The sequence below is a fragment of the Piliocolobus tephrosceles genome, chromosome 2 (assembly GCF_002776525.5).
Source record: "Piliocolobus tephrosceles isolate RC106 chromosome 2, ASM277652v3, whole genome shotgun sequence".
NCBI lineage: Eukaryota > Metazoa > Chordata > Mammalia > Primates > Cercopithecidae > Piliocolobus > Piliocolobus tephrosceles.
The window spans coordinates 35,673,312-35,807,473 of NC_045435.1; the positions used below are offsets into that span (position 1 = coordinate 35,673,312).

The following is a 134,162-nucleotide window of genomic DNA, read 5'->3' on the forward strand; positions in this document are numbered from 1 at the left end:
TTACCACTTTTTGATGGAGATAGGAGGGCACTTACTAGAGAAAGGAGAAGTAGGTTCGTGCGAATAAATGTTGCCAGAGTACTTGCAATTGTAAGAGATGAACAGAAGAATAATAGACAACATTTACTGAGCTCTTGTTTGTTAGGTCTGGACCTTATCTCATTTTGTCTTCACGGAATCCCTAGAGAGGTAAGTTGTAAATCTAAAAAGGTCAAAGATCAGTAATTTCATATGATTTAACCTAATATAATTTCCATTTCATAAGTAATCAAACAGGTTTAGAGAAATTATAACCAACCAGTAGTGGCAGAATTCAAATCTGTCTGACACCAGAGCCTGTCTTTTCTTGACCTTGCCTTTCTTTCTTTCCTTTCCTTTTCTTGTCTTCTCTTTGTTTCTTCCTGATGCTTGAGGTACACAAGTGGCTTTCTTCTATGTTATCTATTTATTTACTAAACTATAGCGAACACCTGAAAACCCACCATTCAACTTGAGACCCAAAACACTGACAGTAACTGAGGTAAATCTGCTACTATGATGTCACCTCTCCTGTCCCTCTCTTTCCCTTACCTAAGGTAATCGCTATCCTAAATTTAGGGTTAGCATTTCCTTGCTTTTTAAAAGGTCGTCTTTTACATGAGGGGCCTACCCCTTTGCTCTTGAGAATGGTTTCTCACGTCCTCCTTTCTGGTCTTATCCTTTGAACATTGACTGTTAAGTCTGATACAGGTAAGGGCTCCATGAAGTTGTGTTTCCTCTTCTCTCTGACTACCTAAACTCCATACATAAATAGAGAAGACTTTGCCTAACATAGAACTTTCGTTTGGAAAGGGTCTAGATGGGGAGAGAGAAAACATAAATCTGGTCAAGGAGAGGAGATCTTGGAGAATGGAAAATGCTGCCTCATTTGCAAGCCTGTGACCTGGCTTTTGAGGGGACATTGTGTGCGTGTGAGTGGGGGGTGGGCACTGAACTATAGTCATGAGCTTTTGCTTCTACTGAGTCTCACCAACACCCCGCCCCCGCAAAAAAAAAAAACACCCAGGACCAATATTTTTTAAATTGCATATCTATTTCTGGAGGGGGTTTCCCCTCTCTTTATTCTATCCTGAGACCATGGGCAAGCTCTTTATTTTAGGTGAAAAGAAAAACTGTGAACCATATCAGTAATATGTTCATTTGAAAATATCATTGAAATTTATTTGAATAAATTTATTTGAATTCATTTGAATTTTTTTATTATTTTGCTATTAGACATGCCGTTTATTTATTTAATATGTATAAGGAAGCCTGAAAAATAGAAAGCTGTATAGACTGAGTTTAGTTGTTAATTGGTTTGGGAGTCTTCCATGTATAATTTATGACTTCTCTGTGTTCTGTGTATTTGTCTGAATTAATTACTGGGATGAAGCTATGCTAGCTTTCAAACAGGAGATACCTTTCAGAAATTTGTATATTGTGCAGTTGCCAGACCAATTAAATACCTGGTTGAAATTTAAAAAAAAAAAAAAAAAAAAAAAAAAAGGTGGTCTTTTACTCAGAAAAACCTATATCCAGACTACAACATTGAGCCTATAACCTCATCCACCACACTCTGTTGATTTTCTTAATATTTTGATATGCCTTAAAGGGACAGGAAGGCCTTCCTAGCATTCCTCCAAGACACTTGAGGCACTCTTTCATTCATATATTTGATCCCCATAAGATACTGAAGTACAAAGTACAGGAAAATAAATGCAGAGAACATAGGAGAAAGATCCCCTAGCGACTTCCTCACTTATTCTTACACGGAAAGAGTTTAACTTCTTAGCATGAGTGTGGGGATTCAATCTCCCCATAGAGTTATCTTTCTTTTCAGAATTCTGAGCCCCACAGAGATGTCAAGTAGCATGTGATCGTCAAGAGCAGGTTTTAAAACTAGTTCTGCCTTGTGACCCTGGGTCAATAACTTACCCACCTTTAGTCTTAGTTTGCTCATCTATAAGATAGGGATACTAATACCCAGGGTTGTAAGAATTAAATGACATCATTCATAGAAATCACTTAGCACAGAGCCTGACACACAGGAAACTAAATAGTCTCGCTCTGTTGCTCAGGCTGGAGTGCAGTGGAATCATCTTGGCTCACTGCAACCTCCGCCTCCCCGGTTCAAGCAATTCTTCTGCCTCAGCCTTCAGAGTAGCTGGGACTACAGGCACACACCACCACGCCCAGTTAATTTTTTGTATTTTTAGTAGAGATGGGGTTTCACTGTGTTAGCCAGGATGGTCTCCATCTCCTGACCTCATGATCCACTAACCTCAGCCTCCCAAAGTGCTGGGACTACAGATGTGAGCCACCACGCCCAGCCAATGATAGCTATATTTAAGTGGGTCTTGAATTTATCCTCTCTTAGGTAAGCCCCCTCATTTAAATCAGGTTGCCAGGCAAACACTTCCAGGAATGCCTTGTGGCACCTAGAATAAGACGATAAAGGGAAGCCATGACAAATGATTATAATTACCAGGAAAGGGGGAAAGTTGGATTTGGTTGGAGGTGAAGTTACCTTTTTTTTTTTAATGAACCCTATCCTTAAATGAAGTTTGATATGTTCCTGAGCCATTTTTAGTTGGCATTGTTATTTCCCACTTACTAATTTATCCTATAAGATCGACTCATGACACAGGCAGCTGACATCTAGAATATTCTCTGTTTCTTATAACATCAATATGTTTTGTGTTATAATTAGGAATAACAAATCCAAATAACTCATATCCTAAATTATTAATATGATTCATGTTAATTTTTGTTCTCTGCTTTTCTGGGAAATAAACTACAGGAATGCCACCTATACCAGGAATTATATTAAAAATATTTTCAAGGCCGGGCACGCTGGCTCATGCCTGTAATCCCAGCACTTTGGGAGGTCAAGGCGGGATGATCGCTTGAGGTCAGGAGTTCGAGACCACCCTGGACAACATGGTGAAACCCTGTCTCTACTAAAAATCAAAAATTAGCCAGGCGTGGTGGCACACGCCTATAGTCCCAGCTACTTGGGAGGCTGAGACAGGAGAATCGCTTGAACCCAGGAGGCAGAGGCTGCAGTGACCCGAGATCACTGGCACTCCAACCTGGGTGACAGAGTAAGAGACTCTATCTCAAAAAAAAAAAAAAAAAACAAATTTCAAAATCTGTCTTGGCTTAGAACAGCCTAAACTCCATCTCCCACCATTTTTCTAAGGTGATCTGTTTAGGGTAACCACTCCTAAGGTCTTGTGAGATTGTGAACAATCAAAGACGTTGTAAGACTGTAACCTTTGTATCTCATTTTAATTAGTTAACCCAAGTTTCACCACTCTTAATAGGGAAGGGTAAGAATATCTTATGAGTAAAGGAATAGGTGCACACATTTTATAAGGAAAAATCCATTAACTTAATTAAGCTGTTAACGAATGTAGCTAGTTCTCATACATGCCAGTTAATGGAGGTTTTCATATAGCTATGCTGATATTATATTACCATTTTGCAATCTTAGACAAATATAGGGTAACCAACTTGTCCTATTTGCCTAAGGACCAGTTTTAGCACCAAAATCTTGTGCCCCAAATAAACCCTTTGGTTCTGAGCAAAGAGGATAACTGGTCACTCTAGCCAAATGAGAGCTTCATTCCTTGCTTCTCAAATTGTGGTCCTCCACAGCAGCACAGGCATCACCTGAGAGCTTGTTAGAGGTGCAGAATCTCAGATCCAAACCATAGACCTACTGAACTTAAATCTACATTTTTAACAAGACCCTCAAGTGACTCATAGGCATATAAATCTTTGAGAAGCACTGCTTTGACTCAGTTGGAAAATTCAGAATGCTTCTTGTAAAATTAAGCAAGTAACCTTTTTGTCTTCCCTTTACTGGATTTTGTCCACCCCCACACCCTCGGTTCTGAGTACCCCAGAAATGTCACATTGTCCCCTTGTGGTAATCTGCTAATAGGGCCTGCCCCCTTGAAATGTTTCAACAGGGATCTTTTAGGAGGAAAATGGAGAAACTAGCAGGAATGGCTATGATGATGAGAATTTCAGGAGTCAATGCAGGTAAAAATTGTGGAACAGGTAGGCTTCTTAGTACCCTTCAAATCACATCACCATATAATAATTTATTCTATCCAAGAGCAGAGAAAACACCGAGTGAAGTTTAAGATAGTTCCATGTAACTTTGCCTTACTCCCCAAAACTTTAGGTGTGATCTGGATGTCACAAGTAAAGATTCATAGCTAATGATCAAAACGAAGAACAGTAAGGAATTCACTAAGAATCTGCTGAAGTTATCTATTATCAAGATTAATCATTATGTTTTATTAAGTAAGAAGTTTGGTTTTCACTACAGGCTCAAGTGCCCAGGGAAAAAAAGAAATATGCTCAAATTCCAACTGTGAGAAAGTGGCTCAGGGCTCTAATTTCTCAAGAAGGGCTCTGGCTCCTTCAGTATCCTCCGTTATACTGTGATTAAAGCGAAATCCCCTTTGCAAAATTATGACTGAGACAGTGAAAGAGATCTACCTTAACTGACTCCATCTTGCTTCTAACCTCCAAGCTGTCTTTGTTCATTCCTGGGTGTAGGCTGAACTAACTTTGGGAGAAACTTAGTTTATAGTTTAAACAAAGATGGTAACAGCCCTTTCCCAAAGCAGACCTCCTTCTTGCCTGGGGAGTAGATTGCCTTTGTAGGACTAACATTAGCCACAAGATTAGAAATTATGGTCTAGGAGTCATAAAGCCGGAGGCTACGAGATTCTGACCCTCCCTAAACTGCTCCTAAGATCAGTGCTTGAGCTATTTTGCAGCCCCTGCACTTGATGGATCAGCTGGCACCACCCAGATCAATAAACTGGCTCATCTGATCTTGTGGCTCCCACCTAGTGCAAGAAGACAGCTTCAACTCCCTATGATTTCATCCCTGACCAATCAGCACTCCCAGATCACTGGCTTCCCCTGACCCACCAAGTTATCCTTAAAAACTCTGCTCCCCAGATGCTCGGAGAGACTGATTTGAGTAATAATCAAACTCCGCTCTCCCGCACAGCCAGTTGTGCATGAATTACTCTTTCTCTGTTGCAATTCCCCTGTCTTGATGAATCGGCTCTGTCTAGGCAGCAGGCAAGGTAAACCACTTGGGCGGTTACAAAAGCAAGGGTCCTTTCTTTCCAAGACCAGAAATGCTTACCTTCCACAGTAGGTAGATAAACAGAGCTATGAGTCGTATATTAGTTTTTTTCCTTGTGGCAGGAATTAATTATGCATTCAATTCTCTAACATTTTTTTTTTTAAGACAGAATCTCTACCACTAGGGAAATGTTCACCCTCCTCTGTATGCTTTTTTTTTTTTTTTTTTTTTTTTTTTTTTTTTTGAGACAGAGTCTTTGCTCTGTCACCAAGGCTGGAGTGCAGTGGCACCATCTCTGCTCACTGCAACCTCCGCCTCCCAGGTTCAAGTGAGTCTCCTGCCTCAGCCTCCTAAGTAGCCACCACGCCCCTGGCTAATTTTTGTATTTTTAGTAGAGATGGGATTTCACCATGTTGGGCAGGCTGGTCTCTAACTCCTGAGCTCAAGCCATCCACCCACCTTGGCCTCCTAAAGCGCTGGGATGACAGGCTTGAGCCACCACGCCCGGCCCAATTCTCTAACATCTAACTTTTCAGGACTGACTGCTAGATTAGAGTTTCAAATATGCAATAAGTAAATGATCACTTTGAAAATATTAGAATATAATAGTAAAATAGCCATAGTAATAGACATTCACATACTACCTGAAAAAGATTTTATGCCTCCATTGTTCTTTTACCTCTTCTTTTCTTTCTTTCTTTCTTTTTTTTTTTTTTTTTTTTGAGATGGAGTCTTGCTCTGTCACCCAGGCAGGAGTGCAGTGGTGTGATCTTGGCTCATTGAAGCCTCCGCCTCCCAGGTTCAAGCAATTCTCTGCCTCAGCCTCCAGAGTAGCTGGGATTACAGGCATGTGCCACTACGTCTGGCTAATTTTTGCATTTTTAGTAGAGACGGAGTTTCGCCATGTTGGCCAGGCTGATCTTGAACTCATGACCTCAAATGATCTGCCCGCCTTAGCCTCCCAAAGTGCTGAGATTACAGGCATAAGCCAACCATACCCAGCCCTGTTACCTTTTCAGTATACTTGCCCAAGCAGATATTGCTGGGTCAAGTGTAGTTAGTAGCAAGGCTATATCAAATCAAAGATGCCCCTTGGTGATTGAGAGGCTCTTTAGGTCATTACAGTGCCCCAAGATGATTGTCATGAACTTGGATTGTCAAAGAACAAGAAATGCACATTAGCAGATATTTCCAGGACATCTTTAGAAACCAGTTAGGGTTTGTCGTACAACTAGAGACTTAACCCCAAGACATGAAGTGAGTTACATCCCTCTTTGGTAAAATTTTCACCTAAATCAATAGCCATGTGTCTTTAAGGGCATTAAGAATCTGCCGGCCTAAAGTAAAATCAGAAAATCCCACCAACCTTTGACGGATAACATCACTTCAGCCAGGTGTTCCCGCTTGAAAGCATCTTTTTCATACTTCAGAACAACACACTCGTATGTGCCCTCGTCAGATGGGCGCAGAGCCAGAATCACAATGGAGAGGTTATTAGTGATATCAAAGATGGTCCGGTTCTTGTACTCAGGCCATATATTCATGTCCCCAGACATCATAGTCAGCACCATTTTCTTCTCCTTTTGCCAGTAGATGCGAGTTTGTGCCAGCTCTTCAACAGAAACATTGTGACCACAGGACAGCGTTGCCACTTCTTTCACTTCCTTGGTCACGTGGATAATACCTATGGAGAGGCAAACAGAACAGGATTGTATATTTATTAAGTATAGATTCCTGCACGGTCAGGAATCCAAAGTTAGCAGTAACAGAACTTAGGGTGTTGTGTCTGGTGACTAAGCATCAATCCAGTTTGACTTTTTCAGTCCTCAATGCTTTTTTTCTCTTCATTTTTTAAAAATTGTGGTAAAAAACACATAACAGGCTGGGCATGGTGGCTCACACCTGTAATCCCAGTACTTTGGGAGGCCGAGGCAGGCAGGTCACTTGAGGTCAGGAGTTTGAGACCAGCCGGGCCAACATGGTGAAACTCTGTCTCTACTAAAAATTCAAAAACTTAGCCGGGTGTGGTGGAGGGCACCTGTAATCCCAGCTACTCGGGAGGTTGAGCTACTCGGGAGGAGAATCACTTGAACCCAGGAGGTGGAGGTTGCAGTAAGCTGAGATTGCACTCCAGCCTGGGCAATAAGAGTGAAACTCCATCTCAAAACAAACAAACACGTAACATAAAATTTATCATCTTATTGATTTTTAAGTGTACAGTTCAGTAGTGTTAAGTATATTCACGTTGTTGTGAAACAGATCTCTAGAAATTTTCATTTTGCAAATCTGAAACTCTATGTCCATTAAACAACTCCCTTTTCCCCCTCTCCCCTCAGTCTCTGGCAATTGCCATTCTGTTTGTTTGTATGAATTTGGATACTTTAAGTATCTCATAGAAATAGAATCATATAGTAACAGCCTGTTTATAATCGGCTTATTTCACTTAGCATGATGCACTCAAGGTTCATTCAAGTTGTAGCATACGATAGGATTTCCTTCCTTTGGAATGGTAATGATGTGATCATGAGGATAATGAATAATATTACACACACACACCCCCCGCACATTTTGTTTGCCTATTCATCTGTCGATGCACATTTTGTTTGCCTATTCATCTGTCGATTGTCATTTTGCTTGCTTTTCAACTCCTGGCTGCTGTGCTGCTGTGAACATGGGTGTGCAAATGTCTCCTCAAGACCCTGCTTTCAATTCTTACGGATATATGCAATTTTGGGGTCATATGGTAGTTCTATTTTTAATTTTTTGAGGAACCTCAAAAAGTAGCAGTTGCACTTCAATGCTTTTTAAAGGTTTTGGAAGTCACTATTTAGAAAAACTAAATGTGATTGCACAAAAAACAGATTTGGTTTCGAAAACAGTGAAGACAAATCACTAAAATCAGACTCGTGGACCAATCATTATAACATAAACTATCCCTTTCCTTTTTCTTGAGAATTTTCCAATGACATGCAAGATTTAGGAGCATATGAGCCTTCTCTCACAGCAGGCGTGTTTAGTCCTATTACTTCTTATTTGGTTTATCTAACAGTACCACCCCCAAGAGAAGTCAGTCCTGACTAAGGTTCTGGGCACAGTGGTGGTGGAGGAGGGCAAGGTGCTGCTGCCCACCTCTGTCTAGATAGCCTATATTGAATTACTCTTCAAAGTATTTTCTTTTTTTGCTTCCTCTGTGGTGGCTTTATGGAGGGGACAGGTGCTATGTCATTTAATCCCCCAACAACCCCATGAGATATGTATTATTTCCCCCATTTTGCAGCTGAGGCAACTGAGAGATTGTGAGGTTCAGGAAGTCTAGGACGGGGCAGGTCAGCCTGAGATTCCAAGGGCCTATGATTCTGCAGCCGTGACGAAGAATAAGGGAGTGAGATGAGGTCAACTAAGAAGAAAAAAGAGGGCCATACTTTAAATAGGTAGGAAACATAATCGATCTTCATTATTCATGGATTCCCACTTACCAAAGGCCTCCTTCTTGGCTTTGTTGCCTGGTCACTTGATTAGGTAATTTTCAGCTACTACTGCCTTGAGAAATAAGAATTTCACTATAAAGACCTGGTCTCTGATGCTTACTGCCCTTTCCCTTGCGTTTCTCCTACAGCCCCTCTCCCCACAATCACATGATACAACAACACACACACACACACAGATATGCACGTGTACATGCATTCATTTAAACTACAGAACTGCATTTAACCATGGAAAAAATCTAAGGATAAATTTTATCCAGATTAAGTGAGCTAAAGACAATTCATTTCATGTGACTTCACTGGCTTGGCACAGGAATAAAACCTTCATCTCTCACCTTAATACACATCCTGATTCCTCCTCTTTGCACTTGAGTGACTTAGGATTTGAAGCTCTCAGGACTGCCTACTTCCCTACTTACCTTAAAGGCAATCATGACTAAGTGCCCCCTGCTAGCTTCCTTGCCTAGAGGCTCCTGGTTGTTGGTGTAGAAAGAACATGGGCTTTTTGTGTTTAATAAAATCCACAGTAGCTGTGTGACCTCAAGCAATTTACTTTACTTCTCTGAACCCCAGTCTTCACATTGGTTATTATGAGGATTAAATGAGATAATTTACGGCAAGCATATACTGTATTTCAGTGCCCAGATGCACACCAAATATGAATCCCATTCTCCTTTCTCCAAGGGGGTGGGGAATTTACTAACTTCTAAGGCTTTTGATTTCATCTTTGGACAGTTTGAGGAAGTTTTGCTTTGCTTTATGTTGAAGTCTGTTTCCCTCTATTTTCTCCAGGCATTACAAAACACATCTCATTCTTCTTACATGGCAAGACTTGCAGACATCTGAGTACAGTGATGTCCTCTCTCAGATGGTTCTGCACGTTCCCATCTGCCCCCATTCCTTATTGATGTATTGAAAGTGAGTGCCCTCACTTTCCTCACTACACAGTTTGATTTGTGTGTATATTTTTTTTTGAGGAAGCAAAGTCCACTAAATCTAACATTCCAGACATCCACTGTGTGATTGGCTCAGAGTAGAACTGGGTTGTCACCTCCTTTACCTAAATCTATGTTTACAGCCTAAAGCTGAATTCAATATATTAGCAGCCACCTTACACCTTTGATATACCTGTTGATATACTGACAAGCAAATTGCCGTATTTTTCCACCTGCACATACCACTGAGTGCTGCTCCTACATCCAGTTCAACACCCAACCAAATGGGTAAAGCTCTTCCAGTGATGTTACCCTTCAAGAGTTATCCAGAATCTTCCCCTTCCCCTGCATCTGCATATGATGACACCTCTTTCTTTCTTTTCTTTCTCTCTCTTTCTTTCTTTTTCTTTCTTTCCTTCCTTCCTTCTTTCTTTTTGCTTCCTTGCTTCCTTCTTTTTCCTTCCTTCCTTCCTTCCTTCCTCCCTTCCTTCCTTCCTTCCTTCCTTCCTTCCTTCCTTCCTTCCTTCCTTCCTTCCTTCCTTCCTCTCTCTCTCTCTTTCTTTCTTTCTCTCTTGAGACGGAGTCTTGCTCTTTTGCCCAGGCTGGAGTGAAGTGGTGCAATCTCGGCTCACTGCAACCTCCACCCCCAGGCTCAAGCAATTCCCCTGCCTCAGCCTCCCAAGTAGCTGGGATTACAGGCCCCCACCATCACACCCAGCTAATTTTTGTATTTTTAGTAGAGACAATGTTTCACCATGTTTGCCAGGCTGGTCTCAAATTCCTGATCTCAGGTGATCTGCCCACCTCAGCCTCCCAACACGCTGGGATTACAAGTTTGAGCCACCACGCCCAGCATGACGAGACATCTTGAGCATTCAGAAATATGGAAAGGCACTTGCTTGTTTTATGTATATAGCCAGATGCCTATAGGCCAGGAGTTGGGGACAGAGACAGGGATCCCTCGTGAGGGAGAAAGTCCACTGGTCCCCTGAGAAGGCCTGGATATAAGTGCCAACCATGGGTTAAACAATGTACTCGGCCCCAGGGGATATGAAAGTCATAGTAAGGAATGTGAGGTCTGGAAGGGATTTCCATGATCATTCATTCTCGTGGCCTTATCTTACAAATGAGGAAACTGAGCTGAGGAAAAGAAACTGCCCCAGTTTTACACATTTTTTTCTTTCTGGCCCAGGCTTTTAGGGCCATTCTTCTTGGTTATTGATTTCTTCAGTTTTAGGCCCCAGTTCCAGTAAGTAAGGCAACACTGTCCCCCGCCCCCCACTCCAACCCAGCCCTACCACTGAGCCCTTTGGTTTAAGAAACAGAGTCTCAGGCTGGGTATCGTGGCTCAAGCCTGTAATCCCAGCACTTTGGGAGGCTGAGGTGGGTGGATCACGAGGTCAGGAGTTTGAGACCAGCCTGGTCAACATGGTGAAACCCCATTTCTATTAAAAATACAAAAAAATTAGCCAGATGTATTGGCACACACCTGTAATCCCAGCTACTTAGGAGGCTGAGGCAGGAGAATCACTTGAACCCAGGAGGCGTAGGTTGCAGTGAACCAATATCATACCACTGCACTCCAGCTTGGGGGACAGAGTGAGACTCTGTCTCAAAATAAATGAACAAATAAATAAATAAGAAACAGAGTCCCTTTCTTTCCAGGCCTGATTGATCCCATGGTTTCAGACTGAAATGACTCCCATGCTTATACCTTTGGACTATTTCTACCGTCTTCAGGTACCCTAAATAGATCCTATATCCTGCCTTTATCTCTTTGGCTATCTGCAGTCCATGCTATACAGTTACCCTCCAACCTGTATTTGCTAGAAGTGTTGTTTAAAACATTCTGTTCATTTCTCCATCCGTATAACCAAGAAATATCAGCACATCAATATCTAAACTAGTCTCTGTGTCAATAGCACCAAAATTCCTTAGCAGGCTATATTTTCTGATTTTTGGTTTAGAAGGCATGGTCATTCTTCCTAGGCTGTTGTAGGACCTAAAAGCAGCATCCCTCTAAGGCCCCAGTGCCCCCTGCCCAGTGCTGTCATGCTGTGCCTTCTGGGCCCTGTATTCCCTGAAGCCATACAGACACCCTTAGGGAGACCCATGTCTAGGGACTTCATTTCCAAGCCCTCTCTCTTCTTAGACAGCAGGATCATGGGGCACTAGCACCTTTCCATCTCACCAGCCACTCTCAGGCCTCTGTGAGACTGAGATACGGCCCCACCACAGCACTGAACAAGAGAGTGTTGTGATGGTGGGTATTTGCATAGCAAAGTGAGGTAATGCAGAATAGTCCAGGCACCCCTTCAGCAATTGTGTGGAATGTTGCCGGTCCCTGTTTTAGGGAATACAACTGAAAGAAGGGAAGAAATAAAAAGATATACTTGAGGGGAGCATATTTCAAAGTGAAGCTATATTAGCTAAAGATCAAAGTGGCCGATAACCCAGACACTCCTAGTGTTGCAAGGAGAGCAAAATGAGACGTAGAAGGAACATGGGCTATCCATCGCCATTGATTGGATTCTAGTTCCAGCTCAGCCACTTGCTGTTTCATCTGTTTCCTCATCTCTAAATAGGTATGACACCTACCCCTTGGGATCATTGGAAAATTCAATTCAATTAAATGATATAAATAAAAAGTCCCAAGGACATAGCAGGTCTTCTGTAAGAGTTTCAATTTTTCTTTCTCCCTCCTCCCACTGCTAACTCTTACCTTTCATTTCACTCAAGGGTTATGTCAGATATAGGACTCTGGTCTTGCTATGGGCCAGACAGACAGCAACTCACTTCTCTGGGCCCCCCAATAATACGGTCTTTCCCCACCGAGCTATTTGTTCCCACCCAAAAAGAATCCAATATTTCTCACTGATTTTGGTATGTGGTGATGTTAGCAAAAGAGATAGCGTAACTGAAAGAGAAACCATGTAATTTTGATGATGGCTTCTAAGGAGTTTTTGTCCAGCCTTTGATGAAAAGTGTGAAGAAGAATAGAACTAAAAAGAGGAACCGAAAATCTTCCAATTTGGAAATTCACATAGGAACCCAGTTTTCAGGGTTCCACCACACAGAGACAGAAAACAGTCATTATAAATTTGCCCAACAAATTTATATCAATTTTGTCTATTTTAGGGACTCCCTCACACACAGACAAAAAGCAGTTGAAACTGACATGCATCTAACGGTTTTGTCTGCTTCAGTGACTCTGATGGGAAGAGTCAGGGACCGGAAATCTCAATATTACTGTCTCAAACTTGGTTGAACTGAGCTTGCTTAGCCATTTTTGAATGGGCATTGTGACACCTATCCAACCCAGTGGGTGCGAGGATTCAAAATGAAATACTGCGCATAAAAGTTCTCCATAGGGCCGGGCGTGGTGGCTCAAGCCTGTAATCCCAGCACTTTGGGAGGCCGAAACGGGTGGATCACGAGGTCAGGAGATCGAGACCATCCTGGCTAGCACAGTGAAACCCCATCTCTACTAAAAAAATACAAAAAACTAGCCGGGCGAGGTGGCGGGTGCCTGTAGTCCCAGCTACTCAGGAGGCTGAGGCAGGAGAATGGCGTAAACCCGGGAGGTGGAGCTTGCAGTGAGTTAAGATCTGGCCACTGCACTCCAGCCTGGGCGACAGAGCGAGAGACTGTCTCAAAAAAAAAAAAAAAGTCCTCCACGGTACCTGGGACATTAGAGGGAGCCAATGTCTTCCCCAGAGATCCACACAGTTTAGGTCCCACTTTACTCACATCTGCTCTCGTGGCCCCTTGACAAAGAGGCCTTCCCTGACTCTCCTTGAACAGCACCATCCTCCCTTCCCAGCTCCATCCTGCTACTCTTTAGTCTCTTTGCCTGATTTGTTTCTCTTCAGGCTTGTCTCCAACTGATATATATTTTTATAACTGTGATGTATATTTACATGTATATGTGATACATAATTACGTATGGAGCTATGGAGCAGAGGCTACCTCCTTTGTTCACTGCCATATCTGCAGTGTCTAGAACAGGACCTGGTCCATAGTAGGTGCTCAGTAAATACTTGCTGAATGCATGTTAGGCATGAGGAAATGAGGTCTGGCTCCATCCACTGTGTATTAGAATCATAACCTTGAGCAAGCTGGGTAACCTCTTTGGGCTTCAAGTTCCATCTCTGTAAAACAGTCATAATACTATTGCTATGATATTGTCTCCTAAAGTTTTGGTGTTGGAAATTTAATTCCGAGTATAACAGTGTTGAGAAGTGGGACTGCTAAAAGGTGATTAGGTCATGGAGACTCTGCCATCATGGATGGATTCATGCCATTTTCTTGGGAGTGGGTTCACTACAGCAGGAGAGGCTTCCTTATAAAGGATGGTTTTGGCCTCCTTCCCACTCTGTGTCTCGTGCATGCTCTCCTGCTTTTTTATCCTCTGCCATGGGATGATGCAGCAAGAAGGTCCTCATCATATGTGAGCCCCTTGACCTTGGACTTCCCAGCCTCCAGAACAGTAATAAATAAATCTCTGTTCTTTCTAAATTGCCCAATGTCAGGTATTCTGTTATAGTAGCACAAAACAGACCAAGATAACTGTCTTCCTTGGTTCACATAATTATCACAGCGATCACAGGATACCAGATGTAACGTGCTTTCTTGACTGTAGAAGGCTCTACAGATTTTTAATGGGGCTGTCCTTTCTCATGCACAACAGACTGCTTTGCTGAACCACACCCCCACAGGACCAGCATCACCATGGTAACTGGCTGATTCTTGAACTAAGTTCAGTGCCCATAGCTGGCATGGGGAGCCCATCCGGCACCTCTACCCAGCAGCAGTCAGAAAGGGGCAGAGGCTGTGAGAGGAGGTGGAGAGAAGGCAGAGATGGACGGCAACGCTGCTCGCCTTCTGGTGGATGTGTGGAAACTGCCCGCCTATATGGCACACTGGGGACACTCAACAGTGCTGGCCTCAGCCTCTGCCTCTCCTGACCCCTTGGCCACCCTCCTGCTCTGACCACTTCAACTCTGGGCTGCTAGCCACCCAGGAGAGGAAGCTATTTGCCAACAAGTGTAGACCACCAGTTTTAGACAAATAATGGACCTCTCGGCCCGGCGCGGTGGCTCACGCCTGTAATCCCAGCACTTTGGGAGGCCGAGGCAGGCGGATCAGGAGATCGAAGATCATCCTGGCTAACACAGTGAAACCCCGTCACTACTAAAAATACAAAAAAAATTTAGCCAGGTGTGGTGGCGGGCTAATTTTTATGTGGAGGACTTTCACGAGCTGTAGTCCCAGCTACTCAGGAGGCTGAGGCAGGAGAATGGCGTGAAGCCGGGAGGCGGAGCTTGCAGTGAGCCGAGATCGCGCTACTGCACCCCAGAGCCTGGGCGACACAGCGAGACTCCGTCTCAGAAAAAAAAAAAAAAAAAAATGGACCTCTCAGGGACTCAATCTAGGTCAGATACCCGTAATCCTAGCACTTTGGGAGCCAATCAAGGCGGGTGGATTGCTTGAGCCCAGGAGTTCAAGATCAGCCTGGGCAACATAGCAAAAACCCCATCGCTACAAAAACAAAAAATAGATCTCAATCTACAACAGAATATTATTTCAGAATATTATTTGGCCGTAAAAGCGAATGGAGTACTAAGACATATGCAACATGGATGAACAACTGTTGTCAGGGTGATGATGGGAGCAATCACTGCTCATGGGACCCCTGGGCCAGCAGCATAAGGGTACGTGTTGCGGGGAGAGGAGGATGTGTTCTGTGAATGGTGGCTCTTTGGGGCATTCTCTTTTCTCCTAGCTCTGAGTTTTCAGACTATAAACTTATAGGCAATGCTTTTCCTGCATCTCTTGCCTCCTCCTGCAGGAGGCCTTTCCCCTCTCCTTAGACCTGACCCTCTCTTAAAGGACTCCAGCTCTGAAAGAAAAGCTGCCCACATTGGTCCCTCTGAGGGCTGCCCTGTTAGAGCCTCTGCCTTACTGCCACTTACTTACTTACTGCCACTTACTTACTGACAAAGTACTTACTGTACTTTGCTGGAGTACAAAGTCAGGCGTTTCTGCCCCCATAGATAGTGCCTGCCGACCTAGAGTGGGAGAGGAGCCTGGCTGGTTCCACCCTGTGCATGAAAGAGGGATCCCTTCCCCTGGGCATCAGTGACTGGGCAGGAGGAGAGGGGGAACACCTTTGCCATGGTGTAGCTTTCTGACCCAGGGCAGGAGAGGAAGGCCTAGTGTGGCAAATCTCTGCCCTGAATAAAGCCCTCTATAATCCTACTCCACTTTATTCACTCAATCTCGCCTCCCACAGACCATGCACAGCTCACACCTACACTGCCATCGGGCAGTCCTCACTAATTTTACATGGTACACACTCTCCATCCACTTCCCTCTGACTCAATGCTTTTCATCAAAGACATCATCAGTTACTGTAAGTACTGACATCACCTCCTAATAGGTTGTGCACAGTCATGGGGGCTGCCCTACAAGCCCTTCTTCAGTAACACTTTTTCCTTTTTAAAGTTATTTACACCTTTACTACTGAAACTCAAAGTGTATGGTGGAGCAGCATCAGCATCACCTAGGTGCTTCTTAGAAATGCAGACTCTCAGGCCCCATCCCAGACCCACCTAAGTGGAAACAGCATTTAAAAAACTATATAGACTTTATTTTTTAGGGCTGCTTTAGATTCATCGAAAAATTAAGTGTAAAGTACAGAGGATTTCCATATACTCCCTCCCCACATATTCACAGCTTCCACCACGGTCTACATCCTGCGCCAGAGCAGTCCACTTGTTACAATCAATGAACCTACATTAACACATCATTACCGCCCCGCCCCAATCCAGAGTTCACGATAGGGATCACTCCTGGTATTGCATATTCTATGGATTTGGACAAATTTATAATGACTTGTATCTATCATTACAGCATTATGCAAAATAGATTCACTTCTCTAAAAAATTCCCTGTGCTAGAGACTGCAATTTAGCAAAACCCCCAGGTTACTGGCATGTGTCAAATGTGAACAGAGCTGGGGTAGACCGCACCCTGGGTAAAGCCCTTCCAGCCTCCTGAATAACATGCGGATTCATGACTATAGCCCACAAGTGCTGCAGGGTCTGGTTTTGCTCACTGGGCCAGTCCCTCCTCTGCTTCTCCCATAGCTCACTGCCACTCCTCACTGGCAGGGGAAGACAGCACTTTCTTAGGCACTGCCTATGCCCTGCCTTCAAAGCACTTGGCTTTGTTTGTTGGCCAACAAACAAACACATTCATTTGAGTGGCTATTGGATTACTTTCCCTCTTCCCAATGATAGTAAATTTCACAAATGCCCGAGCCATGTCCCCAGGACCAAGAAAAGTCTCTTGCTTCTAGATGATGTTTGTTGAATTAATAAATGATTAAACAAAAGAATGAACACCTGTGCCAGCCTCATCCTTACCTTTGTGCCTTTGTCCAGGCTGTTGCCCTGACCAGAATTCTCTCTCCATCATCCATCTGCCTCTGTAAAGCCTGCCCGCTGCAGCCCAGTCTGGTACCCCCTTTCCCAGATCTTGGACTCCTACAATCAGGGCAAAGCATTTCATTGCTCTTTGCTTGTTTTACATGGGTTAGCTTTGCATTCCCCCAACTAACATATGCAGACCTCTTTGAGTGCAGGAATCCTAGCCTCAACTTTATGGCCCACCTGGCACACAGTAGGTGGTTCATTGACTTAGTCACAGCAGCAGTAAAATCAGGAGAACAAGGTACTTTCCTAAACATCTTTCTTTAGCTCAAAGATCTCTTTCCATTTAACTCTGACTCTAATTTTCCTGGTACAGTTTCTAAAGTTTGGGTTTTAATTTTTATTTTATGTCTTTTTTTACTTTTTTATCATTCTCCCTCTTTCTATTCTCTCTCCCTCCCCACCTCCCTTATTTCTGGGAAGCCTGTACAAATTTCCTTCTAAATATTTTAATCTCCTCTGTACTCCCCAGAAGACTAGTTTGGGAATGCTTCCCCAGCTCCCCAGAAGGAAATTGTAACTGTTGGAAATGTAATGTAACTGTCAAACATATACAAAATCTGAGGCGTAAATTGTGAAATGTAAGCCATGGTTCTCTTGGTTCTAAAAACAATGCAAAATAGCTCTGGAGAGAAAATTTTAAATGACCACCATTGCAGTCAAGTAATCTGTGTGCCCCTAACTCCTCTTCCCTTCCCTCTACCTCTCTCTCACACCTGATATTCTAGGCAGTACTTTACGTGAGAAGTTTTTAAGACAAAGACCCTTAATAGTCGGGTCTTTGCAGACTGGCAAATCATGCTGGAGCCCAAACTCGTTGATTTTTGGGAAACCAGGAGGTATGCTGCTCACTAGAAAACAGATCTTTTGTTTTCTGACTTAAGAAAAAAAAATCAGAACCATCCTGCCAGCAGGGACAAGCTTCACCCTTCTTGACAGTCCTAAAAGTTCAGCACTCTTAAGATCACCTGGGCAGGAACAAAAGCCTCTAGAAGTCAAATTATTACTTTCAGGACATATACGTAATACCTCTGTGGCAGATTAAAAACAACTAAAAGTATAATTTTATGTTAAATCTGATACCACTTAAAGTCAGATGACAATGTTGAAAAAAGATCTCAGCATCCAAAACAGAACAAATAAGATTAATGTATTAAGAGGAACTTAAGAAGGTTAAGAAGATTAACGTCATTAAGAGGAATTGTCCTCAACTACTCTCCCGCCTTCAAATTGGAAAGAAGATCACCACTGTTCAACTTTAGAAGCAGGACACTTTCACTGAGCTGTATCATGAAAATATAGTCTGGGAATGGATTCTGAGGCTGGTATTAGCACATCACAAAATGTACATGAGCATCTAATACTCATGTAATGGAAGAGACCGTTATGAATCCGCTCTATGGTTTTGTTAAAATAACACTGTCCCTTCCATGCTTCCTTGTACGTCTGGGTTCTTGAGTTAACTTGGTTGCTAACTTGCTGTGTGATGATAGGAATGTCCTTTAACCTCTTTGAACCACAGTCTTCTCATCTTTAAAATGTTCTGAAAATACCCTGAAGGTTCCTTCCAGCTGATAGGATAATAGAAGGGAGCAGCTCAGAGAACCCCACTTCCTTTCTCTTAACCCTGTAGCAGTTGACTCCGTTAAGTTCCTGAAAGTTGCTTACCTGAACAGAAATGAGAAAGACCAGCCAGCACCAACAGCTGAAAGAACTTGAGGTATGGACACTTGGATGGTGATATTCCCTGCCTCCATGTGTGGCCCATGGCTTCAGATGCTTAGGGTCAAAAGTGAAAGCCAACAATTTGGAGCCAAGTAAGACCAGGTCACTTCCCAGGCACAAAACAGGCAGGGTGGTGACAGTCCAATTGCCGGCCTAGAGGATTCTCCAGTGATGTTTACAAAACACACAGAGATTGGAGGGTGTCCTTGGTCTCCAAAGGTTGTGGATTTAGTTTCACAACCTGAAAAAGGAACAAATAAAAGTCATCCAGGAAGGAAGGTGTGCCTACTGTGAGTTGTAAAACTCCGGAGTTGCCTGCTAAAATTAGTTAGAGAGTTTAACCTAAGCAACCTCTAAAGCAGGGCGTGACCCTGAGGGAAAGCAAGTTGAAATTCTGTGAGGGGACCAGTTCCAAGAACCAACCTAGCCCTTCCATGAAAAGGCTTTCTACTTAATAGGCTGGATTAAGATTTGGTTAGAAACACAGAGAGCTCTAAGGACCCTCCATATCTGCTAGCCAACCTCCAAAAGTTCAAATTCTCTTCTGAACATACCAAGAAACACAGAGCAGACAGTAAGGGTGTATTTTGTCCAAGGCAGGACCTAAGTTATGAAATAACTTCTTTCTTGACATATTAACATAAGAAAACAAGTGTCTCAATTATTTAAACCTGCTGCTCAAATAACATATCATAAAGGGGTATGAGATCTCAATAACCAGAAAAGTCTATCCGTAAAAAGGGAGGGAAAAAAGACAGTGCACACATTATTTATTAAAATTATGTACTCCAGGTCCAGGCGTGGTGGCTCATGCCTATAATCCCAGCACTTTGGGAGGCTGAGGTGGGCGGATCACTTGAGGTCAGTGTTCCAGACCAGCCTGGCTAATGTGACAAAACCTCATTTCTACCAAAAATACAAAAACTAGCCAGGTGCGGTGGTGGGTGCCTGTAATCCCAGCCACTTGGGAGTCTGAGGCACGAGAATTGCTTGAACCCAGGAGGTGGAGGCTACAGTGAGCCAAGATTGCACCACTGCACTCCAGCCTCGGTGACAGAGAAAAAAAAAAACATTATGTGCTCTCATGTGAGACGGCTAGGGTTTAATTTTTCCAGTAAATATGTCAAAATTGAGAAATGAAAATGAACACTGTGCTCCACTGTCACCCCTTCAGGCTGCTACTAGGACACAGCCCTGTGCTGCTCGGAGAATACTTGAGTGTCCTCTTTGGAGACCACACTGAAGCTAGAGTTCCAGTCACGCCATATTGTTTTGTTATCCATCATACATTTGAGGCAGGATTAGCCAAAAGAGACTTATTCACCAGAATTTGTTTTTCTTAAGATAGAATCTTGCTCTGTCGCACAGGCTGGAGTGCAGTGGCCTGACCATAGCTAACCACAGTCTCAACCTCCCGAGCTCAAGCGATTTTCCCACTTTCACTAGAATTTTACTGGCTTGAGAAATTCAAATACAGCCCACAAAAATAATATTTGCTAGCATCTAGGACATTTTAAAATAAAGGGCCACAATTCTGACTATGATGCTCCAAATGTGTTGGGAAGCCACAGCCTCCTGTGGGAATGAGACCCTGAAGTTTCCTTTGAGGGCAAGCATGGATCCAGGAGGTGGTAGTGGCGGTGTGTTTGTTTAAAAAGCAGTGAGGTTGCTGGTAACTAGTTCTACCAAGCTGTCCCACAGTAAGATAATAGTAAATGTACTTACTTGCTGAAGAAAACTTCCACTTTTTCTTTAACTCCTTTGATTTCAGATGAGACTCCACTTCTGAGATGCTCTCTTCTTGCAGTCTATAAAGCAATGACAAGTCGCTCCGTTTTCTTTGGGTGGGTCATCTATCAGAGAGGTGGCATTTCCCCTTCTAGCTTTCGGTTGCTTGACAGAAGATTTGAATTGACTCAGAAGTACTTTGTTAGTGCCAGCAGTTTTATTGGACAGCAGAGGAAGCTCCCTCTGCTGCTGTCTTCTCCCAGGGGCTTTTGCAGAGGCTGTGGCTGGGGCAAATCACACAGCAGCCTCCCTCACCACCGTGCACCGACTAACAAACACAAAACACTAAGAGCAGCAGGCGGCCTAGGGAAGAGAAGAATGGTGCCCAAGAAGAGGGAGGGGCATCCCGCTAGCCTTGCTGTGTGATGGAAGGCGAACTTCCTGGGCTGGCTGTTTCTGTGCTGGTCTCAAGTTTTGTTTTAGCACCCAGAGTTACTCCTGAGTCCCTGCAGGAATAAGCTGTCGACCTCATATGTAGGGGACACTTCTGGGAGAGTGCTCAGCTCACAAGACCACCCTCAACTGTACTCCCACCTCTGCATCCCACCATCTTCAGAGAGTGGGCTCTTGCCAGCGACACTGGACAGTGAATTCTGGTCACCCTAGCCACAATTGAGTGCATCTCAGGTGGAGTGAGGAAGACTTTAGTCATGCCCATCACTCCCATTTCCAACTAGCTTGCCACCCACTCCTGTGTGCCCCTTTGCAGGATTCTGGAGCCCCTGTGAGTGAGCAGCTGACCCATGCTGGACCAGTTTTGCACAGGTGGAACCTGACAGCACCTTGCATGGGTCTGCAGGATCCACAGTTTGATTCCATTCTGTCCTCACCCAGGGCTGCTCTGCTGTCTTGCCATTCTTTGAAAGTTCACTCAAGCATGTGCAATCCAGAAATACAGGGAAGTCCATGCCCATGGAGCTGCTCTTGACCAAAGAGGGTTGGAAGCTGGTGGATAACTGCTTCCTCCTTTGCCTCGCAGGTGAACAGTCTGACAGACATTGCGTGAGGCTCCCCAGAAAGTCCCTGTGGGATCAAGTACCAGTGGCCCCTAACAGTGGTCACCTCTGTGAGGCTTCCTTGTACTGGCTGTGCCTCCTTCCCAGGCCTGCATTGCTGGACCCATGTTTCCAAATAAATTACTTCACTCAAGCCTTTATCTCCAGCTTGGCTTTCTGGAGAATGCAGGCTAAGACAGCAGGGATATTCAGTGTGGTGGAGATACAATAGCTTTTCTTCTAAATTAAACATGTAGAATGAAGAGTACATTTAGAGAGAAATAAAAAAAATGATAGTAGACATGGTATATGAACATGACAAACATTGTGAATATGGTATAGAAGTGTCTGAATATTGACTTAAGGCCATTAGAAAACAAACTTTCCTAGCAAAAATCGCAATTTGAGCTGCTAGCCATCCTATATTTTTCAGTGTTACTGAAGACACTGAGATCCCTTTAAATAAAAAGATGACTAGGAAGGATGTCATGAGGCTTCTGGGTGTCCATTGGGTTGGGAGAGTGAAAATCATCCTAAAGAAAGAGAGAGAGCCGGGCGCGGTGGCTCAAGTCTGTAATCCCAGCACTTTGGGAGGCCGAGACGGGCGGATCACGAGGTCAGGAGATCGAGACCATCCTGGCTAACACAGTGAAACCCCGTCTCTACTAAAAATACAAAAAAAAAAACTAGCCAGGCGACGTGGCGGGCGCCTGTAGTCCCAGCTACTCCGGAGGCTGAGGCAGGAGAATGGCGTAAACCCGGGGGGCGGAGCTTGCAGTGAGCTGAGATCCAGCCACTGCACTCCAGCCTGGGAGACAGAGCCAGACTCCGTCTCAAAAAAAAAAAAAAAAAAGAAAGAGAGAGGAAGAATACAGGCGTTTTCCACTTCTAAATAGGTCCACTTCTAAAGCATCACTACTACTGGCACCCCACAATGCATGCACTTCCCTGCCACAAGATGCATTCACCTGGGCTGAGGCAAGCTCTTCAAACTGAAGTACTCGTATCCCTGAGAACAGTTGGGGATTTTCACAGGGTATGTGGGCACTGATAGTTTTTAAGAGAATCAATTTCTAGGTTTTCAGTCTTGTTACGTATTCTTTCCTAAAACTTAACTTGCAGTGAGAAGGATCCTGGCCTTCACCTCATGTAAAAAGAAAGGCTTACCTCTCACCCAACCTGAATCTTACTGTGGTGCAACATTCTAGAAAGAAAAAAAACCTTCAGAGTGTCAAATAAAGGGACCGTTTGAAATACTGGTGCTTTAATCAATTTGGCTTCCTTAAATCAAGACAATATAAGCCCAAGATCGGGCCTATGTGTCCTTCCTATCTTGTCTATATTACTATTAAGTAGAAACATGGCATTAGAAATACATGTATTGCTGGGCATGGTGGCTCACGCCTGTAATCCCAGCACTTTGGGAAGCCGAGGCAGGTGGATCCCCTGAGGTCAGGAGTTCAAGACCAGCCTGGACAACATGGCAAAACCCTGTCTCTACTAAAAATACAAAAATTAGCCAGGTGTGGTGGCAGGAGCCTATAATCCCAGCTACTCGGGAGGCTGAAGCAAGAGAATCACTTGAACCTAGGAGGCAGAAGATGCAGTGAGCCAAGATTGTGCCATTGCACTTCAGCCTAGGCGACAGAGTGAGACTCTGTCAAAAACGAAAACAAAAAAACAAATAAACAAACAACAACAACAAAAAAACCAGACACACACACACACACACACAAAGGAAATAAGATGTATCGTAGTGGGGTGGCAGGAATGACGGCAGCTTTTATTTAATAAACTTGAGTCTTCTGCTTCCTACCTATCATCAAAGACGCCAGCCGGGCACAGTGGCTCACGCCTGTAATCCCAGCACTTTGGGAGGCTGAGGTGGGTGGATCACAAGGTCAGGAGTTCAAGACCAACCTGGCCAATATGGTGAAACCCTGTCTCTACTAAAAATACAAAAATTAGCCAGGCATGGTGGCGCGCACCTGTGTTCCCAGCTACTTGGGAGGCTGAGGCAGGAGAATCACTTGAACCTGGAAGTCGGGGGTTGCAGTGAGCTGAGATTGCACCACTACAATCCAGCCTGGGTTTTTTGAGACTCTGTCTCATAAAAAATAAAGACACCATTCTTCCCATACCAGCCAGAAAGAGAGCAAAGTGTGTGGGTGAGAAATACTGACGGCAGCAGCGGCGGCTTCCTTCATCTCAGCAACAAGTTTTTGGCAGGGCTTAGTGGTATCCACCCTATTCACCTTAGATTTGGAATACTCAAGCTTTGGAAATCATGCAGGCAGAACTTGCTACGAAAGGACTCCACTGCACTGTCACCTTCTGCATTGGCAGCAGGGGCCTAGTGAACACCCTTCTTCACCTGTGTGAAGGTCTCAGATGCATATTTCGTTCTGGTCTCAGATGCATATTTTGAATAATTGCAAGGAATATGGACGTGACAATTTCCGCCTTACCTCTGGTAGATCAACATTAAATTTTCTTTTTTTTTTTGAGACGGAATCTCGCTCTGTTGCCCAGGCTGGAGTGCAGTGGCCGGATCTCAGCTCACTGCAAGCTCCGCCTCCCGGGTTTACGCCATTCTCCTGCCTCAGCCTCCCGAGTAGCTGGGACTACAGGCACCCGCCACCACGCCCAGCTAGTTTTTTGTGTGTGTGTTTTTTTAATAGAGATGGGGTTTCAACGTGTTAGCCAGGATGGTACCGATCTCCTGACCTCGTGATCCGCCCGTCTTGGCCTCCCAAAGTGCTGGGATTACAGGCGTGAGCCACTGCACCTGGCCTTTAAATTTTCAAGTAAAGGGAACATAGATTAGAGGTAAGTTCATGCTTTCTATTTTCTTGAACATTTATTCAGATCAAATAAATGTTTTCACTGATTTTTGCCACTTCTACTTGATACATTATTACAATGCACTGGAAGTGATATTTTTTCCAGGTATTTGAAGTAATAGAAAGTTATAGATGTCAACTTAAAATGAGCAAAGAAATACAGAGTTTTAGAAATTTCTTTTCTTTTCTTTTCTTTTCTTTTTTAGATGGAGTCTTGCTCTGCCGTCCAGGCTGGAGTGCAGTGGTGCGATCTTGGCTCACTGCAACCTCTGCCTTCTGGGTTCAAGCAATTCTTCTGCCTCAGCCTCCCGAGTGACTGGGATTACAGGCGTGTGTCACCACGCCAGGCTAATTTTTGTATTTTTAGTAGAGATAGGGTTTCACCATTTTGACCAGGCCGGTCTCAAACTCCTGACTTCGTCATCAGTCCGCCTCGGCCTCCCAAAGTGCTGGGATTACAGGCGTGAGCCACTGCGCCCAGCCGAGTTTTAGAAATTTCATGAGGGACTATATGAATAAACATTTTGACGATCACAGACACCCTCAAATTTTAAGAATCCCAGTGAAATCCTAACCTGCCTTGGTGAAACACCCATTAAACAACTTTGCCATTAGCATCTTGATGTGACTTAATCAAAGAGGCTGGAAGAAAGGAACACCAGGCAGGTACTTTACAGGGTTTCCCCAATCCTGACTGTAAAATTCAGAAGGCTTCTCTTCCAAGATTATGTACTCATGGGATGTGTTTAATTCCTCTTCCTCCTTTAATGGGTCTAGGAGCATGACCTGTGAACCACAGATTTCTGAGGTAAATTTCTGGACACTGGAGGTGGTGATGAATGAAGAAGGGCAAAGGAAGCCAACCCCGAACACCTATATTACTGGAAAACAAAACAAAACCAAGTAAAAGATCTAAAAGGAGGCCGGGTGCAGTGGCTCATGTCTGTAATCCCAGCACTTTGGGAGGCCGAGGCGGGTGGATCACTTGAGGCCAAGAGTTCGAGGCCAGCTGGCCAATAAGATGAAACCCCATCTCTACAAAAATAAATAAATAAATAAATAAAATTAGCTGGGCATGGTGGTTCACGCCTCTAATCCCAGCTACTCAGAAGGCTGAGACATGAGACTTGCTTGAACTTGGGAGGTGGAGGTTGCAGTGAGCTAAGGTTGCGCCATTGCACTCCAGCCTGGGTGACAGAGCAAGAGTCTGTTTCAAAAACGAAACAAAACAAAACACAAAAACAAAAACACTTTAAATGAGTTTGTTCTGAGGAGCAGGCCCAGGGTTAGAGAAGAATAGAGCAGGAATTACTGCTCCTCAGTGTAAATTCGTCACCGCCACTTATTTTTTTAATCCATCCTTGGCTTTATTGTAATAAGAACGAAATAAATTATTTTAAAAATTTTTATGTGAAAAATTAAAAGGATAAATTTATGAAAGTATATTTTTGTAATTCTAGGGTGAGCAAGACACAAAACTTGGAAGCCATGAAAAAAGAAAAGATACACAGATTTGAGTTCATAAAAATTAAAAATATGTGTACAATGAAAGATACCATAAATGAAATGAAAACACAGTCACAGACTGTAGAGGACCCGGCAGGAAGAGATGAGGAGAGGGAGATGCAGCTTTGTGACTCGGGAAGCACACGTGGTGCAGAGGCTGTTGTGACACTGTAGGGGAAGCCTGGCCCTTTGCTTTACCCCTGAGCAGGATGATCTCTGTGGACACGAAGATTCCATCTTTCCACTCTTGACCTCGGAGCCACTTCACCTCCTCATGCTGATAAAGCTGGCCTGAGCTCAAACTTCCTACCCTTCCTTCCAGCATCCACAGGGAAGGCTGGGCTGGCTCCAGGCAGTGGCCTCAGAATTACTATAAGTGCTGCCATTTGCAGGTTGCCTACTCAGGGCCCACGGTGCTAGCCTGACTGCTGGGAAAACCCGTTTCCCACAGTGCCATGCAAACAAAACCCGTTATTGCACTGACAAAAATTTTCAGGGGAGTTTTTCATGTTCTAACATGACCCTCCCGTGGAGTTTAGAGGTTCATTTTTAGATGTGGCTGTAGTCTCGGCAGTGAAGGATAACAAGAAGCCTTCTGACCATTTCAATACAATTCACACTGTTTTCTCTCACAGAATATGGTGGCAGTGACCGTCAGCTTCTCTACGGAGGGTTGAAATGCTCCTGGCTTCTTTCCCTACTTTAACCCAGCATGTCTATAAGGCTTGTACCCCACATAGGGCGGCTGATCTAGGCTTTAAGGCTACGGTGCTCCCCAGGAGCGCCACGGTCTGCTAAAGCTGGCAGCAAATGTCATCAAAGTGGAAGAGTTCACCTCTTCATCTTAAAATGCTGTCACGTTCTTTCTGGTTCTTTGAGATGGAAATCACCAAAATGCTAAAATGAAGAGAAGTGAACTTTCAGAGCTAGCCCTCATTCAGAGTGAGGGCCCTCTTCTTACGGCCCACTGCCCACTCTCCCTCCTATACTTGGCATCTTACTCTTCCTGCCTGTGACTCTTGACACACTGTCCCCCAACTTCCTTGGCTGCCTTTCCCCATTCTCTCTGCCCATCTAAACATCTTTCTTCCTCAAAGGACCAGGCCAAATGCCACTTCCCCAAGAAGCTTTCCTGACTCTTCTAAATCTCCATCTGCTCTTTCCCTTCTCTGAGGTCCTATGTCTGTGCCACTCATTTGGCACCAATCCAATCCCTCCCCACCCACCCCCAAATTTATTGAGTGCCTACTATGTGCCTGGAAGGGTTCAAACACTGGAGAAGCAAAATGGCTTGACCAGGAGAGATAGGACAATGTGGACAGATTCTAAGAAAAAGAAACAGCAGAAAAAGAGCAGGGCAGCTAGCTGAATTTAGGTCTGCAGCGTGGCGAAAATGCCAACAAAATATTGCAAGATATGAGTGGCAACGTGACATACCATGGCCAGAAATTATCTTTTTGGATTCTTTCTACATGAACCCAGATCCTTATTGAAATATTACTTCCAACTTCAAACTAAATGTGGAGAGGATCCAGCAGAAAGTAGCAAACAATAACAAAAAGGATGCTAAACCAGACAGCTCAGAGAACAGAGGAATGGGGAGCTGAGATGTTTTAGACCGGCCAAGTGGTTTTGAGGCATTTTAGACGGGCCAAGTTTTTTGGTAATGATCCTCTGTGGCTTTGAGGTGTGTCTGTTTCTTTGTTTTGAGCTAGTCAGGGACATAAATGCCCTCTACGTCTGTAGGCGACCAAACTGGAGAAAATAATCTACATGTAAGCAGGATAAATTTTGATTGTGTTTAAGGAAAACTTTTTTTGTGTTGAAGCTGGAAAAGGTGACTTTCAAAGAAGGTTGCAAATTTTTATTGCCTGATGCTTTAAAAAGAGAAGAGACAAATCCTCTTTTGGGAAAACAGAGGTTTCTCTGCCTGAGAGTAAGGAACTATGGTGGAATCCCAGGCGGTCCACGATTCTAGGATCTGAGGCGTTAAATGTCACTGGCTGCCACTCCCCAGCCCTGCCACACTGTCCACCAGAACCACTAACGAAGTTATAAAAGTCACCCTTTTCAGTTTTCTATTTCATTTTCCCTGTCCCCTGAGAAACAGGAACCAAGGACCAGGCAGTATGAGAAGCCAGACATAATCTATGCTTTCAAAGTGGGCCACCATGACGTGAATGAATTAGAGCTGAAGGGTCATGGAGACAGCCTGTTCCTCCTCCCTCTCTTCTCCCCGGCTCTGACCCCCACTTCTTCCTTTTTGTGTATTATTCTGAAAAATAAATTAAACAGTTGCCGTTTGTTTTATATTACGTTGGTCCACAACGTCAAAGGTCATGGTTTCCAGATTTCGGAAAAGGAGTTTGATTCTGTTCCTAAAATTAAAGAGAAATTGCAAGACTTGAATGGAAAGGGGAAGTTCCCCTTCACTAACTCTTTCTAGAAGGGTCAGCATTTAAAACTTAACCTGTGGCCGGGTGTGGTGGCTCACGCCTGTAATCCCAGCACTTTGGGAGGCCAAAGAGGGTGGATCACTTGAGGTCAGAAGTTTGAAACTAGCCTGGCCAACATGGCAAAACCCCGTCTCTATTAAAAATTAAACAATTAGCTGGGCATGGTGGTGGATGCCTGTAATCCCAGCTACTCCAGAGGCTGAAGCATGAGAATTGCTTGAACCTGGGAGGCGGAGGTTGCAGTGAGCTGAGATTGAACAATTGTACTCCAGCCTGGGCAACAGAGTGAGACTCTGACTCGAACAAACAAACAAACAAACGAAAACCGAAAAAGTTAACCTTGTGTGGATATTTATGTATTATTTGAATATGAGAAGGAATTTGACCACTTGAGGGTCTGATTTATACAAGTACCACATGATGAAGAACAGGACTTTATGGAGTGAAGATCCTTAACAGCATCTCAGACTGAATCTCTCCTGAGCCTGAATTGATTTCTCCAGTGGCCACTGGTAGAACTCCTCCAATGGCCACAGACACAACTAGGAAATGTGCCTAAACTGGCTGCCATTTGAAACCTTTTGGTGTCCTTTTTTAGATGCACCACCCTAAATTCAGGAGTTCTCTCCAGAGAGTAATTTTAGGAATGAATGCCAGAGACCAAGGAATGAGGGACTGTTGCTTCATCAGAGGGAGAAGGAGTTAGCTGGAAAAACGAGAGGAACAAAATGTCCCCTGACTAGATTTTTCGTTACCCTTTGTCTCAAGGACTCTTCTAGAAACAGAAATGAGAGTAGATTCATGTATGTTTGCCCAGGTTGACCCCAGTGGAGGAATTGTGGGGCAGAGGCCTCATGAAAGAAAGATAACTTCAGTAAGGCTCTCCAAACTTTTGGTTTCAGGAGCAGTCACTTTTTACTTCCTAGAAGTTGTATTTTCACCTACTGAGAGTCTAGCAGGCAGTGAAGTCCCCTTAGTATGGGACCGTGGGCAGGAGGATTGATGTTTCATTGCAAACCCTGGAAGCGGAACTTGGGACTCAGCTGGCCAGCCGAGCTTCTCTTCCTGTGGGAAATCCCAGCAAAACCAGGAGAAAGGGAGCAACAGAGGTCATCTGCTAGGAAATGTACCAAAGAAGATTTGAAAAGTACTGGTGGATCTCCAGAGCAAAGGCTGGAAAGCCCTGACCTACAGGAGCAGGCTACTGCATTGTTGGGAGATGCGGGATTCACATCCACATGGACTTCCCTCGGGTCTCTTTCCGCTCTGCAGAGAAGGGTGGAAGCTGCTCCTAGGGTTTTTTGTTGTTGTTGTTGTTTTTGAGATGGAGTATCAGTGTGTCACCCAGGCTACAGTGTAGTGGCACGATCTTGGCTCACTGCAACTTCTGCCTCCCAGGTTCAAGCGATTCTCCTGCCTCAGCCTCCCGAGTAGCTGGGATTACAGGCATCCACCACCACGCCCAGATAATTTTGTATTCTTAGTAAAGAGGAGGCTTTACCATGTTGGCCAGGCGGTCTTGAACTCCTGACCTTGTGATCCACCTGCCTCAGCCTCCCAAAGTGCTGGGATTACAGGTGTGAGCCACCGCACCCAGCCACTCCTAGGTTTTAAAACACCAGTTTGTATCCACTTATCTCTTTTGCTCCTCTCCATATAGTCTCCCATCTCTACCTCTTGCTATATTTGATTACTACCTGCTTGTTAGAATTACAATGCATATCTTAGATTTTTCTTTAAATACAACTATTAGACTGTGATCAAGAAGAGGCTTAAGCCTCTTTGGGGGTGGGGTAGAGAATATTTATTTATTTATTTATTTAGAGACAGGGTCTCACTCTGTCACCTAGGCTACTGTGCAGTTGTGTGACCCTAGCTTATAGTAACCTCAAACTCTCAGGCTCAAGCAATCCTCCTGCCCCAGCCTCCTCAATAGCTGGGACTACAGGTATGCACCACCACACCTGGATAATTTTATTTATTTTTTTTGCAGAGACAGGGTCTCACTTTGTTGCACAGGTTGGTCTTGCACTCTTGGACTCAAGTGATCCTCCCACCTCTGCCTCCCAGCATATTAGGTTTATAGGCATGAGTCACTGTACCCAGCAAATATTTCAAAAATCAGACTCAGGAGGTTCATATCTTTAATAGATGTTTAGTCTATCACGTAATTTCAATTTTTTTCTAAGTGACAGTAGAAGGAATGGAAGAAGTCCTGGTTGGGAGTTCAAAAGGCATGGGGTCCAGGCCCACTTCTCTCCATGTGTGAAACTGAGTTATATAAACTCTGAGTAACTGTCTTCACTGGCCTCAGCTTCCTCTCTAGAAAGTTATTGTCAGCCAGGCACGGTGGCTCATGCCTACAATCCCAGCACTTTGGGAGGCTGAGGCAGGTGGATCACTTGAGGTCAGGAGTTCAAGACCAGCCTGGCCAACATGGTGAAACCCTCTCTCTACTAAAAATACAAAAATTAGCCGGGCATGGTGGCAAGCACCTGTAATCCCAGCTAGTTGGGAGGCTGAGGTAGGAGAATTGATTGAACCTGGGAAGTGGAGGTTGCAACAAGCTGGGATCGCACCACTGCCCTCAGGCCTGAGTGACAGAGCCAGACTCCGTCTCGGGGAAAAAAAAAGGAAAAAGGAAAAAAAGAAACTGTTGTCAACTGAGAATTGACAAGTTTATAAATCTGGAAAGGAGAGCTTTATTTTTCATAAAGGGTTGCAGACCGCAAGGTGTCCATTCTCAGTCTGGGAAGTATAGCCTTCCAGCCAGAAGCCAAAAAGAGGCACTTCAAGGGAAGGGCAAAGGGAACAGGAATATATGCTGAGCAGGGTGGCCAAATACACATGTTTATTTATTTATGTATTTATTTATTGAGACAGGGTCTCACTCTGTCACCCAGGCTGGAGTGCAGGGGCACAATCTCAGCTCACTTCAACCTCTACCTCCCGAGTTCAAGCGATTCTCACGCCTCAGCCTCCCAAGTAGCTGGGATTACAAAAATACACGTATTTAATAAGCTATAGGAGAAATCACGAATATTTATGAAAGGAGAAACATGTGCATGTGCAATTGAGCTTCATGCCCCTTTAAGGTGTCCCTTGTACAAAAAATGACAGCATCAGCATGATCTGAGGGTGGAGTTCTCGGCCCTCTGATGTAAAAAGGTGAAGCAGAGGACACAAAAATCCTCCCTGCAGGTCCTCTGTAGACTGGCCAAAACCAATGTGTGACTGGTGGTCTCTTATCAGCACAGAATGATGGTCAGTGGTGTATGAAAACTGCAAAAGGAAGGGACAGCGGTCTTGTGGTTGGTTGAAATCAGCGGTGAATCGGGGCTTGTTTTCCTTGGTGAGCTGATCTTCTGGATGCTGCTCTCTGAACACCCTGACTGAGCTGATAACATTAACTCTCTCATAGGTGCCAACCATGTACCTTGACCATTCTCTCTTTCTCACAGCCTCGTGCCATTGTCTTGTACAGTGTCTCCTCTCCTCATGTGATTTTTGCCCTACCTCTGTAGCTGCAAGAAGCACTAAGCGTGTGCTTGGCTGGCACATTTTATTTATTTATTTATTTATTTATTTATATTATTTTTGAGTCGGAGTTTTGCTCTTGTTGCCCATGCTGGAGTGCAATAGTGCGATCTTGGCTCACTGCAACCTCTGCCTCCCCTGTTCAAGCAATTCTCCTGCCTCAGCCTCCCAAGCAGCTGGGATGACAGGCACCCGCCACCACGCCCAGCTAATTTTTGTATTTTTAGTTAAGATGGGGTTTCACGCTGTTGGCCAGGCTGGTCTTGAACTCCCGACCTCAGGTGATCCGCCCACCTCGGCCTCCCAATGTGCTGGGATTACAAGCGTGAACCACTGCACCAGACTGGCTGGCACATTTTAGATACTGTATCAGTCAAGGTTCTTCTGAGAAACAGAACCGATAGGATGGACACACACACACATGCAGAGAAAGAGAGTTTACTTTGAGGAATTGGCTTATACCATTGTGGAGGCTGGCAGGTTCGACAGGGTAGGCCAGCAGGCTGAAGACCCAGGAAAGAGTTGCAGCTCGAGTCTAAAGGCAGTCTGCTGGCAGAATTCTCTCTTCTTTGGGGGAAGCGAGTCTTTTTTCTATTAAGGCCTTCAACTGATTGGAATGAGGCTCATCCACATTAGGGAGAGTAATCTGCTTTACTCAAAGGCTACTGATTTAGATGTGAATCTCATCTTAAAAAATACCTGCACAGAAACATCTAGAACAATGTTTGACCAAATATCTAGGTACTGTGGCCTATCCAAGCTGACAAAATTAGCCATCACAGATGCTCACTAAATCTTCTTGAATTGACAACACAGGATATGTGAGCAGCTACTTTTGGTTTCCTGTTTCTCCTGTACTAGCTTTCTTCTGTTTTCTTCATTTTCCTTCATTTAAATTCATTTTAACAAATGTATATAGAGGTCTAACCTGTAGTATGTTTTTCTTTAAGATTTTTGCTATTTTGTGTCTGCTAGTAAGTCCAGGTGGCCCTGCCTATCAACCATTTCCTGTTTAACCAACTCCCTTTTCTTTCACTTTTTTTTTTTTTTTTTTTTTGAGACGGAGTCTCGCTCTGTCGCCCGGGCTGGAGTGCAGTGGCCGGATCTCAGCTCACTGCAAGCTCCGCTTCCCGGGTCCCCGCCATTCTCCTGCCTCAGCCTCCCGAGTAGCTGGGACTACAGGCGCCCGCCACCTCGCCCGGCTAGTTTTTGTATTTTTTTTAGTAGAGACGGGGTTTCACCATGTTAGCCAGGATGGTCTCGATCTCCTGACCTCATTATCCGCCCGTCTCGGCCTCCCAAAGTGCTGGGATTACAGGCTTGAGCCACCGCGCCCGGAACTTTTTTTTTTTAAACTCCGATTATTCAACTAGGCAGTCATGTATGTATAATCCACATATTCAGGCCCCAAAGTGGCAAAGAGTTAATTCCTGTTTTTTGATTCCGTGCTTCCATTTGCCTTCTGTTGAAGCAGTTTTAGCCACGGTGTGGTAGAGGAGCTGACCACTAGGGCCTTAGACATTTTTGTATCAAATTGGAAGGGAATTTATTCTAAAAGCATGACCTTATCTGAACATTTAGAATCAACTACCGTCATAATACCACTGCAAATGAGACAGACACACTTATAATGTGAAAGTAAGTAGTTTTATTTACAGGATATAAAATTGCATACACAAAATTATTCCATTTTTGTTCAAAAAACATGTACATAAAATAAAGTCTGTAAATATATACAACCTGAATCATGAACTGTGGAAGGTTTCTATTTTGTCTATGTTTTCTAAAATTTCTTCATACACATAATATACAAAAATGCTTATTGCAAGCATTAAGCTTCCCTTTATCTCTCTTCCTACTCCCTGACAACTCTCTCATCCCTATCCTCAGAGAAAACTGTAATCATTATTAATAATTTGATATTTATCCTTCTATCCATTTTACACACATATACGTGCATTTGCACATGCACACACACAGAGCTTTTCTCACGAATATAAATAAAGTCATATATATTCATCTTTTTAAATCTTTTTAATTTTTTGTTTGTTTGTTTTGAGACGGAGTCTTGCTCTGTTGCCCACGCTGGAGTGCAGTGGCGTGATCTTGGCTCACTGCAGCCTCTGCCTCTGGGGTTCAGCAATTCTCCTGCCTCAGCCTCCAGAGTACCTGGGACTATAGGCCTGCACCACCATGGCCGGCTAATTTTTGTGTTTTTAGTAGAGACAGGGTTTTACCATATTGGCCAGGCTGGTCTTGAACTTCTGACCTTAGGTGATTCACCCACCTAGGTCTCCCAAAGTGCTGTGATTACAGGCGTGAGCCACCACACCCAGCCTAAAATTTTGTTTTTTTCAGTTAAACGTCTCTAAGTTCTTCCCATGTGAGCACGTCTATGTCTACCTCACGGTTTTAAGCAGCTCCATAGTTTTTCCATAAATAGTTATGTCACAATTTAGGGGAAGGAAATGAATACTCCCCTGTAGATGGATATTGAGGATACTTCCAATTTTCTGCCATTGGGAACACTTTGTGCAGAACATCCAAAAACATTTATATTTGTAAATGTGTGTGGGTATTTCTTTTAGAACATTTTGACTACAATTATACATTACTTTTATTACAAAAAAGTTACTGTACTTATCTTCAAACTCATCAAGTTGTATACACTAAATACATACCGTTTTTTGTATGTCAGTCATATCTCAATAAAGTTATTTAAGAAAACACATAAACACTTGTTTTGGTAATTTTAAAAATAGTTAGCAGCCTAAAAATAAGATTACGTGGGTACTCTAGAGGAGCAGGGGTTGTCAGGGCCTAGCACATACTTACACAGCAGGTGTTTAATGTCTGAAGAATGTATAAAGATCTTTCTTGTAAGTGACAAGTTTGTTAAGAACAGTGTCATTGTTCCTATCTTATACATGAAGTGTCTGAAGGATCTCAGAGATCAGGTCCAAGGCCTACAAGTTTATTTCTCAGCAAGAGCCTCAACATAGCAATTGATTCAGTATCAGTGAGTAATGAAGATGCCTATGATGTGTCTTCCTCAATAAAACTAAGAGCAAGGAACCAAGCATGCAATATATTTGTCTTTCCAGGACCTGTGCTAATGCCTAGCACCTAGTAAGATGCCAAGTAACTATTTGTTCTTTTTGGCAGAACAATATTCACTGTTTCCTTCGCAAACATACACTGGTTTTTGTAAAACAAACTACCACTATCTCTCAGGGAAGATGTGTCTATCATTGATCTAAGGGAAACATCATAATCCAACCTGCCTGCCAGGAATTGGTTTAGACTTCTGGAGGATCTTTGAGAATAGTTTCCTTATCTTGAAAGAAGAGACACTCTCTTTTTCCACTGGACACTGTCTATAACTGCAACTGCAATGTATTATTATGCATACACATTATCTTGACTGCAATATAATCATAAATATATAATCTGAAATAATCAGAGCTAAACAAAAATTTTCAAAGGAATTAACAGTAAGTGGTTAATAGGCAAGGCCTCTTGGACTCACTAGCAGACACAAAATAGCAAAATGGTTTAAACAAAAACACACCGAAGGATAGGACCTCTATATACATTTGATAAAATGAATTAAAATGGGGAAAAATGTGATCTTGTGCCAGTTAAAAACGTCAGTCTGGGGATAAAAATAACTGAAGATAGTAGGTCAGAAAGATAAGAAGAACAGGGCCTTTGATGATAGTATTGAGTTGCTGAATTAACCCTGGGACTTCTTACCTTTAGACATCTTGTTACATAGGATAATAAGTGTCTTTATTATTTAAGCCTGGTGAGTATGTGGTGTTTTGGGGGTAGGGAAGAGTGATGTTATTTGCCATTATTTGGAACCAGAAACATGCTAACTGATAAATTATCCTGTTGGTTTACACAACGATGTCCTTGATGCCCCAGAAACATTTTCTAATTTTGACAGAGGAGAAAGGATGTCAGTAGGTGTTAACTAATGTGAAAAGAAGGTAGAACGGCTCATGTGTGTGATAGAGATGTGTGGGGAAAAGAAAGAGATCAGCCTGTTACTGTGTCTATATAGAAGGAAGTAGACATAAGAGACTCCATTTAGTTCTGTATTTGAAATGCTGTTAATCTGTGACCCTACCCCCAACTTTGTCCTTGCAAGAGACATGTGCGAAGGTGATTTAAGGTTAAAAGGATATTGGGCTGTGCAGGATGTGTCTTTGTTAAACAAGTACCTGAAAGAAGCTTGATGGTTAAAAATCCTGCCCGTCCCTGGGCAATGGAACGTCTCGGTGTAAAACCCATTGTGTGCCTTGTTTACTGAGTAAGGAGAAACCGCCTTTAGGAATAAGGTGGGGCTTGCTGGAGCAATACTGCTAAAAGGTTTATGGAGATGTTTGCATATGCATCTCAAGGCACAGCATTTTCCTTTAAACTTATTCATGTTACAAGGATTTTTGTTCTTATGTCTTACTGCTGATTTCCTCCCTACAATGATCCTATTTTCTAGCTACTCCCCTATCGTTTAGATGGTAAAGATAATTATCAATAAATACTAAGGGAACTCAGAGGCCGGTGCCAGTGTGGGTCCTCTGAAAACACAGCACTGGTCCCCTGGGTCCCGCTTTTCTTTCTCTATACTTTGTCTCTGTACATTATTTCCTTTTCTCAAGTCTCTCGTCCCACCTAACGAGAAGCACCCACAGGTGTGGAGGGGCAGGCCACCCCTTCAGAGATGAGAACTGGGAATACAGAGAGGTATCTGATCTGGTAGTAATTTTTTCTTGCATGACTACTACATTGATAAGCACTGTGCTAAAATTTTTCAATTAATTATTTCATGCAATCATCTTCAAACCAACTTTATGAAATATGTATTATTATTTTTTCCTACTTTACAACAGAAAGTGAAGCTTAGCAAGATGAAGTGACTTGTCTAAAGTCACTTACTCAAGCTAGTGTTTTTTGTTGTTGTTGCTTGTTTTTGTTTTGTTTCATTTTTTTTGAGATGGAGTCTCACTCTGTTGCCCAGGCTGGAGTGCAGTGGTACGATCTCGGTTCACTGCAACCTCCACCTCCCGGGTTCAAGTGATTCTCCTGCCTCAGCCTCCCGAGTAGCTGGGATTACAGACACCCACCACCATGCCCGGCTAATTTTTTGTTTTTAGTAGAGATTGGGTTTCACCATGTTAGTCAGGCTGGACTCGAACTCCTGACCTCGTGATCCACCCACCTTGGCCTCCCATAATGCTGGGATTACAGGCGTGAGCCACCGCGCCTGGCCCCCAAGTGTTATCACAAGAATTTGAAACTAGATAGCATGGATGTGTCAGGAGTCGATGCTAATGGTCGCAAGTTCATAGGCAGCATAAAGTTCAAAGCAAACTAATTGCTAACAATTCCAGTTTTTCTGTTTTGTTTTTGTTTGTTTGTTTGTTTGTTTGTCTGTTTGTGTTTTGAGACAGGATTTTGCTTTGTCATCCAGGCTGGAGTGCAGTGGCACAATCTCAGCTCACTGCAACCTCTTGAGCCTCCTGGGCTCAAGCAATCCTCCCAACTCCGCCTCCTGAGTAGCTCAGACCACAGGCGCATGCCTGGATAATTTTTGTATTTTTTGTAGAGAACAGGTTTCACCATGTTGCCCAAGCTGGTCTCAAACACCTGGTCTCAAGCAGTCTGTCCACCTCGGCCTCCCAAAGTGCTGGGATTACAGGCACGAGCCACTGTGCCCAGCCCCAGTTATTCTTTACATTTAAGCCAAAAACAAAAAATCACCCTTTCCCATGGATTCTCACAGAAAGATCACTATATAATATGAACAATATCCTCAGCAGACATCTTAAGCTGAAACTGTGTTGAGTTGTATCGGGATGCTTATTATTCGAAATGTCTCTTACTACGGAACTTGCTTTGACTGCATCCTCAGAGGCTGAAAATCTTTGATAGTTGAAAGAACGAAGGATGTGCCATCCCCAAATATGCCATATAATATATTGATTATTTTGAGTTGAAAACATTAAAGAAACTATAGTTTCAGAAAGGGTGCATAAAACTGAGGTCTGACCTGATAAGGCCTGACACTTAATTTGCCTCGCTTGCTTTTAGTCCCTTGTTTCTAGTCAATTTTAAAACCTGCATAGCTAAAAGTCACGTAGCTATACAATACATAACTAAATTCCACTTGCCTCCTTAGAGATAACTTCTCTGATAGGACACCATGGAAATGATTGCTTAAGTTATTTTTCAGGAACTTAGAATCAGTTCTTGACCAGTTCAAGCCACCAGCCCTTCATCTGGGCCTGCATGAGTGTCCAATGGGTGACCTTTTGACATCAGAAGGCCCAAAACTCCACCCTCAGATCATGCTAACATCGTGATTTTGTGAACATGTGTTCTATGAACAGCCATGAAGCTTGACTATGCTTGCTCAGATTACCAATTGCCTGTTTTCCTTACCTCATCTTTTTGGGCACCTTGGACCACCTTCCTCCCCTATCCTATAAGCATCCCTAAAATTCCATCTTTGGAAAGGCAGATTTGAGGGCTGTTCTGCAGTCTCCTGGCCTGGTTGCCTTGTGAATACGCCCTTTCTCTACTGCAAAACTCATGCACCTCAGTGATTGGCATACTGTGTGAAAGGCAAATGAACCTGGTTCCCTAACAGGAGCTGAACTATCTCTTCCTACATGTAGCCAGCAATAAAGATTCCTCTAGGAGAGGTATGTTCTCCACGCCAGAGTGAGAAAATAACCCTTATCACCAGAGATTTGGAACTGGAGGTGGCATTTGGACTGGAATAAGCATTCTTGCAAAGTAACCATTATCTTCCACCTGTTTTACACCCCACCCCCCAATGTATCTCCTAGGGGCTCCCCCAGAAATTTTTACCACCCTAGCCAGATTTTCTTTGTCCTGTCATTTCTTCTTTAATTTATCACTCTTTTTCTAAAAAGTATAAAAGCATCTTGCTTTGGCCACTTTCTTCAGGATTCAGTCTCTTAACATCCCCTTGTACATGTACAATTAATAAAATTTGTATACTTTTCTCTTGTTAATCTGCCTAGTGTCAATTTGGCTTCTAGATGCAGCTGATTAGCCCACTAAAAGCTAAAGGGCGTGGGGGGTTGAGGGTGATCTCTGCCTCCCTTACTGGTGAACTTGATTTTTGTAAACACTCAAAAGTCACTTAGGCTAGAGTTGGAGATGGAGATGGGGATTCACTGGGAAGGCCTCAAGAGAATGTTTTAAAGTAATGAAAATATTCCATATTTTGATTATGGTGTAAGGGCATTTCATTATATATAAATTAGATATCAATTTTTAAAAAAGCTCTCAGACCAAAGCTAGTCATTACAGCAAGAAAACAGGCATAGCAAATTTAAAACTTTGGAGAAATACATAGAATACTTGCATATGGTGATTCTGATTTGCTTTAAAAGTGGCATGATTAATGTATTTAGACAAAAATAATCTTCGTTTTTCTTTGCTTTTATTTACGATCAGGATAAAAGAATTCTACGCTGCTGCCAAATAAAAGACGAGCTAAAATTAACTAACTGGATCCTTAATAACCATTCTAAGAGGCAGATATTACTATCCCACTTTATGCGTGAAGGCCCAGAACCCGGGCAAGGGCGGCGCACTCAGTACGCGCTTCCAAGCATCTGGGCACACCCGGTCCACTACAGCCCTACAGAGTCGGACGTGAGCACCGGCGAAGGCGTCAGCCGGGTCTACGCCGGAGTCACTGACCACACCCGGGTGAGAACCGGCTTTCCGGTGCCGCCACATTGCGGGTACCAGGCTCCGGGCCCTTCAGAGCATTTGGGGCGGGTGACGGAGGTCCTGTCCATTCTCGCTTGGGTGCAGAAGAGCACGGCGGTGCCGGGAAGCCGCCTTGGAGGTTCCAAGATTAGCTCAAACTCCGCGCGGCCGAGCGCAGGTGCTGGGGCGCTCGCCGCCTCCACGCTGACCTGGCGACAGCCCCGGAACTCGGGGACCTGGCTCCGCCCCAGCCCGCGCCGTCGCCCACCGGCAGCAGCCAGGCCTCTTCCCCGGCCCCGGGAGCCCGCGCCGCGCCCTTCGCTCGCGCGTTCCAGTCCAGGCTACGAGCAGGTACCGCGCCCCGGCCCTCGGCCCCGCGCTCCCCTCCCCGGCCCCTGGCTGGCGGGGCCGTGAGGATTCCCAGTCTTGCAAAGCGTGAGAGGTTGTCAACCGTCCCGTTTCTCTCCAAAGCCGGGCATGGCCAGGAAGCAGTTGATCAGATCTTGGTTCTGAATGTATAGTTCGGGTACGAGAATGTGACCAGTGAAAGTTCAGAGGAGTTAAGGAATTACAGCGTTCTGAAAGCGAAGGTTAAAGGCAATTTATAAACGAAAAAAGATGCCGGTCTTCTTCCCCCATCCCAGCTTGCAACTCACAGAAGCACACATTAGGGTGGAGCCAGAAGGAATTACGGAAAGTACAATGAGGACATTGAGATGGAGGGTATGGGGGGTTAACAGCTAGTCTTCAGAAGCCAAGAAGCGGAGGTAGTGTCTGAAAATCACAGCGCAGGACGGAACTTCAGGGAGCCCATACCTCCCCACTCCCCCTCCAGTTTACAGATGGGGAAGCTGTGGTCCCGAGTGTCTGTTCTCCCACAACTCTGTCTCAGCAGAGTCAGGTCTAATAGCCCAGAACCTCAGTGCCTAAGCTTCACTGGAAATAATAAGCTACGTAAATAACATTTACAAATATCCTTTGTGAGCAGAAACAGCATTACCAGTAACTGAGTACTAGAACGCATCCGTCTTCGTCGTTTACTGCTTCTCCAGGGGTTCCCTAGCCTGCATTCCATGGACAACAGCAGTGCAGCTGCAGAAGCACTTCTGGAAGCCCCGTGACTTGAACTAGACCTTGAGTAAATAGGGTTTAGATAAGTGGAGGGGATGGAAAAGTTTCACCTGAGGGGAGAATGAGCTAGTCTGCCGGACCCTTATAAAAGTATTGGCCTGGATGGGATGGAGGGTTTTGACCTGAAAGCCACAGGGAGTAGGGAACCCTGGGGAATGGGCTGAAAGAGGGGGGCTTTTAGGAAATGCACCAACAGGGAAGCCAGCGCTTTACCAGGGATTTCATTCATGGTGGGTATATTATTAATCGAGATCCTAATTCTCTAGAAGCTAATCTTTTCTAAGAGAAGCAATATTTAAACGTTGCTATCGAAGGAAAGGTTGTGGGGATAAAATGTTCTAGTTCTAAAACAACACCCATTTTCCCTGGTTGTATATGAATAATATAAATACGTCAAAAATCAAGTTTACTATGTGCCAAGCACTCTAATAACTTATTTATTTATTTATTTATTTATTTTTTAATTTATTTGAGACAGAGTCTTGCTCTGTTGCCCAGGCTGGAGTGCAGTGGCACAATCTCGGCTCACTGCAACCTCTGCCTCCTGGGTTCCAGCGATTCTCCTGCCTCAGCCTCCCTAGTAGCTGGGGTTAGGCATGCACCATCATACTCAGCTAATTTTTGTATTTTTAGCAGAGATGGGGTTTCACCCTGTTGGCCAGGCTGGTCTCAATCTCCTGACCTCAGGTGATCCACCCACCTTGGCCTCCCAAAGTGCTGGGATTACAGGCATGAGCCACCGTGTCCAGCCAACTTTATGAAATTTAATTTGTTTATTCCTAACAACAAATCCAGGAGGTTGTTACTTTTTAAAATCAGTGCCATTTTACAAATGTGGAGGCTGAGGCACCCAGAGGTTGCCCAAGGTAAGAAACTCTGGGCTGAGGCTGAGTGGTGTGATGCCAAGTATCCTGGCTTGGCTGGAATCAGAAGATTTGGGTTCCAATACTTCCACTCCTCTTGTTTTGTGAATTTAGCTTATCTGAGCCTTCATTTTCTTATCTGTGAAATGCATACTGTAATCCCTCCCTACTAGTTTGACTTGCAGAATTTAGCGGGCTTACTACTCACCAAGAGGCAAGAGATATAGTTGTAGTTATAATGATAGACTTTGGAGTCAGATGGACCTATGTTAGGATCTCAGCCCTGCCACTTATTAGCTCTGTGACCTGAGACAAGTCACTGAACATTTCTGAAACTGCATTATCTCCATGATCCTCCACTTGCTCATACATAAAATGGGCTTTACTTTCTTCATAGAGCAGTGAGGAGGATTACATGAGATGCCCCTGATACAATGCCTACAAGTAGTGAGTGCTCAATAAAACATAGCTGGAGCTGTTGTTTTTTCTGATGCTTCTTCCTCCTCATCTTATTTCCTTTGTCTTAATTTCCCCCACGAAGACACCCTCTCCAGAGCCCAGCAAGTGTGAGGGACTGATGGAGAAGTATGTGGCTGCTATGGTGCTAAGTGCAGCTGGAGATTCCCTGGGGTACTACAATGGGAAGTGGGAGTTCCTCCAGGATGGGGAGAAGATACACCGGCAGTTGGCCCAGCTGGGCGGCTTGGATGCCCTAGACGTGGGAAGGTGGAGAGTTAGTGATGACACAGTGATGCACTTGGCCACAGCAGAAGCTCTTGTGGAAGCTGGGAAAGCCCCTAAGTTGACTCGACTGTATTACCTCCTTGCTAAGCATTACCAAGACTGCATGGAAGACATGGATGGACGGGCACCAGGTGAGCACAGCCGGTGGGAGGTGCAAGGAAGGCAAAGAATAAAACAGCCTCGAGGAAATCATTAACAATGTTGATGGAGATTTAAATAACAAAGAGACAATAGTGTTTCTAAATGTGATAAAAATAGAAACAACAGCATGGTAGTGGCTCATACCTGTAATTCCAGCTCTTTGGGAAGCGAAGGTGAGAGAATCACTTGAGCCCAGGAGTTCAAGACCAGCCTGAGCAATATACTGAGACCCTATCTCTAGAATGGGGTAGCCAATCCCTGTTCTAGAGACAGCTACTGGTCCATGGCCTGTTAGAAACTGGGCCACACAGCAGGAAGTGAACGATGGGCGAAGGAGCATCATCACCTGAGCTCTGCCCCCATCAGATCAGTGGCGCATTAGATTCTCATAGGAGCCTGAACCCTGTTGTGAACTGCACATGTGAGGGATCTAGATTGTGGGCTTCTTATGAGAATCTAATGTCTGATGATCTGTGGGGTAACAGTTTTGTCCCAAAAGCTCCCCCAACCAACCCCGTCCATGGAAAAATTATCTTCTGTAAAACCGGTTGCTGGTGCCAAAAAGGTTGGGGACTACCACTCCAGAAAAAAATTTTAAAACATTAGCCAGGTGTTGTGGCACATACCTGTAGTCCCAGCTGCTTGAGAGGCTGAGGTAGGAGGATTGCTTGAGCCCAGGAGGTCGAGGCTGCAGTGAGTTGGGATCATGCCACTGCGTTCCAGCCTGAGTGACAGAGCAAGACCCTGACTCTAACAAATAAAGAAATAAATAGAACCTAAATCTCTCATAATTAATTAAGCTGACACATTTGCAACCATTTAAAGTTATTCAGGGTGACTGTAGTCAATAACAATGTATTGTACATTTCAAAATAACCAAGAGAGTAAATTTCAAATAAATCGACACAAAAAAATAAGTGAGGCAATAGATATGCTAATTAGCTTGATTTGATCATCCCACGTTGTTTACATATATCAAATCATCACATTATACCAAATAAATATATGTAATTATGATTTGTCAATTAACATATTAATAAAAATTTAAAATTTGCAAATAATATTTACTAATACTGAAAGGTATTATTATACACCAATAGGTTATAAAATAATATGTATGTTACGAAGCTACCATCCTTTAAAAAATAGGTCTTGTGGGGCCACGTGCTGTGGCTTACACCTGTAATCCCAACACTTTGAAAGGCCGAGGCGAGAGGATTGCTTGAGTCCAGGAGTTTGAGACCAGCCTGGTCAACATAGCAAAAGCCCATTTAAAAAAAAATTTTTTTTTGAATGGCCAGTTGTAGTAGCAGACACCCATAGTCCTAGCTCCTCAGGAGGCTGAGATGGGAGGCTTGCTTGAACCCAGGAGGTCCAGGCGGCAGTAAGCCATGATCGCACTACTGCACTCCACCCTGGGTGACAGAGTGAGTAAGACCCTGTCTCTAAAAACAATTTTTTTTTTTTTGAGATGGAGTCTGACTCTGTTGCCCAGGCTGGAGTGCAGTGGCACAATCTCGGCTCACTGCAACCTCTGCCTCCCAGGTTCAAGCGATTCTCCTGCCCCAGCCTCCCATGTAACTGGGATTTCAGGCGTGCACCACCGTGCCTGGCTAATTCTTGTATTTTTAGTAGAGAAGGGGTTTCACCACGTTGGCCAGGCTGACCTCGAACTCCTGACCTCAGTTGATCCCTCTGCCTCAGCCTCCCAAAGTGCTGGGATTACAGGCATGAGTCACCATGCCCAGCCAAAAAAAAAAATTTTTTTTTTTAAATAGATATGTATTTCTGTGTTGAGAAAGGTCTTGAAGAACATGTACAAAGATTACTAATTATATTTGGGTGATGGGAGTATTTATAGTTTTTTATTTTTACTTATTTGTATTTCTAAGTTTTCTGTGATGAGTAAGTAAAAAGAAAAATGCATATTTTTTATTTTTAAAGAAAAATGCGGCTGGGCACAGTGGCTCATGCCTGTAATCCCAGCACTTTGGGAGGCCAAGGCAGGCGAATCACCTGAGGTCAGGAGTTCGAGACTAGCCTGACCAACATGGTGAAACCCTGTCTCTACTAAAAATAAAAAAATTAGCTGGGTGTGATGGTGCACGCCTGTAATCCCAGCTACCTAGGAGGCTGAGGCAGGAGAATCGCTTGAACCCTGGAGGCAGAGGTTGCAGTGAGCCAAGATCACGCCATTGGACTCCAGCCTGGGCGACAGAGTGAGACCCTATGTCAAGAAAAAAAAAATGCAAACGGTTTTCTAGAGACTTCTGGCCACAGGTTTGCTCACAAGTGGTTCTTGCCCACTTCGGCAACTTGTCACAGCCACTTGGGCCACCAGGTGATTTTCTCTGGCCCATCTGACCTACCTCTCCTATTTGAGGCTACTAGGGCTGCCATAACAAAATGGCATGGATTGAGTGGCTGAAACAATGGAAATTTATCTCTCACAGCTCTGGAAGCTGGAATCCAAGTCAGGGTATTGACAGGCTTGCTTTCTTCTGAGGCCTCTCTCTTTGGCTTGCAGATGGCTGCCTCCTCGCTGTGTCTTCACATGGTCTTTCCTCTGTGTGCATGCATCCCTGGTGTTTGTGTGTGTCCGCATTCCTCTTCATATAAGGACACCAGGCAGATTAGATTAGGGCCTACCCTAAAGGCCACATTTTAGCTTAATCAACTCTTTAAAGGCGGCCCTATCTCCAAATCTAGGTACTTAGAGCTACAGCATTTGAATTGGGGGGACTCAATTCAGCACAACACCTCCTGATGAAAGCTTCCCACCACCATACCAAGGGGTCCCTGTCACCCCAAAGATTGGCTTGAGATGCCAATCTCTGTTTATTCTTTCTTGGCGTCTGATAGCTCATCAGTTTAGCAAGTGGAAACTTTTTTTGTCCACCTGTGCCATCCATGAACAGTGTTGTGAATACACTGACTAGTAAAGGAACAGCAGTGCCACACTCCATCGTATGTTGCTGCCATCGCTTGGCTCGCATGTGTGTTCACAGGTCTCCAGTAGGACAGGTCAGGGGGACAAGCCTGCTTACATCACTGCCATGAGGGGACAGCCAAGGCCCAGAGGTTCAGTGACTCATCAAAGACACATTGTTTCCCTGAATCCACTGCTCCTCATCTGAGCCCAGGGCTTCACTCTAGAATTTTTGGCCTCTTTCTCTCTTTTTGATATTCAGAAACTCCAATTGTGAGGTTTTTGTTTTTTGTTTTTTGGGTTTTTCTTTTGAGACGGAGTCTCACTCTGTTGCCCAGGCTGGGGTGCAGTGGCACGATCTCGACTCACTGCAACCTCTGCCTCCCGGGTTCAAGCAATTTTCCTGCCTCAGCCTCCCAAATAGCTGGGACTACAGGCACGTGCCACCACGCCCGGCTAATTTTTTGTATTTGTAGTAGAGATGGAGTTTCACCGTGTTAGTCAGGATGGTCTCAATCTGCTGACCTTGTGATCTGCCTGCCTTGATCTCCCAAAGTGCTGGGACTACAGGCATGAGCCACTGCTCCCGGCCTAATTGTAAGGTTCTTACTGGACTCCATAAGGGATTGGGCTTTGGAGTCCCATGGATTTTACCCAGCCGTTAACTAGCTGCTTATGTGATTTTGAAGAAGTTTCTTAATCTCTGAGTTTAAAATACTTATTTACTTAAAAAAGAGAACAATATACTTATTTCTTAAATTTGTTGTGATGTCTCAGTGATGACTGGTAAAGATTCCAAGGGTCCCTATATGAGTCTGTTGCTTTTATTAGTGTTACCTTGCCAAGGGTTATACATAAAGAAAGGCACATTGTTGGGTGGGGTTTGGAGTTTTGGGGCATTCATCATCATATTTTTTGGCTCTCCCTTTCCATCAAAAATACTTGGAGACAGAGTTTAGTTATTTATTCCTGCTGGGGCCTTTGCTTTGGTTATGCTAACCCCCATCCCTTATCCGACTCTTCCCCAGGTAATGCCTCGATGCACAACGCCATGCAGCTGAAGCCCGGCAAGCCCAATGGCTGGAGAATTCCCTTCAACAGCCATGAGGGCGGCTGTGGGGCCGCCATGCGGGCCATGTGCATCGGTCTCAGGTTCCCACACCATAGCCAGCTGGACACACTGATCCAAGTGAGCATCGAGAGCGGTCGGATGACCCACCACCACCCAACAGGCTACCTGGGGGCCCTTGCGTCTGCTCTTTTTACAGCCTATGCTGTGAATGCCAGACCACCCTTGCAGTGGGGAAAAGGACTGATGGAGCTGCTACCAGAAGCTAAAAAGTACATTGTCCAATCAGGCTACTTTGTAGAGGAAAATCTTCAACACTGGTGAGTCTGTAGGTGCATGCCCTGTTCAAACATGGTTGAATCTGTGTGTGCACATCCACCTGCACATATGTATCTTGTATTCAGAGATCACAGCAACCCTCATGGTTTTCACCGCCCAGCCCCCTTTCTACCAATCTGCTAAGGATTTCAAGTTCCTTTCCAGTAATGATTGTACAAAGTAGCCAAGTGGGTACCTCAATGAATAGGGCAGCTGTGGTGTTTCCTTCTTACACAGGGATCCTGTCGTTTTTATGGCTCTCCTATGCTGCCATGAATTTTCATGCCTATTTCCTACTTTCCTGAAATTTGCTTTTTCAGTGTTGTCTTGGTACGTACACAAATAATATTTTGAAATCCTTGGTTAAAATGCCAGAGACAGGTTTTTCCACTAGCTCACTAATAAGTGGTAAGGCCACATCTTCCCCTTCTTGTGAGTTCACTTCACATTCTCTTTCTTAGAATAAAAAGAGGCTTTCTGCTGAAGTCACCCACAGTTGTGATGTCCTGAAGTTCCCCCTTGAAAGGTCATTACTCTCCACCCTCCCAGGAAAAACAAACCTTTATTTCCTACCCTTTAACATGATATGTATCTCTTTATTTAGCAACCGGATCAATGCCTTATTTATGTAGATCCTTATGAAAAATGTATTGAATGAATGGTACTTACATAGAAATAATTTTAATGTTTAAATAGTTTAAGATATTACTGCAAGAAGCCGAAGTTATGTTGGATTTTCCTCTGTTCATACATCCATCTGGTGTTTTTTGTTATGACTTTTCACCTTATTTTTTTCAACTGACTCTAGATTTTTTCCTTTCTACAGGTCCTACTTCCAGACCAAATGGGAAAATTACCTAAAACTTAGAGGGATTTTGGATGGAGAATCAGCCCCTACCTTCCCCGAGCCCTTTGGTGTGAAGGAGAGGGATCAGTTCTATACCTCCCTGAGCTACTCTGGCTGGGGTGGCAGCAGTGGGCACGATGCCCCCATGATTGCCTACGATGCTGTCCTTGCTGCGGGAGACTCCTGGAAGGAGCTTGCCCACCGAGCCTTTTTCCATGGTGGAGACAGTGATTCTACAGCTGCCATTGCTGGCTGCTGGTGGGGAGTTATGTATGGTTTTAAAGGAGTGAGTCCTTCCAACTACGAGAAACTAGAATACAGAAACCGGCTGGAAGAGACAGCTAGGGCTTTATATTCTCTCGGGTCAAAAGAAGACACTGTAATTTCCCTTTAGGAGATGTGATGTTCATTTCTGATGGATTCTTCTTTTGTGTATTTCTTTTTCTGCGATTTCTTTTCACTTTTTCCAAAGTCAAGAGTCTTAACCTTGTACTCAGGGAATTTTGAGATAACAAGTCCCTTGGGCACCTTGAGCTCAGTTTTTTCAGGCTCATCCTGTTCTTCCAGAATCTATCCCTGTTCTTACACTGAAGAGTCTTTTAGCTCAGTTGATGGAGTCAGTGTCTCCCAACCAAAAAATCTCATAACCTCATATTTGAGTCTTCATTTTCATCATGTACTTGTTCTAAAAGTTTTTTCTGTTTGTCTCAAGTTGGGTTCCCACAAAGTGGACTTTGAGACAAACATCAGAATGCAAGCAGTTTATCTGGGAGATGATTCCAGGAAATACCGATATGAGAATGGGGAAATGAAACCAGGAAGGGAAGGGAGCTAGTACCGGGTATGTCAATGAGCAGGTTTCCACTGTGGGCAGCTGGCACTCTGCCATCTGAGTCCTCTGCCTAAAGCAGTCCTCAGAACTGTCCCATTTGAAGAGCAAGCAAACCTGGGGTATCTGTCCACCGACTTCCATCTGACACTGCTTGAGGACCACTGCCAGGGATGCTAACTCCCTGGTACTTCTTGGCTTGCCCTTTGAACAAACCAAACCTGAGTGTCTTCAGGTAAAGACTCAGAGATACTTGCAGGGGCAAGCTGTAAGGGGCATGGGAACAGTGAGGGATATATGTGGGGTCCTAACAATATCTGCTAGGCTGGGCTACTTCCTAAATATACTCTAAATCTATCACCTCTATTACCTTCTTGCCCTGAGGATTTTTCAGCTGGATTTCTGCAAGCCAAGCTACTCAAGTCTGGGACATGCTGCTGCTCTGAGCTGCTCTCAGTACTTTCCTCATCATGGCAGTTAACATGTTACAAATTTTGTTATTGTCTATTTGCTTGTTTGTATTATTTCTAGACAGAACCTAGCACAGTGCTTGGGCAGCCAATAGGCATTAATCAGTATCTATTGAGTGTTATGAACTAGCCTCCTAGCTCGTGCTTCCCTCATTACCCTCCAGAGTTATGTTTACGAATAACAAATTGAGCATGCTAAACTAATCATGGTCTAATCATGTTCCAATGAATACATCACCCTTTCTTTATTTCTTGATGCTCTTCCCAATCCTTGTCTACCTGATAATAAATTCTTACTTGTCCTTCAAGACCCAACTCAGATAGATAGAGCTTCCTGGGTGAAACCTGCTCTGATTGTTCAGGCACTTGGCCACCTTCTCTTCACTCCTCCCACAACCTTCTGTCCTGGCCTTGTCACTACATCAATCCTGTTATGTGGTGCTGTGTGTCTTCTGAGTCAGTCCTAGGCACAGGCTGTCCATCTGGGAAATGAGATGCCATCATCACGTTCATTTGGTCACCCTCAGTCCAGCCAGTGGGCTTACTCTCATTTGGCCTATTCTCAGGGGTGGGAAGGAAGAGCGTCTCCTCCTTCTCCTTTTGAGAAAACCACAGAACTATGACTCTCATGACTTTTCCTTTGTGAAATCCCTGGTTTTCAGCTGGGAGTGGTGGGGAAATGAGGTCTGATGATAGCTGTCCTGCCACCTTCTAGTTCGTCCCATAGGAATATTTTTCCAAGTCCTTCAAGCCTTTTTAGAACGTGGTGGAGGAGGGTTGTGTGCGTCGCAGGGGGTAGGGGTTAGGGGATGCAGGGAGGATCTTAGCATTTGTTGTTTTCTAGTGCAGGGCTTTAGCCACAATTGTAAACAACAGGAAAACGCTCTTTAGGGATCCTATTAGATTTGCTTTGCTGATTGTCACTCTTTATCACAGGCACATTTCAAAAAGAGGTTAGACTTTCAGACTTCTTTTTTCTCAAACCTCAAAACCTCCACCCCAGACTTCACTCTCAACTGGTGACTTTGCTTCCTTGTGTGTGTGTGTGTGTGTGTGTGTGTCAGAGAAAGAGAGAGAGAAGGGAGGATGAGAACGAATGGGGGAAAGAGATAAACTTTATGCATAACGTTAGGGTAAATCAATAAAGATGGTCTGACACATTGTATGAATTTGCCATTCTTATCAAGTTAATCTATGTGTATTGCACAACAGAGGAGGTCATATGTGACCTTTCAAATGATACTTTTTGGACCTGCTGTGTGATGCCGTTTCATTTGCTTTCTTTGTTAGCCAAGATTGCTACATGTTGTCTAGAAGTCTTGGCAATAGTTGTTTTTTTGTTTGCTTGTTTTGTTTGTTGTTTTAGATCTACAAAATTAGCATTGACCTCATTCACCCTTCTTCAAGATTCTCCAGCCACAACATTCTTCATTTATTCTTCTTTCTGTACTTCTCTGGAGTGAGTAAACTTGCATCTTTTCCAAACAGCCACTGAGCTACTAGGACATTGAGGGGAAGGAATGGGGACTAACTTCACAATCCAACCGGCCTCCTGGGCCAGCTCCTCAACAGTGGCTGCCTGGGGTCAGGCTGAGGACCCACAGGTTATTTAGATGGGACTGGGGAGCAGCCTACCATCATTTGTTTTACTCTTTGGGCTTGGCGTTGGGAAGAGTAACTCCTAGGGAGTAGGGGAGGCTCTTTCCATTTGGGGAAGGATAAAGAAGAGAGGAAGAGAATATTGCTGTGTGTCAGATCATTCACAACAACCCATGAATAGATGAAGAAATTGGGCTCAGAGAGGTTGCCATCTGTCCAAAGTCACTCAGGATGAGATGGAGCTGTGGTTTAAAACCAGGTCTGTTTCTCGCACAAAGGATGGAACCAAACCAAGGTGCTTTTCCCAGTCTCATGCAGCACTCACACTTCTGACACCCAAAGGTGTGGGAGTTGTTTCTCCACGCACCAAGCAAGTGTCTAACAGACACCAAGTGGGTGTCCTCTAATTCAATTCTGATGGTATCTTCTGGATGATAGCATCACATTCCACAAGTTAAGGCACAAGACTGCCTCTCCTCACCCACACCACTGCTTCAGATGTTGACCACAAGTCCCAGGCTCTGGCCTGTGCTTCTGACCAACCAGCTGTAAATCAGGGTTCCCACAAAACCCTCCTCAGGTTTGATTAATCTGATGGAGTGGCTCACAGAACTCAGGAAAAACACTTAGTTTACTGGTTTGTTAAAGGATATTACAAAGGCTACAAATGTCTAGCCAGTTGGAAGAGATGCACAGGGCAAAGCATGTGGGAAGGGGTGTGGAGCTTCAGTGACCTCTCCAGGTATACCACCCTTTGGGAAGCTCCATGGGTTCAGCTGTCCAAACCCAGTTCTTTTAGGTTTTTATGGAGGTTTATTGTGTTGGCATGATTGACTAAACCATTGGCCATTCGGAATCACCTCAGCCTTTAAGCTCCCACCCCTCCCTGCGGGTCATGAGGTGGGTGAGGACAAAAGTTGCAACCCTCTAATCACATGATTGATCTCTCCGGCAACAAGTCCCCATCCGGAGGCTATCCAGGAGCCCACCAAAAAGTCCTCTCACTAGAACAAAAGATGCTCCTCTCACCCAGGAAATATCAAGGGATTTAGGAGTTCTGTGCCAGGAACCAGGGTCAAAGACCAAATATTTGAACAAAAGATTAGCACCCCTATCTACAAGGGTTTTAGCAGCTCTGCATCAGAAACTCAGGGCTAGAGACCAAATACATATTTCTTACTATATCATCATAGCACAGTCTTTAAAGCCCATTTTCTTTGTACACATTCTACTACACTCTAATTGTTAGCTGTTTAAGTATTAGAAAATCATTCCTTAGAGTCAAAATGGTGTAATATGGTGACAGTGTAAGCCTGTGCTGTCTTCACCTTCCTACAATTAAGTGGTGATGTCAAGAGGAAAGACTAGGTGTGGGTTTGAGATCCACATTTGGCAGCAGGGGTAGGGAAGGGACAGAGTGAACCCAGGAAAAATTGTGAAGTGGGCAGAGAATCTTCACTCTCCTCTCAGGCTTTTTCCCCTTCTCAGGTAGTTCCCCCACCTCTGCACTCATTTTGCTCCTTAGCCACAGTGGAGACCCCATCCAATGCTTCGGACATGATCTAGACTTAACTGTTCACACTGTGGTTGGTTATATCTGTCTCCACTTGCCAAGGTCCTTCACCTGTGTGGGCCTTGAGGTCGTTGTCTCTACCAACTGGTGGCCTCAGGCAAGTGACCCCTCTCAGGGTGTTTGAGCTTGGAGCCCCTGGACTTTCAATACTAACACCCAAAGAACATGAGTCTAAAATGGGGTTGTCTGACTTGGAGATAAGAGCAAAGAAAGAATCTTTTGGTCTCCCAATCTACAGAGCTGTGGATAGAAACATGTACTTACTAATAGAGAGCCATGCTTCAAAGCAGTGTTTCTTATCATTTTGGCTGGTATATGGACCACCCTCCTCCCCATTGTCAACGCCAGCAGGTGAAAGTGACACGGTCCATCTGTCGGCTCACTTCAGGGGCTGGCTGTGTCTTCTTCTATATCTTCCTTCTAAAATACACTTTCTGTTGGAGACTGCTCTAGTGGAGGTGACATTCTGGGGTGAGGTGGACTCTCTGCTGTCCCTTATTCCACCAGCCCTGAATCCAGGAGACCTAAGAGAAGGGTGCTCTGAAGGTGTGAATTTTTTCCTTGTTGCAGGAACATGGTAATTGCTATGTAATTAGGACTAAGAAAAGGCATGCTCTGTGATCTTTTCCAGAGAGCCACCATTGAAACCTGGCTCTGCCACCAGATGCCTCCCAGCCTCAGGTTGCTCAGGACTAATGTAAGTTGAGGCTAATAATGCCCACCTTGAGAGTATGGTGAGAATGAGAGTAGGTAGCATGAATTCAGCAGAAAGGATAAGGATCTGTTGCTAGTGGTAGTTTTTCAAATTCAAATCCGTGCTCTGTCACTTTGTGTAGCCTTGGGCAAGTTATTAAACCTTGCACTGCCTGTTTCTGCACATGGAAAATGGGGTTAATAATAGTATCTACCTTGTGGGATTGTTGTACATTTTACACAGCGTAGTATCTAGCATATAATAAGCAGTTAAACAAAAAATGGAAAAAGATATGTTAACATATACTAGCTATATATTACTGGTGGCTTTTAAAAAGTGTATCTAGTGTCTTCTTTTTACCAAGCTGTCATGAAATGAGAGACCCAGGGAAATTCCCAGACAACCACCTCCAGCCAGTTTCTTCTGTCATGTGGGAAACTTTTGACACAACCCCGGGTGCTCACAGGGCTTTCTTTCCCTTCAACCTCACGGTACTTCCTTGCCATAATGCACACCCAAAGACAAGCCCTTGAAGTTCACAATTTTACTTTGAAGTTAAGTGATCTCAGAGAATAAACACTAAACCATTGAATTTTAGTATCAAACTGTCATTTTAAAGCTACAAATAATTTTCAGCCCTCTCAACAGTTGCAAGCTTGGCATCACCGGTGGGGTACACGGCTTCTCTGTTCTGGCAAAGCCACAAGTGACCTTTTTGTCTCGGCTAATATAAAGCCGGTCTCTACTTATTCTTTCTGGAAAAACAGAGACAGAACATAGATGTTTTTAAATCGAGGCTAAAATAATGTGGTTTGGCGTATTAGGGGCATGAAATGTTCTCTTTCTCCATAAGGTTTTAGACTGTCCTGCGTGAAAAGCGGGTTCACTGTGATTTGTCTGAGTCTTGGGAGACAGAATACCTATGCACACAACAAGTTACAGGAATCTGGCTTGTTACTTACAGCTAGAAGCAGACAACAGAAGCCTGAAATTCATGTGAGCCAGTCCCCCAAGGCTTAGGAAAGCTGCCTGGGGCACACGGAGCCTCATCTGCACATGCCCACTTGCACCACAGCTGAGGACCCCCAGGAAGGCAGCCCACCCTGGGTTTTATACTCAAGGGAAACAAGAATCACTGAGCTAAAGCATTGAAGGATATCGTGTAGTGGGGGGACTGGAACAGATCCCAGGATGTTGGATTCCCAGCACATTCTACAGTTATTCTTGAGAACTATAAGCCAGAAAACTGAAAGAACTGGGCCCAGTCCAAGACCTTGAAAACTGTCCTTCACTATACTTGTATTTTATGACTTGTTCTGAGAAGGTGCATGTGTGTGTGCGTGCGTGCGTGTACCCATGTTCACATGCAGGACATATAGGACAGCAGGAGTGGAGAGACTCCATAATCGTGCTCTTCACCTCAAAGTGGAATCTGGCAAAAGATTGGACTTTCTGAAAATCAGGCAGGATAAAGGCTTCAGCCATTTTGGGTTGAGCACTAAGATTTCATGACACATTCTATCTGATGGAATTCCGTGCAACCTTAAAAGAAGAATGAGGCAATTCCAAAGTATTTTGTTTAGTGTGAAACTCAAGGTTCAAAAGAGTTTGTGTAAGAATAGGCGTGGTGGCTTACACCTAGAGTCTGGAGTCTGAGCACTTTGGGAGGCAAAAGTGGGAAGATGACTTAAGCCCAGGAGTTCAAGACCAGCCTGGGCAACATGGCAAAACCCTGTCTTTCAAAAAAAAAAAAAGAAGGAAAGAAAAATTAGGTGGCCATGGTGGTGTGTGCCTGTACCAGCCACCTGGGAGGCTAAGGTGGGAGAATCACTTGAGCTCAGGAAGCCAAGGCTGCAGTGAGCCATGATTGCACTGCTGCACTTCAGCCTGGGCGACAGAGCAAGACATTGTCAAAAAAGAAAAAAAAAATTAGTAGGTCAAAAGAAGGGTGTAAAAATCTAAAAAGCATGAGATAGAATATCTTTAGGAGGATATGCAAGGAAACAATGACGTTGCCTGATTTCTGTAAGATCTGGGAAACCTGGGGGAAGGAGATGGAGATTTATTTTTAACCGTGTTTTTGCATTTTTTTAAAAAGCGTATATGTGTAGAGCTATTTAAAAAATGCATGTTAGGCCAGGTATGGTGGCTCACACCTCTAATCTCAATGCTTTGAAGTTGAGATGGGAAGATTGCTTGAGACCAGAAGTTTGAGATCAGCGTGGGCAATACAGCGAGACCTCCATTTCTACAAAAAGATTTTAAAAAATTAGCCAGGCATGGTGGTAGGTGCCTGTACTCCAGGCTATTTGAGAGGCTGAGGTGGGAGGATCACTTGAGGCCAGGAGGTTGAGGCTGCAGTGAGCCGAGATTACACCACTACACTCCAGCCTGGGTGATAGAGCGAGACCCTATCTCAAAAACAAACAAACAAACAAACAAATAAATAACTAAATAAAATTAGCTGGGTGTGGTAGTATGCACCTGTAGTCTCAGCTACTCAGGAGTCCAAGGGAGGAGGACTGCTTGAGCTCAAGAGGTTGAGGCTGTGGTGGGCCATTATCACACCACTGCATTTCAGAAATTTGAACATTGATTCCCTGGTCACTTGCTCCTTGTGTACCTGGATCCTAGGCAAACAGAACCATCTGACTCCACTTTAAAATGGGTGAGTAGGACCCCCTTTCTAAAAGAGGGGTGGGGACTGACCAGCAGACTCTACCAATTGAACAATGCCTTCCCCTAGCAAATATTTATTGACCACTGACTGTGTAGCAAGTACTGTGTTAGGTACTGGGATATCTCAGTGAGCAAAACAGGCCAGGACTCTGCCCTTCTGAGGCTGACATTCTCCTTGGGGGAGACAGACAGCATACACTGAATATGAATTGTGGCTCTCTCAGTGTCTCCAGGTAGAAGGGTCTCATCCTCACCTTCTAAAACATGTAATCTCACTTTTCAGAAGGACGAGGTTTAGTCCAGTAAAACTCTTGCATATCTTGTTTCGCCTTGGCCCTCTCAAGCAGTGTCCCTAGGCCCCTGGCCTATCTGAGCTTCAGTTTCTCCGCTGGTGAAATGGACATGGCTGTTGTAAGTATTAACAGAAGACTAGCGGTTCTAGCAATCACTGGAGGAGGCTGCTGGAGCTGCGGAGTCCTGGGCCCTGTTCCAAAGATTCCCATTCTGTGTGTCTGGAGTGGGTCCAGCAATCTGTCCCAAGTCAATTGTATGGTTGTGAGGCAGGTGGTTCTGGAAGGGGCCACTCTGACCCCTCTTGGAGAGCACTGTGCTAGATGTTGGATGTGAAAGAAAGTGAAAGTGCTCTCTCAGTGTCAGCTGTGTTCATGCCAGGCACAAGGGCACCCGGGATTAACTATCTCTGGCCACGGTGTGGGCGGCCGGGAAGACAGCCCTCAGGTCTCCCGCTGTAGGGAAAATGATTGACTGATGGCTCCAGCTGCTGCCTTCTGAATCTACCTCTGTCTTTGTGCTGAGGTTGACCCCAGCTAATGACTAAGCAGGATGTGGCTGCTAATGCAGGCTCATTTCTACAAAACACAGATCTGCTGTCACAAAAGACTTTGGCCTGAGGAGTCCCCATTGGCCTGGTCAGAATATTCTAGAAACTGTGCTGCAGCCTGAGATTCTTCCTATGTAATCCTCTGTTTCCTGCCCGTTCTCTTTCACAGGTGTCAGATGTGCAACACAACCTAAGGGCTCTTCCTGCCTTCTCTAGCACCTTTTATTCATTACAGGTGTTAGTCCGATAAATCTCTTGCATATCTTGTCTTATCTTGGCATCTTCTCTGAGGACCTGAACTCATACACTCGGCTTCATCTCTAACATCAAGACTGCTTTCAGTAGTGACCTCTGCTGTGCCCTACTTATTGCCACACTCCTTCCTGGTTGCAGCAACACTTGAGCAGTGAGATCGTGCGCACAAGGGGAATTAAGGGCTAGCCCCTCCAAAATAATCGTATCCTGTGTTCAGCCTTGGTGGCATGGTCCCAGTGCCTCTTCAGGAGTTGTTGCTGTAGAGTGTCATTGCTCAGAGCATGGATTCTGAGGCTGGCTCATCCTGCTTTAAATCCCAGCTCTGCATGATCTCGGGCAAATGACTTAAATTCTCTGTGCCCTACCAGCTGTGTAAAACACAAATGTTTGTACTTAATACACATTACTTAACTTCTGTCACAGAGAAGTAATTTGTGCTTATCTGTGATTATTAACTGTGTAATTATCACAGTTAAGTAATTTGTACTTAATACAGTAGTTATTAATACTCTTTGATAATACTCACCTCAGAGAGTTATTGTTCAGAAAAGATGATCCTGGCCCTGATGGTGGGCTGTCTGCCTAACAGCAGTATGTTATGATTTAGGGAACGGCAGACAAGTGCCCCGCCCTCTGCCCCAGCCCTACTGACGTGCCTAGAAATAGTTCTGTGTGGTTTCTGCCACTCCTTTGGGTGGAGAGGCCATATGGTGCTGGAACCACCTTGGTTCCAGGCCCGGCTCTGCCACTTCCACTAACGTGATCTGTATAGGTCATTTTCTTTTCTAATATTCAGTTTCTTTGTGAATTCAGGAAGCTGAACATCTCCAAAGTTGGACTTGACTTCTAGCCCCAAGATTCTACAAAATGATAGTACTCTCCAGAGGGAAGCTTTATCTTCTTCCCTTCTGTGCATTAAATGGACACTTAAAATATATTATTATTTCAGTCCTGTGCTAGGCACTGGGATTAAAAAATGAAAAGAGAAAGCCTTTGCTCTCAAGTCACTCAGAATCTTCTAGGGAGACACACATGTCCACAGATAATTCCAACACGATGAGGGGTTTCTGGTCACCCAGAGATGAAGGACTTCTGCCTTAGTTATTAGTAACATCTTATCATGGGAAGTGGGAGAGGTGCAGGAAATAGTTTCCTGATCATGTTTGGCTCAAAGAGGAAGGACAGTGTGTTTCAATGCACTCTGGTTAACAAAAAAGAAAGTGTATTTATTTTCATTGAGAAGAAGAAACCGAAAACTCTAGCATTTAAATAAATAAGGAAGAATTTATTTTTCCTTTTCGGGTCATGAGGCTAGTTAATGATTAGTGAAATCCACGTGGGTGTTTTCTGAGAGGCTGGGTTATGTGATCTCTTTGGCTTTAGGGAATTACTCCATACCAGCTCTGAGATTTCCAGCTCAGCAATGCCCCCAGGTCCCTGGAAGAGCCGCTTCTGGGTGGGGGGCCTACTTTTGTGGCTCAGCGTTGGAAGTTCAGGTAAGCCAGGGCTCAGGCCTTGGGAGGAACTTATTTCAGTCAATGATCATATTTCTCCAACTACTTATGCAGTACCAACTTCTGGAAGGTCCCCTAAAAGTCTTTTGCCTCTTCTGAGGTGAATTTAAAAGAGTAGGGGGAAAAAAAAACCCTTTTATCATAATCAGAATGATGGTAAACAGGTCACAGAGCCTGAACTTTCCCTGGTTATCCGACTCATTTTTTCTAAAACCCACATAAAAAACCCCTTTCACCTTGCACAAGCCAGGACCCGCTGTAAGAAAATAAAATTTGGTTAATTCTAAGATATTCATTTTTCATCCCATAAATATCCACCATTCTAAGATATATTTAATTTTAAAATTTAGATTTTCCAAACTAATAACGATTTTGTCACTGAGATTGTTAGATGTCCTTTCTAATCCGGCAACCTAACTCAAGTGGTTCGTCCTCCCAGCTGGGTGATGGGAACTAGTCCCTGCTAACCCCAGATGCCCCTAGGAAAACTTCCCTCAGATGCCAATTTGCATTTATCTTTCCCCGGTAAAGAACTGACGCACTGATCCCACTTGCCTAACATAGCAAATTAACCTGCTCTGCCTTGGGTTTTCAGAAGTTCTCAGGAGACTTCTTCTTACTCTGGTGGTGACCTCACCCTTAGAAAAATCCCCTCCCTCTGCTCCCAATAGCAGGCTGCTTTTCTTTCTTCTCTGCCGGACATTTAATTCTCATTCCCTGGCTCTAGAATATATCATTGCTTCTGCCTGGAGTTGCTCACATCACCTTTGGATTGATTTCTGTTCTTTGCATCTTCCAGGGGGCTTCTGTATTCCTATCTCCCTTGTATTCATTATTTTTCTGCTCAACACCCCTCCCTGCTACAAAGTTCCACTTAGGTGACTGCATGCTCTCCTTGACTCATGGGTGGTTTCTCAGAGGTGCTGTTGAGCTCTGTATGTGCTTTCTCCTACCTCAATTATTTGTTCCTAAAAGGCGAGGATTTGAGGTTTCTGGCTCTTTTAGCATACTTAGTGCTGTGCTCTGTATACAGCAGATGTCCAGTGAATGTTGCTGCATTGCTGCTTAGAGGAGGCAATGGGTTGAGCTGATGGGAATTAGGCTCTGTCTGGGTCAGGCTAACCCTGACTGGAATCCTGGCTCTGTTTCTTTGTAGCTATGTGATCTTGAGGAAGTGGTTTTCTTTACCTGTAGTTGGAGATGATCCTTACCAGATAGGAATGCTGTATGGACTGAATGAGATCATCTGTGCACAGGGTCGGACTTTTGCAGTTGCTTATTCCCTTATGATTTTATTATTAGCAAATGGTTGTCTAGGCTGATGGAAGTGGAGGGAACAGGGCTGTCATGAGCCACCTTGGAGAGAAGGTGGGAGGTATCGCCTAGGAGAGCTGTGGGTCCCGTTCTGAGAAGTGGGCTTGGCAGGCCCACTTTGTCCCTGCTCAGGAGCCCCAGGCCTCCTTAGGGGCTGGAAGGCATTTGCTAGTTGTCCTGATTTGAAGGTTGAGGAGTGGGAGGACTAATAGTAAATTGGCATCAAACTCTTTTTGGAAGCTCATCTGTCGGTAAGCCTGGGGCCTCTGTCACACAGATAAGAGAAGCTCAGAAATTCGGAACCAGGTAGCAGGGTTAGGGTCAGGACAGAAGCTGATCAGGTTCCAACCACATATGTGGGAACCATTCTAGATGCTCTGGGCGGGAAGTGGGCTTATGATAACATGTTAGCAGGACCTGGGTGTTTCCTTGCCCTGTCCTCTTGCCTTTGTCTCTGGTGTCTTTCTTTTCACACTTACCCAGTGAGGTATTCTCTATTTCCCATCTGCTTGTCTTCCTTTCTCACTGTCAACAGCAACAATATTTATTAAGTTAATGTTCCTTATTCTTACTTTTAGCAGTGCTATCTCAGAAAGTAAGTAAGTTGATGGATAGGCAGAGATAGAAGAGTGTGTGTGTGTGTGTGTGTGTGTATGTGTGTGGCTGGCAGGGACAGAAATATGCCAAAGGGAAAAGGAAAAAGGATATAATTGTCTTCAGACAGCCTAGATGAAGTAGGTGGAAAGAAAGAGGATGCCGGATGCAGAGAGCTCAAGGTAAAGGAAAGGAAGAGCTCAAATGATCGGGAGGGAGGAGGTTCAGGAGGTATCCAGGTGCCTGCTGTCACACAAGGGCAGTAGCTGACCCACATGGGCCTCTTGGAAGTTCAGCCTCCACTCACTTTCCTGACTGTGTGCCCACACAATCTTTCATGGCAACCTCAGTCATACCCAGCTTTTCCTTGGACGGTGGAGCTTGAGATTGTTGAGCTCCTTGATCAACCTGGCCCTTGAGCTTCCAGGCCGGCTCAGCCGTCCTCTCCTCCAGGTGGGTGCACAAGTCTTCCTCCACCTGGGGTAGATGGCCTTTCTGTGTGTTCTCTCAGTACCTATGTTTCCTGGCCACAGATCTTACATCCCTATTTGCTGTGGGGCTTCCGGCTTATTTTCCCCTTCTCCGCCAGACTTTGAGCTCCCTAAGAACAGTTATGGCTGGCGTCTTCTTCATCCTGGAATCTCCAGAGCCTCACCCAGGCCCTGACACAGAGGACACATTCAATAAGCCAAAGGTCTTGGTAACTGAGAAGAAAGAAATTGAGTGGGCTGCAGTCCTCATCTCTACTTCCTGACATTAGGGCAGATTGATTAAATGACACTCGTCCTGAAACAATTCAGCCAAAGAAGGGTTCCAGAGGTTGGCCCATTTCAAAGACACTCCTGGCTGCTGATGCCTCAATCCACAGGTCATCTGATAGCACAGCTCTGTCTGTGGGGAGCTCAGGGCTCAAGGGGGTGGCAGAAAGTTCAGGGGCCCATAGTGCTGAGCTGGCGGCAGAGACAACTGAGTAGAAGCAGCCTGTGACACCAGCCTCTCCAAGGCCAGCCTGGGCCTGAAGGTGGTACTGCACCCTGCATGCATGGCAGAGCCACCCTCAAGTCAGCTATTGGGAGGGGCCTCCGCCCTCCTCCCCTCCTGCAGTGTCCTCCCGAGGAGCCTGGAGAAGGGCACCCGCTTCCCGACACATGCACCAATGGCTCCTGTGTCATCTCCACATTTGATAAAGTGTCTGATATGGTTTTGTGCCAACTCTGTCACTGCCAGAGCACCCATCCATTCTTGGTCCAGGTCACACAATCAAAACTGTTTTAGCAAAATAACACTTCTATGAAACAAAAGCACATAGGGGATACCGATCTACAGAACGCAGCTGAGACAGGTGCAGGTGGCAGCGTAGAGGAGCACATTTCCAGCATTTACAGATCACAGAGGCCACCCATGGGAACCACGAGCATCCCAGGAGGGTGAAGGGAGCTCTGTCATATGTGCCTGAGAGTCACTTCCCATTATGGAAACCCGGGTGTTACCAGGCTTTACTCACGCTTCTCTAACACTTCTTCAGTGTCAAAGATTCAAGAATAGAAAGCTATAGGCTCTTTTCAGACTCAGACAAGCCAGTATTTCATTCTTCACCCCTCCTTTCTATTGTTTGTAAACCTCTGGTCAGCCTGGCCAGATACGCATCTGTCACTGTTCTTTGGTTGGAGTGGTGGCTAGGTAGAGTCAGTATCTGAATATGCTTCCCTATTTTATCAGCTTCAAATACTGGCAATTTTCTTCTCTCCCTTTTCAAACTGTATAACTTTTATCCCATTGTATTGTCTTGTTTCAGTGGTTAGGACTAAGACCTCTAGCACAATATTTAATAGAAGCAGTGGTAGCAGACATTTCTCATCTGTTCCCAGTTCTAGATGGAATACTTCTAATGTTTCCCAGTAAATCTAATCTTTACTATAGGCTTTTAGTAGATATCCTTTCTTATGTTAAAGAGTGTTGAATTTTGTCAAGTGTTCTTTTTTTCTGCTCTTCCATTGAGATGAGCATATGATTTTTCTTCTTTAGTTTGTTCATATGTGAATTACATTAACACTTTTTCTAATGTTAAAATAAACTTTAATTCTTTGCAAAGAATTGACCCAGCAAATCCTGCTGGCCATGATGTACTTTGTGGTCTTGTTGTCCCGGATGGATTTAGATTTGCTGATACCTTATCTTAGATTTCTGTTTATGTTCATACATGAAAGTAGCCTTTAGTTTTTCCTTCTCGCCTGTCCTTGTGCAGTTTTGGTATGTTGGATATTCTCATAGAATGAACTGGAATCCTGTCTCCCATTTTCTATTCCTGGAACAGCATGTGTAAGCTAGGGATTGCTGGATTCATAGAATTCCTCTGTAAAACTCTCAGGCTTCTTAGACTTTTTTGAGGGATAGTTTTGAAACTAGTGTTTCAATTCCTTTATGCTATAGTTTTACATTTGATTTTCTGTTTTTTCTTTCTTGACTAAGTTTTGGTAAGTTACATTTTTCTAGGAAATTATCCATTTTCTAGCAAAATATCAGTATTTTCAGTTTTGGGGTACATATAAACTTTTTTATGGTTTAAGGAAATCTACTGTCTATATTTATATCCCCTTTTTATTCCTGATATTGTTTACTTGTACCTTCCCTTTTTTCTATTATTCTGTCTTATCAAAAGTACATCTAGCTCATTATTCTTTTTCAAGAGCTAGTTTTGGGTACTGGCTCTTTGTGTGTGACAGGTACTGCTTTAGGCAGCAGAGTGAATAAAATGGATTTTAAAAATCCCTGCTTTGTTCAAAAGTACATTCTAATGTGGACTGACCACTAATAGACAATAGTATAATAACTTGGCAAATTCCATAGTAGATTAGAAGGTGATGATTGCTAACAAATAGACCAGGGTAAGGAAGATTGAGAGAAATGAGGTGAGGAGCACAAGCAGGTTACAACTGAAACAGGATGTGAGAATAGAGAAGAAAGCACTTGACAAGCAAAGACTTGAAGGAGGGGAAGGAACTGCCATGTAGATACATAAGGGAAATGCATTACAGGCAGAAGGAATGGCCGGGCAAAGACCCTCAGACAGGAAGCCATCTGGAGTGAGGAAGGGCCAGGAGAACAACTGGCTGCAAAAGTGAGTGATTGTAGCATAAGGCAAAGGACTCTTGGAGTGGAGTGGATTAGCTCAGTTAGGGCCTTACAGTCCATTGTTAGGACTTCAGGTTTCTATCTGAGTGAAAAAGCTTGGACACTTTCGCACAGAGATGTAACGTGACTCGACTGACTTAAAGAAAAATCTTGACTGCTGTGTTGCAAATAGACTGAAGGGGCCAAAAGAGAGGGCAAGAAACACAGTTGCAGGCTATGGCAGTGGTTGTGAGAGATGATGACGGCTTGGACCAAGGTGGTGAGAAGGGTTAGATTCCGGATATTTCATTCTGATGTTCAAGCTAACAGAACTTACCAATTGTATGTGGGATGTGAGAGACAGGGAAGAGTCAAAGACATCCCAGGCAACTTTGCAAAGCTTTGAGAAATTGTAATGACTAAGTTGCTACCAATGTTGCTCATATTTCCTTATTTTCTATTTCTTCCATTTCAACTATTACCTTTTTATTTCTTTCCCTATATTTTATTTGGGATTGCTGTGGTATTCTTTTCTGAGTTAAAATATTAACTTATCTAATCTAAGTCTTTCCCTTTTCCCCCCTAACATTTGCATGTAAGGTTATACATTTTTCCCTATTAAAAGGTAAACTTAGGCACATTAAAATTTTAAAGAGATTATTTGAACAAACAGTGATTCATGGTTTGGGCAGCTTCACATTGCAAGTGGCTCAGGGCTCCACCAAAGGGGTGTGAGGAAGAAATTTTATAAGGTGCCTATGGAGCAAGGCAAAGAAAATATTTGATTGATTAAAGTGGAGTAGTACCTTAAGGTCCCTAGTCAGAGGTTAGTTGGCAGCTTCTGAGTCCTAAAGCTTAAGCCTCATAGGACATAGCTGTTCACTATGAGTTGAGGTTTGGTGAGCTTCTATAGGAACTCAAGCACTAGAGCTGCCTCAGTCTAATGGCTTCCTAAGTAATTATTTTAACAACCCAAGTGCTGTTTTAGCCACTCTTTGCAAGTTTTGATATGTGTTGATTTTATTGTCATTTAGTTTTTAATATTCTGTAGTTTTCATTGTGATTATTCTTTAACCCATACATCCCTTAAAAGGTTAAAAAGGTGTTTTTCTGTGGGTAGGAGTATAAATTAGTATAGCCACTATGGAAAATAGGATGGAGGCTCCTCAGAAAACTAAAGATAGAACTTGCATATGATCCAGCAATTCCTCTACTGGGTATATATCCAAAAGCAAGGAAAGGAAGTCAGTATATCAAAGAGATATCTGCACTCTCATGTTTATTTCATCACTGTTCACAATAGCCAAGATATAAAACCAACCAACCTAAGAACCCATCAACAGATGAATGAATAAAAAAAAGAAAATGTGGTATATATACACAAAGGAATACTATTCAGCCTTTAAAAAGAAGGAAATCCCATCATTTGCAGCAACATGGATGGAATTGGAGGCCATTATGTTAAGTGAAATAAACCAAGAACAGAAAGACAAATATCACATTTTCACACATATGCAGGAGCTAAAAAAGTGGATTCATGATGATAGAGAGTAGTAGATTATGGCTCCCAGAGGCTGAGAAGGGGAGAAGGGTTGGGAATGAAGGGGAGAAAAGAATATATGTGTATTTATTACCACTGAACTGTATACTTAAAAAAGGTACAGATGATAATTTATATATATTTTTTTACCTGAATATAAAAGTTTTTTAAAATCTTGAACAAGCTTCAGCAATATATGTCCATGAGAAATTGTGCCCAGGAGCTTCTCTTTGTATGGGCTGGTAAAAATACCACAGGCACATGGGATGGGTTTGTCTTATTGGAAAAAATGAGAGGGGGTGTTTTTACATTTCCAAATGTATATTAAAATAATTTTTGTTATTGATTTCTAGTTTTATTACATTTTATTTAGATGATATTGGTTCTTTGGTGATTATTTGGGCCTACTTTGTGACATATTATGGTTATTTAAAAGGACTCAGACTCTCTGATGGATGCAGGCTGCCCTATATGAACAGCAGAGTAGATTGACTCATTAATGTGGTTCACGTCTCATGCTGAAGCATAGTCCTTTCGTCTTTTCTTTAAAGAGCCAAACGCTGGGGGAGGCTGATAAAAGGATGGAGTCAGGCATTAGCTCTCTCTTGTGCTGTGGGAGTTCAAGCCGCAGGCTGAAGAGCTTAGGGCCCGCGCTTTCAGAGTGGGCTTCTTCCCAGGAGCCTCCAAACCTGCCTTGGTCTGGCTCTGCAAGGGGATTGGGGATAAAGTATGGGGCTCAGAAGCAGTGATGGGGAAACCTCTAGGCTACCTCAGCGATGCTCCAGAAGGCCTCGTGGCTTGAGGTATTCTCCACAGGTGGGGTTCCCACAATTCACTCACAGCACCATATCACAGAGCATCCCAGATCCACACCCCGGTTGTATATGGGCTCCCAGTTACCTCTGATAGCAGATGATCACTCCAGAAACCTAAAGTTACGTCTTCCTTGACAAAGAGGCCCACACAAACCAAAGTCTGCAATCCGGACCTCTCCTCTGAACCTCTGATTCTGTGAATCTCTTTGTCTGGTGGCACAATGCTGTGTGCGGCTCTGTTCTGTGGGTCAGCGTGCACCCTGCTGCTCCTGCCAGTCTCCCTGTGGGATGCATGGAAGTCAGGGACCACACCTCTGCATCACAGAAGTGGGGATCAGGGTGGGATGCTGGGTACTGAAAATGGGCCAGATTTTCAGCTCCCTGGGAAGCAGGAGTTTCACGTTGCCTTTTCTGTTCGGTGTTTTTTAAAGGCCTGCAGTTATCTTGGCCAGAGAATTTCCATTGTAAAGGTATCTATTGTAAGGTACTGTGAAGTAGGTGAGGCTTGTTAAGGCTCTTCTCTACCATCTCTCTAGGCCATGGGCTGGGCACTGGAAGGCTATGGCAGGGCTCTTGACTGCTCATAAGGACAAGAAGTGATTAGGTGGGGCTAAGGGGTTGGAAATCTTTCTGGGAGAGAGTGTTCAGACTAAAGTGAGGCTCGTCCCCATGGCAACTGTTCATTTGGCTGACCAGGGTTCTACTTAGACTTCTCTATTAGTTTGCTAGGGATGCCATTATGAAGTGCTGTGGACTGAGTGGCTTGAACAATGGAAATGTATTGCCTCACAGTTCTGGAGGCCGGAAGTCTGAGATCAAGATGTTGGCAGTGTTAGTTCCTTCAGGGCAATGAGCAAAGGATCTGTTCCAGGCCCCTGTCCTTGACTTGTAGATGGCCACTGCCTCCCTGTGTCTTTACGTCGTCTTTCCTCTGTCTGTGTCCAAATTTCCTCTTTATATAAAGACAATAGTCATATTGATTTAGGCCCACTCTGTTGCCCTCCTTTTAACCTTTATAAAGACCATATCTCCAAATACTGTCACATTCTGAAGTATTGGGGGTTAAGATTTCAACATAAGAATTTTGGGGGATAAGACTCAGTTCAGCCCAGAACAACAGCCATTTCACCATGGCCTTTAAGCTCATCTAGTTGGGCAATATCCCTTCTCTGCTATTTTGTCCTTAGGCATGAAAAATATTCACAGAGCTTCATTACAGAAGTGATGTAGGCTGTAATAAATGAGTGATTATTGCACTAACTGATGTATAATAAACCCCATGCCTACAGGCCCCTGTTTCTTGCTTCCTTCCAAGGTCATCTTTCTTCCTTCTAAGAACAGATGACCTCACCTTTGGATGTTTCTTGTTTGTTTTGTTTTCCTCCAGGGGATGCACCTCCTACCCCACAACCAAAGTGCGCTGACTTCCAGAACGCCAATGTTTTTGAAGGCACCGATCTCAAAGTCCAGTTTCTCCTCTTTGTCCCTTCGAATCCTAACTGTGGGAAGCTAGTAGAAGGAAGCAGTGACCTCCAAAACTCTGGGTTCAATGCCACTCTGGGAACCAAACTAATTATCCATGGATTCAGGTGGGAGTTAACTAATCAACAGGACCTCTCAGCTAAGAATGATCAAGTAGCCATAATACCATAAGAAGTTAGTGGGGAACAAGAGGAGGAATGAGTTTACCAAAGGTCACATGTTCCATCCCTCATGTCCTGCTGTCTTTGATGGGTCTCATGTCAACATGCACACATGGTGTTCATTCTTATTGGTCATATATTGTACTTCTCCATCCAGTCTTGTCTACACACTCACAAACAGTACATGTCTGTGACTCTGGACAAATCTCCATACACAGAGCCTTTATTACCCAGGGTTGTATTTCCCCTTCTTCACTTCTTCCCTGGTTTTATGACCTAAGAAACTTCCATTTATGGGGCCACTTCCACCATACCCAGAGGTTATGGGTGTGATGGAACTATGCACTTCTCTTCTTCAATTTCTCTGACACTCTCCAGTCCACATTTTATTGTAATATACAGTCACTGAGTCTCAATTCCAATCACCATCCTTTCTTTGAACAGCTTTTCTCCAAAGCCCATCAATAGGCCCAGAAACAAAGAAAGGTTTATGGGAGGAAAGAGGGAGAGAATATGGTAAAGTAACAGCACCATGGAGCAAGTAGAGTTGGGGGCATCCAATGAAAAGGTAGACACAAAGGCCATGCAGAAAGGACCACCATTTCCTGATCTCTGGCCTGTCTCTGCCTCTCAGATCCCTGGACTCCAAGGACTCAGCCACATGTTTCCTTAGGCTTCTCTTCTTGCTTCCTTGCTCTTGTGCCAAAGCCTCTCCTCTAGCAAAGCTTAAATTCGACCACTTTCCAAGGCTGAATGTGTACCTCCAACCCAGGGATAGCTAATAGAGGTGGAGAACTCGTCAGGCGAGGCACTCCGTCTGCTCTTAAATCCCGCAACCCCATTCTCTGGCACACACCCAGTCCGCACTCCTCTGCCCACATGAGCGTGCTCTCTTTGCTTCTATACTGGGAGCCATCAAAAAACTTATTTCCAGATCCCAATCTGTTGGGAAAGATTTCTAAAAATTTTTCTATCATTTTCCTTTTCCTGGAAAACTCCCATTATACTGTAAGTTCCAGAAGGATAGGGACGATATCTTATTTGTCTTTATTTTTTGGAAAGTACCTAGCATACTGCCTGGCCCATAGGTACTCAATAAATGTTTGTTGAATAAATCAATGGGTGAATGAGAAAAAGAAACAAAGAAGGAAGGAAAAAGAAAGAAAGACAAAGGAAGAAAAGAAAGGAAAGAAAGGGAAAGGAAAGGAAGGAAGGAAGGAAGGAAGGAAGGAAGGAAGGAAGGAAGGAAGGAAGGAAGGAAAAGAGAAAGAAAGAAGAAAGAGAGAAAATGTCCACAAAGAAAGAGCCTATATTTTAGAATGAGAATTAAGATTGCAAATCTTAACTCTAGGGCACAAAGCTATCTTTTCCTTTCCACAAATAACACAAATGGAGCGATGCAGCGTATACAGTTTATGTGGTTTATGCATTGTGCAAAGGTGCCTGACAAAAGGCTGATGGGGCTGAAATCCAACCTGAGTTCTGAACCCTGGCATGAGGCTGTATCTACCTGGAACAAAAGGCAAAGTTTTATAATTTACACAAAGACTGTATATGTGCTGGCGGAAGGGCTGGCAACTTTGGAATGGTGTCCTCCCTGTGCTCCAAGTGCTGTTTAATAAACTTTTCATATATGCCCTTCTCTAGTTTTGACTTCTTTTCTGGGTTTGGGATTAATAGAGGTTTCCATGACAATGAATATCCACTTGGTGGGTAATTTTTCCATCCTTTTTTGGCCCCCTCTCTAGTGTTTTAGGAACAAAGCCTTCCTGGATTGATAAATTCATTAGAACCCTTCTGCGTGCAACGAATGCTAATGTAATTGCTGTGGACTGGATTTATGGGTCTACAGGGGTCTACTTCTCAGCTGTGAAAAATGTGATTAAGTTGAGCCTCAAGATCTGCCTTTTCCTCAATAAACTCCTGGTAGGTGCAGAAGAGCTTAGGGTGAGTTTGGGCTACATATGAGGAGAGAGAGTCAGAAAGACAAAAGCACTGCCTGAGGAGGCTTAGGGTGGAAACAGAGTCACTGGGTAGCTTGGTGGTCTTGGATTCAAATCTTTACTTTACCACTCACAGCACTGACCTTAGGCAGGTTATTGAACATTCTGAGCTTCCCACTGCTCCTCTGTAAAATGTGTCATAGCACATTGGACAGCGAATGCAGATGGCCTGGCACTTAGTTGTCGCTCAAGAGAGAATGGGCGTGGTCATTACTCACATACTTTGAGCACCAAAAGGAGAGTAAGTGGGTTGTCAGGGTGGGAAGCCCAGGAAGAGAAGAAGTGATTAATGATGAGAGTGCTGTCCATTTTCCCTCCAAAGTAAGTGTGGTGGGTCTGTCATGCCCAGGGCCTCGGCTTCTGAAGCTATTGGGGAAAGCCTGCCACTGCAAAACCAGCAGACTCTGTGGCCCACGGGGAACTCACTGCTCCTGCTCTTCTAGGTGCTGGGTGTGTCGGAATCCTCAATCCACATCATTGGTGTTAGCCTGGGGGCCCACGTTGGGGGCATGGTGGGACAGCTCTTCGGAGGCCAGCTGGGACAGATCACAGGTAACATTCATCCCTGCCCATCCTCCAGGCTTTAGAGATGGAGAACGCTTTCCCTGAAAATGCCTCTTCTAAGACAAGCAGAGGGGAGTACGGAGCCTTTGTTCTTACAATCAAGTCACCTATTACCACTAAAATTTATTTATTGTGGTTTTTTTGTATAAAATGGTGTGTGTTATTATTGTATGATTTCTAATATCAATGTGAGAGGCCATGTATTTCTTTTTTCACTTTTTATTTTTAAATTTCTTATTTAAATAACTTTATTTTAGATTCAGGGTTTATGTGTGCAGGTTTATTACGTGGGTATAGCATGCGATGCTGAGCTTTGGGCTTCTAATGATCTCATTGGCCAAGTAGCAATCAGTACTTGATAGGTAGTTATTCCACCCTTTCCCCTTGCTTTTCCTCCTCCTTTTGGAATCCCCAGTGCCAATCGTTCCCATCTTTGTGTCCATGTGCACCCAATGTTTAGCTCCCACTTGTAAGTGAGAACATGCAGTATTTGGTTTTCTGTTTCTGCAATAATTGGCTTAGGAAAATGACCTCCAGCTACATTCATGTTGCTGCAGAGGACAAAATTTCATTCTTTTTTTTTTTTTTTTTTTAAATTTCATTCTTTTTTATAGCTGTGTAGAATTCCATAGGGTATATGGACCACAGTTTCTTTATCTAGTCTACCATTGGTGGGCACCTGGGTTGATTCCTTGTCTTTGCTATTGTGAATAGTGCTGCAATGAATATACTAGTGCAGATATCCTTTTGGTAGAAGAAATTCTTTTTGCTTGGGTATATATCTAGCAACGAGATTGCTGGGTCAAATGGTGATTTTATTTTTAGTTCTTTGAGGAATCTTCAGATTGCTTTCCACACTGGCTGAACTTATTTACATTCCCACCAACAATGTATAAGTATTCCCTTTTCTCTGCAGCCTTGCCAACATCTATTTATTTATTTTCTACTTTTTATTTTATTTTATTTTTATTTTTTATTTTTATTTTTTTGAGACAGAGTCTCGCTCTGTCGCCCAAACTGGAGTACAGTGGCAGGATCTCAGCTCACTGTAAGCTCCACCTTTCGGGCTCACGCCATTCTCCTGCCTCAGCCTCCCGAGTAGCTGGGACTATAGGCGCTCGCCACCTCGCCCGGCTAGTTTTTTGTATTTTTTAGTAGAGACAGGGTTTCACCGGGTTAGCCAGGATGGTCTCGATCTCCTGACCTTGTGATCCGCCCGTCTCGGCCTCCCAATATTTTCTACTTTTTAATAGTGGCAATTCTGACTGGTGTGAGATGGTATATCATGGTGTGATGATTAGTGATGATGAGCATTTTTTCATATGCTTGTCAGCCACTTGTATGTCTTCTTTCAAGAAGTCTCTTTTCATGTCCTTCACCCTCATTTTAATGGGATTGTTTTTTCTGGTTGATTTGTTCAAGTTCCTTATAGATTTTGGATATTAGTCCTTTGTCAGATGCATAGTTTGTGAATATTTTCCCCCATTCTGTAGGTTGTCTGTTTACTCCATTGGTTGTTTCTTTTGCTGTGCAGAAGGTCTTTAGTTTAAGTCTCACTTGCCAATTTTTGTTTTCGTTTCATTTGCTTTTGAGGACTTGGTCATAAATGCTTTGCCTAGGCTAATATTCAGGAGAGTATTTCCCAGATTTTCTTCTAGGACTTTTATAGTTTGAGGTCTTACATTTAAGTCTTTAATCCTTTTTGAGTAAGTTTTATATATGGTGAGAGCTATGGGTCCAAATTCATTCTCCTGCATATGGTCAGCCAGTTTTCCCACACCATTTATCGAATAGGGTATCTTTTTCTCTAAAAAAAAGTGTTAATTTTTGTCAACTTTGTCAAATGTATGATGGTTATAGGTGTGCTTCTTTATTTCAGTGATCTCTATTCTGTTGCATTGGCCTATGTATCTATTTTTGTACAAGTACCATACTGTTTTGGTTACTGTAGGCTTATAGTATAGTTTGAAATTGGGTAGTGTGATGCATCCAGCTTTATTCTTTTTGCTCAGGATTGCCTTGGCTATTTGGGCCCTTTTTTGGTGCCATATAAATTTTAGAATAGATTTTTATAATTCTGTGAAAAATGACTTTGGTAATTTGGTAGGGATTGAATCTATAGATGGCTTTGGGCAAAATGGATATTTTAATGATATTTATTCTTCCAACCCTGCATAGAATACAGAATACTTTGGCAAATACTATGCAAAAGCATAGAATACTTTTCCATTTGTTTGTGTCACCTGTGATCTTTTTTTTTTTTTTTTTTTTAGCAGGGTTTTAGAGTTCTCCCTGTACAGATCTTTCGCTCTTTTGGTTAGGTGTGCTCCTAGGTACTTTATTTTTGTGTGTGACTATCGTAAATGAGATTGCATTCTTGATTTGGCTCTCAGCTTGAATGTTCTTAGTGCATAGAAATGCAACTGACTTTTGTACATTGATTTTGTGTCCTGAGACTTTGCTGGAGTTGTTTTTCAGGTCTAGAAGTCTTTTGGTCAAACCTTTAGGGTTCTCTAGAATCATATCATTGATGAAGAGAGACAATTTGACTTCCTCTTTTCCTATTTAGATGCCTTTTATTTCTTTCTCTTGCCTGATTGCTCTGGCAAGCACTTCCCCGTCTATTTCTTTCTGAAACTCAGTTTCTACATCTGTGAAATAGTGGTAACAGCCCACATCTCCTTGGCCCACTGTGGAAATAAACTTTAGACAGTTTTGCTATACACATGTAAAAGTGTGGAGGACTTTATGCTTCCAGAGCCACTCTCAGTTAATAAGGGACTAGAGTTGTATGGCAAAAAACCCTCAGCTTCCTGGCCTTTCAGTGGGACAATTCTGGGTCTTGTTTTACAGAATCTCACAGAGGCACCCCAGTGGGGTGAAAGCCCATGGGGATATCCTACTCACTACTATTTTCCTTTATTCCCTGACCTGCTTTCCCACTCCCTCACCATGCTTTCCGAGACTTTCTCCCAAATCTACCTTGAACTCTTGTGGCAGTGTCTGCTTTTTGTAGGGGAAGGGAAGAGATCCAAACTGAGACATGGGAATAGTAGTATTCACAGTAATCACTGTGTTATGGTGAGGACTACAGTGTGTAAAACTCCAGCATAAAGCCTGGTCCATAGTTACTGCTCGAAGAAATTGTAGCTATTGTTGTTACTACATGAAGGCAGTAACAAGCTTTACATTACATTAACTTCTATCAAAAATTGGTGTTACCAAGCTCTTTTTTTTGAGATGGAGTTTTGCTCTGTCGCCCAGGCTGGAGTGCAGTGGCACGATCTCGGCTCACTGCAACCTCTGCCTCCCGGGTTCACGCCATTCTCCTGCCTCAGCCTCCCTAGTAGCTGGGACTACAGGCGCCCGCCACCTCGCCTGGCTAATTTTTTGTATTTTTAGTAGAGACGGGGTTTCGCCATATTAGCCAGGATGGTCGTGATCTCCTGACCTCGTGATCTGCCCGCCTTGGCCTCTCAGAGTGCTGGGATTACAGGCGTGAGCCACCACGCACAGCCTCAAGCTCATCTTAGAGTCAGAGAAACTGGGTCATTGAGAGGTTACCTCTAGAGAGACAACAGAGAGTGGGGTTTTCTGAGGAAGACGGTCCTCAGCTAATTCTCCCAACCCTTGGGTCTTTTCAGGGAGGCTCTATGATCTGCATTGGAAGCGGTGGATGTGTGGTGGGTCCATGAATGTTCCTGCAGCTGAGAGGAAAGTGGTCCCTCATATCAGTCTCTTCTCACAGGCCTGGACCCTGCTGGACCTGAATACACCGGCGCCAGTGTGGAGGAGCGCTTGGATGCCGGAGATGCCCGCTTCGTGGAAGCCATCCACACAGACACTGACAGTGAGCTGGGGTGACCTTCCTGGGGTGAGGGAATGAGCTCAAGGCAGCACCTAGGAGGCTGGCATCTAGCTGTGTGACCCTGGGCAGAGATGCCCTGCCCCTTCTCTGAGATTCTGCTGCACAGTGAGGAGTTTACCAAAAGGCTGTTGAAAGTCTCTTCTGGCTCTGTCTCTGTGACCTCAGAGGTGAATGGTTGTATTTTTAGCCACCATAGGCAGGAGGATTCTCACTCACAGACCGAAAGCACTTGGTTATGAGTCTCACTTTCTGATTCAAATGAATGCAGTAACAACAGTGTGCTAAGCAGTACTGGGTAGGGCATGGCTGTCTGGCTGACTTATGGGAAAGTCATGAAGCCGCAGGCGGGCAGGCGCGTCGCAACTTCCCTCCTCCCCAGATGACAAGCTTGGCCCTTCAGTCCAGTGGAGAATAAGATCCCTCTTCTGGGCAGGGCGCGGTGGCTCACGCCTGTAATCCCAGCGTTTTGGGAGGCCGAGGCAGGTGGATCACGAGGTCAGGAGATCAAGACCACCCTAGCTAACACGGTGAAACCCCGTCTCCACTAAAAATGCAAAAAATCAGCCAGGCGAGGTGGCGGGCACCTGTAGTCCCAGCTGCTTGGGAGGTTGAGGCAGGAGAATGGCATGAACCTGGGAGGCGGAGTTTGCAGTGAGCCGACATTGCACCACTGCACTCCAGCCTGGACAGAGCGAGACTCTGTCTCAAAAAAAAAGAAAAAGAAAAAGAAAAAGAATCCCTCTTCCAATAGTGACAGGCACAGGAAAGACTCTCCAACTTTCAACCCATTATGACCAACTTAAGTTCTTCTGACCAGTTGGGAAAGGCGGGGGCATTCCTCTTCATTTCTGCTCCGCAGCCAATGCCCATGGGGTCTGTGCTTAGTGTGGTGGGTGCAGGGAGAAATAACATCTGTCCCTGACCAGAGGAGCTTGCAGCTCAAGTGAGAGATGTCCACGTCTCTTTTCCTGTGGTCAGAAGTCTCTTTTTGGCATTTAAGACTCATGATTCTGAAAGAAACACATGCAGTTATATTGTCCAACCCTTCTTCCCACCTTTATTTCACAGATAGGAAACCAAAGCCCACAGGCCTTATCCTAGCTATATTAGGTGAGTTAAGCTTGTTCATTTAAAAAGTGAATCCTGGCCGGGCACAGTGGCTCACGCCTGTAAGCCCACCACTTTGGGAGGCTGAGGCAGGCGGATCACGAGGTCAGGAAACCGAGACCATCCTGGCTAACACAGTGAAACCCAGTCTCTACTAAAAAAAAATTCAAAAATTTAGCCGGGTGTAGTGGCAGGCACCTGTAGTCCCAGCTACTCGGGAGGCTGAGGCAGGAGAATGGCGTGAACCCGGGAGGCAGACCTTGCAGTGAGCGGAGATCATGCCACTACACTCTAGCCTGGCCGGCAGAGTGAGATTCCGTCTCAAAAAAAAAAAAAAAGAATTCTTTCTATCCTTAAATTTGCTAAATATGTGACTTATTAGGTACCCATTTATCTAAGTGAGGCTTCTCAGGCCCCTTCAAAGTCTCCCTGCTGTGACTTAACAAGATTTATTCAACCACTATTTATTAAGCTATGTGGCAGGTGCTGAGAATTTAGCAATGATCAACACATTGAATGAGGTCCCTGCCTACATGGAGCTTACAGGCTACATGGACCATAGGAGTCACCAAGGGAAGCCCAGATGCCCATTAGAGAGTGTCTGCAGTAGGGGTCCGGGTGAGAGATGATGGTGGCTTGGGTAAAGGTGGTGGCAGTAAAGACAGAGAGAAATAGACAGATTCAAAATACGTTTTGGAGGTAGAGCTGACTAGACTCGTGAAGGGCTGCATGTGGGGTATGAGGGAAAGGCAAGACTCAAGGGTGGCTTCTACATCATTGCTTAACCTCCAGGTCGATGGCAGTAAGCAAATAACACACAATCATTTTCTTCCAATAGTGACAGGTGATAGGAAGGAGAAAGTCGGGGTCTTCAGCAGCTGGGCCTGAGCCAGTCTGAGGGCTCAAGTCTGCCACAGCAGAGCATCCAGGAGTTGGTCACAGGGACAGAATGAGGGCAGAAGATGCTCTCTCACCTCAGCTCTGGAGCCATGTCCTATTTCCACTGAGGAGAGCACAAAGATATGTTTTAGGGGGGACTGTGGAAATGTGACCCCAAACATGTTTACCTGAACTATTACTCAAAGGAAAACCGATACTACTCAATGAGGAAATTTACCAAGTTTATAACATTTACTGAGTTACGAAAACTTGTGTTACAGGGTATTTTTCTTGATTTTCTTAGGCAAATATGAACATCTTACCAAATGAATCTCTTTGGTTCCTTTTAGCATGAAAAATCCCTTTAGAAAACTGAGAGGCTAAGGAGGGTGGATCACCTGAGGTCAAGAATTTGAGACCAGCCTGACTAACCTGGTGAAACCCTGTCTCTACTAAAAACACACACACACACAAATTAGCCAGGTGTGGTGGCATGAGCCTATAATCCCAGCTACTTGGGAGGCTGAGGTAGGAGAATCGTTGAATCCAGGAGGCAGAGGTTGCAGTGAGGGATCGCACCACTGCACTTCAGCCTGGGTGACAAGAGTGAAACTGTTTCAAAAACAAAAAAGTAAAGAAAAGGAAAGGAAAGGAAAATCTGTCTGAGGGCTCATCCTATGAATCTTCACAGCACTTAGAAGTGACGGGGCAGAGAGTGGGTGGGCTCCTGAGGTCAGAGTTTGAGATCTGCTGCCAGCCAACTCCCTGAAGCAAAGAAGTTAATGGAGTTCTGTCTCCTTTCAGACTTCGGTATTCGGATTCCTGTTGGACACGTGGACTACTTTGTCAATGGAGGCCAAGACCAACCCGGCTGCCCCACCTACTTTTACGCAGGTCAGAAATCCAGTAAAAGTTGGTATTTGGCAACCCCAGAGATTGGAATTCACCAACAGCTTTTGTATTGAGTCAGCCAGAATGGCCCACAAAGGGTCTGCTTTACAAGTGTCCTTTGCTATGTCCCATAATGCTTTACTCAGAGTGTATTCAAGGATGGATGTCTTCAGAGCCCAAGCATTTGAGGGGCGGGTGTGGCACAGTCCACACCAACTGCATCCTCTACAGAGCCTTGCTTTGGCAGAAGCAAGCCATCCTGCCCAAAGCTGGTGAGCAGAAGGATCAATTCACTGCCCAGTCATTTCACCACATTTACCAACTCTAACAGTTCTCTAAAATTGTTTTCAAGATGATCTTTTTGAACACATTCAATGACCGTACATTTCCTCTCTTTAAATACAGCCTTCTGGAATGTTCTTTTTAATATATTTATTGATATATTCTTAGCATACTAAATTTGTCAAAAGCTAAGATCAATAATTATTTGGTTTTCTTATATCTTATGAATATAACCAATATATTAGCATTTCATATAAAAATTAAAAATGCAGATTTCTGTTTACTATGTTTTTGTCTTGTCTTGCTTTACCAAATTTCTAACATTTTAAGGATTCCTTTGACAATCTTATTGAATAACTACTCATCGATTTTACCAAATTTACTAGTTTTCCAAAAACATGCTTCTTTTCACAATTTGTGAATTTCTCAGCAATTTCGATAAAATAGGAGTTTGGTTTCAATAGCTTTTGAAGATTTGGTGGCATTTCAATTGACCACTTTTCACTTTTTCTCCATAACACAATTTGAGAAGGGTTTAGTTTGTCTCTGCCCCAGTTCCCTGTTGTAGCTGGAAAGAGCTTGGCCATAGAAAGTGTCCCAACCACAGGGAAAAGAAAAGTCAAAATACTGCTTGTCTTTGGTTGCAGGTCTCAGCAACGAGGTCTCAAGGTGCAGGGAGAGTCTGAAGACCCCAGGACCCTGGAGTTGTAGCTCACCACATACTTCTTAGTTCCAGCTAATTTAACCAATGTCGAATGCTGCAAACTTAAATACTAAATAACAATGAAACTAAGTTTTGGTAAACTGGGGTATTTGACAAATTCAGCATATCAGTCATTTGGCCCGGTGAACCTCAACACATTGGCTCTAGAGAGTGATCAACCATAAACTGCGGCTGATGCAGCAGTCTCGCTGCTGGGTTGGGTATAAGGTGGTTGTAAAAAATTTGTTGTATGGGTGATGATGAAGAAAGTAAATATATGCACAAATACCCATTTTGAGAAGTGGGGCAGCATCATCAACTTTCTATATATTCCCATTTTATGAAGGAGAGTTTGCATGATCATATAAGAATCCATCTCAAGGCCAGGGCATGGTGGCTCACACCTATAATCTTAGCATTCTGGGAGGTTGAGGCAGGTGGAGCACCTGAGGTCAGGAGTTCGAGACCAGCCTGGCCAACATGGCAAAACCCTGTTTCTATGAAAAATGCAAAAATTTGCAAAGTGTGGTGGTGTGCACCTGTTAGCCCAGCTACTCAGGAGACTGAGGCAGAAAAATTGCTTAAACCCAGGAGGCAGAGGTTGCAGTGGGCCGAGATCATGCCATTGCACTCCAGCCTGGGCAACAGAGTGAGATTCTGTCTCAAAAGAAAAAAAGAAAAGAAAAGAAAAAAAAGAATGCATCTCAAATCAAGCAATTTTCTTGATGGATTATGCTTATGTATCTCAGAAAAAGTAAAATGAGAAAGTAGAATGTAGTAACCACGTACACTAATATTTTGAAAAAGTGATTTGAGGGGACTCACATGCATTTATTTACAGCTTACTGGAATATAAAATTCAATAGAGTTTCAGTGAGCAGCACAGAGGGAATTCCATTTGTCTTGACTGAAACCTTGGTTGTGTTTTTTCTCTGTTCAGGTTATAGTTATCTGATCTGTGATCACATGAGGGCCGTGCACCTCTACATCAGCGCCCTGGAGAATTCCTGTCCACTGATGGCCTTTCCCTGTGACAGCTACAAGGCCTTCCTTGCCGGACACTGTCTGGATTGTTTTAACCCTTTTCTACTTTCCTGCCCAAGGATAGGTAAAGTGCTTCCCCTTTGACTTCCTTTGACAATGTGAGGAAAGTTCAAGCCCTGCTACTTGTCCCCTCTTAATGTTCTGATCTCCTGTGGTCAAGAATTCTATCCAATTGGGGAAAAGAAAATTAAGCGATGAGGTGCTCAGCCTGTTCTTACTTGGAGATGGACGGTTGGTTCTCGTGCCCCAACCCTCACCCTCTATAGTGTTCCCTATGGCCATCCTTGCTCCACACACACCCTTCCCACATACAGGTCCCTCCACTCTTGGACCAGATGCTGCTTATAGATCTTTCTTACTTCTTGCCATTCTCCAGTTCTTCATAGACCCTAATTCTCTGTGTGGTGGGGAATCCCTAAGAGTGGAAAACAAGACCCACATCAGAGGTCTGAGATTCTGGTGGCCGATGGCAGCTGGGGGGATGCCTAGTTGCTGGGGGGCTTGGGTACCTTCTTGGATGATCCAGGCCAGTCTGGGGAAAGGATGCCAGGAAGGCTGCAGGATCTGGCCTCTAACTCACTTGTGTAGACCATTGTTATGAATATCTTGTGGTTATCCAGGATGAAGAGCTCCAGGAAAAACTCCTGGGCAGTGGAAATGGTTTCTCTCCTTCCCACACTCTCTTACTTCCCGCTACCCCTGGCTGCCACTCAACTGTAGCAGCTCGCCACTGCTTATATGAGTGAAATGGGTACCAGCTTGACAAAATAGTAAAGTAGGGTAGCTTCCCATGATAGAACAAGTCAACATTATTTCCTACTCATTGTGCATATGTCAGTTTCCCCTACATGCCATGGACCCACAGACATAACAGCTGCTTCACACTGTCTGCCCAGCCTCATCTCTCACTACACTCTCCCTTGCACTGAACACCGGATGGTGCTAACTACTTGTACTTCCAAGTGCACATCAGGCTTCCCCACCTGTGTGCCTTGGTCCTAACCATACTGTCTTCCAGAATGCGCTCTCCCCACCTGTCATCCACTAGTCTTCAGGTCAAACACTTCGTGCTTCACTGTGCTCCCACTGCACGGGATGTAAGTGTCATGAAAACAACTGCTATAGGAGATTGGTTTTGCAAGTTAGAGATGCAGCTTCAGATTTCTTATAATTACCTGCCAAGAATGAGTCCGATGATCTAAAAAGCATAGTGCCGTTTATGTGTGTATTTACTGCCCACTGGACCGAGTTGCTGGAATCCCAGGACTCACCTCAGAATACAGCATGAGGACTTGGGGCTTCTTACCATCTATCTACTGATCCTATTTCCTCCCACCCTCCAAATTTACCCTCCAGTGGGTTTTCTCTCTAGAGTGGTGTTTAGGAGTGTCCTCTGGCTGTCTCCTTTCTGCATTCTCCTTTCTGCGCTCTCATAGTGCGTGTGGAGTGTAGATGTCTGTGGAATAAATGGGTGCGTGAATTAATAAACATGTGGCTGGGTGCTGTGAGACCCTAAGATAGCCTTCTCAGGACTCTGCTGTCTTTGCTTCTTTATTTTCAGGCCTGGTGGAACAAGGCGGTGTCAAGATAGAGCCACTTCCCAAGGAAGTGAAAGTCTACCTCCTGACTACTTCCAAGGCTCCGTACTGCAGTGAGTAGGGGGAAATGCATGAACTCATTCCGGTGAGTTCATGCGCTCTGCCAGGGCGCCACCGGAAGAGTCCAGGGCTTCGGCTTGGGCTGTGCCCAGCCCAGTGTGGTAGTCTGGGTGGGAGTGAACGATAAGGGCAAAAGCAACACCGGAAGTGGGGCAACAGCCCCTGATCTGAACCAAAACTTTCAGAGTGAGTCCAACCGATTGCTCTTCAGATAAGGGCTTGGGGCTTCTTACGTCTATCTACTGGTCCTATTTCCTCCGACCCTCCAAATTTACCCCCCAGTGGGTCTTCTCTAGAGTGGTGTTTAGGAGTGTCCTCTGGCCATCTCCTTTCTGCTCTCTCATTTCCCACTTCTTGGTGCCCACCCTATGTGGTTCTAACCCTGGCAGCCTCCAAGGTGGGGGTCCCTGGGAAATACTGAACCTTTCCCTCTGCTCTCCTTCCCCTTCACAGATGCATTCCAGCTTCCCACTGTTACTCCTAACCATGGCATTTCTTTGAAGCTAGGATGCTAATGGTTGTAACAATGTTAAATGTGAAAGAAAAGTGTGTCCAGAATCCATGAAATACATTACAAGCTGAACCATCATCCTTCTCTATGCTATGTGCATCTTAACTAGGGTGACTATATTTCCTGGTTTATGCTGGTTATCCTGGGATCCTGTCTGCTTTATCATGTGTACAGGATAAAGCATGCTGGTTTGGATGATAAACTGTATGCCACCCAATTTTAACTGATTTTCTGGTCAGCTTGTGTCGGGTCGGTGGAGGGATCTTTGTGACAATATCTTCCTGGTACTAGAAGGCCTGGTACCATGTGATATGGAGCCCAGAGCTCAGACTCCGTGCTCACCTAGACCTGGATTTGAATCTCAGATCTTCTCTACTTACCAGCTGTGTGATCAGGAGCAGGTTATTTAAACTCTCCGAACTCTATATCCTTATGTGAAAACGGGAACCATAACGGTACCTACTTTAAAGAATCAATTGTGAGTATAAAATAAAATGGCGCACAGGAGGTCACTAGCACAGGGACTGGAACCCAATCAGTAATAATTTCCTTCCCTTAGTCAATCGGAGAATTTGGGAGAGGAATAGTTAGGGTGTTTCTACCTTCATGCCAGAGAAAATGTATGGCTACCTCTTAGGAACAAAGTGGACTACAGAGTCAACTGTGGCTTTTCACATCCTTATCAGCTCATTTGACAACCCACCTGGGAGACGTAGGGAAAGGGAAGCTCTGAGAGACCAAGTGGCATGCCTAAGGCTCCACAGCTGGGTGAAAAGGTCAGAACTCAACTCCAGGTCTTCTGACTCTAAAATCTATACCCCTTCCTCACCACCACCATGGTTCCATCTTCTGAAAACCTGCTGTCTGCAGGCCGTATGTCTCAGCCCCCCTTCTGTCAGCGCCACCCCGTCAGAGTTGGCATGCAGGAGGATGTTTTGTCTGGTGGTGGACGCGGTGCTGCCAGGACCAGATGTCCTGGCTTCTAATTCCAGCTGCTGGGCAGATTCACAGCAACCTGAGCTGGCGCCTCTGTGTCTGTGCAGCTAAGAATACACCTGGCAGGAAAGTTTGGGGAATGCCTGGAGGTTAAAAGCATGTTAAGATCCCTGCTGAGGGGGTTCACAGAGCCATACTTTTTCTGACTGTTTCATATTTATTGTGAGATCACCTCCCCATGCCTCCGGAAGCATAGCCCTGTTGGTTCCAAAACCACAGAGGGGTACAGAAACAGGCATGCCTGCCTGCATGCTCTGCCGTGAGCTGTCACTTCTAGGGATGGAAGCTGGATCCTCCCTGCTCTCCCTGGACAGATATGGGGATGTTCAGGAGTGGGTAGGGAGAAGCAGCTCTCCAGCTACTCTTAGGCCACCATGGCACTGGGCTCCCATGCCTAGCACCCTTGGCCTGCTTTGACTTCAGCAATGTTGACCTGTGCCAGGCATGCGCCAGCATGGGCAGAGGATCTTCTAACAAACGATTTTTAAACAATCTATTCCCTCATAGAACAGTTTTTCACATAGTGTACCTTCTCTCCGTTACTTCACCCCATCCTTAACATGTCCTGTGTGATAAGTTGGGGGCTATTGCTTGCAGATGAAGGAACTGAAGCATGGAGAGGCTCAGTGTCTTAGGCAAGGCAGCATGACTTGTAAGCAGCAGAGTTGGGACTTGGATCCAGGCCTCCTGACCCACCACCCAGGACTCTGTATTGTATGACATGAGACATGTTCCTGTGCACATTTGATTCCACTAATTCCCACCCACCCAACATTAGGCCTGGCTCTCTTGGGGCTTCCAGGGTAATTTAGTGAAGAAAGAAGCAGGCCAGGCGTGGTGGCTCACATCTGTAATCCCAGCACTTTGGGAGGCAGAGGTGGGAGGGTCACTTGAGGACAGGAGTTTGAGACCAGCCTGGGTAACATAATGAGACCCAGTCTCTACTAAAATTGTTTACAATTAGCTAGGCATGATGGTGCTCAACTGTAGTCCTTGCTACTAGGGAGGCTGAGGTGGGAGTATTGCTTGAGCCCAGGAGTTGGAGGCTGCAGTGAGCTGATTATGCCACTGCATTCCAGCCTGGGCAACAGAGCGAGAACCTGTTTCTTTAAAAAAAAAAGAAAAAAGAAGAAGAAGAAGAAACAGAATCTTAGAAAACTTTCTTAATCAATGATACCTGCTAGCAAAGGAAGAAGTATTAATAATATAATATAGCAAACTCTGCCCTGAGAATTAAATTCCTAAAGCTTATGTAAGTTAGTTATTTTTTCCACATTGCAAATATCATCCATTCCAGTTCAGCCCTTGCCTGTCCCCATAACAATTGATATCCCATAGTAACATCTGAGAAGGACAGACAGATGGGGTGTGGTGTCAGATGTCCTCCTCTGTGGAGGGGAAACATTCAAGGCTCTTTTCTTCTCGTGGATTCTTGGCATCTTGGCACCTTTTGGTGAGCCCTGTTACTAACCCCAGGGAGCCCAGATGGGCCATAGCACTCCTCCAACTTAGTGCTGAGTTCACCTGCATCCAGTTTATGTTCCCCTTCCCAATGTTAGCCCATCAAATATGGCAAATGAAAAAGTACAGGTAGAGTAGAGGCGAAGGATTGCATCTCTAGCTATGTCTCCATCACCAAAGGAGCCTGGGAAAATTCCCTGAGACTAAAGCAATTGCAAAATGCCACCAGGTGCACCTACTCCTTAATAAAAAAAGGACAGTGTGTTAGGGAAACTGTAATCTTTCTTTTCTTATTTATTTATTTATTTATTTATTTATTTATTTATTTATTTATTTAGAGCCAGAGTCTTACTCTGTCACCCAGGCTGGAGAACAGTGGCACGATCTCGGCTCACTGCAACCTCTGCCTCTTGGGTTCAAGCAATTCTTCTGCCTCAGCCTACTGAGTAACTGGGATTACAGGCATCCGCCACCATGACTGGCTAGTTTTTTTTGTATTTTTAGTAGAGACAGGGTTTCACCATGGCTAGTCTCGAACTCTTGACCTCAGGTGATCTGCCCGCCTGAGCCTCCCAAAGTGCTGGGATTACAGGCATGAGCCACTGCGCCTGGCTTTTCTTAAATTTTTTAATTCTTATTTTTATTTTTTTTTGAGACAGGGTCTCCCACTGTCACCCAGGCTGGAGTGTGGTGGCACAGTCACGGTTCACTGCAGCCACAACTTCCCTGGCTCAGGTGATCCTCCCATCTCAGCCTCCCAAGTAGCTGGGACTATAGGCACACACCACATGCCCAGCTAATTTTTTGTTTTTGTTTTTTTGTAGAGACTGGGTCTTGCCATGTGGCCCAGGCTGGTCTTGAACTCCTGGGCTCAAGTTATCTGCCCACCTTGGCCTCCCAAAATACCAGGATTTCAGGTGTGAGCCACCATGCCTGGCCTGTAATCTTTCTTCCCTTCTTTGTCAGAGGGACAACAGGTCCCAGGGATATCACCGTGGCCCAGGTTGTACACCCAGTCTATGTTGGCGATACTCACCTTGAGAGCTCCAGCATCCACGCTGCTCAAAGGAGAGTCTGGATGCCACATACGCAACCAGTGGCCGCAGGGAGAGGAGCAGTCTCCTACACGCACAGCCTCCTTCCCTGACGATGGGTATGTGGAGAGGGAGCAGGGCTGTTGCTATATTTTATGAGTTAAATCTCTCTCTCTCTTTTTTTTTTGAGACAGAGTTTCACTCTTGTCGCCCAGGCTGGAGTGCAATGGCGCCATCTCGGCTCACTGCAACCTCTGCCTCCCGGGTTCAAGTGCTTCTCCTGCCTCAGCTTCCTGAGTAGCTGGGATTACAGGTGCCCGCCACCATGTCTGGCTAATTTTTATATTTTTAGTAGAGACAGGGTTTCACCGTGTTGACCAGGCTGGTCTCAAACTTCTGACCTCAGGTGATCTGCCCACCTTGGCCTCCCAAAGTGCTGGGATTACAGGAGTGAGCCACCGTGCCTGACCTTACGAGTTAAATCTTTAGTTTATGTCTTAGTCTATTTGTGCTACTATGACACCGTACCTGAGACTGGGTAACTTACAAAGCTCAGAAATTTATTTTCCCACAGCTCTGAAGCCTGGGAAGTCCCAGATCAAGGCGCCGGCATTCCATGTCTATAAGGGTTGCACTCTCTGCTTCCAAGAAGGTGCTTTGCTGTTGCGTTCTCCAGAGGGGACAGATACTGCGTTCACACAGAGCAGAAGGCAGGACGTCAAAAAAGGGCCTTGCCAATTCCCTTGAGCCCTTGTATAAGGCACTATTTCATTCATGATAGCAGAGCCCCCATGATGTAATCCCTTCCCCCAAAGGCCCCACCTGTCAATACTGTTGCACAGAGCATTCAGTTTAAACATGAACTTGAAGGGGACACAAACATTCAAAGGATAGCCGTATATGACAGATGCACTTGGCTCATTCAAGATCATCCCACCATGAAAATGTCAGCAAACAAGGGGAAGTAAAACATTAGTATTACAAAATAACAAAAACCAACATTACTGAATGCTTCCTAGGCACCGGCACTGGCCTGAGGACTTCATACATATTAACCCATTTATCTCAGACCTAGAGTGTCTACTTTTTTTGTTGTTGTTTTTTTGAAATGGAGTCTTGCTCTGCCGCCCAGGCTGGAGTGCAGTGGTGCGATTTCTGCTCGCTGCAACCTCTGCCTCCTGAGTTCAAGCGATTCTCCTGTCTCAGCCTCCTGAGTAGCTGGGATTACAGATGTGCGCCACCACACCCAGCTAATTTTTGTATTTTTAATAGAGATGGGGTTTCACCATGTTGGTCAGGCTGGTCTCAAACTCCTGACCTCAGGTGATCCGCCCGCCTCGGCCTCCCAAAGTTCTGGGAATACAGGCATGAGCCACTGCACCCGGCCAAGTGTCTATTTACACTTGAGGAAACTGAGGATCTGAGATTATAGGTAATCTCCTCCTGGGCACACAACTACTAAGAGATAGAGCCAAGATTCCCAACCACACTGCTGCTCTCTGGGGTTTTTGCTCATTGCGCTTTCTGCCCTCTGGCCCAGTCTCTGTTGTGCTTCGGTTTCCTAGTGCATCACAGCCTCGTGGAGTTTCACTTGAAGGAACTGAGAAAAAAGGACACCAACATCGAGGTTACCTTCCTTAGCAGTAACGTCAGCTTCTCATCTAGGATCACCATGTACGTAAGTGTCCCACCTGGTTGACCCCTTCCCTTAGGAGCTGGTTACTTTTTCATTTTACACACATGGACAACCCAGGTCAGGCACTGTGTGATTGCTGATTCCGGGGCCCAGCCAGCTCGGCTGGGGGCAGCACCTACTATAGATCCAGCCACAGACACATGCTGGGGAGATGCTCAGTAGTGGGTCCAACTATAACAGATTCAGATGAGAGCAGGCACGGCAGGCAGGCAGCAGGGACAGCGTGTCACAACATGCCAGGCCAACATGGTAGAGAGGACGTAGGAATCAGGTCCCTGAGGGAAAACAGTACTCTGGAATCCAGGCCGTGCGGGTATCAGGGATGTCAGTAGGGAGGAGGGCCTCAGTCACCAGTCCAGGCAGGGCTAGCCAGAGCCTGGAGAGCACCCACTCTTGGGAAAGGAGAGCAGTTCTAGGTTAGTTACCAGAATGGAATCTGAGGCACAGGGTCAGTCAGCAAAGGAGTGCAAGCTGAGGGCCAGACTAGTGGCCAGGAGGGCTTGATGATGGGTGATTCCTGGAACTGGGGCTAATCATTCCCTTCCTTTGTTGGGGCAGACTGGGTTTGGGGACTGGTGGAAATACGCTTGAAGTGAGAGGGTAAAGAACCCCAACTGTAGGGAGCCACAGCCTGCAGGGGATAGGAAGGCAGCAGCCATGGTGCATACTTCTTTAAAAAGCAACTGGTTAGTTATTCACAAGCCAGCGGGAGACAGACTGTCAGATAATGTCACTGTCACTGTCACTGTCTCAGTCAGAGATAGGTCCAAGAGAAGGAATTTAGCACGGCGAACTCATTACAAGTGTGTTGGATGAGCTGAAAAACTGAGAGATGGGGACACAATGCAGAGATTACTCACAACAGGAGCCACTACCACCCTAAGCTAGAGAGGCAAAGCAGGAGTGGCACTGGCAAAGCTGGGTCCACAGAGAAGGCTGCTTGGCAGGAGCTGAACCCATGGGAAGTGCAGCCCCTCTGGAATCCCTGCCCAAAGCAGACACCCACCTGAGCCTGCTTCCACTGGGTTAGACTTCACTGGAACCTGCTGGTGGGGGAACCTGCAGGGGAACAGATCAATCCAGAGCAAACAGGGAAATGACCAGTGCATACACACTTAAATGTGTCAGCAACGCCCTGAGAGTGACAGCATGGAAGACGGAGCCTGACTGAGTCTAAGGAAATGATGAGCAGAGATTTTGAGGCTTTCCAGGAGCTACCCAGGCCAGGCTCAGGGAGAATGTGACACCTCTGGTGTGTATGGCGCACAGATTTAGGGTTATGGGAATGGTGTGAGGCTGGAGAGGCAAGTCAGGGCCAGACCCTGCCAGGCCTTGAAGGACAGGTTTTTATCCTGAGAGTAGTTTGGAGAGCCACTGGGAGTTTTAAACAGGACAGTGATGAGATCAGATGTGAGTTTGGAGATGTTTCTCAGGCTGGGATGTTGGACATGAACTCTGCTAAGAGGCACTACAAGTTTCTGCTGGAAGGAGCGCCCTTCTTCGCTCCCAAATCCCTGGCCACTACCTGGTGTTCCTTCTGGCTCACCCAAGGTCACACAGCTACGTACAGCCATCAGGATTCCAACACAGGTGTGCAGGTGCCCACAGGGCCTTGCAGACTGTGGCGATGTATCAGTAAGCCAAATACCTTTCATTAGACCCGCTCAAGGTTGTGCTACTTCTAGAAGGGTGTTTTCATCATCTTCTAGCCCATTGGTAGGTCCGGCAACACTGGCAGGAGTCATGAAAATGACCCAGAACTCTGGCTGCACATTAGAATCACCTGGAGAGCTTTAAAAAATATTGATGCCAAGCCCCCCACCCCAGAACAATCACATCAGGTCTCTGGGCATAGGCTCCACAGCTACACTTTAAAACTCCCCGAGAAATTCCAGTCAACATCCACAGATTAGCGCTTCTTCCTCCCCGAGCAGGTTCACATAACTCTTTTGAAGAAGGCACCAGAACATGACTCACTTCTTGCAGATCAGAAACTGGGGGAAAAATGGGGAGAAGGTTACGTGTGGTCTTTCTCCAAATTTCTATAGCTTTACGCGACTCTAAGATTTCCTTCTAATTGGAGAATTAACCTGGGCCAACTCCCCAAATCACTCACTTAAAAGATTTTTCATATTCCTTGAATTTTACAAACTCTTCAATCTAAGCTGTTTCTTAAAGGAAACAATCTTACTTTTTCCTCTGAGGTATTTCAAAAGACTTGTGAATTTTAAAAAAGAGGTACTGGTTTTTAAACAAAATTATAATGATCTTCCCTTAGAAGGAAAAAACAAGATATATGACTAACCCTGGACCAAAAAGAACACAAAGAAGCCCTGTCATCACTCTGTGAAGGCCAGAAAGGAACAGGAAACCGAGTTGGCAAGGGTGGCTCCCCACACCCCCCGGCCCCCGCCGAGAGGAACGCAGCGCCTTCCTTCTTTCCTCTTTCTCAGAGTCCCACTCAGAGGCCAGGGAGGATCACAAAGGGCCCCACAAATCAAATTCCTTCCCTAGCTGTGCAGCCCTGCTGGGCGCTCTCCCTGATCCCCTGCTCACCACCCTCAGGCTCTGCTGGCTGGGCTGTGCCTTGCACTCAGCATGAAGACTGTCCTTATTGAATCTCACGATTTTTTGCTTTTGTCTCCAGTACTAGTACCTAGAGGGTACCACAGCCCTTTTGGAAGCACCCTGCTAGGTTGATCACTTCATACTCCTCCCTCATCTTTGCCTCAGTCCAAAGTGGTGCCTGAATCTTTAAACAGATAGGGAATCTGAGGGGCAAAGCCAAGAGGGTGGGTTAAGACAGAACTGGATACTGTTTTCACTGTGAGCCTCCTAGGCTGAAGTCAGTATGAACCAAACCCTGTGGTTCAAATTCATAGCAGCATGTAGGGAAGCTGGGACTTACACCTAGTTGCTAGTGACTCCACAGCCACCTTGCCAGGTTAGGTAACTTGTCCAAAGCCACACAGCTGGGAAGACAAAACCTGGGTTCCACCCAGCTCTGTCTGTGCCTCACGATCTGTTTTCTTGTCGCTGTTCCCACCCACACATTCATACTTAGCCTAAAACAGAAAAGTCCTTACACAGAATTCTCTGAAAAGGAATGTCCTAAAAGAGGGTTTCTACTTCTGGGTAATTGGATGTAAAGGTGAAGGTCTCCTCCAGCTGGGAATCCAAGAATGAGGAACAGGTTTTCCAGATATGAAAATCCAGGAGCTACTATTCTGTTGCAGTGTCTACTTGTTCACTCTAAAAAATCAACAACTACTTTCTTGGTCATATTCAAAGCTGGAGGTGTGGGCAGAGGGGCTAGTGAGGGTGACACAAAGGACTATGGCAAGGAGCTAACCCCTTGGTGCATGACAGCCAACCAGTGCCACCAGCAGAGCCTGATTGGAGCCAAAGGGAAATTACAGGCCGTAAGGGCTGTAGTCCTTCACTTTCCCTTGCCCCTTTCCTTGCAGACCTAAGCAGCAACTTCACGGGAAAGGAATCATAGCCCATGCCACCCCACAGTGCCAGATAAACCAAGTGAAATTCAAGTTTCAGTCTTCCAACCGAGTTTGGAAAAAAGACCGGACTACTATTATTGGGAGGTTCTGCACTGCCCTTTTGCCTGTCAATCACAGGTAAGAAGCTTCAGTATCCACTTCCGCCCCAGATGCACACACACATCAAAGATCAGTCCTGGCCTTAGATGTGCTGCCTGTTGAGATTCAAGCTCATCATAGTGATTACCATCTTAGAAGCAGAGATGACAGAGACCCAGCTTTCCAGAACCTCCTGTGGGACCATCTTGGGTTGGGGAAATTCCACTGTGTTTGTTCTACATATCTGGTTTCTATGTAAGGTTTCATTAGAACAAAATTTTCTCATTGCATATTTTCTCCTCTGTGACCTCCACTCCAAACGTATGATGGGTCACATTCATGGGTGTGGATCCAGAATCCACATCCCCTTTCCCTTTCTCTAAAGGCATTTATGTCATTAACCTTACCACCCCCTGGCCCTTGGACCATAGGAACTGGCTCTTAATTGTAGGTGACTGCAGACTTCTTTCATCAGACATCATGGAAATTCAAAAGCCACAGAATGCCAAGTCCTGTCTCCTCACCAGCCACTGCTCTCGTATTGCTCTTCTCTTCCAGAGAAAAGGTGATCTGCTTACCTGAACCGGTGAACTTACAAGCAAGCGTGACTGCTTCTCATGACCTGAAGATAGCCTGTGTATAGTTTAACCTGGGCAGGACACATCTCCTTGCGATTTTTTTGTTTTTTGGAGGGAGGTGTGATGAGGGATGTATGTGTGCAGCTTATTGTAGACCATTACTGCTATGGAGAAAGGCAAAGCTCTTTCTTATTTTCTCCATAATGAGCCACCCTGGAGGGGAGGGAGAACTCGTTTTACAGAGCTTGGTTTCTGTTGCTGATCTTATGTACATACCCATTTTAGCTTTCCCATGCATACTTAACTGCACTTGCTTTAGCTCCTCGGATATCTGTACTTAGGATTCAATAGAAACATGTACAGAGTAAATAATCTTTTAAAAATAAAACTTAATGGAGTACCTGAATCATTTAACTGTTTTACTTGAATGGAATTCTGTTACCTACAAAAAGTTGAGATTTATACTCCGTGGCATTGCAGAAAACAGTATTGCATTATCTGTATTAAAATAGCAACTAAAAGAAGTACTTGGAACAAGAGAGGGGATGAAGGGTGGGAAGGAAGATGGCACCATTTACTAACCCTTACCATTACCTCCTCTGGATATCTGGAAGGTTTGAGGGATCAGAGAGATCTTGGGGAATACAGGTAGATTTCCTCTGGGTTACTGTTTCCCAAACTTTGATCTTTGTAAATAACCTTGTATCAGCTGCAGCCCAGCCAAAAACAGATGGTGCGCTCAATCTGTGTTGGGAGAATTTAAGAAAAGGACTATTTGCCGTAGTCTTTTGTGGGGAAACCACAGGGATAATGCAGTTCCCTGAAGCTACTGGCAGTAGAAGCTGCTACTACGCTACCCCTGAAGAGGCCAGAGAAGGAGGGGAAGCACCGGGGGCTGCAGACCTGCAGTACAGGGACACAGTCAGCCAGCAGCAACCCCGCAGGGAGGGAGCAGGACCACAGATTCTCTGACTCCACTGTTCCTCCTCCCCCATTTTTCTGCTAGTGCTCCCCATTATGGACCCCCAACAGAAGCCAGAGGGCAAATAACACATTGACATGGCCTAAACAGGCCTGGGGCATACAGCAGGACAGAGAAGGGTGTAGAGTGGATGGGAAGGGCGTGGGGAACTAACAGATATGGCACACGCCTTCACCACTTTCCTAAATCCAGGTTTCCCCTGGATTCTTTTATTCTTAAATTCACTTTTTTAAAAGCATAAATAAATGAGCTTTAAAAGGAAACTGCTGACTTGCTGATTTGCTGTCCACAATAAAGACTGGGAGAATGATGGAAGCAACAGGCTGCTATTACTCCATCTGGGCCAAGTCAGCCAGGGCACTGAGAGCTTCGGCCTCCGTCTAGGCCTTGGAAATGCAACCAAAAGGACAGGTGAGGCTCACAAAGATGTTTAACTGTCTGCATGATCACAGTCATGTCTAAAGAATACACATGTTCCCTACTACGTAGGCTTTCAATTTTCTATTTTTCCTCAAACCAAAAACCCTCCTTTCCTTTTCCTTCTCTTTACTCCACGCAGGTTCCTCCCTGGAGACAGTCTTACCCTGAGCTGTATTACGCTGCACTTCCGTTTGCCATCCTGGGAGACACTGCTTAGCACATACTTCTTCCGTAGTTTTCCCCACTGCTCATTGCTTCATTTCCAAATGTGTATTACATTTCTGTGATGAAAATCATATTGTGGGCCGGGCACAGTGGTTCATACTTGTAATCCCAGCACTTTGGGAGGCCAAGCCGGGTGGATCACTTGAGGTCAGGAGTTCAAGACCAGCCTGACCAACCTGATGAAATCCCATCTCTACTAAAAATACAAAAAAAAAAAAAAATTAGCTGTAAATTAGTCGGTGTAGTGGCACACTCCTGTAATTCCAGCTACTCAGGAGGCTGAGGCACAAGAATTGCTTCAACCCAGGAAGCAGAGGTTGCAGTGAGCTGAGATCATGCCACTGTACTCCAGCCTAAGAGACAGAGTGAGACTCTGTCTCAAAAACAACAATAATAACAACAAATCATGTTTTGTGATGTTGATGCTAACTGGTGTTAAACTGACTCAATCTGTTTTGCAGTGGCCTCACACTTCCATTCTGCTTTTGGCCATAGCCCTGGGTTTCTTTGCGAATATTTTCTTATTTTTAAACACCGTTACACTTTCTCACATGTTATTTTGCCCCCAGTCAGAAACTTTGGATTACTACCTTACATGGAAAAACCAGTTTCTCTACTCATAAATTAATCCTAGAAAGAAATATAATGAGAACATTATAATGTTTAACATTCCAACTAGATACTGTGGTCTGATGCAGGCTCAAAGTCCCAGGCCAGTTTTTCCTTTTTTTTTTTTTTTTTTTTCTTTTCATGTTCAGGAGGCAAAATTTTTTCTTTACTAAAAAGGGAAAATTTGCAAGTATGTGAGAGATGTTAAAAATTTATCAACATTGGCCAGGCGTTGTGGTTCATGCCTATAATCCCAGCACTTTGGGAGGCCGAGGCAGGTGGATCACCTGAGGTCTAGAGTTCAAGACAAGCCTGGCCAACATGGTGAAACCCTGTCTCTACTAAAAATACAAAACATTAGCCAGGCATGGTGGCAGGCGCCTGTAATCCCAGCTACTCGGGAGGCTGAGGCAGGAGAATCGCTTGAACCTAGGGGGCGGAGGTTGCAGTGAGCCGAGATCGAGCCATTGCACTCCAGCCTGGGCAACAAGAGCAAAACTCTGTCTCAAAAAAAAAAGTATTAACACTGAGTGGAGACATTTTTCTATATATAATCACCGGATGGAAAGGATATAAGAAATGTATAACTGTCTATGAGATGGAATGTTGTTTAATGCTGGGTCTATGTGGTACCTAAAATCATCCTGTCCAGGGGTACGTGGCCCACACTTTGGGAAACATGGCTTTAAGTAGATGGGATGTCTGCGGGGTCAGGAAAAGGGAGAGCTAACATGGAATTCTGCTCCGTGGCAGAGCAAAAGCAGAGCTTGGGTCTCCCTTCCACACCCACTTTGCGCACTCTGCTGAAGTCTTTTCATGAACAGAGACTATTACAGAGCTAATTAAATCCAACAGGCAGATTCACCACCAAGTGCAAAATACACTGCTGAAAGATACAGAGCAATGTGACCTTGGAATAGCTGCGCAACAAAAACATCCAACATTGCACAGCTTTTTACTATGTTCCAGGCACCATTCTGAGTGTGTCATACGTATTAACATATTTTATTGTCTCAGCGAGCCTATGAGATACATGCTATTATTATCCCACTTTACTGATAAAGAAATCAAGAGGCTGAGGAACTTTCAAGATCACAGGTCTAGTAAGTAAAGGAGCCAGGATTCAAATGCCAGTTTTCCGCCCCAGAGCCAGGTGATTAATCACCACTCTAACCAGCCTCAGAAACATGACAGGAAAGTCCCCCTGAAGGTCCACAGTGCAACCCTGTGGGACTGGATACATAATTCGCAGGGTCCAGTGCAAGATAAAAATGCAGCCTCCTTATTTAAAAAGTTGAGAATTTCAAGATGGTGACAGCAGAGCATGAAACCAAGTGTGGGGCCTGAGTGGAGCCCTGTGCCCAGGTGTACAGGTCGCATGCCCAGGAAGCCAGCCCTGCAGCCAGGTGAGCCACACTGTCAATCCCCAGAGCCAGGCATTCCAGCCGAGCTTGTGTAGTGCCGCTGACTGTGAACCCAGACAAACCTCAGTTGGCTAAGGAAGAAAGTTGTGAAGGATGAAAAAAAGGTTATAGGGCCTTTGAGAGGTGTGCTAGCATTTCTTACAGAAAATATTCAGACCCAGTCGGGCACAGTGGCTCATGCCTATAATCCCAGCACTTTGGGAGGCTGAGGCGGGCGGATCACCTGAGGTCAGGAGTTCGAGACCAGCCTGGCCAACATGGTGAAACCCTGTCTCTACTAAAAATACAAAAATTAGCCAGGTATGGTGGTGGGCACCTGTAATCCTAGCTACTTGGGAGGCTGAGGCAGGAGAATCGCTTGAACCTGGGAGGTGGAGGTTGCACTGAGCTGAGACTGTGCCATTGCACTCCAGCCTGGGCAACAAGAGTGAAACTCTGTCTCAAAAAAAAAAAAAAAAAAGAAAGAAAAGAAAAAGAAAAAAAGAAAAGAAAAAAAATAATACAGGGGACGTTCCTGTATTAATCATCACTAGATTTTCAGATGAATGTTGTTTAAGATTCCTTATACTAGAGGCTGTGGGAGCTTGGTTCCCACTGCACAGCTTGGTGACAGGTGGGAGAGAGCCCATCTCCAGCAGCATTTTGGAATGCTGTCCCCAACATCTGGAGCACAAGATGCCAGGGAGAGATTGGGATGGGTTGATAAGGGAGAAAATGACTTCCTATCCTCTTTCGAGGTCTGATGATCCACACTTTGAGAATAGACGTAGGAAAGACCTTCCACTCCTGTGTCTACAGGTGAGATTGTCTAGCAACTGCAGAGTGGTTAACAGCAAAGAAGATATGGGTACTCACTTCTGAATAGCAGGGCTGGCTGCTTCAACAGAGGGAGAGAAAGGTGGGAGCAGAAGGATAGGGGAGAGGAGAGAGGAGATGGAAGCATGGATGGAGGTGACTGCAGTCAGATCAACAGTTGTTTGCGCACAAACCCAGCATTCCATAAAGTCTTATGCAGACTCCGTGAGTTCACAATAGTTTCCCTTGCAGCTCACAAACTGTGCCTTGATTAAAACTCTTCTCACGACAAATCAAGCCCTTGGGCAGCAGGGACCTTGTCTTGTCTACTGTTGTACTCCAAGTCCCTAGCATACAGTAGGTTCTCGAATATTTGTTAGAAAATGAATAAATAAGTGGTCCTGGGAAGTATTTTCAAGTCTGAGGCTTCATTATTGGCAGAATTCACCAGTGAAGCCATCTCAGTGTTGGCTTTTCTTGGCGAGTAGTTTTTCACTAATTTAATCTCTTCACTTGTTATAGATGTATTCAGATTTTCTTTTTCTCTTGAGTCTATTTCAGTAATTTGTACCTTTCTAAGAATTGTCCATTTTATTTAAGTTATCTAATTTGTTGGTACACAATTATTTGCTGTATTCTCTTGTGATTCTTTTTATTTCTATAAGGTCAGTAATGATGTCTCCTCTCTTATTCCTGATTTGAGTAATTTAAGTCTTCTCTCTTTTTTTCTTGGTAAGTCTAGATAAAGATTTGACAATTTCATTGATCTTCTCAAGGAATTAACTTTGGTTTTCTATTCTCTAGTGTGATAATTGCTACTCTAATCTTTATTGTCTTTCTCAATTAGATATTATTCTACATCATTTTGAAAAACAGCTAAAGCCACAAATCTGCCTTGACCCTTTTGTTTTTGCTTCTGCTCTGTCAGTCTTCCCTGAAGCACCAGATCTTTCATGATCTATTGCCCAAAAAGGATAGCGTCATAGGCTCACAGGCAATTCTTGGAAAAATTTACATTGGTTACTATATCAAAAAGATATTCTGCTACATATGCATAACTTATCTTCACTCTTGGACCACAAAGATCTATTTCAGAGACAAATTTGGAATGCAATTTTCCTTAACATTATCCTCAATAGAGCCTGAAGTATAGAATATACTCATTTTCCCACTCAGATCCTGAGACCTCAGTGGTCGTTTACCAGACATTGGAATTCCTAAATGAATAACATTGTCTTAAAAATCATGTTCCTCAGCTCAGAAGACTAGAGTGCTCTAGTACAGGAGTCCTCAACCCCTGGGTGAGTGAACTTTACCACAGGAGCTCCATCTCCTGTCAGGTCAGCTGTGGCACTGGATTCTAGGAGAGTGAACCCTACTGTGAACTGCTCATGCAAGGGATCCAGATTGTGCTTTCCTTATGAGAACCTAACTACTGCCTGATGATCTCAGGTGGAACAGTTTCATCCTGAAACCATCCCCCTCCCCACTGTCCCCGCACTGCACTGGTCTGTGGAAAAACTGTCTTCCACAAAACCAGTCCCTGGTGCCAAAATGCTTGGGGACCACTGCTGTAGTAGATACCTAGTCAGTTTGAGGTGTCTTTTTTTTTTTTTTTTTTTTTTTCAGGTGGACAGAAAGTAGGATTTATTGTTGGGCATTAGGAGGGGCAGCATAGTGGAAGCTCTCATGAGTTCTCTCATGAGTTCTCTCAAGAGGCCCACCACTTGTCCAGAGGGCCACGATTGGGGATGTACTTGACCCCACAGTCATCTGAAATGAGCTGTTTCTCGGCCACCGTGTCTTCGCATTCATCCACATTGAACTTGGTAATGCCCCACCTCTTTGAGATGTGGATCTTCTGGTGGCCAGGGAACTCGGCCTTGGCCCTGCTCAGGGCCTCAATCGCATACTTCTTGTTCTGCAGCTTGGTGCTGATTGACATGATGACTTGACCAGTGTGAACCCTGTCCACAGTGCCCTGGGGCTTTTCAGAGGTACCTCATATACCTGTTTGGAGCCTGTCAGCCCAACACAGGACAACGTCTTGTTGACGTGCATAACGTGGAAGGGGTGGAGCCGCCCTCAGATGTGAAAGCCATCTTTGCCACAACTTTTTATCATGTACTTATTGGCACAAATTCGGGCAGCCTCCAGGGCTCCATTCATCTGACGCCATGTAGCCACAGAGCGGAAAGTCAACCACTTTTGCCCACTTCTGCCCCAGGTCAAAGATGGGAATCTTGGCATCAGGAACACCTCGCCAGAAGAGAGGCTTTGGGCTGTTCTTACAATATTGGTAACACCAGTGGGGCGGCGGCCCATGGTGACACCAGAATCTTCAGTGGCGCACCGAAGGGAAAGAGCTTGAGTGTCTTTTGAACTTAAGAGTCATTCCTCTCTCTAAGAACTGATCTCCATCTAGAAGATGGGCAGCCCCAATTGTACTGCATGACCCTGTCCTCAGGCCCAGCTGAGTGGACCAGAAATAGACACGTGACTGAATCTGGACAAGGTAGATTTCCTTCCTGAAAGTCTGAAATTATGACTAAGAGGCTGCCATACTTGTCTTCTGGTAGTTGGAATTGTTCCACATGAACTCAGCAGCTGAGGGCGAACATATTCCACTGTGAGAACAGAGAAACAGGAAAGACTGCTCTGTTGGAAAACAGAAACATGTTGCAGTTCTCCTAAGAGAAACAGAAACAGAAGATGTTGACTGGGTCCCTGACGGCTTTCCGCTTTCCCTGATGGCTTTCTGATCTAGTCCCATATTAAAATCTAGAGGCATTTCTGCCTTTGAATTCTATAAGGCACCCCCGTGTCCTTATAAGTTCTCCTTTGCTTCGTCATCATAATTATCAACATCGTCAACATTATCAACAAAAAAGATAAAACTTCCTGAGCAGTTAGTATATGCCAGGTAAAGTTCCAGTTAGCTTACACAAATTATCTTATTTGATATTCCTGATAAATCCATGTATTACTTCATTTTACATATGAGGAAACAGGGACAAGGAAATTAAGTAACTTGTCCACTATAGTTAGCAATGGATAAAATCAGGATTCACACCAAGGCCATCTGACTTCAGAATCTGAGCTCTAACCACCATGTTTTTATACAGTTTAGCCTGTTCACGTTGGTTTCTAGCACTTGCAACCAAGATGTATTAGCTAAATAGGGTTCTTCAGTCTGGCCCTACTCTGCCTAACTAAAATTATCTGCCATTTTCCCAGTGTGCTGAAGCCAGTATTCCCCTAAAACATACTATGGTCAATGTTATCTCCATGTCTTTTTGCTCCTTCTCCTTCCCCCCCCCCCCCCACTTTTATATTCTACCAATAATTCAGGGTCCACTTCCATTTCTATCTTCCCCAGGGAACCTGGTCACCCATATGTTCTATCAGTCAGTAACTATGCTGCCTTGCAATGGTGGTTGATAGCTTACTGCATGTATGTCAGGCCTCTATGATGAGATTGTAAGGTCTTTAAAAGCAGGGGCTATGTTTTCTCTTTCACTGTGTCCCCAAAACACTGTAACTCATTGTAAGCATACAATAAAAGCTCCGTGAATTGAATTAAAGGCAGTAATCTTAGTGGCATAGACAAAGGCAGGGAGAGAAAGTCAGGCACAGAGAGGCTTAACTTTAAAGGAGGGCTTAATGTCTTTTCATAAGTGCCAGGAATGGCCTTCACGTACTCATCTTGTTTTAAAATTGTATGTGTCAATATTATATTTTAAAAGTTTTCAATCTCTGTAGGAAAAAGGATATTACATTGAAACATAAATCTTCTGTAATTGCTGAATTCTCAGCCAGCCCTTGATCTCCTGGTTGAGTGGTCCCAAGTCTGACATTCTGAAAGTGACATACGCTGATCCCCACCAGCCACAAACACATATCCGATCTCACTCTTGGGCACACCCCGAGCTCTGGGATGACCATCACAACTCCCCGCTGCTCCACCATCTCAGAGGAGTTAGGTTTTGTACCCTTAAGAAGAACATGGGGGTGATGACAGTTTCCAGTGCCTGAGTCTTCCTAGGCCCTAAGAAGGCCTTGGAATCCTCTCTGATCCTTAGCATTCACCCTCATCTATGAAAACAACTGTTTGCATTTCTGTGTCCACTTAGTGTCCTGACAAGAGTCAAAACTCAATCCATCCAAAAGGAAATCGACATCTTCCCTAGTTATTCCTCCTCTTTTTATGGTTATAGTTGCCACCACGATCCAATCATCCAGGCTTGAAGCCTGAGTCATCTTTGACTCAGAACATCACAGTGCTAAAAAGAATTTTTTTTAAAGCTGTTTGCCTCCTTCCCCCAATTTATACTCAGACTCTGTCTCTCAATATCTTAAAATGCATCTGAGATCTGTCCCTTCTTGTGTATTCCCCCTGATGAGGCTCTGGATTTTGGCACCAATCCCTGAACTACTACTCTCTTTTCCTGCTGGTTTGAATAGGGAGAGAAGAAAAGAAAACTGGAAAGTGGAACTAGAAATCTTTAAAACCCCAAGTGTTAACCTTACCCTTGCCGAAATGTGCACATGAATTGTCCTGCTAGCAGTTAACAGCTGAGTTTAACCAACATTTAAGAATTACCAACTAAATGTCACACAAGTGGCCCTGTGTGATGTGCTGGGGCCACAGCAAATAAGTAAGACTTCCCCAGCCCTCAAGTGCCTAGCGAGGGATGAGAGCTGAGGGGGGTGGTCCCAGAGGACTCTGCGAGTCCTGAAGGGGATTGGTCAATGCTGAGGGCGAGGTGAAGGCCAAGAGAGTGTGCACAGGGAGAGGACATGTGTATTAGGTTTGAGGGGTGAATAGGATTTCAAGCCTGAGGGCTGAGGGGTGGAGGGCAATTCCAGGCTATTAAGCAAAGGCTCAGTTTACAGGCTGGACTAATCTGATTTGTGTGCTGTGTCCTGGGCTCCCCTGTGGCAGTGACGCAATCACGTGGCAGTTGGTGATCACGTGCTGGGTAAAGACACTTTCAGGAAGGATGGTATCGCAGAAGTGAACCACAGTGAAATAAAGTATAGTCACCAGATAAATTTCTGAGGAGGCACATGTCAGTGCATGAATTCAATGACAAAGACAGACGTAAAACTGCTGACGGTATTGTTTTCACTTCTACCTCAAGATTTGTGTGGGTGTCTACAGGAAATCAGGGTGTCAAAAATAGAAAGAGAAGAGGTGTGGCCCGGCACAGTGGCTCACGCCTGTAATCCCAGCACTTTGGGAGGCCGAGGTGAGCAGATCACGAGGTCAGGAGATTAAGACCATCCTAGCTAACACTGTGAAACCCCATCTCTACTAAAAAATACAAAAAATTAGCCAGATGTGGTGGCGGGTGCCTGTAGTCCCAGCTACTCAGGAGGCTGAGGCAGGAGAATGGTGTGAACCCACGGGGCAGAGCTTGCAGTGAGCCGAGATTGTGCCACTGCACTCCAGCCTGGGTAACAGAGCGAGACTCCGTCTCAAATAAAGAAAAACAGAAAGAGAAGAGGTACTGAACATTGGAGATGGACTTAGTTTCCCCCTTCAAGCAATTCTTCTCCCCAGGGTCTCTCATGGGTTTTTGCTTTATACATATATGTAATGCTATTTTTCAAATATATAAAGAGACTGTTGTGGCGAATTTTTAAAACCTGTAAATTTATCTAAAAATCCTACTGAAATCCAAATGTCTTTTGCCTTACAAATACCATTAGATAATAAAAGCACAACTTCGACAATGTAAGGTCTGATTCTTTGGCAGGTAAAAGGGATTAAAGAGGTCCTGATCTTGAGAAACCACTACTATGTGCCATAGGTGTGTAATGACAGCCCTGCCTTGGTGACCCTCCAGGCTGGGCAGTGGCACCACATCCAGGTCATGTTGAATCTCAATTTACAGTGTACAGTGTACTTTTTTTTTTGAAATGGAGTCTTGCTCTGTTGCCCTGGCTGGAGTGTAATGGCGCAAATCTTGGCTCACTGCAACCTCTGCCTCTCAGCTTATTCAAGCAATTCTCCTGCCTCAGCCTCCTGAGTAATTGGGATTATAGGCACCTGCCACCGCGCCCAGCTACCTTTTGTATTTTTTAGTACAGACGGGGTTTCACCGTGTTGGTCAGGCTGGTCTTAAACTCCTGACCTCAAGTGAGCCACCTGCCTCGGTCTCCCAAAGTGCTGGGACTATAGGCATGAGCCACTGCACCTGGCCCAGTGTACTTTTTTGTTGTTTGTTTATTGCTTTGGTTACTCTCCACAACAGCCCTCTAGGGTTACCCAATGCTTGAGTAATTCCATTCCTAGGTATATATCCAAGATATGTATACATATGTATACCAAAAGACAGGTACAAGAATGTTCATAGCAGCACTATTTGTAATTACCCCAAGCTGGAAACTATCCAAATGCCCATCAATTGTAGATTGGATAAATAAATTGTGATATAGTGATACAAAGAGCACACAGCAACAAAAACGAAAAAGCTATTGAGAGGGAGAGATGCCCAAGGATTCCCAGCTGTTTCAGCCCTCAGCTGTTTGAGTCTTCCCAGACAGGTGAGTGAAGAAGCCTTAGAGATGATTCTAGACTGAGCCACTATCTGACTGAAACAACATGAGAAACCCTGAGTGAGAACTGCCTAGCTGAGCCCAGTCAGGTCCCACACTCATGGGCACAACAAATTATTAGGACTATTTTAAGTCACTATTTTAGGGATTGATATTACACAGCAATAGATAACTGAAATATTGTTGAAGTGTTTAAAGAAAAAGGAAAATAGAATATATTAAATTTATAAATCCACTTTAAGATGTTTAAGAAAACCTAATAAACTAAGTTTGTAAAAGTTCCTCTAAAAACTATTGTTTAATACTAGGTTCATCAATAGAAAAAGAGATGTAAGTTAAATGTCACAGTCTAAGGGAAAACGAGGTTTTAAAATTTCCACTTCCATAAATTTGAATCTTAATTGAAAAATAAAAAATAATCATCAGTGAAAAGCTGGATCTTTTACTCCACTGATCCTTTCAGACAATGCAAAGAAACAACATAGGGAAAGGAATTGAGTGATTTATTGAGTGCTTACTTGGTGCCATGCCATGTGCTAGGTGCTTACCTAAATCAACTCATCAGATCCTCACAACAACCCTGTGAGGTGGGTTTCATAACCCCCACTGTTTACCGATGAGGCTCACAGAGGCCATGCAACTTGCCCAAGATTCTGCAGCTGGTAAAGAATGGAATCTGTGCCTCTGCACTTCCAATGCCTGCTCCTGAAGGAAGGCTTATGAGGGTGGAATTTCTCAAAGTCACTCAAGGTCCTTACTGTAGCGACAGTGTTGGCACCTTCTGTGTCCTCTCTCACCTTGCCTGTGAGCCTTCCAGTGGGTGGGGAAAGAGGCATGACTATCAGTGCCAGTCTGTGAACACAGAAGAGAGCTGTGCTGGCCACAGAGAAGATAGTCCAATGATCCTTAAAGTTCAGGCGTGTGGGTTGGAGCCAAAGGGGCCTGTCCTCTGGATATAACTGGAGAGTAGCTCTGGAGAGGAATTCTAGAAGCTGTGGAAAGAAAAAGAGGCAGGATTTTGGCACTATGTCTCTGGACTGTTTGTCTAACTTCAAAACGTTCTTTTCAGTTTTTTTCTTTTCCTCTATCAATTCCCAGTGTTTTAGCTGTACTCACTGCCTGACATGAGAGGGGCAGGTGTACCTTTGAATCATTTCGTACTAGAATATTAGGGCAAGTCAGCTTTGACGGTATCTAGCCCAATCCTCTCCTGTTGTAGAGATCAAGAGATCAACTTTTGTTGCTTCCTATGAACATTCTACAGAACTCTACTTCTTACCTAACCCTATCTAATTTAAAGAAAAGAAAAAAAAAGTCTGTATTGAATAATGGTAAGTTTCATAAGACTCATGACTTTCATTTTTACAGAAAGATGGGTAGGAAAATGAGGCCTGTAAGGCAGAAGTGGAAACACGACTCGGGAGCAGCCCCAGGCTGCTGTGATCCAGAGGGCAGGTGGGGACCTGCTGCCTCTAACTTACCTGACTGACAATGGAACCTGTGGCAGGTAGAGGTGGCACGACCCTCAAGAGACCACTGCTCTGGCCGTGTCACTTTCAAGAGCAAGTTTTCTGTGCCAGGACTCTTTCCAGTAGTTCTGTGAGAAAAGCGCTGTTTGCTAGCACTGACAGCTACCAAATACCTTACAGCTGCTTCTGAGGGGAAGAGCCTGATGACTCTAATCTGCCTCCTCCCAAACAGATGAAGGAGAGCAGACTGGGGTGTGATTTAGTTATTCAGGGGCTAAGGGGCTAGCACATGTTTTCTTTAGGCCTCGACTTTTTGCTGTACCTTTTGTTGTCAGGGGATTCTGACAGCTGCCACCTTCCCTGAAAAGCCAAACTGGGGGAAATAAGAGGGAAAATCATCTATCTCTGATAAAAGAAAGAGGAAGAGAGAGAGAGACTGCTAAACAATTGTACATACAACAGAATCTTAAAATACGCTACACATTTAACTAGTGCTTCACAGCTTAAAAACTGCCTTTATGTATTTTATCACAATCACTCCTCACAGCAACCTGGTAAGGTAGACAGAGCCATCTTGGTCCGGTCCTTCAGATGAGGAACCTGCTCTTGATGGCAGGTGAATGGCAAGACTAGAGTCCAGATCTTAGAATCACAGAATCCTAGAGTTAGAAGGTACTCTAACAGCAATAATCCAAGGCATCCTTTCCCCAGAGCATGAATCACCTTATAAAATCTCTGAGATTTCTTTTGGCCCATGCTTGAACTATTCCAGTGATGAGTAACTCTCACTACCCATGAACAATCCAGTATCAATAGTAAGCTAAAATCCTTCTTGTAACTTTCAGCCATTCAATTTCTGCCCACAAAAACTACACCAAATTAAGTCAAGTTCTAATTCACATTCTTTTTAAAATTTGAAGATATTACACTTGCCCTTTTCTGGCAGATTAAACATTTTCAGTTCTTTCAACTACTTATCATGTGATTACCTAGAGCCAAGCCTGAAATACATGGTAAATAGTAAGTGTTTATTGAATCATTTCTCTGGCCCTTGGTACTATGTCCGATCCTCCGGTCGAGGGGCTCCTTCCCTTACCTCGAGTGTCCTCCATTTTGTAATCTGTTCATCATTTGTTTATTTAAATAATAGGGAGAAAAGAAACAGTACAGTTTTCGCTTTCCAGGCCACAGAGTTTTCAGAACAATGTGAAACAAAATTAAAATCCTCCAGATATCGGACATCTTTCAATTTAGTCTGTGATAATGGATTCATTATTTCACTCAACAGACTACATCGGAGCTGCATTTCTAGAAGATAAATCCTTCATTCACTGAGCATCTCCTATAAGTAAGACAGAGAATGGATCCCTGTGGAGAGTAGCCATAGAATTAAACAGAAAAATTCTAGTGAAGGCGGGGATAATTTGGGGTCTGACTGGAAGACCCTGCATGAATACATTATCCTGCAGCATAATTTTGCCTGTTAAGAGAAGCAGCACCCATTTTTTGTTCAATTTTGGGTACCACCAGACTAAAACACATATGTGTCTTCAACAAGGAAGGAAACTTTGGCTATTTTCAGTTGGTCTTAATTTGGATTGGTGTGAGAGACAAGTGCTGGTATCAATGTAATGAGACTGTGTCATCCCTGACGATGCAGAATTCAGCCAGCTTCATGCCTCTCATATAAGTGCTGTGCTGGGATGAATAGCAATGAGCTTAAAATTTTGATAACTAAAGAGCCAGGAAATAGATAGTGAATGGTGCCGTACTTTGTGAAAGAAACAACAGTAAATTGCTCCCAATCATAAAGGAATAGGCCTATTAGTTACAGTAATAACCTTACAGCAAGTTTGATGGTAAATAAGTAAAACCAAACATCCAAAACACAATTCCAGAAAAAGAACTGAGGCTAAATTATCCCATTATCACAGACTACATTGAAAACTGTCAGAAGTTTGGCTAATTTTATCATGTTTTCAAGTTGTTCTGAAAAACTCTATGGCCTAAAAAGGTAACAACATAATTTTCCTTTCTCTCTATTGCTTAAACAACGAAACATGAAAAACCTATTCTCTCCATATTGCAAATTCTGGTATTTTAGAAAGTGAGCCTCATCAGCAGTTTTCTCATCTTGAGTTTTAGAAACGGCTGAATTTGGGAAGAGGCATTTCATACGATAGTATGTATTAAGGGTTGAGGGCTTGGGGAGTGAGTTGTGATCTCCTCTCACATAAAATATCTGCACTGTAGCCCGGGCGCGGGGGCTCACGCCTGTAATCCCAGCACTTTGGGAGGCCGAGGCAGGCGGATCACCAGGTCAAGAGATGGAGACGGTGAAACCCCGTCTCTACCAAAAATACCCAAAATAGTAGCCGGGCGTGGCGGCGGGCGCCTGTAGTGTCAGCTACTCCGGAGGCTGAGGCAGGAGAATGGCGTGAACCCGGAAGGCGGAGCTGACAGTGAGCTGAGATCGTGCCACTGCGCTGCAGCCTAGGGGACAGAGTAAGACTCTGTCAAGAAAGAAAAGAAAGAGAGAGAGAGAGAGAGAGAAAGAAAGAAAGAAAAGAGAGAGAAAGAAGGAAAGAAAGAAAGGAAGGAAGGAAAGAGAGAGAGAAAGAAAGAAAGAAGGAAAGAAAGAAAGAAGAAAGAGAAAGAGAGAGAAGGAGAGAAAGAAAGGAAGGAAGGAAAGAAAAGAAAGAAAGAAAGAGAAAGAAAGAAAGAAAAGAAAGAGAAAAAAGGAAAAGAAAAAAAAAATCTGCACTGTAATCACATGGTAGGTAATAGATCCTTCACAGCCACAGAATGGAGGGAACTTCTAGTGAAGCAAGACCCACCACCACAAGGGTGGGGGAGAGTCCCAAGGTGCCGGAGAAACTGTAGTGAAATACCGCAGAGAGTTCTTGCTGAAAGACACTCGGATGTCCTGGGGCTCATGTCTACTGAACTGCGGGCTGACTGCTCCTCTTTTCTTCCTTTGAAAAACTTATCCTTGCCTTCTCAGATAAATCCAAGAGGGTTCCTGGGGACAGCTGGTCCAACACGCTCAAACGAAGAAAGTAAGCTTTAGAGAGGTTGTATGGTTTGCAAAAAAAGTCACGTATTTGATTAGTAGCAAAGCCAGACATAGAAGCTAGGACTTTGGATTCCCAGTCTTGGTCTATTTCTCATTTACTGTGCTGTCTGCCTCCTGATGTTTGGAAAATATTCCTAAAGTTGGGGATTTTACACCTTCACTTGAATGGTTTTCTTTTCTTTTTCTTTTTTTTTTTTTTTTGAGACGGAGTCTCGCTCTGTGGCCCAGGCTGGAGTGCAGTGGTGCGATCTCAGCTCACTGCAAGCTCCGCCTCCCGGGTTCACGCCATTCTCCTGCCTCAGCCTCCCGAGTAGCTGGGACTACAGGCTCCCGCCACCAGGCCCGACTAATTGTTTTGTATTTTTAGTACAGACGGGGTTTCACCATGTTAGCCAGGATGGTCTGGATCTCCTGACCTCGTGATCCGCCCGCCTCGGCCTTCCGAAGTGCTGGGATTACAGGCCTGAGCCACCGCGCCCGGCCGCCTAGTTTTCTTTATAGGCAGAGGGAAAAGTACTGATCTTTGGAAGAGTTAGGATTAAAACCTAATAAGATGGGGATACAGGGTGTTTAGGAGGAAGAATAGATAGAGCAAGGCAAAAAAAGTGGGAAAGAAAAAAGGAAGTAATAGGAGAGATAAATGTATGAACAATAAAATGGAAGAAAACAAGAGACAACTGAAGAGGGAGAAATAAACTGAGAAGACTGAAGAAAATGGACACTTAAGAGCAGCAAACTGGCCAGGTACGCTGGCTCATGCCTGTAATCCTAGCACTTTGGGAGACCAAGGCAGGAGGATCATTTGAGCCCAAGAGTTCCAGAACAAACTGGGCAACATGGGGAGACCTTGTCTCTACAAAAAACATTTAAAAATTAAACATTATCCAGGCACAGTGACATGTGCCTGTAATCCCTGTTACTTGGGAGGCTGAGGTGGGAGGATCACTTGAGCTTTTGGAGGTAGAGGCTGCAGTGAGCCCACATCGTGTCACTGCACTTCATCCTGAGTGACAGAGTGAGACCCTGTCTCAAGAAAGAAAAGAAAAATAAACAAAAAACAAAAAACAAAAAAAAAACCCAGCAAATGGAGGCAATCAAGGACTAAGAAGAAATTGGAGAAGAAAGAAGAGAAAAATAGAACCAAGAAAAGAGAAGAAAACCAGGAAGAACAACATAAGAAAACAGAGCTGCTGTGAGTCGAAGAGAAACTGTATAGATGGATGGGCAAGTTGGACCAAGAGGGATCCACAGGTCAAAAGGAGCATGCGTGGATGCGGGATGAATGAGTAGGAAGGCAAACAGCTGCACAGAGGGAAAGGAGTGATCAGAGTGGCCAATGCACACTTCGAGGAACTCAACAAAGTAATCTGGGGTGTTAGACTGATCCTTGGAATTACCTCAGAATCAGCTGAACTATGCTTCTAAGGACGCTGGTAACACAGGAGATTGTAAATTCCATATCTACAAAACCAAATCTCTAACCTTTCATCAGTCACCTCCGGGGCCTCTTTCATCGTTTATATAACCTGTTTTTCAGAATAGACAAACATTCACTCATTCATTTCATGTACTCTGGAGGCCTTCCTCACTGGGCTAGTTTCTCAGGTAATTTTTTGGTGCTTTCTAAAGAACAGTGGGAAGCGCCTTCCAAATTGGAACAATGGGATTTTCCTCAGGAAATTCAGGTCTACATCATGGTTGGGTGGAGTTCCAGAAAAAAACGTCACAGCATTGTGAGGCAGCCGGGGGAACATGAGAGCAATTTCCCAGAACCACTGGGCACAGACTTTCTTGTAGACTCTCTGGTGAGGGAAATTCTGCGAGGGAAATCCTGCACGCACCCTTAGGCCCTCCAGGATTTATAGACATCCTACCTCCCACAGGTGTGGGTGACTGGGGAAAGCCAGGCTGCCATATACCTATCTGATCATAGTAATGTTTATTCATAGCAGTATCTAGTCCTCTGTCTGTGTGATCAACAAACACATTCTTCACTGGGTGAGAGGAAAGCAAGATGAGGACATTTTCCTCCCCGAGCTATTAGCCCATAATCACAATCCCCTTTAAAATATGCAATTTTAATAGAGATGCCTGCCCAGTCTAGGCTAAATAACAACTGCTTTCCAGGACAGCCTCTATACCAGGAAAGACAAGCAATCGGAATTAGAACTCTGCCACATTCTTTTTCTTTTAAAATGCATGCCACAAATAAAAGCCCCTTTAACTCCAGCTGTGGCCTCAGCTATTAGAACAAACTTGCAAAAATGCTTAGCAATCTACCTTCCTGGTTCAACATATCAACCAGCCCACTTTCCAAAATGCAATCACAGTTAATAATGAATGAGTTTTTAAAATCCCTTCATGCCTTGCATGCACCCGGAGTGAGTTGCCATCTGCAAAGTTGGGTTAATGCCACTTTCTGTGAGTCCTCTAAGAGGAGATGTTCCACAAATGATTTTTTTTTTTTTTTTTTTTTGCCCTAACAAGCTGAGTTAAGGCCAGCCGTTGACAGGAATGTGCGGCAGCTGCCTTCTGAGTACTTACATAGGATCCTGAGCCGGTGGCTGTGCCCATGTTAGTTCTCCCTTCACCTCATGTACTCCCCATCACTCCTATAATCCATAAATGATTCTGATCCTGACACCTCCTCAAAATCCTCCAGCACCAGACTGGAGGAGTCCTCACCCAGGATGCCGCTGTCTGGCCTGGACAACCTGGCCCAGGAAGGAGGTGCAGGCAAGTTGGTGGCAGCTGGAGGGGGAGAACAAGGAGGTGTTTGCTGGAGAGAGGTTGGCGTGGCCTGAGGAGGGGACGCAGCTGGCTCACAGACTTCCTCATCACCCTTCTCGGACTCTGGTCCTGGATCTGCAGCAGTGGGACCCAGGACATGGTAGAGGCTGGGAAGGCGGATGTCAAAGCGCAGCCCAAACTTAGCAAAGAGCTTGTCATTGAGAGTGTAGAGCTTCTCTGAGATGTCATAACCCAGCAGAGCCGAGAAGAGGCAGGAGATGTATCGCTCTTTGGTCAGAAGAAGATGGAGACTTTTCCGGGGCCAGGAAATGTAGCTACATGAGGTCTCAGCAGTCAGAGTGACCTGAGAGGGGTCAGAAGCAGACAGTAAAGGTTTAAACTAGAAAATTTGTCCATGCTGAGCACAGAGATCACACAGTCACTTGGAAAACAGCTGTACTTTTACTGAAGAAGCTGTGTGGGAGTACCCCTCTATGACCTTGCCTGGAGGAGGTCTAGTAGATGACTTTCACTTGTGTGCACTGATATGGGGGTGTCTAGTATCAGGAGCCCTGGGATCAGCCATTTAGTCACTCACCCATCACTTCCTGGAGCCTCAGGTTCCACACCCATTTTCTTCAGCTCCAATTCTGTGGTTCCATGGCTAATGATACTAGTGACTGCAGAAGGTTCTGAGTCTTATGATTTTGAGATAGAGAAAGAAAGGGCCTTCTGGTGCTCTGAAGAGTGGTTGAAATGCTGACAACTATTCATTTCAAGACTGTGGAAGGATAAGGTATTGGGGTAGGGACACAAAAAGAGCTGGAAAGTTCAGTTTGAGAAAAAGCTTCTGATGAGGTATGCCAAGCTACATCATGTGGATGAAGCATGGGCCTGGGATTTGGGTCCATAAAATTGCTCTTAACTTGGCCATTTCAAGTAACCAAAAGGATCTGATGACTGAAATCAGAAAAAGGGCGCAGAGGAAGACAAACTCTAAAGGGCAGAAAATCAAAGGGCACCCCATTCTCCATTTGTTTATTCATCTAGAAATTTCTGAGCACTCACTATGTGCCCATGATGCAAGGTTAAATTATGCTTGCATGGGAAATAAACAACAACATGTGCCTGGCATGCAGCAGATGCGTGATAAATCCTTGTCACAATAATGATGAGTGGTAAAGCTGTGGTTAAAATGGAAACATGCTTATGACAGTGCAGGAAAAGGGTGCAGAATCACACAATGTTTAATAATCTAATTGACCCTAATACTTTGGGCTGGCAGAGTTCATGATATATTTTTGTGGATGGAGACAGTGGAAATGATGATGATAATGATGTTAGCAGTTAACATTTGTCAAGAGGTGCCAGGCATTGTGTTAAGTACTTTATATGAATTGTCAAATTGAAGGTAGGGTAGCTTTCTAAACGTTCTTTATTAGAGATTATATATAATCCTTTTCATTCCTGCATTGCCTACCAGATCTCCCACTAACCTCCTCTTCCTTCTTTTCTGCTATACCCCTCCCCCATGTCCTTTATTCATTTCCTCCTCTCAACTTTTCCCTACTAATTGTTAGCACTGCAATCAGGACCTAAACTACATTATCGAGGCCAGAAGTGGTTTCATGTTTCAACTTTACCTCTATCAGTTGTATGATGTCAGATAAATTACTTATTCTCTCTTACCTCATGAGAAATAATACAATCTGTCCATGACTAATAGTTCAGCAAGTAGTTGTCACAATCTGCCATAGCCTGTACCTTAGATGTACTTATGAACAATTCCCAAACAAGAAATGAGAGTACCAAATATGAAGCAGGTGTGTTTGAGCAAGAGCTAAGCTGAATGTAAATAATGTCCTTAAAGCCAAACACAAAGACTGTGAACCTTCTTAGAAACATGCTGTTACTTCTTCCATCTTAAAATAAAACAAAATTTTACAAATAAAAATTCTTTTTCTTGACCTCACTTCCCTGACTATTACTCCACTAATTTGCTTCTCTTTTGAGCAAAACTCATAAAGAAAAAAAAACCTGTTTATACTTACTGTCTCCAATTCCTCTCTTCTCACTCTCTTAAACCGATAGACTTTGTCCCCAGCAGTCCACAAAGACTGCTCCTGTTAAGGTCACCAGTGACCTCTAAGCTGCTGAGTCTGATGTTTTTTCATGGCATCCATCAATTTCCCCCTCCTCTTTGATACACCTTCTTTTCTTGGTTCCCAGGATGCCATACACTCCTGGTCCAATCTCATGATTGTTCCTTTTCAAGTTCCTTTGCTGCTTTCTCCTTTTCTCTCCAACTCCCTACCACTAAAGTATCCCAGGACTCCACTCTTGAACCATTCCCTCTTCCATCCACACTCACTCACTTGGTGAGCTCATCCTATCCAATGGCTTTAAATATCATCTGTATACAACCAACTCCCAAATTTATATCTCAGGCCCAGGTCTCATTCCTGAATTCCAGGCTTAAATATCCAATTGCCTATGCAGCATCTCCATCCAAATGTCCACAGATGATGCAAACCTAACATACAACACTGAACTTCCTAGTCCTCCGAAAGCAGCTATACCTGCAGCTTTCTTTATCTCAGATGACAGCAGCACCACCTGTCCAGTTCCTCAGGCCAAAAGCCTTAGAGTCTTCCTTGATCTTCTCTTTCTCTCACATACTATATCCAACCCTTTAGAAAATCCTTTTGGCTGTATCTAGACAATATATGCTATGGCCCTACATAATCTTGCTACCTCGTCACCTCTCCAACTTTCTCTCCTGCTATTCCCTCCCCTCCCTCTCTCCATTCCAGGTCCACTGTCCTCCTTTCTGTGAGTCAAACACCACTGGCCCCACCTCAGGACCTCTGCACTGGCTCTTTCCTCTGTCTGATACGCTTTTCCCAGATATTCACAGATCTCACCTGTCACCTCTCTCAGGTTTTTGCTCAAATGTTACCTGCTTAACAAGGATTTCCATGACCATCCTATTTAAAATTGCAACCATATCTCCCTTACACTACTCTAGGCTTTCTTTTTTTTAACTAGCAGTTATTGTCCTCTAACATATTATATAATTTACTGATTCATTTTGCCTATGGCTTTTTGACTCCATTATGAGAATGTAAATTTCATGAGGGGAGGGACCGTCATCTGTTCTATTCACTGATATATTTCAAGCCCTTTTAACAGTGCCTGGTACATACTAAGTTTTCAATAAATATAACTGAAGTGAATAAATGAATCAAGGGAAGACAGCCAATCTTGCATATTGCAAAACAACCTAATGTCACTTTCCTCCCCTCCTCCCCCAACCGCAGACGAAGTCTTGCTCTGTCACCCAGGCTGGAGTACAGTGGTGTGATCTCGGCTCACTGCAACCTCCAGTTCCTGGGTTCAAGCAATTCTCCTGCCTCAGCCTCCCAAGTAGCTGGGATTATAGGCACCTGCCGCTGTGCCTGGCTGATTTTTGTATTTTTAGTAGAGATGGGGTTTCACCATGCTGGCCAGGCTGGTTGAATGAAGTAAATGAGATAATCTATGTAAATAGGACTTAGGTTCAGTAGGATAGGATGCAAATTAGAAAAACAGTGATGATTTCTGTGTGATCCCTCCTATGCTGTGTTCTCGGTGACTAATGAGTGTCACAGTGCGGAACACACAATGCATTCTGACTTAATTGAATTGTTGAGAGGTGTGGTGGAATGCTGATTGATTTGTGTTAAGTACAATGTGAATTATGATTTAGGCTGTCACTGTGGATTGCTCTCAGTCAACAAAGACCATGTAATTGCAAAAGGCAAGGACAGGATGAACTCTAACTTAAGATAACACTTGACATTTGCAAAGAGGAAATGGGACTTTACACAGCCAATAGCAAATGTGTGGCTCTCATTGCTCCCAAAGGAGGTGCACACTAAAAATATAAATGGGAGGAATATGACCGCACCTACATTCCAGGCTGAGAGGCCATGTGGGGTTACAGCCCTTCCTCTTGAGCGTAACTTAGGGGAGGACACCGGGCTTACCTACCACCTGTTCCTCCATGTCAGTGTCAGAAAGAGCCCCGGTCCAGCTGGCTCAGGTCCTGACTCAGCCCTCCTAGAGGTTCTCATGTGCCTGAGAGAGTTCCTGAAGAAGGTTTCTGGGCTAGTTAGAGAGGGTGTGTAGGGGGAGGTCAGGGTAGGAACACGATGGAAGTGGATCTGCGGCTGGTGGCCCTGGCAGTGGGATCAGGACTGCCTCTCAGGCTCCATTATGATCACAGAGCCAAGTGTCAGGGTGGGGGCGGAAGCAGGCCCTGCCAGGTAGCAATGCCTGTGTGTCTCTGTTCCGGGGTTGGCTCATATGTTGGTTTGAGGGACTCTCTGATAAAAGTAGTAGGAGACACATGGAACCCAGTGTTTCCAGTTCCAGCAAACTATCCAGGCAGGGGAGTCCTTAAAGGGGTGAGTGAGTGTGTGCGTGTGTGTGTGCATGCATGTGCGTGTCTGTGTGTGTGTGTGTGTGTGTGTGTAAACTCCACTCTTCAGGTGACCCTCCCATTTTAATAAAGAACAGAAATGGTAGATCCAGGCACTTGGCTTTGTCACTTTCTAGCTGAAGACCCTGGGCAAATTACTTGATGTTTTTGGGCATTAGTTTCCTCAGTTGTTAAATGGGGTAATAATCATATTCAACCCATAGAGTTGTTGTGAGAATCAATGAGGCAATATGATATGTAGTGCCTGTCACATGCTAGCCATTCAGTAAGTGAGAGCTACAGAGAAAGTGACCAAAGCCTAAGGGATTGGCAGAGATAAGAAGAGTAGGGGCCAGGCAGCCAGGCACCTGCATTGGAGCATGTATGTGAATGCCCCATGGAGTCCTCTGGGACATCAGCTGCCCAGTGAGAAACCAGTTCAGCAATTTTTTTTTTTTTTTTTTTTTTTTTTTTTGAGACAGAGTCTTGCTCTGTCACCCAGGCTGGAGTGCAGTGGTGAAATCTCAGCTCACTGCAAGCTCCGCCTCCTGGGTTCGCACCATTCTCACGAGTAGCTGGGACTACAGGCGCCCGCCACCACGCCCAGCTAATTTTTGTATTTTTAGTAGAGACGGGGTTTCATCGTGTTAGCCAGGATGGTCTCAATCTCCTGACCTCGTGATCCTCCCGCCTCGGCCTCCCAAAGTGCTGGGATTACAGGCGTGAGCCACTACGCCCAGCCAGCAATTCTTTACTGAACAGCTGCTGTGCTCCAGGTACTTTCCTTTAGAGTCTGGGAACAGAGAGGGAAAAGCCTAGATTTTTACTTCAAGGAGTTCACGGTGCAGAAGACAGAAAGGAGACCAGATTATTAGAACAGAGAGCAAGATGTGCACCAGTTAGCATAAGTAAAAGGACTAGAACAGGCACACAGGAGCGCTAGGCTGTGGGGTGGATGTTGGTGAGGTCATTTTGGGCAGTTTTCACAGAGGAAGTGAGGTGCCACGGTCTCATCTAGAAAGGGAAACGCATTTCAGAGGGGAAAGTAGGGGCCAAGGCATAGAGCTGCAAAACACTGTGGTGTGTTTAGGTAAGTACTAGTGGTTCAGCATGGCTAGTATGAGCAAAAAATATGAAGGAGGGAGAGCTGGGAATGTGGCTAGAGAGCACTAAAAGGTTTAAGTTACCCTGTAAGTAGTGTGGGTTTTTATCTTGTGGCACTAGGGTGTTCCAGAAGAGTTTAAGCATTCAAGTAACATGGCCTACCCAGGGGTCAGTATCTTCCTACCCTACCTCACCTATGGCTAGGAGCCCAGGAACTCTTTTCACAGAGGAAGGAAAGCCCCGGCCTGTAGCTTTACACTGGCAGTGGTGCAAAGGACAGATGTGAGAGGGGACACGTGGAGGCACGGATATTGCTGGGCTACAGTGGGACGGGGTGAGGCGGTGCTGCCACGGGGCTCCCTGTTACCTGGAACACCCCCTCCTCAGAAGGCTGTAGTGATTCCCACTCAGGAGAGTCCATGAACTGGTATGGAAAGATGTAGTGCAGAAACTGCCCATCCTGGCTCACACGAACCCTGGCAAGGGAAGAGAAGAGATCATGTGGGAAAAAGAAAATGGCTCCCCAAGTCACCTATTCTGAAGGTAGGTGTAGCTGATTAACATGAATCTTCCTGTAGAAATACTTTGCCTAAAGCATGGCAAAACCCAAAGCTAGACTAGCCAGCCTAGTTACTGCATGCAAATAGTTCAGAAATGGAACCCATTGAGACTTCCTGAACCCTCATTTTCCTCCTCCTCCTCCTTACTGGTGGTTCTCAATCTCAGGCTGCAGAGTAGAAGCCCCAGGGAAGCTTTTAAAAAAGCACCTAGGCTTGGGCCTTATCCCAGAGCAATGAAACAAGAATCTCTCTAGGTAGGATCTGGATATTATTAGTATTTACATCTCCCCAGTGATTCTAATGTGTAGCCAGGATGAAAATTACTGCTCAAGAACTCTGCTGCTGGCCCGGTGTAGTGGCTCACACCTGTAATCCCAGCACTTTGGGAGGCCGAGGCAGGTGGATCACCTGAGGTCAGGAGTTCGAGACCAGCCTGGCCAAGATGGTCAAACCCCATCTCTACTAAAAGTACAAAAATTAGCCAGGCATGGTGGTGGATGTCTGCAATCCCAGCTACTCAGGAGGCCGAGGCAGGAGAATCACTTGAACTCGGGGGCAGAGGTTGCAGTGAGCCGAGATCACACCACTGCACTCCAGCCTGGGCAAAAGAGCAAAATTCTGTCTCAAAAAAAGAGAAAAGAACGCTGCTGCCTGTTTAAGTTTACATTTACACTAATTAAAATTAAATAAAATTAAAAATTCAGTTCCTTACCTAATTGCATTATAGGTGCTCAACAGCTGCATATGGCCTGTGACTACCATGTTGTACAACATAGATCTAGAACGTTTCCGTCATCACAGAGAGTTCTGTTGGATGCCGCTGCTCCACAGATTCTCCTTTCTTCCTTCCCATTAGCTACGTGAAGATCCGTGCTTACATTTAACCACTTTGTAGACTTTGAAGGAAGTGGCAAGTCCAGTATATGCCAGACTCTGCTAGACACTTTACCAGTGTTCTCTTATATAATGTTCACAACACCTCAAGGTAGATTATTCTTTTCTGTATTTTATAGCTAAGGAAACTGGTGGTCAGAAGGGTTGAGTGGTGAGCTTAAGGTTACACAGTGATCAAGTGGCAGAACTAAAATTCTATGTTCTTAGCATAACACCGTGTTGCCACCGTATTACTAGAGCTTTGGGTAGATGGTAGTGGATTCTCCCAGCATGACCCCTTCCCTGACCTCTCTAACCACAGGTACAATAATAGCTTGTTTCTTTAGACAATGAGATCCTACGCACCCTATCCAGTTGATGGTCCTAGGGTGAGCACCTAACTCAAGCTGAGCCAATCAAACTCCTTCCCTGCGAATTTGGAAATGGAATGAAATGGAATTGAGTGTAAATCATGCCTTGGATGGGGACAATTATCAGACATTAACAAAACTAACACACTCCTCCCTGAAGGAACTAAAAAAAATTTTTTTTTGTCACATAACTCAGACTTTGAAAAGCATGGGTCCCAACTGGCTATAGAGAAAATAAACTTGAAATCACATAAAATGTCCTAGTAGGACACATTCTTGTTTCTAGTACTACCTGAGGCTCAGGTGCGTGTCTTTCCTTGAGTTTCATGAGAAATCCTTGTATCTTTTTAAATAAAGACCTTACCACCGCACCCTCCCAACCCCGCCACCCTTCTGCTGGCTAGAGTGGGTTTCTGTCTGCAGCCAGAAATCCTAATTAATATATTCGCTTTAATTTTATGAATATTCTTATCCCACACTACCAACAGGTTAAACAACTGCTCTTGACTTGCCCATGACCCCAGGCTTGGTTTCACAACTTAAGGGGTTAGGAGCCTTACTATTGCTGCTTGCTGCCTTTGTACGCTTGTGGCTGTATGACGATGCCTGAGGACAGGGAATGTATTTCAGATGTGATGCCACATCTGGAAAAAGATTAGAATCCAGTATGGGCTTTATCCTTCCCTCTCAACCCCTGCCCAGAAAACTCAGAGTTCCATCTTTAACCTCTCTTCTAAAGTGAGTTATATCGGACAATGGGGTGCCTCTATTAGGCAAAGGGGGAAGATGAAAAAGATCTCTAAGGTACACCTTGTTCATTTGGTGGAGATATCCCTCCATTATTTCTGGAAGTTTATTGGCTAAACAAACATTCATGGAGCATCTCCCATGTCCCTGGAGATCTGGGAATGCAGAGATGGATACAATCTGGTCTTTGTCTTTGAGGATTTCACAGCTTAGTGGAAGTCACAGGCACATCGATAACTGACTGCAAGTCAATGAGATAGGTGCTATTGTGGAACAGTGACAAAGGAGGGAGAGAGATTGGTTCTCTTTGGGCAGCAGATTTCTTGAAGGAGATGACATTTGAGCTGAATTTTGAGGGATGCAAAGGGTATTGAGAAGCAGATAAACATGGGGATGAACAAAGACCTGGGAAATCCAGTGTGGCAGTCTGTTCTCCAGTAGCTGCTTTCTTCTCTTCCTTAATGGTGCTAGATTTTAACTGGACACATGACTGCAGAGCAAAAATCAACATTTCTCTACTTCCCTGACTGCTAGGCATAGGCATGTGATAAGTCCTGGCCAATGGGATATCAGCACTCCTGAGCCTTGCTTTTAATGAATGCCTAGGTATGCGTGTGTACAAATTACCAAAGACCATGACCAGTTAAAAAACGATTGCACTTATTATCTGACAACCTAAAACTGGAAGACAGGAACACTCTGAATAAATATGTATGGAAGGGGGAAAACAAGGAAAGAAGGAAGCAAGAAAGGAAGGATGAATAAATCAACAAAGGAAACCAAGGAACAAACTCACTTGTGTCACAATAAAAGGGGATCAGAACCTCAGTGAAAAGCTTCCCTAGGAAAGGAAGACAGCAGAAGAGAATGGTGCTGCTGCAGCACCTGTCAGATCCTTAGGCGATTTCGGCCACCCAGGCAAGCCACCAAAGAGTGACGACCATAGAGTGTAGACAGTGTCTAATGGTCTTCATGGCTCGCTGAAGCCATTTAAATTGGAATGCTGTGCCCTTTATCATCTGTCTCTTCTTCCTTCTTGATCTACTGGATGATGGATGATCTTCTCCTATGTGAATAGCTTAGATAGTTAGTTGCCTGCTCAGGGGGTTGTATGTATGGAAGTTTGTGTTTTGAATTTTATATGAGAGAAACTGTCTAAGTTAAGCACTGCTTAACAGGAAGACAGACTTTGAGGAAGTCACTTTGCCTCTCTGAGTTTTGAAAGAGATTGGTTTCCTTTATTAAAAAATAAAACAAAAAGACTTCTGAAGTTTGAGTGAGGGACTCTAGAGAACAGTGTGCATGTGAGATGGGGAAGTCTGCACAAGAGTCCCCACCTCCTGGCACAGAGTTCTTGTCTGCTGCTTTGAAATGTCTGGTCCCTTACTGCAACCAGCCCAGGGTTCAGCGATTCTCCTTTAAAACTAGAGCCCAGTCATAGACTAGAAGCCTTTTCCCCTATGTCCAGCTCAGCAAAGTTGAGACAGGGTGACATTGAAAGATAACAAAACTCTTACTCCAAACCTTGAAAGGCAAGAAAAAAATCAAAATTGTCTAATTTCTGACTCGGACTTTTGATGCTAAGTATACCAGGAAAAGCTACACCAAGGGCAAGCCCTCCTCTCCCCTTCACTGGGAAGTGATCTTATACAAGTCCACCGTAAATCTGTCCTACCTGAACTCTACAGTAACCCTACATGCTTCCAGCAAATGAGCATCCTACACTGGAGGAAGCACTTCTGCTGGTCTCAATTTCCTCCTTTGAACAGACGAGTTACAACATCATGGGTCTCATGAATGAGCATGGAACTAGAGGTGCAAACATTTTGGCAACAGTTATATGTATTTGTATTTACACTTATATTTGTTTAGAAATAATCACATTGGTTTACACTTTCATTTCACCAATAAATGAAATGAAATGTACCCCCACAAAATGTCTCCCCTCATAGTTCATTCAACCCAGGACCTCTGAGTTCAAACGAAATCAAAACATATATACATGATATTTCAGGTTCTATAAATGAATACATAAACGTGTATTATTACTATTAGTGGTAGTTGTAGTACAATTAGCATCATTGTCAAACTTTTTTCCCCATTGTGTGGTTGGCAGTATTATCTGGATTCGATTTGTTTTTTCTTGGAATTGGAGCCTTCTAATTGCCATCTTACCTTTTCTACCACATTCTCCTGGTCTCAAGAAAGCTGGTGGAGTGGGGGTTGTGGGGCTCAAGAGCCACTAGGGCAGTATCAAAAAATCCACAATTACCTACTAAGTGTGTAGCACAGAGCCCCGTGATATTTTCTCAAAAGATATCCGTGCCCAACATTCACATCCAGGTTGACTGGGCATACGCTGATCCTGACTAAGACCATCTCTGCCCATATCCGACTGTCAGCCTTCTCCAAAAGAGGCGGTGCTTCCACACAAGCCTTAATGAGATCGGCGTAAGCATTACTTCTCTTCTCCCATTGTTAGGCCCTCAGATTTACAGTACTGTACTTGACTTCTTAGTTTGCAAGAGCCTCAATAGAACAGCTGGAAATGGAAAGGTGGGCAAGGGGTATTCACTCTCCCTACCTGGCTGCATACAGGTACCCCAAATACAAGTGGGGCTGTTTCCTTGATGCCTTGGCAGGGAACAGGGATTATGAGAACCACCGCCCTTCCCTGATCTCCCATTTCTGGCATTGTTCCCTGAATATAGTTGGTGCTTAGCAAATGTTGAATTTGAATAAGGAACAGATTAACCTTATTGAAATGTTAGTTTTTCAAAGCTTACAGAGATATCGCTGCAGCTTAGGCATGACACACTAATATGTGTGTGGTAGTGGCAGAGGCGTTCTTTAAGGCACAGGCTCAAGACACACACACTGCACACCTTCCAGCAGCAAGGGCACACACAACCATTCTTGTCAACCAAGATGCCTCACGAACTGGGTTCTTCTTGGAAAATGCCAAGAGAGAGGAAGCAACCCCACTCTTAGAAAAATCTATTTTGGTTTGTTTGACTTGTCACATCCTTCCCTCAATGGAATGGGACATGAAATGGAAAGGGACACACTAGGAAATGAGAAGTGTGGGTGGGGGAAAGAAATTCTGGGCAATGGACAGAGTAGCTTACCGGCCAGAGAGCAGCAGGGACAGGCGGTTGATGGGTGTCTCACCCTCCACGGCATAGGTCTGTTCAGTGGCCAGAGTTAAGACCTGCTCCTCACAGCAGTGAACAATCTCCTTGTATGTCTGTAGGGGCACCTGCAGGGGCAGGCACAGCGTCTTGTAGAGGAGGTCAAACTCCTCAGCGAGGGTGTCCTCACGCAGGCGGTATACCAGGTGTGCCAGCTGGAGCAGGCAGACCACAGCTAGCAGGAAGCTCCAAAGAACAATGTCCAGGCCACAGGCACTGAACCAGCCCCACAGCACACAGCACAGGTAACCTGCACTCAGGAAGCCAAAAAAATAGAAGCATCCATACACCCCACTGCCTCCCATGAAGCCCAGGAGTAAGAGGCAGTTGGCTAAATGGTAGACAGCCCCTTCCACATCCTGCTTCCAGCTAATGCACGCTGAAGCCTGCAAGAGAAGCTGGCCCACTCTGCTGCTGTTGGTGCTCATCTTTGAGGCCTCTCAAAGCCTCACTGGGCTCTAATACGTCCTCACATAGGAAATTCAGAAAATGAATGAATCCGTCCGTTCAGGGTTCTTCTCACCTCAAGCTTCTCACCACCAACTCCACCTTTCCTAGAAGGAATGCTTCCGGTGGCTTTGGGAAGGAGTGATGGAACATAGTACACTTCATGGAGAATTTAAAAATCTCTCTCTCTCTCCCCACCCCCCCCCTCTCCCCCCCTCCCCCACCCCCGCCTCAGCAAGGCTCTGGCTCTCCCTGCAGAGCTCTGGCAAACTTCCTTGGTTCCGTGTTTCTTGGGACAGTCTTCAAATTTGGTTCTTAGCAGAAAAACCTAAATAGTCCCAAGGGAAAGTAGCACTACAGGACAGAAAAGTCCAGCAGTGTGGGATGACGCGGCCACATCCTGCTCTCTGTTTTTCCCAAGCAGAATGAGGAGAGCCAGCATGGGAGGCACACTTGTGTTCCATTTGGAATGTGTTTTCTCTTGGCACCGGAAGAAAGGGTGACCCCAGACGGATACCATGTTTGGAATTGGAATCCAAGAGGTACTGGCAGTGAGAAAAAACAGTCCAGGCACAGACAGCCTGGCAGAGCACTTAACATACCTCCCAGAGGACGATAAGATCTCCGGGTGAGAGAGTCAGACAAGGAGAGAGAAAGGAAAAGTGAGCACAGAATTCACCTCAACACTTCAGGCAGGAAACTATCCCGAGCTCCCTGTGGGGAGAGCCAGTGCTCCTGAGTGAGGACACATCAGAGTAGGAAAGTGGGACTATTATCAGAAAAAGTCCTAACAGTGAAAGCTGGAAAAACCCCTGAAGGCCTTTATTAAGTCACATTGCAAATATCATTACGTATTTATTTGACATCCATTTAACAAAAGTAGCTATGTAAAGCGGCTTTTTGAATTCTAAGCTGGCTTTCCTCTGCATATGTCTGGATCTGGTGATAGTAAACGAATAATAATACATTGCCCAGATCATCATCCCACCCACTCCAGCGTTTCCGAATTCTAATTCCCACCTATTAAACACCCATGATCCCCACCTATTAAACACCCATGATTCCCACCTATTAAACACCCATGATTCCCACCTATTAAACACCCATGATTCCCACCTATTAAATACCCATGAAGTGCCAAACCTAGACTAGGCATTTTATACACTTATGAGTTAGTTGTGACAACAACCCTTCAAAATAAATACTATTCTCCTTCTAGATCTGGAAGAAACTGAGGCTCAGAGAGGTAACAAGCTCCCACAGAGAGTAAGTGACAGAGGCAGGATTTGAACCCAAGTCTATCAAACTTAATACTCTGTCCCAAGGGGTTTGCCAGTAAATGGAAGTACAGTACTAGATCCATGACTCCCAACTCCACACTTCTATGAAGTCCGACAATTTTCAAGGAACCTCTGGTTGAACCCAGGAATCTACTTTGGGCTGCCAAGAGATAAAGCTAGAGTATGCAAACATTAAGCTAAGAAATGTTGGCTGGGCACAGTGGCTCACGCCTGTAATCCCACACTTTGGGAGGCCAAGGTGGGTGGATCACCTGAGGTCAGGGGTTCGAGACCAGCCTGGCCAACATGGTGGGAACCCTGTCTCTACTAAAAATATAAAAATTAGCTGGGCGTGGTGTCGGGTGCCTGTAGTCTCAGCTACTGGGGAGGCTGAGGCACGAGAATCTCTTGAAGCTGGGAGGCAGAGGCTGTGGTGAGCCAAAATTTTGCCACTGCATTCCAGCCTGGGTGACAGAGCGAGATTCTGTCTTGAAAGAGGGAAAGGAAAGAAAGGAAAGAAAGGAAAGAAAGGAAGGAAGGAAGGAAGGAAGGAAGGAAGGAAGGAAGGAAGGAAGGAAGGAAGGAAGGAGAAAGAAGAGAAAGAAAGGTGACTCTACGGATTCCAAATGACTCCTTGATTCTTCCTCCCTGCTGCTAGGTCAGCACTTACTACCATTAGTCCTATCGCCCCTGAAGTGCAGGTGGGGCGCTCAGTAACCTCCCAGAACTAATCAAGCACTCAATCCATAAGGACTTTTACTATGCTGTTATAACTTGATAAAAATTTATGAGAAATGAGAAATTGTCAAATATAGATGTTTTCACTCAACAAATATTTATTGAGTGCCTTTTATGAGCTAAGCACTTGGGGATCAAAGATCCTCAAAAGAAACTTTCACCGTTAGGGTAAAGAGACCTCAAAAAACAAAGGCAGTTCAGTGTGTGAAGCGCAACAACCAAGTTAAGTTTGAAGGATGGTGGCAGCCTAGAAGGAAGGGTGGCATCAGGGAGGGAAGATACAAAGAAGGGCTGGCCTCTAATTTGAGGTTTAGAGGTTGAATTCACCAGGCAGGTAAAGGGAGAACAGCATTTCTAGTGGCGAGAACAGCAGAAGCAAGGGCACAGAGGTACGAAAATGCATGGCATGTTGAAGGAAGCCATTTTTTTCTTAACCTAATTAAAATCATCTGACCAACAAATATATACCGTATTTCCTCCTTTCTAAAGTTAAGAGGAAAAAAATCAGTAAAGGAAACAGCTGGAGTGTCTGGAGAAGAAATGTCATTGAGGCCACTTCATGGACATGATTTGGACCCCTGAAGTCATTTGAACAGTGGGGTTTGGGGATTTCCATATACTGTTTTTATGTCACTTGCCTGCCTCCCAAGCAACCCCCCTACTTCAACAAGCAGCAGCTGCTCATCCTTCTACCACAGACATGCACGCCCTGAGCTTCCAGGGTAGCTGTCCCTGCCAGCTGTAAGCAGGGAAGTCAGAAGCACAGAAATGGAGAAGCAACCAAGGCTCTGCCCAAGATAGAATTTCAAAGCAGCTCATCTTTCTCAGGAGACCCGCCAAAGAGGTTGGCCCTGACCCATTAAAGAGACAGGCAGACCCATTAACTCTATGGTTCACTTGTCCTGCTGCCCAGACTGCACTCAGCCTGCTTTCCTGCCAATCCACATATGTGCTGTCTCAGCAGAGGGGACTAACAAGCAACTATTGTTTTCTCACGTTATCTTACTATACCTATTTTTTGTTTTAATAGAAGAAGCAGGCTCAGAGAGGCTAAGGAACTTGCCCAAGGCCACAAAGCTAGTCAGTCTGTGAATAAGGATTAAAGCCCAGGTCAGTGTGTCTCTGAATCGTATATTCTCTACAATATATTAATAGCATCCTACCAGGTACTTTTGGGAGTTTACATGTCTGCATATACAAGCTCATCTATTGCTGCTGGAAATTTGAGTACGTTGCTAGGCTGGCATACATGTCAGAGAATCATGGGTGCAAAAACCCCACACGTGACCTGCAGTAATAGTGACACTGATGCCCACAGGATAGGACCTGTGATTAGAACACAACAATGAAAAGTTGTGTCTTGTTTAAGTCCAGATCTGATAGAAAAAGAAAGAAAAAATGTATTATCTGTCAAAATGGTATGTTCTTATAAGGAAATACACAAACCTGAAGGTAGAACACAATAAAAAACATCTGGGAAAGAAAAAAGGAAAGAAACAGAAGTTTTCTCATGTGTTGAGTTGATTCAATTCAATAGGCATTTATTCAGGACAAACTATGTGTTCCAAGAACAGGGGATATAAAGATGAATCAGATAATTATCACTTCAAGAAACTTTCAGTCTATCCCGGATACTGACCCAGAAACTGTAATCCAATAAAACGAGTGTACCTAGGATTCAAAGAAAAAACACTGATGAGGGAGCAAATAATTCAATCCATAGGGACTTTTACTATACTGCTATAACCTAACTAAAATTCATGAGGTTGGGGGCGTGATGGCTCATGTCTGTAATCCTAGTATTTTGGGAAGCTGAGGTGGGAGGACCACTTGTGCCCAGGAGTTCGAGACCAGCCTAGGTAAAGTAGTGAGACCCCCGTCTCTTAAAAAAACTTTTTTTTTTCATGAGAAGACATCACAGGGAAGGTGACTTTTAATCTGGTCTAAAAAAATTTTCCCCAGCTACAGGAGGGCATTCCAAGAAGAAAGAACAGATTGTAAAGTCAATTCCAGAAGTAAAACAAAATATGTGGCATATTCTGGTAACAGAGAACAGCTTGTTGTAGGTGAATCAAAAGGAGCAGCAGACAAGGGGCAGGTGAGGCAGGCTGGGGCCAGCTTGTGAAGTCAGCAGAGTCAACAAGTGTGGTCATGAACTCAGCCTGGTCTTCAAACTGTTTGTTACTGGTCCATGCTGGTTCACGCTGGAGTAAGGACAGAAATTGTGAGCGTTTAGACATTTTTTATAGCAATTTCACAGAGAAACTATGGCCTTTGAACAAAAATTCTGGGTTTGTATAGTATATTTTAAAATCTGTATGGGTTTATTTCATTTTCCTGGTGTTGGTCTGTGATGAATTGAGGGAAAGAAAAGCTGGTTCTTCACCACATACAGTTTGAGAAACACTGAGCTTGAGGCTAACACTTTCCTAGTATGGATACTAAAATAAAACAGAGGCATACTTTTATGCTCCAGACACACAGTGTCCAGTTGAACTTAAGCAGACACTATTGGTTGACTTCCATAGCCATTTCCCCTTTTTCTTTAGTTTATGCAAATCTAGTTTTGCTTGGGCAATATGTTAAGGAAGGTGGGCTTTTCCCCAGGTTGCCAGTGCCTGATCTAAGATTGGTTGAAGCCAAGCACAGTATCTCATTCTCCTTGGTAGTGACTGGCACAAAAGGAGACATGTGAGCAATGAGATGTAAGAGAAAGTATGTGGGGGAGCTTCTGGGAAAAAGCATACTCCCTGATAGACAGCAGGCCTACCTTTCATCCAGGCTCGAACAGTTGTGTGATGATGTAATGCTTGAAGTTACCATAGTCATGAGATATGATATGCCTAAGGATGAGAAGGATAAAGAGCAGGAAAGTAGAACAAGCCTAGGTTTTTTGTTTGTTTGCTTTTTTAAGACAGGGCCTTGCTTTGTCAGCCAGGCTGGAATGCAGTGGCGCAATCACGGCTCACTGCAGCCTCAGTCCTCTGGGTTCAAGCAATCTTCTCACCTCAGCCTCCCAAGTAACTGAAACTACAGGCATGTACTACAATGCCCAGTTAATGTTTTTATTTTCTGTACCGACAGGTTCTCACTGTGTTGCCCAAGCCAGTCTTGAACTCCAGGATTCAAGCGATCCTCTGGCCTCAGTCTCCCGAAGTGCTGGGATTACAGGCACGAACCACCACACTTGGCCAAGGCTAAGTTCTTGAAGCCACTGTCTCAAACCTGGAGCTTTTAATTTCCAAACTTCCTAACAGGGAGATAAATTACTTTTCTGTATTGCTTGCGTCAGCATAGTCGGGTATTCTAGTGCTTGCTTTTGAAAGCATCCTAATTCAGATCTCCCTAAGGACAACTCTTCAGGGAACAGTTCTCTGAACATCTGCTAATTGTCTTATTCTATAAAAACTGAACATCAGAATTATGCTCTACTAATAATTTTCTTTCTAAAGTTTGAGTAAACTATGAGAGGAATTCCTCCTACAAACTCAATTTGACCATTCAGGGTGACCTGTTAGATGAACAAGATGGTGCAGTGGAAATCCGGTTGTCTATTCAATATCCAATTACCTCTTCCTCAATTGTGACAGAATTTGTTTTGTCCAGATATCAAACCTGCACATGGATCTAAGTGGGGGTGGGGTGGAGGTGGGGAATCTTGTATAAGCCAATCAGTAAAAGGTATTCTGTTGATAACTATTACTGGTCCATAAAAATACATATAACCTGATTTGGCTCAATCAGACCTTTAGAAAAGGGACTAAGAGTCCATGCCCAGGAAATGGTTTCTCTCTCTTCTGCTGCACTTGAACAAGAAAGCACATGATGGGCTTCATCAGTCCTGGATGAGAAAGCTCTGAGATGAAAATAACTTGAGTCTTGGATGAAATTAGTGATCCTACGATATCATCACATTTAGAGCTGACTCTAACTGGACTTCCAGCTATGTGAGTTTTCCTTATGAGGATTTTCTACTACTTGTTATCAAAAGCACCATAATCAACACAGACAGAACATCTAGCACTTTTTAATACCTAAAGAAATAAATACTGGGCATAATCACACATGCACTCTGTTTAGGAAAGCATCTTGGAATATCCATCATACCACTGAGCATTCAACTTTATATTTCTATGGTTTATATATATATATCCACTAGACTATAAGCTCTCTGAGGGAAGAGTCTATGTCTTACTACTCTTTGACTACTACTCTGTATAGTTGGCATATAGTATGTCCTCAGCAAGTGATGAATCAAACAGCCTCTCATCTTGAAAAAAGTATGTCTGATTCACACATGAATTATCAACACTAGGGCTGTTCCCTGCAAATAACAGGCCTTCACTAAGTATGCATTAAATGAATTTATAACTACAAATACATGATGTTTACACTGGATAACTAGTACACCAAAGAACACTGGGCTTCGACTTACATCGCAGGTTACCAGCTATTGGATCAGGGTGATTTTCTTAACCTCTCTGAGCACCTATACTCACCTGTAAAATAAGGATCATGGTTTTTCCATCACATCATAGATCACATTAGACCTGTGAAAGATGTAGTAATCCCAAGATAGGCCTTACTTAAGGATATGATCCTGTCTTCATCAACCTTCAAGTTAAACATTTCAAGGTTAGACAAAGGGGGGACTAGAAAGAATAGTGTGACTATATCCACACTGAGTTTAGTCATTATTGTGAAGAGCAAAGGCTTAGCAAAGAGGTGCATTAGAATGTGGTTGTTACCCACTAGGAGGCCAAGTTCTTCATTTTTCAAGTTACTGTGGTGATGCCTCTTATCATTATTACCGAACTGTTGCACATCATCTTTGGGAAGACTCAAGCACTAGGAAAGGGTGGGCAGAGGGTCTTGTGAGATGTACTTTTAAGTGTTGCAGAGGCCAAAAAGGGTGCTTTCAGGTCCTTTACAAATCAAGCAAGCATACCAAACTGGCAAGTTTTAAAAAATTGTGTTGCTCAGAGATTAGGGAAATCAGTGCTCTGAGACACTAAGGTGCAAATGCGTATTTTTTTCTAGAGATCATTTGGGAGCAGTCCTCACTCAAAGCCTTGAAAACATGCATGGCCTCTGGCCCCTCCTTAGCTGAGTGATTAGTAATGGACACTTGTAAAGACCTTCCATAAGGAGACTTCTATTGCAGTGTTATCAGAGTAGCCAAAAGAAAAAAAAAAAAGGTGTACACACACACACACACACACACACACACACGGAGAGAGAGAGAGAGAGAAATGTTATTGAAGAGCGGTCCTATTGTAGACTGGTGGGATTTCAGGACATTTCTTCCTTATTATGTTTCCATTAAACCAACCAACGAAATAAAACAAAACTTCAGAATTTAGGTTATCTGACATATATACTGTTCTAGACTGAGATCCAATTCCTAGAATGGCATCTGACATACAGAAGACACTCTATATGAAGTATTTGTTTAATGAATGAATGTCCAAATGTGCAAAAAGAAAAAACAGGGTATTGGTTAAATTATGGTTAAGTCACAGATGAATTTATACACAGTCAATCTATATGAAGTATTTGTTTAATGAATGAATGTCCAAATGTGCAAAAAGAAAAAACAGGGTATTGGTTAAATTATGGTTAAGTCACAGATGAATTTATACATAGTCAATACAAATGACACCGTAGACCTATACTCACTGATGGTAAAATACATTAGGGGCAAAACATGATAATGTTATAACTTCATTAAAAATATACAGCACAGAAACAATTTTATTTTTGTTTTAAAAAATGTATAAAGGCATAGGAAAAGTCTGGACTAGTATATATTAGAAATCAACAATGGGTGATAAGGTTATTGATTTTTTTGTTTTATTTTTGGTAGTTCCAGGACATATTCAAGCAGAGTTTGGATAACCATATGCCAAAGATCTGTATTGGGTGGGAAGTTGGTTCATACCTGTCTTAATTGTTCAAGATTCTATTCTTCACGTAGATTATGTCTGTAAATCAAAAAGTGCTTACTGAAGTATATCCAAATGAATATTCAAGTAAAAATATAAACAAAGTAAAATAATAGAGAATGCTAATAACAGTGCCAAATACTGTGTATACATCATTTTTAATTAGTACTTCCCATCCTGTAAGTTAGGTATTACCTCTATACTTGCTTTTTGTTCTTTTTTTTTTTCAGCTGAGAAAAAGAGACCCAAAAAAGCTATCCCTTGCTTGAGGTCACATAGTCAGCTATTGAACCTAAGTCTGTCATACATCAAAGCCATGCTCTTAATGAATTAGGAAAGAATCTTAAGGAATCATCTGATTCAGCTCCTTATTTTATAAAGGAGAGACTTTTTCCATCACACAACGACACATGAACATTACATATCTTCTTACGTTCTCAGTATCTTTTGTTCTTGAGATTTTAGACTCAATGTACTTTATAAGCAGAATATGATCATACTTCATTAGCCCATCAGCAGCTACAAGGATGACAAGGTTGCTATACTAAGGAAATCACACTCTGTTCAACTCCAGGCATCACCATGGCATAGCACTGAGCTGTTTGATTAGTGACTTTTAGTACCAATTCAGTCTCCAGCCTAAGCCAGCTTCTAATTAACAGACAACTGTCTAACCTGTAGGCACAAAACTTAAAATCCTAGTCTATTTTAAAATATAACTAGCCATGTACAGATTCATAATGCCAAACAGCTGAGATCTTCCAAGCCGTATCACCTTAATCTGATCCAAAAGCTAAACTGACTTTTCCAAAAGACAGCTAATAAACAGTAATGGTTTAAATAATAAGACTAAAGGCTTGTTCCTACCTTTAAGAAAGTTAAAAAAAAAAAAAAGTGTTGAATGAGATGATATGGCTACCACACTGATTCTGAATTGGTAAAGGGTTATTTATTTTACTTCTATTCACCTAATTCTGGAGATTTCATTGGTTGAGATCAGTATCTGCCTTCTCCTGACAACAGATATCCAGAGTTCCCAGAATGACATTCTAATAAGAACATAAGCACTTTATGTTACAAGATTTGTTGATATATATCCTTTGGGGGAAAAAAGCCATGTGAGCAAATGAGGAACACACACACAAAAAGAAACACAACTGAAGATCTTTCACTAGTAATATTTTACTTTCTTTTAAAAATAAATTATAAATACTTTTTCCACATATCAAAGTTCATCGAAGAACTCCCAAAATTAATCTTCTTCATTCTTCAGGAATTATTTATTCACACAGCAGACCACCTACCGGAAAAGATTTGTTTTAGAAAGTCAGATTTCAAACATCATGCCAGATCTATGGAGTCAGGGAATTAAGACCACTAGAAATGAATGCCGCAGATGAGTAATTAATTAATTACCAGAATTATTCCAAATCAGTCATAAAATTCAAAATCAACATTTTAAAATTCTAGGTTTGCCTAACTAAAAACATCAGTGAAACTATTATAATATTGTTTACCCTTTAAAAGTTTCTGAAGTAAAAACTCCCTCTCTGTGTGTGTATATATATATATATAAATAATACATGTGTGTTTGAGAAATACGTATTTCTCAAAAATATCCTCCAAAAAAGGCTAAAGCAGTTATTTTTATAGATACTCAAGAAACAAGACTTGCAAACCCCTCTTTGCTGATTCAAGTATGCCTGGCAAAGATCCACAAAGTAGAAGGCAGAAGGTCAGCTCAGTACCCAAGGCACTTCCTGTGGAAAGTTACTCACTTAATCCCAAATGCAAGATAAGGGCAACCCTTTAACATTCATTTGGAAAAATCAAAAAGGGAGAGTAGCATAGATAGGGTTGCTGATCCAGTCAAGTCAATACCAGGCTTCTCACACTGCTCCCAGTGCCTATCCCAGAAGATTGAGAACAATGGTAGGAAGGTAATTAAATTGGAGTAGCTAACTCTTCAAGTCTAATACAAATACTTGCCTCACTTAGCTGTTCACTTCATTTGGTTTAGATAAAGATAAACCACATCCAGACATAAACATCTAAACTCTCTCTTTTCTAAAAGGCTCAAAGGAAGAATATATTTACAGAAAAGCTTGGAAAGACAACCAAAAGCGAAGCCATTCAACCTTTCAATTATAGCAGCCCATAGCATTGTTACCACTTTTGCTACTGACCACATATCAAAAGGGGCTATGTGGTAGAAGACCCTGGATTTAAACCTGTTTGGTTATATCTCTGGATGTAAAGTCCTTGACTGGAGGGATAATCTTTCTCCCCTCGGCATTTTCCAGGGTCTTAATAAATATCTGTTGAATGAATAAACGTTTGAATGGCAGAAATTACTCTTTCTGGATTATCTTGGGATCATATTTTCATACATAATCAGTTTTGTGTGTGTGTGCGTAAAATTCAGCATATTTTAAGCACCCAACTATTAAGTTGTTAAACTTAATATTGAGTATCGCCACTACTCAGTACTAGTCCTTTAATTTCTTTCAATAACTTTAGTCTCCAAAATGGGTTCTTTAGGCTTCTTCTGACCCCTAAAGGCAGAAAGACAGTAGCCATCCATTTCCTTCTTTTTTTTGAGACAAAGTCTTGCTCTGTCGCCCAGGCTGGGGTGCAGTGGCCGGATCTCAGCTCACTGCAAGCTCCGCCTCCTGGGTTCACGCCATTTTCCTGCCTCAGCCTCCCAAGTAGCTGGGACTACAGGCGCCCGCCACCTCGCCCGGCTAGTTTTTTGTATTTTTAGTAGAGACGGGGTTTCACCGTGTTAGCCAGGATGGTCTCGATCTCCTGACCTCGTGATCCGCCCATCTCGGCCTCCCAAAGTGCTGGGATTACAGGCTTGAGCCACCGCGCCCGGCCGTCCTTCTTATATTTCTAATGAGGTTCTAGGTTCTTGTAATTTCTCTTTTCAGTAAAAGCAGTCAAAAAATAGAAAAAAATTGTCTAAAATCACCACCATACCCATTTTTTCTTGAGTTTTCAAGTCTCTGCCTTTGCCACTACTAAATTTTCAGATAATTTATGTCTAGCATTATCTCTGCTATTCGTCTTCAACTTAGGCCAGTGGTTGTTAAAGAGGAGTGCACTTGAAAATCATCTAGGAGTTTCTCAGTCAACAGGTGCAGACCAGGGCCCAAGTTGTGAATTTTGGAAAACATTCTTCAGATGATTCTGAGGTGCACCTCTGGGTAAGAACTACTGGGTGAATGTAGCCTACTTTCACGTTAAGTATAAAAATTGTATAATAGATTTATTCCCAATCTACTGTACTCGAGGTACAATTAAGATCTACTTAGGAATAACATCAAAATCTACAAAAGTTTCTGAATTAAGGAACTTTCATGATCATTGCCAGAAAGATCTAAGTTTGCAAAATATTTTTCCTTTGAAGCTATTCTCAGAAAAATGTGATCTAACAGTCTAAGAAATACCAATTTAGGTTAAGTTTATCTTATAGCAATGTAGACAGTTGTGTTGGATTTCACCCTCCAGACAATGGCCTGTTTACTCCGTTATATGCAACTGTACATTTCAGCAACAGGTCTTTCTAATTAGCATTCATAATGAGGTTTTAAGATTGAAGATCAAGATTATGTGCAATTCTAAAAATGAATATGTTGGAATAAAATCTCATTAAGTACAAGGAGTGAAGTGTAAAGTGCCTGTGATTTGGAGAATATAAAAAATCTGAACTCTAATGTAATTTGACCACTATCCACTCTTAACTTGAGCAAGTCTTTTTTGACTTCACTGTGCCTCCATTTCCCCATGGAAGTTGGGGAAATAGGACACCTGGGACCAACGAGGATCCAACACCTAGTCCTCTTCCAAAAATATTATTACACTGAAAATGAAGAACATGCAGTTTGAATTCTTAGAAAGGTCCTACATGGATTCAGATTGTTCTTCCTGTAACCAGGATTCAATAATAATCAAGTCACATACTTAACAGACCTCAACTGAATATCTGCTATCTACAACTCTCAAGGTATGAGCTATTCTGTTCTGGTTTTTACAGATGATTTATTTTACATTTAATCATCACAACTCTATGAAGTAGTTTGGGCATGTATTATTGTCTCCATTTTACAGATGAGGAAACCAAGGTACAGAAAGTTAAGGACCTGCCCAAGACCAAACAATCAGTTAAACAGTAGATTTTCTAAGTCTAAAGCTTTTGCATTTTCTTTTACACACAAATGAAGTACACAGACATAATTCTCACTCTCTGCCCCAATAACATAAAGAAAACTATGATATCATATGGTACTTTTGAATATATGCCACTTACAACAATTGTACCACCTTTGTGGTTCAGATGAAGTCCAAGATAAGCTTTTGATATTCCTAAAATTAGCATTTTTTTTAATCACTCTTTTTTATCAAGGCAGGTTCAGCACAAGCCTACAGCTTACACAACTGATGAGGGACTTAGATCAGGAACAAGGAAACCACGTACAAATGTTGAGGCTGCATCTTTAAAAACAGTTAATAAAGTACACTTATACTTTTTAAGAATACATTCCCCTTCAAATTTACTTATTTTACAAAACAGTTCATTATGGCATTTCTTTAAATAACCATCAGTCTAAAAGCTACTTAAGCATATCATATACACAACAGAAGATACACCATACTATATATAGAATCACAAAATGTATTATGGTTCTCTTTTTATAAATAATAAGTGAAATTCAGAGGAATAATGTCTTGATGAAGCTAAATGTAGCTGAAGTGAAAAACATGCTAAACTAAACATCAAAAGAATAAAAATAAAGCCTCAGGACTTTCAGCCTAGACTGTTTTCCATTACACAGTAACTTCTTATCAGCTTGCGACAAGTTCCTTATCCCTTCTTTTTTATAGCTCAGTGAGGAAGACTGGCCATATGTGAAATTCCAAAGAGGCAGGAAAGAGGTGCAAGGGAAAGAAGCCAGGCTCTCCAGTACTAATATATTGGCATGTGGCTTTGGCATTATCTCTCAGCTGTTATTAAGTTAAAAGTGGTAGTGTGGTGTGGAAGTTAGGGTAGGGGTAAAAAGCAGAGGGAATCGGCCTGGAGACTGAGGCTCCAGTTTTGATACTGCACAACCCACCTTGGGGGTCATTTCATAACCATTAGCTTTAATTTCCTTATTTATTCATTCATTGAACAACCCTCCATTGAGCACCTACTATAAGCCAGGCATTGTTATAGGTGGTGGGGATATGACAGTCAATGAAATAGAAAATTCCTACTTTCTCAGAGCTTACATTCTAGCTGCCGTGAAGCAACACAGATAATTAAAAATACATATAATATGCAGGTGACAGTGTATAGAATAGAGTAGCCACTAGCCACATGTAGCTATTAAAATTTTTAAAAAGTAAAAATTCAGTACCTCAGTCTTACCAGCCACAATTCAAGTGCTCAACAGCCACATAAGGCTAGTGGCTACCAGACTGGCGAGTGCAGATACAGAACATTTCCATCTTCACAGAAAGCTCTATTAGGACAGCACCATGATAGAGCGATGGGGAAGGGATGTAATTTACATGGGGCGTTGAGGGAAAGCCTCTCTAATAAGCAGACTTTTGAAGAGACCTGAGTAAAGGGGGCGTGCGGGGTCGGGGGTGAGCTAAGTTGATAACTGAAGAAAGAGCTTCCAAACAAAAGAATATCATTTGTTTGTGGAACTGTTGGACACATATCACTTAAGGTCCCTTTTAGCGCTTAAATTTGGATTAAGAGTTCCAAGTTCTTTTTAAAAATGGCCTGAGGTCCACCACCCCATCTGGGATGTTAGGAGTGCCACTGCCCGGCTGCCCACTGTCTGGGAAGTGAGGAGCGCCTCTGCCCAGCCACCCCGTCTGGGAAGTGAGGCGCCCCTCTGGATGGCTGCCCACCATCTAGCAAGTGAGGAGCACCTCTGCCCGGCTGCCACCCCGTCTGGGAAGTGAGGAGCGCCTCTGCCCAGCTGCTGCCCTGTCTGGGAAGTGAGGAACTCCTCTGCCTGGCTGCCACCCCGTCTGGGATGTGAGGAGCGCCTCTGCTGGGCCGCCCCACTGTCTGGGAAGTGAGGAGCACCTCTGCCCAGCTGCCCACTGT

At 44.1% G+C, this 134,162-nt stretch overlaps 5 protein-coding genes and 1 pseudogene across 12 annotated transcripts in view; 2 read left to right on the forward strand and 4 right to left on the reverse strand.

Moving 5' to 3' along the window:
• Positions 1-20,878, reverse strand: part of CD80 (CD80 molecule) — a 34,280-nt gene extending 13,402 nt beyond the window's left edge. The window contains exons 1-4 of one of the 2 annotated variants that reach the window (XM_023214046.3): positions 20,503-20,878; positions 18,721-19,018; positions 16,987-17,106; positions 6,504-6,821 (exon numbers count right to left, since the gene is read on the reverse strand). In XM_023214046.3, the coding sequence (XP_023069814.1) occupies positions 6,504-6,821; positions 16,987-17,106; positions 18,721-18,820 (538 nt within the window). In that variant the 5' untranslated portion in view covers positions 18,821-19,018; positions 20,503-20,878. The remainder of the gene's footprint in view (positions 1-6,503; positions 6,822-16,986; positions 17,107-18,720; positions 19,019-20,502) is intronic. The other variant, XM_023214053.3, reaches the window with a different exon arrangement.
• An 18,657-nt stretch (positions 20,879-39,535) lies between these two features.
• On the forward strand, positions 39,536-50,166 carry ADPRH (ADP-ribosylarginine hydrolase). 2 transcript variants are annotated; one of them, XM_023214120.2, is made up of 4 exons: positions 39,536-39,657; positions 42,196-42,529; positions 46,497-46,857; positions 47,682-50,166. In XM_023214120.2, exons 2-4 carry the CDS (start codon positions 42,232-42,234, stop codon positions 48,094-48,096), a joined length of 1,074 nt encoding a protein of 357 aa, XP_023069888.1. In that variant the 5' UTR covers positions 39,536-39,657; positions 42,196-42,231; the 3' UTR covers positions 48,097-50,166. The 2 variants fall into 2 exon arrangements, with proteins under 2 accessions (XP_023069888.1, XP_023069878.1); XM_023214110.2 differs by having other exon boundaries at positions 39,627-40,011.
• Positions 50,167-57,983: 7,817 nt separating this feature from the next.
• Positions 57,984-90,447, forward strand: PLA1A (phospholipase A1 member A). 4 transcript variants are annotated; one of them, XR_002731963.1, is made up of 11 exons: positions 57,984-58,138; positions 66,918-67,119; positions 68,922-69,099; positions 69,620-69,728; positions 73,489-73,590; positions 76,399-76,488; positions 78,411-78,578; positions 80,076-80,165; positions 85,740-85,852; positions 89,338-89,502; positions 90,022-90,447. XR_002731963.1 is itself a non-coding variant. In XM_023214130.1 (11 exons), exons 1-11 carry the CDS (start codon positions 58,066-58,068, stop codon positions 90,030-90,032), a joined length of 1,380 nt encoding a protein of 459 aa, XP_023069898.1. In that variant the 5' UTR covers positions 57,984-58,065; the 3' UTR covers positions 90,033-90,447. The 4 variants fall into 4 exon arrangements, 3 of the variants coding, with proteins under 3 accessions (XP_023069898.1, XP_023069909.1, XP_023069918.1); XM_023214130.1 differs by having other exon boundaries at positions 85,740-85,848; positions 89,939-90,447; XM_023214141.1 differs by having other exon boundaries at positions 85,740-85,848.
• A 5,760-nt stretch (positions 90,448-96,207) lies between these two features.
• Positions 96,208-98,353, reverse strand: LOC111542277 (annotated as a pseudogene).
• A 3,189-nt stretch (positions 98,354-101,542) lies between these two features.
• POPDC2 (popeye domain containing 2) lies at positions 101,543-120,237 on the reverse strand. 3 transcript variants are annotated; one of them, XM_023214212.1, is made up of 5 exons: positions 119,581-120,237; positions 114,269-114,377; positions 108,291-108,699; positions 102,852-102,934; positions 101,543-102,052 (listed from the first exon to the last, which is right to left on the reverse strand). In XM_023214212.1, the coding sequence occupies exons 1-4, from the start codon at positions 120,069-120,071 to the stop codon at positions 102,861-102,863; spliced, it is 1,083 nt and encodes a 360-aa protein (XP_023069980.1). In that variant the 5' UTR covers positions 120,072-120,237; the 3' UTR covers positions 101,543-102,052; positions 102,852-102,860. The 3 variants fall into 3 exon arrangements, with proteins under 3 accessions (XP_023069980.1, XP_023069972.1, XP_031791011.1); XM_023214204.1 differs by lacking the exon at positions 102,852-102,934; XM_031935151.1 differs by lacking the exon at positions 102,852-102,934 and having other exon boundaries at positions 108,150-108,699.
• Positions 120,238-129,219: 8,982 nt separating this feature from the next.
• Positions 129,220-134,162, reverse strand: part of LOC111543867 (cytochrome c oxidase copper chaperone) — an 8,403-nt gene continuing 3,460 nt past the window's right edge. The window contains exon 3 of the mRNA XM_023214224.2: positions 129,220-129,353. The gene's annotated coding sequence lies outside the window, so the exon portion shown is untranslated. The remainder of the gene's footprint in view (positions 129,354-134,162) is intronic.

Bases quoted from the DNA above. Each gene is read 5' to 3' on its own strand.
- ADPRH (XM_023214120.2), top strand. From the start codon at position 42,232: ATGGAGAAGTATGTGGCTGCTATGGTGCTAAGTGCAGCTGGAGATTCC. The intron at 42,530-46,496 runs GTGAGCACAGCC...ACTCTTCCCCAG, and splicing joins CATGGATGGACGGGCACCAG to GTAATGCCTCGATGCACAAC. The intron at 46,858-47,681 runs GTGAGTCTGTAG...TCCTTTCTACAG, and splicing joins GAGGAAAATCTTCAACACTG to GTCCTACTTCCAGACCAAAT.
- PLA1A (XM_023214130.1), top strand. From the start codon at position 58,066: ATGCCCCCAGGTCCCTGGAAGAGCCGCTTCTGGGTGGGGGGCCTACTT. The intron at 80,166-85,739 runs GTGAGTAGGGGG...TCGGTTTCCTAG, and splicing joins TTCCAAGGCTCCGTACTGCA to TGCATCACAGCCTCGTGGAG. The intron at 89,503-89,938 runs GTAAGAAGCTTC...TTCTTTCATCAG, and splicing joins CTTTTGCCTGTCAATCACAG to ACATCATGGAAATTCAAAAG.
- POPDC2 (XM_031935151.1), bottom strand. From the start codon at position 120,071: ATGAGCACCAACAGCAGCAGAGTGGGCCAGCTTCTCTTGCAGGCTTCA. The intron at 114,378-119,580 runs GTAAGCTACTCT...TTCCCTTGCCAG, and splicing joins TCCCTGCTGCTCTCTGGCCG to GGTTCGTGTGAGCCAGGATG. The intron at 108,700-114,268 runs GTAACAGGGAGC...GACCCCTCTCAG, and splicing joins CTGAGGAGGGGGTGTTCCAG to GTCACTCTGACTGCTGAGAC.